The following is a 139,640-nucleotide window of genomic DNA, read 5'->3' on the forward strand; positions in this document are numbered from 1 at the left end:
GATTCTGTCTTTTATCTTGTTTGCTGCCAAGCGTGGTAGATGGGCAGCCATACAATATCCTCAATAGAGATGTGAATGAGCTAAACCATACCATTTTTATAATAGTGGTTTCCCCTTGCACTGACACTAGTTCAACACTGCTTTAACACCCGTCTCTAATTTGGGGAAGGTGACCAGAGTGTGGTTTGGCAGCTCTGGGTGTCTCTATTCTACTCTACTCTACTCTACTCTACTCTACTCTACTCTACTCTACTCTACCCTACCCTACCCTACCCTACCCTACCCTACCCTACCCTACCCTACCCTACCCTACCCTACTCTATTCTATTCTATTCTATTCTATTCTATTCTATTCTATTCTATTCTATTCTATTCTATTCTCTCTGGTGGCAAACAAACCCAGGCCAGCTCCTCTTTCCTGGAGTTCAGCCTCTCCATTAACTTGTCTTTGCTTCTTGTTCAAACCTGCCCCCTCCCAACCCTTCCCCCTTGCTAGTGTTTTTGACTCCAATTTCTTTCAGGTACAACAGAGCTCCACTCTTTGATTTAAGGGACAAAATGGCACTATCTTCGCAAGAGTCATCTTTATATATGTTTCAGAATCTTTAAACAGCGTAAGATGAAGTAGCTCACCTTTCTTCACTGCAGTGCCCAGAAATTGACTCAGAAGAGTGCTGAACTACTCTGACTGTTCTGCTTCTTGGCTGTGCCTCATGAAAGATGAGATCTGGCTGCCCAAGTTCCATTCTCCAGGCCCACCAGACCCCAACGAGAGTGGGCTAGCCTGCCCTTTGGAGATGCTTCTGCCTTGGTCTCTTTATTTCACTTTGTTTTAAATTTGGGAGTTGCCTAAACAGGATAGTGGAGAAGGGCAGCCAAGCCAGGCTAGGGATGTCCAAGTAGAGTCCCAAGGTCGGACCTTCCAATTCCAGGTCTTATGGATGCTTTCACACAGCCAGTGATCCATTGAAATCCAAAGAGGAAGAACAACTGCCAAAGACACCCATGATGTAACTCAGAATGGAGACTATGGAGGCAAGGGGAACAGCGTGACTGGGTGGCAAAGAGCAAGGAACTGGCATCTGCATCCTGGCATCTGCATCCTGGTTTACCTGGCAGCTCCTTAAAACAGCCACTTGCATGCCCCCACAGCAGCGCTGTCTGAATTACAAAGAGCGGGAAACATCTTAAAAAAGAATTCATTTATTTAAATCAAAGCACCTGACTTGGGGTTGAAAATTAAATTGAAAAGCAATGGAGGAGAATGATTTTTTCCCCACAGAAACTGGGATATGAAGAGTCAGAATCCACATTAATTCCTCCTTTAATACCAAAACCCACTACTAGTTTTTGGAAATTGTTTCTTTGTAACTGCCCTGTATTATTTTTAAAAGATTATCTTTATTTTAAAACATTTTAAAGTAGTAAAGCATGTAATTTTCTGAATATACCAAAGCATCTTCCCAGGAATCCCACTGACAATCTTCCCAAAGCCTTCAAGGTGAGCTTCCTTCCTGGAAAAGGAAGTGCTGGAGGAACTGCTGGGCCTTCTGCTTCTCAACAGTGTCAGGCGCTGGGTGGCCAGGTGGAGGACGCAGCAGGACAGGCCCAAATACACTCGCTGCCCAGAGAAAGAAGGAAGCGGTGAGGGCTGGCAATGGGAAAGGAGGCATATGATGAACTATTAAGGAATGTCTAGCCTAACAAAGAGAAGGATTAGAGGCAGGGGTGAAATCCTACCGGTTCGGACCGGTTTGGCTGAACTGGTAGTAAAAAAATGCTTTAAAAAAGTAAAAAAAGGCTCCGGTGATCGCATGGCACAGCTGTGATTGTCAGAGCCTTTTTTTTTACTTTTTTAAAGCAATTTTTACTACCTATTCTCCCGAGCCGGTAATAAAAAAATGCCTCAAAAGTAAAAAAAAAAAAGTTACGACGATCAGCTGAGCGAACTGCAATCATCGGAACTTTTTTTTTTTACTTTTTAAAGCATTTTTTACTACCGGTTTGGCCGAACCGGTCTGAACCGGTAGCATTTCACCCCTGCCTCTAATCCTTCTCTTTGTTAGGCTAGACATTCCTTAATAGTTCATCATATGTCATATGATGTGTCATATGTCAACTCGCAAAGCATCCCTGGCCTGCTCTCGAGTTGCCATAGGCAAGGGAGATGGGAAAACAAACTTTGCAGCTGCAGCGAGGGAACACTTCAGTCAAAACAAAAGCACATTCCATACATCACTCTGTCAAGGCCATCTCTGTGGTTATCCACAGTGCCCGGAGGGAAGTGATCTCTACAACACGCGAAATTGTTTCGTTGGAGAATGTGACTGATGACACACCTTGGGGCGGGGTGGGTGGGGGAAACAGGGTCTGGATGTACGTTCAGAGCCTGGATGTGAATTAAGTGAGGTCAGAGTTGGCTTCACTTGGAATGTGCCAATATGAAGCTCCTAATAAATAACTGGATTTCTTTTGAAGCTTGGCTCGAGGCTTATGATTTAATTAGGGCATTGGTTGGAACCATGACACTTTAGCTTCCAGACCCTTTATTACCTTTATTGCTCTTCTCTGCACTCTTTCTAGGATCTCAACATTTATTTGTTTATTTATTTTGCATCATAGTGATCAGTAATGGATGCAGTATCCCAAGTGCGGTCTTACCAGTGCAGTATTAAGTGCTACTAGCATTTCATGTGAGCTTGAAACTACCTCTCTGTTGGCAGCTGCAGCACACTGCTGGCTCATATTTAAGTGGTGGCTCATTAAGAAACCAGGTACCACCAGGTATTGAGCCAGGTACCACCTATTCCAGTGATGGCTAACCTTTTTGCGATCACGTGCCAAAAGCAGGGGGAGCACAGAGGGGTCACACGTGCGCGTGCCGACACCCATAATTCTATGCGCCCCACCCCCCACGCATGTGCATGTGACCCTCCCCATACACACACACACACACCACACTTTTGGCACGTGATGGCACAGTGGGTCCAGTAGACCCGTTTTTCACTCTCCCCAGGCTCCCGAGCCTTTCTAGGAGCCTGGGGAGGGCGAAAATGGCCTTCCCCACACACCCCCTGGAGCCCCTCCGGAGGCTGGAAATGGCCTGTTTGCCAACTGGTGGGCCCAGAAGGCCCAAAAATCAGCTTGCTGGAGCTGAGCTCGCGTGCCCACAGATATGGCTCCGCGTGCCACGCATGCGTGTGGCACGCATGCCATAGGTTCGCCATCACGGACCTATTCTATACCTGTGCATTTGTTTTTTCTTTCCTAAGTGTAAAACCTTACTTTTCTCACTTTTGAACTTCATTTTGTTAGATAGGTTCAAGTCTGTCGAGAGCCATCTGATTCTTGAGCCTATCCTGCCAGCTTGCTGTTGTCTGCAAAGTTGATGAGCTCCTTTTATATCATCTCATCTAAATCACTTATGAAGATGTTGAAGACCACTGAGCTTTGGGGTGGGGTGGGGAATAATGCTGCCCCAGAGAGAGGAAGCAGCAAAGGACAGCAAGGGGCTGGAATTCTGCAGTGCTGCAAGTGGGAAGGAGCCTCCTCCCCACTTGCTCCCAGAGCAAATAAACCCTCCCCTCTCATCCTCAGGCCAGATGATGCTGCACTGCACTCCCAGAGGGGGTTCAATCTTGCTTACCAAGGAAATGCCCATCCAAGTGGTTTTTCTCAGAATGTTGCAGCAGTTCCCGTAGAAATGCCATCAGATAATTGAAAACATTTTTGTGGCACCGGGGGAGCATGGAAACTACCTGGAAAAGAGGAGGAGAGTCACTGCTGACCTAGAGATGCCCAGGGTGTTTACACATTCCTGCTCCTCCCTGGGCTCCCTTACCTGACTACTCAGGCAGTAGCTGCCAGCACTCTCCACACTGCGGTCATACAGCTGGAAGCAGATAACTGGCTCTGGAAGACTCTCCAAGAAGAGAAGCAGAACTTCAGCTATAGAGCAGCTGCTGCCAACTGACAATGAGGATGAAAGGAAAAGGGCTGCTTACTCTGCCTGTGCTTACTCTGACCCTGGGAAAGCTCCAGTCTCCCATGGGAGTGGGTTATGTCCATTAAGCACCTACATCAGGAGTGAAATGCTCCCGGTTCAGACTGGATTGCCCGATCCAGTAGCGATGGAGGCGGGTGGTTCGGAGAATCGGTTGCAAAAAACCCTGCCCCCCCCGGCCCCCATTGCCCAGCCGAAGAGGTTGTAGAAAAAATGGTTTTAAAAGTAAAAAAAAAAAAAGTTCAAGGAGACAAAAAGTCCCTCTTGGGGTGGGATGGGGCAGCTGATAGATTGAAGCTGCAGTGTGACTCTCCCCATTGGCACACCCTCAAGAATCTGTTAGATGGTGGCCCAGAAGCAGCTTTAAGGGGCAAGGGCAGGGGTGAAATCCAGCAGGTTCTGACAGGTTCTGGAGAACCGGTAGCGGAAATTTTGAGTAGTTCGGAGAACCGGCAAATGCCACCTCTGGCTGGCCCCAGAGTGGTGGGGGGGAATGGAGATTTTGCAATATCCTTCCCCTAGGAGTGGGGTGGGAATGGAGATTTTGCAATATCCTTCCCCCAGGAGTGGGGTGGGAATGGGGATTTTGCAGTATCCTTCCCCTACCATGCCCACCAAGCCACGCCCACAGAACCGGTAGTAAAAAAATTTGGATTTCACCACTGGGCAAGGAAGGAAAGGAAAGGGCCTTCCCCAAAGAATACCGAGTGTGTCCAACGTTCCTGTGTCCAGGCAGTCGCGGATCTCCGGAAATTCAGCTCGAGGACCAGGCTGCTGGAATAGGTCCTTCTGCAGGCGAGGAGCAGCAGTGGTAGCAGAACCAAAGGAAGATGGAAGTTACATGCAAACAGTTGTCTTTTGTCAGGTCTTCTGACAGCACATTCCTCTTATTTGCATCCATACAAACACATCTGCTCCCATCGTCCCATAGCAGGCCTTTTTTTGCATGTGAAACTGTCATACAGGTAGTCCTCATTTACAACTGCCTCATTTAGCAACCTTTTACAGATATAACAGTGATAAAAAAAAAAGTTTTGTGACCAGTCCTTGCATTTACAACCTTCACAGGTCTGTAAAGCAAAGGAAAGATGAAGTAAGTTCATAAGCACAGTTCACTTAGTGAATGCTTTGCTTAATGACTGAGCTGCCAGTCACAACTGTAGTCAGTAAACGAGTACTATCTGTAAGGAACAGAGCTGAGTCAAATAATCTATAGAAACATTCCCAACTGTTTTTCTATCCTTGACTTCAGAATTAAATACCTGCCTACTGCAACAGGATACTTCTATCACGATTAGGATGCATAGACTCAGGTGGATACTCACCTTTTGGCAAGCATTATGGTACAGATGGTCCACCATCATCCACAATTCCTTGGGTACGTCCAAGGGCTTCTCATCCCAGAAGAAATCTTCTCCTGACTGCAATGGCATCAGTGTCTGGATAAAAACAACAACAGGCGCTATAAGGGTCTGTGTTCTTGTGCAAATGGTGGTATCACAGGTAGAAGGGGGGGTATCCATGACAGTAAGATCTCACCAGCTTCCTGATGGTTTCTGGCAATATATCTTGAATGGGTTGTCTCATGTGAATGAGAGCATGTATGGGGGTCCCAAAGCAGCTGGGGCAATAATTTCCTGTCACAGGTAAAAAATAATCCTTGCCCCGGTCAAGGTGTAAAACTAAGACATCTTCCAATTGGTCTTCTCCAGAGTTTAAATGGGTTGCTGTTGATTTATTCACAAACACTTCCAACTCAATGGTTACCTCATCATCTCAAGAGAGAAGAAAGATGTAAACTAAGAATACCAAGACTGAAAACTTCACACAGATCTCATGCACAGGTGGAAAGAGTTGTTGGAGATTTACAAAGAAAGATCAGATGATCAAAGACCAACATTTTAGCAAAGTTTGGCTGTAACCTCATAGAAATAGCAAACTGAAATATTCCAGACACAAAATATAATAAACAGATTATATTTGTTTAATCCCAATCAGATAATCAATACATTGATTATCTGGTTGGGATTAAAAATATCAGAGGTCTAACAAAAGCAATGGAGTGCACAAAAACACTACCTAAGGTCAGAAATATAGACCAGAAATCAAACTGCTACAAGTTCAAACAATCCAAGTTATTCAAGTCTGATGCTCATACCACCACCTTTTCAGGGGAAAAGACAGGTTACAGAGAATGAATTGCATGTTCTCAAACCTAAAACCAAAAAGCAGCCTATGGACTGCTTCTTTCTAGCACAAACGTAAACTGGAGTACAACATGCAGGTACACTCACATATCACAACCATCAAGTCACCTGATAACAAGAAGCCCTTGCTGGGTTTTGCTGTTAGCCATGGCTTGCAATAGCTGCTTTCATGTGGCTTGCAGATGAACTCAAACTGGCAAGGGGTTGGCCCATTGCAGATGATGAAGACGTCCATTTGTAGCTGCATAAACTTCACATCCCTGAAAAAGAACTGGAGATGCAGAACAATAGAATAAAGACCCAGAGTTCAGTTCAGCTGCTATTCATCCATTCTTGAACTGCCAAAATGATAGTGGTGTAAATCTTATTTTCTCCAGGCAACCCTTACAGCTTCTCGTTTAGCTTCTGATTGTTTCATCATCAGGTGACATCCTCAGAGGAATTTTGGTTGAAGTATCAACTGAAGTCCCACCAAGGATGCCACCTAGCCTGGTGATGAAACATTTGTGTCAGCTGGCTCTACAGCGTGCGGTTTGCAGCTTGCTTGCTCTCGGCTGCCATAGAAATGGGAGTGGGGGTGGGGGTTGGCATTTGAGGTGGAAAAGGAAGGTGATGTGAAGTGTTCCTGTGAGAATTTGGAAGGGAGGTTTGTACTCATGAACTGTGTTGCTGCTGCGTGGAGTCGTTTGGACTTTTCCAAGGCCAACCATCCTGGGACTCCGGAGGCACACAACACTTCCCATAACATCATATTGGATGCTGATTGGTCTTTCTGGGGCTGGACCAAATCCCTCCTGGAGGAGTGATTTGAGGTGACTTTCAATGTGTAACTTTCACCCAGATTTTTCCCAGATCTTGCCTTGCTTTTGCAAAGTTCATTCTTATTAAAAGTTCCTCTTCTGTAAATCAATGGAGTCGGGGGTTTTCTTTCTTAGGATTTGAAGGGAGGCAGACCTGACATGAAGCTAAGACAACTTGAAGCTAAACAGGAAGCCCGGAGAACAAGCCGCTACCAACATGTACCACCTGAGCTACAAATATTTTCCATCATTTCTAACCCCTGCAGCTTCTATTCTGATTTGTCATCTGATGGTGGCATTATTTAGGTCAGGTTAAGTATCAATATTGGATTAAATCCCCTGATTTGAATATTTCCAGCCAGTAGGAAATTGATTCTAAATTAATTAATTAATTATTCGTAAAGAATGTTTTGGGCAGATGACTAGAGCTTACTGTTCTCTGAACCAGCAAAGCAGACCAAGTTCCCAGTTCCACAGCTAGGCAAGATTGTCTTGATCCAATGGTCTCTTGAGAGACCACTCCTGCCTGAATTCAGCTCCTGTGCTAAACTCCCTCTCTGTTTGGGTAGCACTGTTTTACCTCCCTCTTGGAGAGAGTGACTGATGGGATACTGGCATTCTCCCTCTTGTCCATGGAGCTCACAGTTTCCCCAAAGACTTTGCGGTAGAGCTGTTCATCCACCACTTTCACCTAGAAAGGACATATAATATGTAGTCACAATCAGTACCAGCAAAATTATTGGCATTGCTGTCCAGCACAAGGAACCAAGAGGACATGGGCAGCTGGTCAGAATGGTGTATTTATGGTTACTTGCCTATTAATTGGACTCTTGGCAGCCTAATGCCCTCACTAGAGAAACTGCTAGTGGTGGCACAGTGGTTAGAAGCAGTATTGCAGGCTAACACTGCCCACTGCCAGGAATTCGATCCTGACTGGCTCAAAGTTGACTCAGCCTTCCATCCTTCTGAGGTCAGTAAAATGAGGTCCCAGATTGTTAGGGGCAATAGGCTGACTTAGAGAAGGCTGTAAAAGCACTATGAAGAGGTATATAAGTCTAAGTACTACTGCTAAGTGCTACTAGGTAAGCACTACAAGATTTAGGGAGGGTCTGCTTTTCGCTGCTTCCTCCATCTAAACCAGTGTTTCTCAACCTTGGAAGCTTGAAGTCCACCCATCTTCAAGCTACCAAGGTTGAGAAACACTGCCCTAAACTATTCCAGATTAGCATGTCTCTTAACTCCTCAACTCACTTCAGCTTCAGATTCTACCACAATCACCTTCCATAGAAGCTAAACCACAAGAACCAGGCCACAGAGGTAGTCACTGCATCCATCTCAAGGGAATAGAGCCAACCTGCCCCTGTTCAAAGATGTTCTCTTATAGCTTTTCTTCTGTGCAAGGCAGAGAAGAGGATTTTCAGTGGTGTGGGGAATGGAAGAGTGCCTGGCATTTTCTCTACTTCCATTTCAGAGTCCCACCTTAGCTTGGTCAAGATATTTTGTTCTTCAAACACAACTGTTTTATTTTGCTCAGGATTCTGAGTTGCAGTCTCATGTTATGGCTAATTTGTTACATACCTTGATATTTTATTATACTGTATATTTGCTGTATTTTATAGCCCGGAATCTACTGGATGAACAAAAGTGAGTCAATGACAAGCTTATGCCCTTGCTTAGCAAAACTCCATTGCTGTCAAGGGTCCTTCTTGAAGAGGACAGCGCTCTCATTTTGTTAAACGAAACAAGGGTTCCTTGGGGTTACCAAGGTTACCAAAATGCCATGCAGAAAAGCAAAGCAACAACTTTGAATGCACGTAAGTAGGCAGAAGACTCTGAAGCCTTGGTGAGCAGACTGAATGGCTATGCCAGCCTGCAAAACTGAGGAATGTGAGGAACAGAAGATGCCAACAAGGGTCCAGGAAGATGGACCCTGAGCTGAGCCTACGTCAACATACCGCAATGTCAAACACAGCACTGACTGGCTTGTGGTCGCTGTTCCTCAAGGTCAGGTGGTTTCGATAGTCCAGCTGAGAGATGGTCTCCCCTTTGAAGAGAATTCGGTCACACCAGGCAAAGGCACAATACTGCTCGCTGCAAGAAAAGCAGAAGCAGCATCTGCCTAGTAGCTCAGTGTAACTCCACCAACATTTCCCCCTGGCACTTCGTCCCTGGCAGGCCTGCACCAGCAATCACTTCTTCTAGCAGTCCCTTCTGCTTCTCTTCCTCTCCCCCAACCCTTATCTGAGGCAGCCTTAAAGTTATCCTTGCTTGTCCTGGTGTTACTTTCCCCTTCTTGAGCAGGGGGTTGGACTAGAAGACCTCCAAGGTCCCTTCCGACTCTGTTATTCTGTTATTCCTTTCTTCCCCACAACAACTTTTGTTGTGGGTAGTCTGAGGACATTTTGGAAGTGGCCATTTTGGAAGAAGTCCTGAGACTTGCAGTTTCTGGATCACAGAAAGAGTCAACTTGTAAACAAATTACAACCCATCCCATGATGCTTCAATGATCTGCTAATTAATTAATTTAAAGGGTTTGTATGGCCACCCATCTTAGAACCACAACTCTGTGCAACTCACAACCATTCAGTGGTGGGTTTCAGCAGGTTCTGACCAGTTCTGGAGAACCGGTAGTAGAAATTTTGAATATTTCGGAGAACCGGTAGTACAAATTCTGACGGCCCCACCGCCATCTATTCTCTGCCTCCCAAGTCCCAGCTGATCAGGAGGAAATGGGGATTTTGCAGTATCCTTCCCCTGGAGTGGGGTGGGAATCAAAATTTTACAGTATCCTTCCCCTGCCACGCCCACAGAACCAGTAGTAAAAAAGTTTGAAACCCACCACTGCCCTATATGATATGGGATTGGGTTATTTGAGGGACTGCCTCCCCCCCAATTACATCTGCCCATCTCATTAGGTCCAGTAGAAAATGCATGCTGTGGGTCTCATTGGCAGGGAGCAACATTTGGTGGGTCGTTGACAGTCGGGCTTTTCTGTCATGGCCCCCGCATTGTGGAATGTCCTCCCTTGTTCCCCAAAGGATGTTGGCTGTTGTGGCTCCATTGCCTGAGCCTGGGCTATCGACAGATGCAGACTCTGAGAGTGAGGGAGAGGAGTTGGCAAGGCCTTCCTCTCCAGGACCCTCCTCTCTGGCAATGCCTCCGGAGGACACCGAAGGCCAAAAGATAGGCTCAGAGCCAAGCACGTCCCCGCAGCCACATGTGGACAGCGACGAAGAAGATAAGTGCTGGCTGGACCCTCGGCAGAGGCGCAGGGAGAAGCGTGCGCAGCAGAGGGGAAGGCGTGCCAGAGATTAGCTGAGTCACTGGACCACACCCCACAGGGTATAAATGTGGGTGTGGTGGCTGGTTCAGTTTGTGATGAGCAAAAACTGGAAATAATCCATGATCTCTGCATTACTGAACTTTGCTTGCTTTATCGGACTGCATTTGGATTAATCCTTGTATTGTTGAAACTCTGCCTGCTTTATCGGAATGCTTGCAGTCTAATCTTTGTTTTGTGTGAGTAAAGTCTGAATTGGCAGCTAGCCACTGGGTTGCTGCCAGGTTTATCTTCAAAGAGTTTTGTCGTGTGGCTTATTAACTCTGGGCCGTCCGTGGGGGTGCGTGTGTGGTATGGGGACAGAACAGTTGGCATCATCCTTTTGACTTTCTGAAGGTTCCTCAAAATCTGAGGACCCAAGGTAACTGTTGAAATATTAAGATGGCTCCATTATAATTAACATTTTGCCCAATATTTTTCTCTAGGTTAGCTTTGTGTCTTTTTTTCTATTTTAACACTGTGGTTTTTATTGTTTCAAACTTTTTAAAAAATAATAATTTTGTATATATTGTTTTTAGGCTATTGTACTCTGCTCAGAGTCACTTGTTAGATGGGGGAACATATAAATTTGACAAATTAAATAAGTAAGTAAGAAAGTAAGTAAGTAAATGGCTGTTATGGGAATGGTCTCTCCCATTGCAAAGATACTGAAGTAATTCAAAATCTTTATAATTTCCTTGGAAGAATACAAAGAATACAATAGCTATCTGTCACCCACCCACCCACCCTCCCTCCCTGTCAGCTCGTCCTTCCTCTGTCTGCCCCACACCTGGTATCCCATTCGTCCGAGCTAATTTTGTATTTGTAGGTGGGCTGGAAGATGACCTCTCCCTCTGTGAAGTCTTCAAACACCCTCTTTGCCTCCATTTGGCTCCTCAGCTGGCAGGAGAAAAAAGCGAAGAAATGAAGTTATGGTCATGAGAACAGCATCTACTGTAGGCAGGAGTGGGTTCTACTTACCTTTACTACCGGTTCGCAATGGGATCGCACACTCGCGCACACGCCTTGCTTCTGCGCATTCGCAGATTGCTTCTCATGACGTCAGGGTCAGTGGGCGGAGCCTCCCACCAGTTTAACTACCTGTTCTATAGAACCGGTCCGAACCAGGGGCAACCCACCACTGACTGTAGGTTGGTATCTTGGTCTCTGAGGACCCCATGTGGTGCACATGTTTAACGTTAGCAGGCAAAAGATTCTCCAGCAACATGAGGCTTCTACTCGCGTTGCTTCAAGGACAAATTTCAAGCACCTTCTCTCAGTTCTAGCAAGTGGCAATCCTAGGAACTTATTTGCTCCCAGTTTTGGTTTTTTTGGTTTCCAAATACAAACTGATAAAGTCTTGGCTGATAACACACCAGATTTAATTGGGTTTGAAAAAAAGAAAATTTGGATAATTGATGTGGCAATGCTAAGGGATGGTAGAATAGAAGATAAAGAACTGGAGAAAAGTGCAAGGTATTGAAATCTGAAAACTGAACTTGAAAAATCACAGGTAGTCTTTGACTTACAATCGAAATGTGGGTTATCACATGACCAACCCGGAATTTTATGAAATATGTTAAGTGAATGCAGCAGTTGTTAAGTGAATGCCATGGTTCGTAATTGAATGCCATGATTGTTAAGTAAACCAGTTTGCTATGGGCTGGTTTTGCCCAAACAACAAAAAAAAAATGCTGGGTTTTGGCAGAAACATCGTAAAATACAGTTGCATGACTGCTGGATGCTGCAAATAGCTATAAATGCAGGTCAGTAGCCAAGCACTTGAAATGAGATCACGTGACTGTGGGACTCAAGCATCGGAACTTCAGAACCAGGTTGTAAGTAACCCTGGGGAGGTCCACTGTAACTTCAAACAGTGACCTGCTGTAAGTCGAGGACTACATACAGCATAATACAGCATAAACTGACGATGGTGATCTGAGTGGGTCCCAGTGATTTCACTGTGTACCATACCGAAAAATCTTGAACTGCACTTCAAAATCTGCACACTGACAAAATTCCCATATGTCAGTTGCAAAAGGCCACCCTGCTTGGATCCTCACATACACTATGCCAAGACGTTATGACATCCCAGGTTCTTTGGAAGAAATGGATGTCAATTTCCTTTACCAGCTAAAGAACTGGCTGCTGTGACTTCACATTGTTATCTGTATAATAATTAATATGCCACATTGTTGGGACTTGGTGGTTTACAAATTGTTAAAAACATTGTTAAACATGTTAAAAACAATTCTGGTAAAAAAAAAAAAACAATGCCCATTTGAACAATCTTCAGAAGCTCTGGAGACCAGATTCTCCACTGGCTAGTTTCTTAGCCGGTTTCTAATCCTGAAGAAAATTGGGAAGGGGAAGCCTTCAAACTCAAACCCCTGATGTTCTGGACAGCTGGGACTTGCAGGAAAGCTTTGGAGCTGAGTTGAGAAGCTAACCAGGTGAGTCTCCAGCTGGGAGGTGGGGCAACCAAGAAGCAAAATCGCAGAGGAACAAGTAACAATATAAGAAAAGCAAAGAAACAAAGACAGCAGAGACAACAAACCTAGAACAGAATGAAGAAAAAGAAGAAAAGGGCATCACTCAACTCTTACCAAACTTTTGGGTCCTTTGAAATACTGGATGGATGGTGGTTGTTCAAATCTCAGGGGGAACCTCATCTCAGAGCAAGTAATGCACGAGACAAGGTGTGCTTCCAGGGTCATAACAGATGTCATTGTTTAACTAAAGGAACCTGGAGTACGCCAACCTGGCCAGATTGAACCAGCCAGGCAGATGCTATGGAAGACAGGCGCTCCCTCAAGTGGTCAGATCCTGTGCCATGTAGAAATTTATAGATAGCTACCAGCACCTTGAATCACACCAGAAAGCAATCATACTGGCAATCAGTGCAACTCACAAAGCAGAGGTGTTACGTGGGCACACCAAGGCATGCCCCTTACTGTTCTGACCTAGGCTTCCTGAGTCAGTAAAACACACGAGTAGTCCCAAAAACCTCTTTTATTGCAACAGCTGTGAATTCTGTTCATTCACAGACAAGTCCCAAATAGTTGTAAAGAGTCCTTTGGGATAAGGCTGATAATCACCCACCTTTATCTCCCTTGACTCGCTGCCAAAGACCTAATTGGCAAAGCCACACGAAATTCAGAATCAAACAGAGCTTCAGACTTTAAACTGAACAGAATTAACAATGTTGCTTCCTACAAAGGCCCACGTGCCTTTGCTCCTCTTTTAAGTCTTATGGGAGGGGCCAATCATCTCCAAGCCCTATTCCCGAGTCATCCCTTTTGTTTTAACTATTCTTGCCTTCTGGCAGCTCTGCGCATGCACGCACTGAGAACAGGCTCCCTCTGTTCCTCTGCCTCGCTGATGTCCGACTCCGGAGGCAGCACGTACCTCCCAGATGGCCCTTTCTCTGCCTCTGATGCAGAGCTCTCATCCGAGCCTTCCCCAGACTCCAGGACTGGCCCATGTTCCTCCCCAGCCTCCTCGCTTCTGACTCTGCTGCCAGCTCCGCAGGCCATTGGCGGACCATAACACTTACTGCCTGCACTGCTGTATTCTGAATCAACTGAAACTTCCAGGTGATCTTCAAGGGCAGCCCTATGCAGAACACGTTGTGTAGCCAAACCATGAGGCAACTACGGCATGAGTGAATATTTGACACCTACCCACCTTCCAATCTAAGAAAAGGCACAACTGATGCACCAGGAGATGGGCAAAGGCCTTCCTGACAGCTGCTTAGGGGTTGTGAAGACAAGATAACCCCCAAACTGAAGACCACTCTTGGGTGGGGGAGTGCCCCCCCATTTACAGTTTTGCATGTAGGATGAACTCAAGGTACCAAAGGTCTGCTCCTCCCAAACTTTTCAAGGGAGAATGAGAAAGTGAGTTAACCTCACCTGATCATGTCGATAAAGAGCACGGAATTCTTGGGCCTCCACCAGCTTCTTTACTTGATCCATGTTCTGCTGTTCCAGCTGGGAGTTCAAGTCCCCCAGCCATACGACGATGCTATCAGGAAAGAATTCTGATAAGATGATGACTGCCACCGGCGGCAGCTCCACCTTCTCAGCTTCCTGTGACTTCAATACACAGTGCCATTCCCTCAGCAAACGACAAGTCCTACTTCAAGGAGCCCTTGGACCCACCAAATGCAAAAGAGATGCCCAGCAAACTTCAGCCCAGATTAGCATATCGAGTCCTATTACTTGCCCAATGGAAGTGCAAGCCAGGCCAAGCCGTGCATTCTGTTGCCCCGTTTGTCCTCAGAGGCTTCCCCACTTACTCATGCTGGCTGAGAGGGATGGTTGGGAGGCTGGGATCCTGCTGGAAAAACTGCAGGCGGGCACAGATGTCACGGATGTCCTGGCTGTACTGCTCAGATTCCGGTGGGTGGGCTGTCAGGTGGGCATTCACCACACAAATAGTGGTGCTGTGGAACCTGAAGCGGATGGCCACGGCCCCCTTGATGTCCTGCAAGACACAAAGGGAGTAAACCCTAAATAACAGCGTGGAAGAAGGTGGCAAAAGGGATCCTTGCTTGGAAGCAAACAGGGTCCAAGGAGGGTCCAGCAGCTTGGCTCCCTGTTCCCCTTGTTGCTGGAAGACCCCAGTCCCATTCAACCACCCCAGCTTTCTCTCTCTCTCTCCCTCCCTCTTTCCCTCTCCCTCTTTCCTTAAAAATTAGAGATGTATCTGCCTTGAAAGTAGCCGATGTTAAACTGTATAGTACAATCAAACATCAGGAGTTACCACAGGAAACATTTTATGACATTTTGTATGATGTTCAAAAGGCCAGGAAATGCTTACTTTCTCTGTTTTTTGTTTCTCAATGATCTTTTTTTCCTTCTTTTACTTTCTTTCTTTTGCTTCCTTTACATATTTTCACTTTGTGTTTTTTTTTAATCTATGTAGAAACTCTTAATAAAAATTATTTTAAAAAATGAACTTTATCTTGGCAACAGTCAGTGAACTCTGCACTATTGTCTCAGTGACATGTTCACTTAGCAACTATTTGGCTTAACAACTCAGTTGTTGGAATCAATTGCAGTTACCAAATGAGGACTAGCTGTAATTCTTCTTCTTCTTCTTCTTCTTCTTCTTCTTCTTCTTCTTCTTCTTCTTCTTCTTCTTCTTCTTCTTCTTCTTCTTCTTCTTCTTCTTCTTCTTCTTCTTCTTCTTCTTCTTCTTCTTCTTCTTCTTCTTCCTCTTCCTCTTCCTCTTCCTCTTCCTCTTCTTCTGCATCACTTCTGGCAGGGGTGAGCCAGGCAGGGAAAGTCTGGCCCTTTGCTTGCCTCTCATCTGCAGGGCTGGTGAATCCCCTCCTCCCCCAATCCCCTCTGCACAGGGCCATTCTAGAATTTTGCCCATGTCTTGGAAAGGACTGGCCCCCGGCCCAAATTGTCCTTGAGAACAGACTCACCGTGCCACCCAGGGAGCCGACTGTCACCCCACACACATCCGAAACATTGGCAGCAAGCTCCCTCCTCATGCAGAGCAGCAGCAAGATTCCGACATGCCAAACAACTTTGATCTGTAAACCATCAACAACAAAACAGGACGGCTGAGGGGGGCGTCACCAGAATGTCGCCCTCCAAAACAGAAACAAAGTGCTTTGAATTAAGCAGTTTTCTCAGCAACAGTCCAGCCAGGGCTGCACCTGTCTAAGTCTAACTAAGCTTAGAGCTGCCTGCCTCCCATCCTCCAAGTTAAGGTCCTAATTGCAGACCAGAAGAGACTGGGCACATTATAAATCCTGTGGTTCAAAATAATCTACTCTTCATAATTTAAAAACATTAATTTTTTAGAGGGTCAACTTATACAGATATATACAAAAGTATGAAGGCTATTGCTTAACACATTGTAAGCTGCCCTGAGTCTCTGGAGAAGGACAGCATATAAATCGAACCAATAAATAAATAAATAAATAAATAAATAAATAAATAAATAAATAAATAAATAAATAAATAAATAAATAAATAAATAAATAAATAAATAAATAAATAAATAAATAAATAAATAAATTTTCCAAAGCACCAGAGGGCAGGACAAGAAACAATGGATGGAAACTAATCAAGGAGAGAAGCAACCTGGAATTGAGGAGAAACTTTCTAACAGTGAGGACAATTAACCAGTGGAACAGCTGGCCTTCAGACATTGTGGGTGCTTCATTACTGGGTGTGTGTGTGTGTGTGTGTGTTAAGAAGAGACTGGACAGTCACTTGTCTGAAATGGCATAGGATGTCCTGCTTGAGCAGGGAGCTGGAGTAGAAGACCTCCAAGATCCCTTCCAGCTCTATTCTGATTCCGATTCCGATTCCGATTCTGATTCTTCTGGAGCAATTCTGCCTATCTTCAGCATGACAATCTTTCAGATACATGAAGACCACTCTCGGGCTTTCTCCCAGCCTTCTTATCTCTAGGCTAAATATAGCAAGCAGCTCCATGCTTTTTCTTCCAAGTACATCATCTCGCTTGCTCTCCTCTGGATAGGCTCCATTTTGTCAATTCTCTTCTTAAATTTTGAGGGCATCTGGATGTGGTCCAGCCACGGCAGCCTAGGACCACATTTGCTCTGTTTGCAGCTTCAGCCCACCATTGACTCATGTTCAACTAATGTTCCACTAAGCCCCGCAGATCTTTTCACCAATAATGCTGCTGGTATGATTTCTGACACCCCTCCCCCACCACCAACACATGCAAATGCTTTTTATTTTTCTAACCCAAATGATGGACACTGTATTTGTGTCCCTGTTGGAATTTATATTTTGGGCTTTGCTCTATTTCCAGTTTGTCTACATTCTCTTGCACCTTTAGAATATGGGGTTTGCTATCCTCTCATCTTTGTGTCATCTGAAAACCATGTTTTCTAATCATTCATTTAACTCAATTTGACCAATGCAAGGCTGAGAACAGAGCTTTGCAGTACATCACTCAGTGCTTCCCTCCAGCAAGACATGGAGCCATTGACATATTCTCATTCCTACAGTCATACATTCAACTAATAGCACATCCAATTAAGATTATTTATTTATTTATTATTTATTTATTAATGAGATTTATATGCCGCTCTATCTCCAGCCGGACTCAGGGCGGTTCACAACAGTTAAGAAACATCTAATAAAAAGTTAAAAAATTAAATCCAAATCTCATAATTTAACAGTTAAAAGTACAATTAAGACAACAAGTTAAAATTAAATTAGAATTAAAACCCCATCAGTCCAGGCTGGCCAAACAAAACAGCCACATTTTCAGGTCGCGGCGGAAAGAGCAGAGGTCGGGGGCCACCCGGAGCTCCAGGGGCAGTTGATTCCAAAGGGTGGGTGCACCCACAGAGAAAGCCCTCCCCCTGGGGGTCGCCAGCTGACACTGTCTGGCCGACGGCACCCTGAGGAGGCCCTCTCTGTGGGAAAGCACCGGGCGATGGGAAGCTGTTGCTGGCTGCAGATGGTCCCCCAAATATCCCGGGCCTAAGCCATGTAGGGCCTTATAGGTAATCACCAGCACCTTGAATCTCCTTGAAGATGAGCAACTTACAGTCTGCCATTTTCTCTGCTAATAATCACGACAGGTTTTGTTGAATATTTTGCTGAGTCAAATTATTGACTTTGACTGCCACATTTGCATGCTCAACTAAACTGCTCAGAAAAGTAGCTCAAGGCATGACTTCTTGATAACTACAAGTTCCTTAAAACACCAAACCATATTGTAAAATCTAACCCAAAGTAGTAGGCATACTGACGATGGATCTTCTGGAGAGCTCAGTGGTTAAGGCCTTTCTAAAAGTCAGGAAGCTATCCCTGGTGGTGCTGCCACTGAGATAAGCAAGCAGGCTCTCTTGCTTGCCCCAATGCCCCAGACTCTCGGGGCAGAGGAACCCAGAGCATCCCAGGTAGGGACACCCATGGTGGACGTGAACGCTTGACCTGGGCTAGCCACTTCCAACTCTAAGCAGGAGCCTCTGGCCACGCAGCGTTAAGCTATTCCTACCCTCCCACAAGCAGACAAGGGGGACCAACTGCAGCTTCCAAGCATGGCGCCAAAGCAGTGCCATGCATGGTGCCTGGCAGTAACCTAATGGGCAAGTGAGAAGGGTCCTCATAGCCAGAATCTTGTGCTCTAGAAAAAAGGCCTGCTTCCTGACTTTGAAGGGCTGATTCCTATATACTTTCCTGGAATCCGCAGGATGGAACAGATCCCAGATAATCCTGTACAATCTCAGCTTTCTTATCAGCAAAGATTCTGCCCTACAAAGTCGAGACTTCAGTAATTTCATCTGGGAAATGTTGCCCAAAACAGGAGCTCAGGCAAATTCTCAACTTTCCTAGAAGAGGTCGAACCACCTGAACAAGGTTGCTGCAGCCTCACCTGGGGCTGCAATGAGTGAAAGGAAAGAAGCATTGGGCTACCCTGATACCAGGTTTGGTGAAGTTTGCTTCTAGTCCTTCTTCAGCAGCATTTTGTGCAACCTTTCCGCAACTTCATTTCCCAGAGTACTCAGGAAGACAAGGCATCAACAGATCAAGGGCAAATTCCTCCTGGTTATTCAGGGTTTTGGTTCAACTGACCAAATTGCCAGCAGCCAACAGAGCACAGCCCTGGCATTCCAGTACTCCAACAAGAAGAACCGATGCCCTGAATGTATGTCCCCTGGCTCTCTCACATGGGATGGGGGAAGCAAGCAATACACAACATTCCTGTGACTTCTTTGAGAGCTCAGCAAGGGAAGGGAGGGAGGAAGTGAAGCCTCCTGGTTGAGTATGACAGGGTGGACCATGCAGAGAGCAGAACCTCAGGAGGAGAAGTCCCTGGGCAGCTAAAGCCCCCAGCCCTACCTTTGCATACTTGGCTCTTGGGTGAAGGCTCTTGGTCACAGCTTCAAACCATTCCTCTTCTCTGGGTGTGTCATTAAACATAGCAGCCTCTTGACTCAGATCCAGAGCCTGAAAGCTGGGTTCCAGAGAGGGACGGTTAGGTCCTTGATTCTCTATGGGAAGGAAACAGTCTTCTCCCAGCTCCGAAAAGAAAGTCAGGTAATCAAGTTGCCTTATGACCAGCACTGCTAAGCAGCACATGTGCCCATGAAGCAAAAGTAAGATTGGAGCAAAGCATTTCCAACAAGGTCCAAGGAGCATGGAGAGAGAGGCTGGCTTACCCCACACAGTAGACATCTGGAGGGTCCGCATCATGACTCAGCCAGGGCAGAAGGCTCTCCTGGGGTGCCCGACCATTCACATTGTACGAACCAACAAAGAACCTGTGGGAAACACTTGTTGCTCCATCTGGCTGGATAGGAGAGACCATCGCTCACTCTCAGTGGTGAAATCCAATTTTTTTTACTACTGGTTCTGTGGGTGTGGCTTGGTGGGCGTGGCTTGGTGGGCATAGCAGGGGAAGGATACTGCAAAATCTCCACTCCCACCCACTCGAGGAAATCTCCATTCCCACCCCACTCCAGGGGAAGGATACTGCAAAATCTCCATTCCCACCCCACTCTGGGACCAGCCAGAGATGGTATTTGCCAGTTCTCTGAACTACTCAAAATTTCCATACCGGTTCTCTGAACTACTCAAAATTTCTGCTACCAGTTCTCCAGAACCTGTCCGAACCTGCTGGATTTCACCAGCCAGAGATGGTATTTGCCAGTTCTCTGAACTACTCAAAATTTCCATACCGGTTCTCTGAACTACTCAAAATTTCTGCTACCAGTTCTCCAGAACCTGTCCGAACCTGCTGGATTTCACGCCTGCTCCCTCTGCCTTTTGCAATATGCGGAACCACAGCCCTTTGTTGGGAGTTTTTCAGCCTCTTTCAAGCAAGCTAAGGGGCCATCCTGCTCACCCAGTGTTCCTCCCAAAACCTGCTACGACCCACAATTCAGAGTCTGAACTTGAATCTAGCGATGTTGCTCCAACACAGCTTGAGCTTCACGATTGTCGGCCTCTGGACCCAGCAAGTCAGGATTCAACTGCATTTGCTCAGACACAGGCATCTCCTCTTCAGTTGGCACAGCCAGATGATGAGGCACAACCCCAAGCCCAGGTCTAGATGCATGCAGAGGCGAGCAGAGCAATGCTACTCCATAAGGCTCTTTGCTAAGTAAAGGAGGAGGCATGGGTAACTGCCGCCAGCTGCCTGCAGGCAGAATTAGGTAGGTCTTTTGCTTGCGGTTTTTGTTGGAAACAACCATTTGTAATACTAGTTTGTAACTCATTCCTGATTCTTCATACTCTTTGACTGGCTGATTACCTGATTTGGCTTTCTATGACTTTTGGAACATATTTGGACTTCTTGGACTTACTACCATTACTATTACTAATCGGCATTTTCCGGCAAGCACTCTCTGCTAGACATTTGCATTTCATTCCCGTCTGCTGCCGTTTTATCTATAGTAAGTATCTCAGCTTTTGCATGGGCCAGCAACTAGAAGACCATCCCATCCCCTTACTTGAAGTGGCAGAGGGATGTATATAGGTCCTCCTTCTGCAGGAGCTGGGACTTGAGGGTGGGTCGCCTCTGGCCCAGGGTCTCGCTGGACGCCAGTACATTCGGGGTTTCCTCTCTGTGGGTCTTGCTTGGCCTAGAAATGAGGAGGGAGGGAGAGAGGGAGGGTCTTCCAGGAGGACAGAACAAGGACAAAAAGGCGGGTAGGAGGAGCCCAAAGCACAGATGGACTTAAAATTGGTCCTGGGTCAGCAAATTAACAAGAGTACGATTGTTCCCTTCGTCTTTGGTCAGGAACTGGGTTTTCTACCCAGCAAAGAGCTCCCCAATAACGACTTCAAAAGGCCTCTGCCAAGAACCTGCCTTTTCTCTCTCCCTCCCTCCCTCCCTCCCTCCCTCTCTCACACACACCCTGCCTGCATCTGTTCCCATGGGCCTGGGGGACGGGAAGGGCTTTGTGCGGGCAACTACTTTTCCTGGTGAAGGAAGAGGCAGGAAAAGGGCTACATCTGGGCCTCCTTTGCTGCTATTCTCCAGCTGGCTAAATAGGTCTGGGCCTGCTTGGATGGGAGACCACCAGGAAAGCCATTGGCTAGGTTGAACGCGGAATATTCTGGAGGAAGGCAATGGCCAACTTTCTCTAGAGCTGCTTGGGTTGTGCCCTGAAAACCAACGAAAAGGCAAGTTTTCTAGTGCTAGACAGAAATGCTAGGATGCCTCTGCTTGGATTTGTTCAGAAGGTACGCAGAGACTCTGCCTTTCCACCACTCAGATGGAAGGGTGGTTCTGCCAGTGAGGTGTGCTTTCCAAGAAAACCATGGACGCTGTGATCAGAAAGAGGCATCTGCATACTCTCAACTGGCAGTTTAAAGTTGCCCAACAACAGCCACTCTCTGGACAGATGCAAAAAGTGACACAGTGAAAACAGGGTAAAGTGCATGTACACGCACACACACACACCATCTGAGACTGCTTTGGAAGGCTGGTTGGGTGATTGTGAGCACCTACCTGGGTGCCCCACCAGGCACGCTCTGCCCTTTGCTCCTGCCAGGCCACGTCTCCCCCTCTGGTGGGAGGTCTTCTTTCCCAGCAATGCCTGGAAAAACCGAACACCCCTGAGAAGAAGCGTGGTCAGATCTTCCTGCAGGCCACGCAGGCTTCAGAACTGTTCCACCTGGGGTGGGGGGAAGATGTGTGCCTTAATGAGGAAGAGCAAATGCATGAAGGAAGAGGAACAGCAGGACTCCAGCAAATGGGTAGCAGAGGTCCCAAGAGCAAAGCTGTTCATGGCTAATTCCCAGGCTGGGTTTTGGCTACAATCGGCTCTCCTCCTACATTCATTGGATCTTTCTAGACTAGCCTTATGGGTTTGGAAGTGGAAACTACTGACTGACCTAGGGGTCACACCCAGAGGTCAACGGTGCAAGATCTAAACTGCTGGCAATTAAGGTGTGGATACCTGAACCACGTTTAGCTCTGTGGGACAGACACAGGTGCCCGCATGTAACAGTGGAGGGTGAAGGTTTTCTTGAGGGGAAGAAGTGGAGCCATAGAGAGCCGCTCCCTGAAAAAAGGGCCGAGTAGTTTACCGCTTCTGGAGCGGGTCACATTCCTTTGGCAAAACCAGAAGGTAGGCTGGTGGCTGAACTGCCAAGATTCTTGTCAGTCCAGCTGCCAGGCAGCATCCCTCAGGCATGCTTGGGGCATACCGTATTTTTCGGAGTATAAGACACACCTACCTTTTTTGGTGAGGAAAAGAAGACAAAAGAAATCTCCCTCTGCCTCTCAGCAATTTTGCCTCTTTGCAGCAAACAGCCTGCTTTACTTTCATTTTCATTTTCAGCATAGCTTGATTAGCACAAGAAAAAAAAACTGCTCCAACAATTTACCTGTTTGCAGCAAGCAGCAGAGCCCTGCGCAAAACAGCTGAGAGCAAATCAGCTGAGAGTTGGGAGGCTGATCCAATCAACTTGTGCTAATTAGGCTGTGCTGAAGCTGAAAGCTGTTTTTTTCTTGCTGTTTGCTTGCAAGGAGGTAAACTGCTAGGAGGCAGAAGCCAAAGGGTGGATGCCAGTGGGTGGGCAGGGCTACATTCAGTGTATAAGACGCACCTAAATTCTCACCCCCTTTTGGGGGGGGAAAGGTGCGTCTTATACTCCGAAAAATATGGTATATCCTTGGGAGACTCCCTCAATCTTTCCTCTCTGGGTAAAGTTCTGTTCTTTCGAGAGCAAAGACTGAATGTTGGCACCCAAGAGAGGAGATCTCTATGTCTGAATCAGAAGTAATAATTGGCTGAATTTACCCAAAGGAGCCAGAGGAGGACAAAGAAGCAGAAAACTTTCCTTTAGGATTTTACTTATTTCTGGGAAGCAAGTAACTGTTCAAGTTAGATGTTGCATTGAGTTGAATGTCTTATGTCTGTTCGCATTCAAGAACTTGGTCTTAGTCCTATTTCTCTGCAGTTAGGACATTCCCTGTAATTTCAGAGGGAAGTTCAAGATTTATGCTTTTCCTTGATCTCTTGCAATCTAAGCTATAAAACACAATCCATCTCTCCCTTTTTCTTTTTTATAGTGAACCAATTATAGTGAACGAATACCCTTCATTGGTCTGCCCAAAACATTGCCTATATTTTTGTAAATTGAGTTTCATGTCTCTTACTTTTAATGTGGCTGCATTTTTTAACATTTGCAAGGGAGAACTGAAACCTCTGGTTACCTGCAGCAAAGCCAGGAGGCTGCATTGCAGAAGCTATTTCATTTTCTCCACATTTATCTTTTATTTTCCAGAAAAACAGGATGGGATGTGGGACCCCATCATATTGCTGAAAAGGTGAATAGGTGACATCTGATGAGGTGCCCTAGAACTCCTGGGGGAAACAGCAGGAACTGGCAGGCAGCTACTTCAGGGCTGGAGATAAATTGGGAAGTGGGAATAGTAGTTTTATGAAGAGGTGATATGTAACCCCAGCACTTCATCCTGTAGATCCAGACCTGTACCTACAGCCTGGCCCTCAGGTGTGCCTTCTTCCTCCATTTCCAGATTGGGAGCCTGTGGGGAGGGTGGGTCTCTCTTTTTAAATTGGAAGGATTCTGCTTGGGAGATAGGATTCCTGGAGGGTCAAAGGACTCCTGATTTTATTTAAAGAAGATACAGAAAGGAGTTGAGAACAGCATAAAGTCATAAGGCCGGAAGGGATCTTGGAGGTCTTCTAGTTCCACTCCCTGCCATGACAGACCTTATATCATCCCGGTCAAACAGTTGTCCAGTCTATTTTTGAAAATCCTCAGAAAAGGAGCACCTACAATTCCAGGCGGCAAACTTTTCCACTGATTAATTGTTCTCATGGTCAGGACATTTCTCCTTAGTTGTAGGTTGGATCACTCTTTAATGATCTTCCATCTGTTATTTCTGGTCCTGCCTTTAGGAGTTTTGGAAAATAAGTCGACTCCCATCTCTCTGTGGTAGCTCCACACATACCAGAAAACAGCTATCGTGTCACCCCAATTCTTCTCTTTTGTTACGCTAGACATACTTCCTAGTTCCCTTAGCCATTCATCGTAGGATTTAGCCTCCAGACTCCTTATCATCTTAGTTGCTTTTCTCTGCACATTTTCCAGGGCCTCAGCATTATTTTTGTATCATGGTGACCAGAAATGGATGCAGTAATCCAAGTGTGGCCTCACTAGTGCAATATAAAGTGGCAGTCTCACTTCTTGTGATCTTAATGCTATCCATCTGTTCGTTCAGCCTAGGACTGCATTGGCTTTTTTCGGCAGCCCCAACTCCCTCTCCATGCACATCCCCATGTTCTCATGCACCAGCATCCAAAAGCTATAAGGCTGAATGAAGGCAACACAAGCACCCTGCAACTCTCATGGCTTGGCGTCTTGGCATCTGTGGCACTCTTGTGTCCAACCAGCCACCCTTGTGCACTGGGACCTGGGGGGAGGGGAGGCCTTTTTGCACTGCAGAATGATATGCCAGCCAAGTCCCTCTAGCAGCAGCAGCAGCAGCAGCAGCAGCAGCAGCAGCAGCAGCAGCAGCAGCAGCAACAATTCCTACCTGCAACACAGCGTTTCCTAACCTCCCTCAAGAACATCTGGGTCTGGGAGCCAAAAGGCAGTCGCACCAGCAAGTTGGCCTCAGGTGAGACAATCCGGATGGTGACATCTGATCCTGCATGTGAATAAGGCAAGAGTGGCCTTGCTGTGCGCAAGAGGCTTCCATTGCAACCACATCAGTGTGCAAGGGAGCTCTGCCTCTTCCTTGCAGACCAGCTCCATCTGATCGCGGCTCCCTTTACTCCATCAGGGCCAAGCAGGAGAGGCTCCACGACTCCAATGCAGCATGCAGAGCTGAGTGCTCTTCCAGGGTTCAGCTGGGGCTTCTCTGAGCAAGTAGGAGGGCAAAGAAGGAAGAGCAGCTGGCAGAAAGAGGTGAACAACTGTCTAGCGAGTGACTGAGCAGCCAATTCTGCTGAGAAGCTGCAGGAGGAAGAGGGTTAGGAAGGAGGAAGGAGGGAAGTTATACAGCAAAGGTGAAGGGCACTTCGAGGGAACAATTTTCCCCTCTCAATTAACTGGGGAAGAAAGAGAGGCCAGGGTCTGATCAGGCACAGGACCAACTTTGCACGTGACACGTTTGAGGTCATGCTGGTAATAGTCTGGGGCATATTTCTGCAATTAGAATCTCTGAATTCAAAACTGTTCTTAAGGACATTGCAGAGGGAAAGGATGCAGTTGGGCCTTCAGGGGAGAAAGAGAGACGTGCACCAGCTTCCTGCAAGAAGTCCAGCGGGAGAGTTTAGACCTTGGCATGAGAAACAGGAACACCAGTTCTGTTGCCTCCCCAGATAGGGGCCTCTCCCACTTGCACCTCCTTAGGGCAGAAACGTGACCCAGCTTCATTCATGACAGAACTTTCCCTATCCAACTTCCAATGGAGAAAGACTGAGGTAGCAAAGCAGGAGTCTTTCAAAGTGCCACCATTGTCCATGGATAGAAGAGGAACATAAGCAGAGAAAAGCAGAGGTCTCTGTTTGTGCTGGTGGTACTTGGCAATAAGATTCTGTACTCTCTCTCCTATCCAGGGTCTATGATGGCAGCCATTTCAGTGTGTCAATAGCTCTCTTGTTCCTATGTTCATGGAAGTTTCTGGAGAACTATCCTGTGATAGGTACCATATTTAAGGAAAGATGAAGTGGAGCATTCCACAGCAAACAAGATGAGAGGAGCTTCACTTGAAGGTGCTGGGTATGCTTATCCTGAGGAGGAGGAGGAGGAGGAGGAGGAGGAGGAGGAGGAGGAGGAGGAGGAGGAGGAGGAGGAGGAGACAACTACAGGAGACATGGTCATGGTCTTAAAGCATCTGAAGGGCTAAAAAGATGCAGCAGGACTATTCAGAGTTGCTCCAGCAGACAGGACAAGGACAAAGATTTTAATTACAATAAGTACATTTCAGCTGGATATCAGAAACAATTTTGTAATAGTAGAGATTAAACACATCGGAACTGATTGCCTCAGGAGGCCATAGACTTTCCTTTGCTGGAGATGTTGGAGCAGACTCTGGTGACTCTCTGCCCCAAGGCATGCTGCAGATCCCACACTAACAAGAGGTTGCACAAGAGGACAGAGTCACGGAATACAATGGTCCTTTTATATTCTACTTGTTTAGACCCCCAACCTAGAAAATTATGCCCAGGTCTGAGCACTGTATTTAAGAAGATTTTGGACAAACTGGAAACAGTTCACAGAGAAACTATAAAGATGGTCAGAAAAGCAGAAATTAAGTTCTCTGAAGAGATATTGAAGAAACTGGAAATGTTTTGCCTTCAGAGACAAGACTTGGGAGTAAATGATGACCGCTCTTCAATTATCTGAAAGGAAATCATGATTTTTATTCTATTCCACGTTGGAACAGGAGATACATCCATTTAAGTTTCAGGAAGGCTGTTTTCAACGGAAGATTAGAAAAAGTGTAATAATAGAAAGAACAAATCTGGCAGGAAACCAATCACCCAGTGAAATGGTGCGCTCTTTCTTATTCCCCAGTGTTCGTGTTCAAGCCAGACAACCATCATTTGTGAAGCAAAGGATTCGGCTTCATGATTAAATGATGCCTCCAAATTCTGAGATTTTATGATCTACAGAACTAGAGCTCGAAAGAGAAACTCATCGTTGTCAGCCTTTGTGTGCTGTGAATAAAAAATGACATTCTTTGACTGTATACTTTAAGATTTCCAGGAAATACAGGTAACCCTCAACATACAACTGGTCATTTTGGAACTGTCTGAAGTTACACCACCACTGAAAAAAGTGACTTATGACCATTTTTCACATTTATGACCGTTGCAGCGTCTCTGTGGTCATGTGATCAAAATTCACACTCTTGGAAACTGGCATGTATTTTTGACGGTTGCAGTGTTCCAGGGTCATGGGATCACTTTTTGCAACCTTCTAACAAGTAAAGTCAATGGGGAAGCCAGATTCACTTAACAATCATGTTACTAAATGTCTCTGGAGATTCTGTGTCATCCAGGTCATGGCTGTCTCAGAGGTGCTTTTTCATGAAGCCTGGACTTCCTTGGTTTTCTTTGAAGATGTTTTGCGTCTTCGAAGTCCAGTTGCCTCTTGAAAAACCACCTTTGGGACAATATTACTAACACCCAGTGGTGAAATCTAAAATTTGTTCTGTGGGCGTGGCTTGGGGGGGCAATGTGAATGGGTGGGCGTGGCCATTTTTTTTTTACTTTTAAAACCATTTTTTCTACAACCTCTTCCGCGAAGAGGTTGTAAAAAAAATGCTTTCAAAAGGCTCTGACGATCCCAGCTGAGTTGCCTGATTGGCAGAGGCTTTTTTTCTTTTAAATGCCTCTGACAATCAGGCAACTCAGCTTGGATTGTCAGAGGCTTTTAAAAGCATTTTTTCTACAACCTCTGAAGTGGTTGTAGAAAAAATGCTTTTAAAAGCCTTTGACGATCCCAGCTGAGCTGCCCAATCATCAGAGGCTTTTTTTTTACTTTTTAAAAGCATTTTTTCTACAACCTCTTCGGCCGAAAAAATGCTTTTAAAAGTTAAAAAAAAAGCCTCTGATGATTGCGTGGCTCAGCTGGGCATGGGGGAGAGGGCAGGGATTTTTGCTACTGGTTCTCTGAACCACCCGCCTCCATCGCTACCGGATCAGGCGATCCAGTCCGAACCGGGAGCATTTCACCCCCTGCTAACACCTCATTCCTAAGAGTTCTGTAAGGGGCGTGCATAAGCGCACCAGCGTGCCTACCGTCCCTGTCCTAATGTTTTCTTTTATTCATATCCTTTTCAAGTATTTATAATTACGTTTACACTTGTATCTGTCATAAAATGCATGCTTGATGAAATAAATAAAATAAAAAATAAAATTTTGAAGGCAAAAAAACAAAACAAAACCCTGCAGTGAGGCAAAATTCACTTAACTGCTGTCTTACTTAGCAACGGACATTTTGGCTGAATTGTGATTGTAAGTCGAGGATTACTTGTATGGAAGAGTGATGCTGTATGTGACAATATAAGTCAAATTATCGAGATGAAAGTGACTCTCTAAACAAACGGGGTGAATATAAATTGATTCTAGCCCTCATGAGACAAGGGGGAAAAAAGGGGGGGGCTTGTGAAGTTTAGAGTGGTCTCTCCCCTCTAGAAGAGGGTTTCCTTCTGTAGCTTCAGCGTTTCTTGCCTCTTTTCTCCTGATTCATGAAACCGGATTTTTCCGCTTGGGAATAGAGGCTGGTTTTCCTGGATGCAGAATTTAGGTGTCAGGGGCCGGTTTTTATTCTGGTGCACAACTGTCACAGTGATGCCCTTCTGGCAAGAGAGGGAGGTGCAAAGGGATTTCCAGAAAAAGAAAAAGAGTTTTCGTTTGCGGAGGTTACAGCAGGACAGGAGGCAGTCTGCTTACCTAGAGTGGGCAGCTCCGTCTCCATAGCCACTGCCAGAAGAGAGAGAACAGTTAGTCTGAACTGGCTGCATTAGTGGAAGTGCCACAAGTGTGCCACAGCCCCCTCCCCCACCAGATCACTGGTGAATGAGAGTCACACCCGTGTGGAAATGCAGATGTTGCCTTTGGTCTGTCCAGAGCCAGCTATCTGGATATGTATGGTGTGCCTAACTAAGCCAGTGAAAACTGTAGCAGCAGCTTTTTCTTGATCTGCTAACCTATTGGCCTTCCGAAAAGCGGTGAAGACCTGGCTTTTCTGGCAGGCCTGGGGCCGTTGATCTCGCTCTTGTGATCTGGCGAGATCCAGCCATGAATGGTGTGAATGAGTTTTTAAAGTTTTTAATGTTTAATTAATTAAATTAAAATTGGTCTCCTTGACCCTTGCTTTGGTTTTAACAGGCTTGGCTGGCAGGCTGCTCTGGTTAGTTTATGGTTTAATGCAGTGGTGGGTTTCAAAAATTTTTTACTACTGGTTCTGTGGGTGTGGCATGGCTTGTTGGGCGTGGCAGAGGAAGGGTACTATAAAATCTCCATTCCCATCCCACTCCAGCAGAAGGTTACTGCAAAATCCCCATTTCTTCCCGATCAGCTGGGACTTGGGAGGCAGAGAAGAGATGGGGGTGGGGCCGGTCAGAATTTTTACTACCGGTTCTCCGAATTTCCGCTACCGGTTCTCCAGAACTGGTCAGAACCTGCTGAAGCCCACCTCTGGTTTCATGTATTCCGCAAGCCCAGAATCTGGATTAATCTGGGAAGCGGCTAAGGTTGTTCTGTGGACCCAATTCCGGGGAGGATGGGTTCCTGTTCGTCTCCTCTCCAGGGCTGGAGACCAAGCGGGCAAAATCCAGGCGAGAGGGACGCAGCAGGCATCCAAGCGCCCTACCTTCTTCCAGCGCAAAGCCCTCCTCCAGGCGCAGCACCCGCTCCAGGCACAGGTCCTCGGCGGCAATGGCCATGCGGTGGTGGGTGTAGAGGCAGACCCTGCGGGCACAGCAAGGAGAGCCCCTCTCCCGTCAGCCCCCGTCGCCCTCGGCCCCAAGGCAGGCCCGGCTCCAGCCTGGCAGCGGCCGCCTCTACCCCCCTCCCTCCCGGCCAGAGTCAAAGGCCCCGCCAAGCCAAGGCTCAAATGGTCGCTTCCCTCCCTCCAAGGCTGGCACCGTCGCTGGGCAAGAAGCTGCTGGAGATCCGAAGGGCGGCCGGGCAAGCGAGCAAAGGCTCCTCTGGCGAGCCGGGACATCACCCCAAACCACCCCGCTCCATTCACCGCCCCTTCCCGAGCGTCCCCGGCTGGCTGGTGCCGGCTCGGCTCGGCTTCCCTTCCCCCGGCCTCCGCGGCGGCTGGCACTCACAGGCATCTCCCGCCGCTCTCCACCAGGCCCAGCAACCGGCTCTCCAGGCTCGCCTGCCCCACCACCAGGGTGCCTTGCACGGCCTGCGGCGCCCAGTCAAGGGAGACTTCGGAGGAGCCGCTCGCCCACCCGCCACATCAGCCGCGCCCTGCCTGCCCCCACCGGCCAGCGCAGCAGCGGCTCCAGCCCGCCGGCGCCTCTCTCGGCCAAGGATACGGCGAGGCACGTCTGCCCGGCGGCCAGCGCCTCCTGCACCACCCCCGACTGGTCCATGCGGGGCGCCGGGCGCACCGAGACCGCGGAGCCTCCGGCCCAGCTGCGGCGGCGTCTCCGGACAGCAAGGGCGGAGGGAGGCACCGGGCGGTGGCCTCGGGGTGGGGGGAGAGGCTGACGAAAGCCTCGGGGGCTGGCGGGGAGCAGAGCGGGCGGGGACGGAGGAATGACTCGCCGGGGCTCCTCGCTCGAAGGAGAGCGCTCCCATCCGGGCCCCGATGGCGCGGGACTCCGGGCAAGAGCAACTCGCTCTCGGGACCTCTCGCCGCCTCCGTGCGCCCCAGCCTCTCCGGGAAGGCGGCTCCCTTTCTTGCCCCTCTCCGGCCGTCCTGTCCCAGCTGCGGAGTCGGCGAGCGGAGCCCCCCCCCCCAGGCTAATAGTGCGGCGGCTCCCTCCCCTCCTCCCCCCCCCGGATTCCCAGGCAATCACACTCCCGAATCGCTGCAGGGTGTCGGAGACTTTATTTGCACAGGGGAATAAAGGAAGCAGCGCACGTCCAACATCGAGCAACGGGAAGAGCCTGTCCAGGGAGGAGGGGGAGCATCCGCCTCCCGTTCCCCTTACGCTACCCCGCTCTGGCGGTGCGGCCGCGGAGGAACCTGGCCGGAGTATCGCGCAGCGGAGGCCGGGGTGCGGGGGTGGCTCTTCTGCCTGGAAAGCGCCGCTTCCTTCGGTGGGAGGAGGAAGGTCAGCGAGACGTCCTGCCAAAGCGCTACGGAACACGTTGAGCCCCTGGAAAAGGGAGCTAAAAGGGGAAGAGTGGGAAGTATAATCTTGGAGGCAGTCGCAGCAGCTCCTGGCGAATGCAAAAAGAACGCTCGGCGGAACGTCAGAATGAAATTGGCTCCCGAGGAGGAAAAATGCAAATAACAAAATTAACAGCTGCGGGAAATGAAATGGAGGGAAGGCTATATAAAGCATAAAAGTAGAGGGCCGCAAGGGATTGCTCGGATTAAAAGGGGCAGAGAAAACGCAGTGCAATTTTTGCAGAAAGTAAAACGTTATTTACATGAGTGAAGGCAGCCAAAGAAGGAGCCTTCGACAGAGTGAGTGGAATTAAATATGGAAGGAATGAAACGATTGGGGATGAAAGTGGAGTGAGGACATTGCTCTTAGGAGTCCTCCAACAATAGCGATACTGTATGTCAAAATATGGGATTCAGATAAACATTTGAGATAAACGTGTTAGGGGTCAAAACAGAAGGTAAAAAGCAAGCCACACATGCTGTGAGAATGTTGACAGATGGCACAGCTACAGAGATATTTTGTGTAACTGGTAGATTTTAACCCTGGGAAAGTAGTTGTGGGAATTGTGTAATGTGTGTGAAGACTGCTTCTCGGCCAGGCAGTCTGCAGCATGCCATTGTCACTTCCCCATACAAAGAGGAGTATAACCAGAGGGAATGGAAAACTTACACGGGCATTAGCTTGTTAAGCAAGCCTGGGAAGCATGTAACACAATTTGGATTGTAAGTGCATAAGCAGCACTTACAGGCAGGGAGTGTGCAAATCACAGTTTTGCTGTTCAGCAGGTCATTGAAAAAATGTATGAGTGACAGAAAGCAAGTTATTTGTATGTTGCTTTATTTAGAGAAGGCATATGATAAAGTAGAGAAGCTTGAATTGTGGAATGTCTTGTGAGAATATGGAGTGGATGCAGCAAGAATGGTCACATGTGGAAAGTGTTATGACTGAAGGCTGAATTGTGAGGGAAGGGAAGGCTGGGAAAGGTTGGTGGTGTCCTGCAAAAGAACAAGGAAATAAGTGGTAAAGAATTAACAGGAATAAAGGAAGCAGCGAGAAGCAAAGCTTTGAAGAAGGAGGATGAGTGAAACAGACAGAAGCATAAACTAGAGTTAGCTAGATTTCCTTTTCTTTCCCTTGGCTTAGTGTCCCTTCTGCTGTTGGGCCTGAATCCAAGTGTTCCCATCAAGGGAGTCAGAAGGACAACCTGGAGGGGCTCAGCACAATCATCCCAAGGAAAAACACTTCCTAGTGGTAGCAGCGATAGCTTGTCCTGGAAGAGGGTTTCCTGCAGGCACAAGAGAACCCTTCATTCCAGCTCCAAGGATATGGGCCATTCAGAGTCAGCCCATGCCAGAGTCCCTACAACCTGGCTGAAGAATATTACGCGCCTCTGCCGAGCCTCCGTTGTACACACACAGCTAATATTTGGAGTGAAAACAGAATAACCTGAGCACTAGCAGCATAGAAAGAAGAGAAACGTTTTCCTGAATGCCTCTTGCTTTCCTGGGAAAAAGTAGCCGAGGAGAACAGAAGGGAGAGGATGGGGAAGAAGTTCCCTCCTGCCCAGCAGATCTTAGGGTTGAAGGCACTGAGCAGTGGATCAGTTGGTCCCAGCCAAGAAGGATATGGAGCAGCTGAGACTGAGCAGGGCAGCCCAGCCCAGGAGCTGGAACAGAGAAGCCGAAGCCAGGCCGCTCGCCCTGTTGAAGTGCACTTTCCCATCCAGCTTCAGGCAGCTGGTTTTAGGCATAGCCTGGCAGCACTCTTGGTAGCACGCAGCAGGAGATTTGTGGGAGCACGGGTGGCCCTTGGTTTTGCAAGTTCGGCTACAGCCTGCCACAAAATGGGAGCCTGTTTTTTTCATCTGGAAGGAAAGAGAGAAGTTGCAGTTGGTGAGTGAGGCAGGAGCAGACACCATGGGGAATGCTTCCTCTCCAGGAAGCCGGGCCAGGGGTGAAATGCTCCTGGTTCGGACCGGATCATCTGATCCGGTAGCGATGGAGGCGGGTAGTTCGGAGAACCGGTAGCAAAAATCCCTGCCCCCCCCATTGCCCAGCTGAGCTGCGTAATCATCAGAGGCTTTTTTTTTTATTTTTAAAAGCATTTTTTCTACAACCTCTTTGGCCGAAAAAATGCTTTTAAAAGTTAAAAAAAAAGCCTCTGATGATCGTGCGGCTCAGCTGGGATCATCAGAGGCTTTTAAAAGCATTTTTTCTACAATTTTCTTTGGCCGGAGAGGTTATAGAAAAAATGTTTTTAAAAGGAAAAAAAGCCTCTGCTGATCAGGCAAGTCAGCTGGGATCATCAGAGGCTTTAAAAGCATTTTTTTACAACCTCTTCAGCCGAATCTTCAACAGAAGATACAGTGGTCTGAAGCCGCACCCTCCCTCAGCTGGTGAGTAAGAAATCAGCTAATTTAACAATTAAATCATAAAATGCCAAAAGTCTGTGGTTGTTAGAAGTCTAATTAACCAGGAAATTCCAAGACAACAGTAACTTTTTATAGTCAACGAAAAGCCCACTAGCAGCACCACCTTTGGACGGTATCAACCAGAGACATTGTTCTGCCATCAACTTTTGGGCGGGGAGTGGGGGGGGGTTGCAAGAGAAAGTAACCTTCACTGTGTTGGCATCTATCCTTAGAAAGTGGCAGCAGACGGAGCAAAGCTTGTCTTTGCTATGAGCCGCGGTGGCGCAGTGGTTAGAGTGTAGTACTGCAGGCTAAGTCTGCTGATCACCGGCTGCCAGCAGTTTGGCAGATCGAATCTCACCAGGCTCAAGGTTGACTCAGCCTTCCATCCTTCCAAGGGGGGTAAAATGAGGACCCAGGTGGTTGTGGGCAATGTGCTGACTCTGTAAACTGCTTAGAGGGGGCTGTGAAGCACTGTGAAGCGGTATATAAGTCTAAGGGCTATTGCTATTGTCTTTCAAAGGTCCTGGCAGACATCGTACCTCACAGAAGTCGTTGCCCACAATGCAGCTGGTTGAGGACTTCTGACCTTTGTAGCAGCCTTCTCCATGGCAGGTGAAGCTCGAGCAAACCTTTCCCTAGAAAGGCAGGAAGAGAAGCTAAGCTCCGCCATGCAGCAGGGAAGTCTTCCTCTAGAACCACAAACATTTGAGGGGCCAGAAGAGATTCCCACGTGGCAGCCGATCCGACTCAAATGAGTTTGCAAAGAGGACATCCCACGGAACACTTACATTGCGGGGGGGTGCTGCGGTGGTCTTGGTGGTAGTGGTGGGAACTGGGGTGGTGGTGGGTGCCCTGTCACCTGGAAGAGAGAAGAAAACTTTGACTCCTTGCTCTCCCAGGAAGCTCTCCAGGGTGGCCCTCAATACAAGCACTGAAACTACTGGGCAGGCAGCTCCTGCTCCAAGGAGGTCAGAGAGAGAGAGCCAGGGAAAGCCATACCAAGAATGCCTCTTGCCGACAGTTCCATCAAGCCAGACCACTGGCCATGGCAGAAAGCCCCTGGTGGGCTGTCCCGTCATTGAGCAAATCCACCCGAAGAGGAGTTTACCGTATGCCGTGGCATTGAGCTGCAGGCAGTTGGACGAGTTGCAACATTCCATAATGCAGAGCTCCAGGCCCAGTCCTCCGCTGTGGAGGCACATCTCCGTGGCATTGGCACTTCCACAATCACTACTGCATCGGGCTGTGTAGCTGGTGCTGTTGAGACGATAGAGCTGCGAGAGCCAAAGAGCATGAGCAGGGCTGGCATTTCAGGAACCCCTGCTAGGGCTCAAGAAGGAGCACCCCTTGTCATCATCCCCCGCAATTAGGCATCCCCAGAATCCTTACCTCACAGTGTGAAGCATTGTGGCAGATCTGGGAATTGTTGCCATGGGCCTCCTCCTGGTAGCACTTCTCTCCCGAACACTGGAAACTCTGGCAAGTGAGCTGCCAGAAAAGAGAGGGAGCTGGAGGTACACAGCGACTGAACCAAAGTCCTTCTTGTGCCAACACTCTGGGGGCCAGCTATGCCTCTATGGCATCCCACAAGCCTCCCCATGTCTCTTCACTGCTGCCTCCACCCACACCAACCTCCCCCTCCCTCAAAGGGCCCCCATTTTGCTGTCCAGCTAAGGAAAAAAAGGCTCCCACTTCTGCTCAGTAGCCCAGTTTCCTTACAGGTATCACACCTGTCCCATTCAGGGAATGGTTGGAGAAAATGGCTGCTCCAGAGATCGCATCTGACTCTGGAAAAAGAGAGAGAGAGAGAGAGGGATAAGCAGCTGGACCAATGGGGGGGGTCTTGTGAGGTAGAACAGGAGCAAGATTGGGTATTTCAGAGAGGCAAGGGAAATAGTGGTAGAGAGGCCTAGTGGTCCCCCTTCTGGTCCATTGAGGCCTTCCTGGCTCTTTCCTTTGGTTCCCACAGCCAGCCATCTCACCTGCTTCTGCATAAGGACCTCGGGTGCCAAAGTAGGAAAGACTGCAGAGGAGAAGGAGGCCTGCAGACAAACAGAGAATGTGGGCTTTCAGGGGTGGGAGGGTAGGAGAACCAGAGAACAACATTTCCAGTTCTTTGGAAAGTAATCTACAGAACCCCAGTTCATGAGCCTTCTCTTTCAAAGTCCAGGCACATATTTTGGGATCCCCTGGGACAAGACTTCAGTGTTTGATAGGCAGAAATTCAGTAGAGTAGAAGTAGAATAGAATGGAAGTAAAGTGGAAGGACAGTTTTCATGCTTCAACCTTGATTGGTGCCTGGCTGTCTATTCCTCCAGTCATCTTCTCTAAGGACCCTCTTACCTTGGGCTGAAAGGATCCGGAAGTTGGGGTGGATCATCCTGGAGCACAGGACTCACTTCTCTAGATGGAGGGGAGGAAGGCCCCTGCGTTCTCTGCAGAGATTGTGCTTCTTTTGCTGCAGAGGAAAAGCAGACAAGATCCACACACCATGCAAAGCCATGGGAAAGCTCCCACCCACCCAGGCTGCTGAATCCTGATCCCTGCAGCGTGGCCTGCTACAGCCGCAGGCACTGGGTACTCCACAGCTGTGCATCATGTTATGGTGGGGAACCGGTTGCCAAGGCAACCCCCACAACTAGGGTCAAGGAGGAGCCCTCATTGTGGTTGGGTCATGACTGTATTTCCTCAGCTTAGCTGGGGACAATCCAGAGCAAGTAGTTCAGCTGCCTGGCTTCTCCCATCCCGTCAGTGGCTGGTGGCCAGACCTGACCAAGCTCTCTCTCCATTCTTGACCCATCCAGCTGCAAAGAAAGCTGCTTTTTCAAAGTCTTAGGGAGGATCAATCTCCCTGACCTGGGAAACCTGATGAGTGGTGCTCCCACTCTGGTGCTGCTAAGGTCTGTTGCAGAAAAGAGTGTTCCTTTAGGCAGTTTTTGGAAGGGCTTACGTCCAGTCTATCTGAGTAGTCTATGTAAGTCTAGTCTAGTGAAAAGAAGGACTAGGTGAGACATGATAGCAATGTTCCAATATTTGAAGGGCTGCCACAAAGATGAGAGGAGTCAACCTATTTACCAAAGCATCAGAAGTCAAGACAAGAAGCAATGGATGGAGACTAATCAAGGAGAGGAGCAATCTCAAACTAAAGGAAAAAAAAATCCTGACAGTGAGAACAATAAACCAGTGGAATGTCTTGCCTTCAGAAGTTGTAGGTGTTCCATCACTGGAGGCTTTTAAGAAGAGACTGGACAGCCACTTGTCTGAAATGGCATATGGTGTCCTGCTCAAGTAGGGGGTTGGACTAGATGACCTCCAAGATCCCTTCCAACTCTGTTATACTGTTTTATGTTCTCTCTCTCTTCCTCCCTCCCTCCCATTTATCTGCTGTCTGAACTATTTTTACTAGCATGAATATCTATTATTTGGAGGGAATGACTTGTGTCTGCATTTGCTAAGTGAGGCTACAATAAGTCTTATGTCCCACACAGTGTCTGTGTCAAACAGGGAAAGACCACCTTATTTGACAGTCTTTCCTTTTCAAGCAGGTCCTGCAAAAAGCTCCCCCTCCCCCAGGGGGTCTCCAGTGTTACTGCTAAGAACTTTTGGGGACCCCAATATATGCTGAGAGATCCAAAGTCAAAGTTCTCTGCCCAGGACAAGGACTTCCACCAGGAGGCTCATTAACTGGGCAGCTGCTGACCAAGACATTTCTGAAGGCTGAGTCGCCCCTTGATCAGTGCAGGGCCCGACTCAAAGCCCCCCCCAACAAAGGCTGTTCAGCTCCTACCTGAACACATAAAGGGTAGATCGGCCAACCCCCCACCCCCATTCAGTCAAAATCTGCCTGCTTGAAGTTAAACATTCCATATTTATTTATTTATTTATTTTATTGAATTTCTATACCGCCCTTCTCCCGAAGGACTCAGGGCGGTGAACAGGTTAAGATTTCATATACGTACGTGTAACTAATAAATTGAGTCAACTTGGTGTATCTGCTAAGACCTTGGCATAGAATTTAGATGTTTATGCTAGCCCTGCTAACAGAAAGGTCTTCAGGGCACGTCGGAAAGTGCGAAGATCTGGGATTATTCGTATTCCATGGGGTATTTTGTTCCAAAGAGTAGGTGCCCCCACAGAGAAGGCTCTCTCCCTTGGAACTACTAGACGACATTGTTTTAATGATGGTACTATGAGTAGGCCTACTCTGTGAGAGCGTATTGGTTGGTGGGAGGTTATCGGTTGCAGCAGGTGATCTCGTAAGTACTCCGGTCCTAAACCATGGAGCACTTTAAAGGTAAGAACCAACACCTTGAAGCGCACTTGGAAGGCCACCGGAAGCCAGTGCAGCTCGCATAGAAGAGGTGTTACATGTGAGTGCCATGTTGCTCCCATAATTACTCGTGCAGCCGCATTCTGGACCAGTTGGAGCTTCCGGGTGCACTTCAAGGGGAGCCCCATGTAGAGAGCATTGCAGTAGTCAAGTTGGGAAATGACGAGGGCTTGAGTGACTGTGTGTAATGAGTCCCGGTCTAGAAAGGGACGCAATTGGCGAATCAGGCGAACCTGATAGAAAGCTCCTCTGGCCACGGCTGTTATATGATCTTCTAAAGACAGTCGTGCATCCAGGAGGATGCCTAAATTGCGAGCTTTCTCTGCGGGGGTCAATGACTCGTCCCCAATAGTTAGTGATGGGACTAACTGGCTGTACCGGGACGTCGGCAGCCACAGCCACTCAGTCTTGGAAGGGTGGAGTCGAAGCCTGTTTCTCCCCATCCAGACCCGTACGGCCTCAAGGCACCGGGACATCACTTCAAGGGCATCATTGGGATGGTTTGTGGTGGAGATGTACAGCTGAGTGTCATCAGCGTAGAGATGACATTGCACCCCAAAACCACGGATGATCTCCCCCAATGGCTTCACATAAATGTTGAACAGGAGAGGCAAGAGGACCGACCCCGCAAGTAAGGGGCCTCGAGGTCGATCTCTGTCCACCTGTCAACACTGACTGCGACCTGTCAGACAGGTAGGACGAGAACCACCGTAATACGGTGCCTCCCACTCCCAGCCCCTCCAACCGGTGCAGCATGATACCATGATCAACGGTATCAAAAGCCGCTGAGAGATCTAATAGGACCAGGATAGAGGAACATCCCCTCTCCCGAGCCCTCCATTTTATAAATTTGATAAAATAAATTCCAATTTCTGGTATGATAGAAAGCCAAGCTGGACCTTCTGCTTGACATCCATTCAGCTGCTTGAAAAAAAAATGGTATCACCTGCCACTCAATCTTAAGGCCACTCAGCGTGTCCAGCTCCTTCAAACTCACTTTGTAAGTGGTCATATTGAGTCTTCTTTGTGGCCCCTCCTCTGAACCTGTTCTGGTGCCTCTGAATCAGGGGTGAAATGTTCCCGGTTCGGATCGGATCACCCGATCCGGTAGCGATGGCGGCGGGTGGTTCGGAGAACTGGTAGCAAAAATCCCTGCCCCCCCCACCATGCCCAGCTGAGCCGTACAATCATCAGAGGCTTTTTTTTTACTTTTAAAAGCATTTTTTCTACAACCTCTTCGGCCGAAAAAGTGCTTTTAAAAGTAAAAAAAAAAAGCTTCTGATGATCGCATGGCTCAGCTGGGATCATCAAAGGCTTTTAAAAGAAAAAAACCCTTTTTTTTCTTTTAAATGCCTCTGACGATCAGGCAACTCAGCTGGGATCGTCAGAGCCTCTTGAAAGCATTTTTTTATAACCTCTTCGCCAAAGAGGTTGCAGAAAAAACGGTTTTAAAAGTTTTTTAAAAAATGGCCACGCCCACCGTCACATTACCCCCCACCACCACCACCAAGCCACACCTACAGAACCGGTAGTAACAAATTTTAGATATCACCACTGCTCTGAATGTTTTTTTTTTAAATGCATGTTTTAAAAATATTTGGGATGAAATTTCACCAGAGCAAAAGAAATTGGAATCATCCTTTGATCTCTAAATGTGGCTTAGAATTGCATTTTTTTTTTTGCAGTCCTATCACACTGCTGGATCAGTTTGCAATCAACCCCAATTCTAAGATTTTCCCCCCATTATCGAGGCCAGCATTCCCCCCCTCTCCAGGTTTCTGCTGCCACCATTCTGGCCTCTTCACGTATCATGTACATCAGCCTGCAGCCGCACAAGGAAACTGCCCTTTCAGAAGCTGGGATTGGAGGTGACATGGCCCCTCAGAAGATGGCTAACCTGCGATCTACTCAGCGTACTGCATGATCTAGGATGGCATTGGGCTCCTTTCCAGGATGCCCGGCAGGCCCCAAAGTGACTTGTGGCTGCCAGGGAGACAGGAAAATGACAAGCCCGAAGGCCCAGGGCTGCAGGTTAATGACACGCATTGTTGGCCCAGCAACACATGTTTGGTTCAGCCCCAGAGGGAAGCCAGGGACGCCCAGGCAGGCATCAAAAACAGAAATCTGCCCTTTGCCTTGTGTCAGCCAACGCCTAGTTGGTTGGGTTGACTGAACAGGTCCTTTTCCAGTTCCCAATTCATGGCCACCTCTCTGAGCCAGCCCTCTGGGTATTTACAGGAACCAGGCTGAGATCTGCCCTGGAATCTGGGTCTTCCAGACCCTTCCCAATGCCGCAGCTCAGATTTTGTGAAAACCTGGTCCTGAATTACTTCCTGCTGGAGCCACAAACCTACACTGGAGTAAATAGGCCACAGGTGAAGGCACAGCATCTTATTCTTTCACCTGCCTCCGTCCTTAGAGCTCTAGGCTACAAATGGCCCAGCAGCTGCTCAGAAGCCACACATGAGCCATCTTTGGCTCATCTGCAGACATGCACAGTCCAAGAACAAGAAAGAGGACCAGTCTCTCGGCTAACTCATTCCTTCCCTGGCTGTGGCTTATGGTTCCTTGGGAATTCCTTCCGGCATAGCGTGTGTAGGTTCTGGCTTGCTATTGGCTCAGCTTCTGCCTCCCTGGCTTAGACATTCAATACACCCCCTCTTGATAACTGGCAGGTCCACAAGCACCCCTCTGACTTTTCTGCAATCTGTTCCACACCGGACCCCATGCCTGCTCTGCTCACTTACCTTGCTCGCTTGCAGGGAGCCTTGGTGTCTGTCTGAAGGCTTTCTGCCTGCAGCACTGGCAGAAATGTCCCCTTGAGAACCCTCATCTCCGCCCAGGTAGAGGTGGAGCCAACCAGTCGAGAGCACTCCAAGGTGGGGGAAAAGAGGAACCTGGCTCCCTGGTGCTCTGGGCAACATGTTCCCTGCCTCTGGATCAACTGTGGCTCATCCCTGGCAAACCTTTCTATGATGGTCCTCCCAGTTTGCCACCTGATTTATGTCAATTGGACAGGAAACAGAGAGAGAGACATCTTTTTGGCACTGCTGTTCCTCCAGAGCGTCCGAGAACTCCATTTGCTACAGGAAATTCTGCCAAACAAGGTCCCTTCCTTGATTCCAAGCGTGAAACCCTTCTCTTTCTGAAAGCCAAGAAGAGGCCACGGGCATCCCAGTTTGCATCATGGCTCGATCTGCTCTTTGGGCTGGCTGGCAATCTTACGGAACACGAATCCCAGTGAAGACCATTTTTCAGAGACTAAGAACCAGGGCCCACCGGAACGGTGTTAGACTTAGGGGCAGAAAGCCGTCTCTGATCAACTGTTCTGCTCCAGATCAGCCTGAGCCTCCTGAGAGATCTTCCCATGTACAATGGAACCAATCCTTGCTTACAGCTGCTGCTCCCTAAGGGTATCCGGATAACAGGCCCTGCTAGTCTGCTCGAGTTTAGCCAGTGGCTTCTGGAAGAGAAGCAAGAGTTTGCCCCATTTCCCAGAAAAAAAGTCTCCACCTCTGTGGCTTGCTTTTGGTTAAGCCTCCACCTCAGCTTCCCGGGACAATTACAACAACAAACCCGCCCCAATTAGACTTAATGATCCACTCTTTCTATTCCCAGGGGGCTGAGAGTAGCAGCTCAGGTGTCAACAAAGGAAAAACACTGCTTAGTGGCAGATTGGTGCAGGCTTAACTGATGGTAGCAGGTACTGGGTAGCCTCCCCAAATTAATACACTGGAAGGGCAGCAGCTTCCTTTTATCCCCACCCCCCTCCAACTTATATGGCATCTGCCAAGAGAATCCTGCTTTTCTACCAAACAGAATTTGGGAAAAGATCTACAGGGCAGCCTTTCATCAAAACCTTACTAGCTCTTCTCCAACAAGGCTGTCCCATATGCCAATGCTTGCTTTTCTCTGCTCCCTTGAGCAAATGGCAACGAGGGACTGACTATTCAGAAATAATGGCTGCAAAGAGTGAAGGAAAGAGAAGGGCCGGAGGCAGCACCTCAAGCTGTGAACACAAGCATGGGACTCCCATGTTCCTTCCACGTTTTCTGCAGAGGGAAGCTAACTTGGGTTTGAACGGTGTGTGCCTTCAGATACCGAGGATCAAGGATGGGTCAGTGACAGACATTGGGAGAAAGTCTCCATCAAGCAAGGCTACACCACCAGACCAGATGCTCATTCCTCTGCCTTTAAAAGTAGTTTATTTCTATGTATCAGTTCAACATAAAGCAAAGGTCTTACAGAATCCATTCTGTTGACTAGGAGCATCTCTGGAGTGCCTGCCCACAAGGACTCCAGTCACCAAAAGGGAGACAAGGGGAGATGGGCGGGGGGGTGTCTCTGTTTACAGCAGGCCTTGGCGTTTCAGGTCTTCATAGGTCTTCTTGTTGACCACATTCCCACTGGAGTCTTCATATTCCTCCTGGAATGATAAGTGAAGCTGCTGACAGCCAAATGCAAAGCCAAACATCCAACACAACACAACAGCAAGACACCCCTTCTCTGTGACAGAACACGAGGATTTTGACCCATCTGAACTGAAAAGTTTCTGCACCAGGAGTCCCTTCTATTTTCTCTCTGGGCCGCAGGTAAAACCTCGGAATACTCATGGATGACACCTCTGGGCCTGTCCATTTGTGAGGAATACAGTTTCCCCTTTTCCCCCTTTGGTTCAAGACTTGCTTGGCGGGAGGGTCTCTTCCTCACCTGCTGGCTGGCATTTTTGGTTTCTGTCCCACCCAGTGGTGGGTTGCCCCCAGTTCTATAGAACCGGTAGTAAAACTGGCGGGAGGCCCCGCCCACTGACCCTGACGTCACCAAAATGCTTCTGCACATGCACAGAAGAGTACGCGTGCACAGCCCCGTTGCGAACCGGCAGTAAAGGTTAAGTAGAACCCACCCCTGGTCCCACCCCATTGCTGCAGCCAACTCTGTTTTCCTGCTGCTGTTCCTCTATGCCTAATTTTGACCCATGTAGTGTAGCTGCTGGCACCATTTTTATGACTTAGTTGCACTTGACTGATCTCTCATGCCCCCCCCCCAAAAAAACATCTCTTCTCCCCTCTCCCCCTTTGAATGTTTTGGAGGCAGTTACTTTGCCATTCCATCAGGGCATTTCTCATTTTGCTATCCCTACTAAATGTTACACAGTATTACTAGGAAGTTAAGATACCATTCAGAAACTGAGATGTGTGTCTTGGCTGGAGTCGAGCCGTCTTTGAGAATGCACGATATCTTTGATATCTTTAATTACCCTACACAATGTGCAAGGCCTTAAGTTGTAATGACCTTTTATTGGTGCCAGCACACCCCAACAACCAGCAAACATAGAAAGGTTCTACAGCCTAAAGCTGGGGTGCTGCTTAAAGACCACAGCTGAGAGGCAGTTACAGGTATTCCTCACCTTACAACCACAACTGAGCCCAAAATTTATGTTCTTGAGCAAGAAATTTGTTACGTGAGTTTTACCCCATTTTAGGACTTTTCTCTGAATCACTGCAGTTCTTAAATTAGTAACACGGTTGTTAAGTGAATCTGGTTTCCCCACTGACTTTGCTTGTCAGAAGGTTGCAAAAGGTAATCACATGACCTGCAACCGTCATAAATGCGAGTCAGTTGTCAAGCATCCAAATGTAAATCATGTGACCAAGGAGATGCTGCAATAGTCATAAGTGTGAAAAACGGTATTAAGTCACTTTTTTCAGTGCTGTTGTAACTTTGAACAGTCACTAAGTTACTAAGTGTACCTGTACTAGGGAAAAAGTATTGTATTGTTCGGAGTATAAGACGCACTTATTCCCTCCTAAAAGAGGCTGAAAATTTGGGTGTGTCTTATACTCTGAATGGAGCTTTTCTGAAGCTTTTTTTCAGCCCTAACGAGGTGCTAGAGAGGGAAATCTTCTGTGCTTTGCCTGTTCCTTCTAGATCCTCAGCTGTGCTTTAGAAGCTTTTTTTCAGCCCTAACGAGGCGCTAGTGAAGCGATCTGTGCTTTGCCTGCTTTTCTCATTGCTGCTCCCTCAGCTTTTTTATCCCCAAGCAGGGGATAAAAAAACCCAGCAAACTAATGTGCTGAAGCTGACCAGACTAAGGATGCCAGCCAGATAAATACCTGGTAGGCAGATTTCCTCCCCCCCCCCCCATTTTCCTCCCCAAAAACTAAGCTGCATTTTATACTCCGGTGCGTTTTATAATCCTAAAAATACAGTAGCTAACATTATTTCCTACATGTTAGTGATACTTCCACAGGATAAATTGTCCGGTGTGCTTTTTGTGGCATACTGGTGACTCTAGTAAGTTCTATGGTTTGTGAGTTGAAAAAGGAAATGTATACACAGATGCAAGGAAATATTTAAACTGCAACAAAAAGGAGACAATAAGATGCAGTGTGGAATGCCATAACAGCATCGGCTGCTTTTAAGTTGAGGCACCACTGAAGTCTGTCTGTGCTAAATGTCTATGGAGAATCTCAGTCATCCAGGTCCTGGTTGTCCCCAAAGGTGCTTTTTCAAGAGGCAACTTGAAAACTTGGACTTTCTGGTTTTTCTTTGAAGACGTTTCACTTCTCATTCCAGAAGCTTCTTCAATTCTGGAGAAGTGAAACGTCTTCTAAGAAAAACCAGAAAGTCCAGTTGCCTCTTGAAAAAGCACTTTTGGGACATGTCTGTGCTTAACAACACAGGGATCGTCTCCCCTGTATATTGATGGCTTCGACATTCCTCTTCCTCCTCGCCTCCCCCACCACCACGAATGGCCCTGTTGATGTTGAGGGGGTCGCAAGGTTTCTGTGTTGAATCTGGTGCCATTTCCAACCCCCTGAGGTCATGCAGGAAAATGCTGAAGGCCGTTCCATTACTAAACAGAATTTCTTCTTTTTTGTTCTTTTGGTCAATGTAAGAAAAATAATGGCAGACCCTTTTTGGGGGAAATTGATTGTTACTAGAACCACAGACAAATCTTTGATCAATGTTATTAAAAAGGGAATCTATAGGAGAATCAGCCTTTCAACAATAGGAAGAAACTGATCAGATGTAATAGAGCTTTGAAAAAAAATATGCACAACTGTGGAAATAATTGGATAATTTGCCCCTTCCCATCCTAATGAATGAACTGCCCCAAGTTTGGAGTTACAATTGTATATGAAGACTGGCAAAACTATAAGTCATATATACAAAGTAAAGATGAGTATGTGCCTTCTGCTTTTAAAAAAAATACCATTTGTATTAGACAGGAAGGGGGGACAGCAGCAGTGAAAGAAAATAAGAAAGACTGAGTATTTTAACCTAGAGCCCCTCACTAGAGGAGACTTAAGAGTAATTTAAAGTTTTAAAAGATATCCTTTCAAAAGATGTAGTGCATTTGTAACACAATTATTAGCAAGGATGATTTAAAATGAAATTGGAAGAGTTACATAAAGTAATTTCTTACTGCAGCTCAACAGGTGTTTATCCCAGTGGCCAGAGTCAACCCCTGAGGTTATACTGAATCTCCAATCTGGTCCAAGGGCTCAGGTCTGCAGAAGAAGAGCTAAGAAGAACCCCCTCTACCCCAACTTACTTCTGTATCTGGCTGCCACCTTTCCGAAGCCTTCTGTTGCTTCAGCTTGGCCCACACTGAAAAACAGAGGAAGGCCAAGTCCTGCTTTGGTGCTGAGGGGGAGCTTTCAGAAGCTCCTATGAGATAATACCCCCCCCCAAGGCTTTTCCCTGATGCAAGCCCACCCATCGCCACTCAACACCCCCTGCCAAGGCCAGGATACCCCCTTTCCCACCCTTGAGGTCAGGGGAAACAGGCTTTGCACCCACTTACATGACACGGCGTCTTCAATCTGCGTAACGTTTGCGAAGTGAGCCGTGTTGGGAATGCCCAAGCATCGCATCCCATGAGCGTGGCGCCATTCCTGTAGAGCACAAGGGATCATAAAACCGAGGACCCGGCCCCCTAAAACAAGGACTGCTCTTGAGAAGCCAAGAATGGCCTGGGGAAGTTAGGAATCCTAGAGTTTAAAGGAGACATTTTGGCCACAGAGTCCAGCCCCAGCTTCATCCAAATTAAAGGGTCACAGATGCGTGCACACATTCTTTGCCTCTTCCTGAAAGAATGCTGTGGCATTGGGGTCTCGAGGCAGGCAGGATGCAAAAGCAGCTCTCTCCCAGCCCCAGAGCAGTGCTGAGGTTACAAGACATAGCAATAGCACTTAGACTTATATACCACTTCACAGTGCTTTACAGCCCTCCCTAAGCGGTTTACAGAGTCAGCATCAAAAACGTCATCCAAAAAGCACCACAAAGAACGTTCTTTCTGCGCCAACTCAGAAAGCTCAAACTGCCCAAGGAGCTGCTGATCCAGTTCTACAGAGGAATGATTGAGTCTGTCATCTGCACCTCTATAACTGTCTGGTTTGGCTCTGCAACCCAAAAAGACACACACAGACTTCAGAGGATAATTAGAACTGCAGCAAAAACCATGGCTACCAACCTGCCTTCCATTGAGGACCTGTGTACTGCACGAGTCAAAAAGAGGGCTGTGAAAATATTTACGGACCCCTCGCATCCTGGACATCAACTGTTTCAACTCCTACCCTCAAAATGACACTATAGAGCACTGCACACCAGAACAACTAGGCACAAGGAGAGGTTTTTCCCGAATGCCATCACTCTGCTTAACAACTAATTCCCTCAACACTGTCAAACTAGTTACTAAATCTGCACTACTATTAGTCTTCTCATCGTTCCCACCAGCCATCTCCTTCCACTTATGACTGTATGACTGTAATTTTGTTGCTTGGATCCTTACAATTTATTTTGATATTGTTTCCTGATTGCTTATTTGTACCCTATGACTATCATTAAGTGTTGTACCTTATGATTCTTGACGAATGTATCTTTTCTTTTTATGTACACTGAGAGGATATGCACCAAGACAAATTCCTTGTGTGTCCAATCACACTTGGCCGATAAAAAATTCTATTCTATTCTATCTATTGCCCCCCTCTCAATAATCTGGGTCCTCATTTTACCCACCCCGGAAGGATGGAAGGCTGAGTCAACCTTGAACCTGGTGAGATTTGAACTGCCAAATTGCAGGCAGCCGGCAGGCAGCAGAATTAGTCTGCAGTACTGCATTCTAACTACTGGGCCACCGCCCCTTGAAGTCGGAGGAAACTACCAAGATGCCAGACCAGCAAGGAACCTGCTCTGGAATCAGCCTGAAAAGCCCAACCGCCGCCACCCACCCCTACCCCAGCCTCAGGAATCTGACCCTCTCCCAGATGGAAGCATGGCATGGCGCTTCTTACCGCAAAGTGTCGCTGGAAAGCTTTGGGCCCACGGTATGTATAATTCCCACAGATCTCACAGTTGTAGTTGATATTCAACCCGTGGAGCTTGTAGAGCCAGTAGGGAATTGGCTGGAAGGCAAAGAGGCACAGAGATCACTGGATGCCACGTGCAAGTCCAGTCCAAGGAGGGGACGGAGGCCCCTCTGTCCTGCCAGAGGCCTTACCTTACCATCCCAGCCCAGAGGCAAGTTCTTGGGGTTGTAGATGATCTCATTCTCTTCATCCTCGCTTTCGCTCTCACTGATCTGCTCTTCCTCTTCCTCTTCACGCTCTTCCCCGGTCCGTGCCTGTTTGCGCTGCACATTTTCATGCGTCAGCTGCCGTTGCTCCTGAGGGACAGTGAAGCCTGTGAAGACAGCAGCCCCTGCCTGGGACCTCCATGCTCAGGGGAGGGGGTGGCTCTTACCCCAAGGATCTCCACGTACTCGTAGATCTGGGCTTCCAGGAAGGCCACGTCCTTATTCCGCTCTGTGTCCCTGTTAACACAACAATGGTGCCCACAAGTGAGCAATCCCAGCTGGCACCAAAGGCGGCCCTGCTTCTTCACTGCAGGACACGAGACCACTAATGGAGGAGACCAACTCAAAAAGGGCCCGAGCAGGCACCACTCACCCCCCTCCAACCTAGAGCAGACTCACCGCTTGCTCCCTTTTGTCTTTGGGTTTTTGGCAAAGAGAGCGGGATCAAGGGCTTCCAGGGACTTGCCCTTTGTGCTGAAAAGCCTCTGAGCACGTTCCTCCAATGTCCTGGGCAAGAAGGAGAGCAGGAACCCCTCAGGTCGGGCTCCAGGGTACATTTTAGCATTGTAAATAAGAGCCAGAAGCACCCAAGAACATACAGAACGTGTTTTGGGGTGGGAAGCAGAGACAAGAGTTTGATTCTTTTGTACAAGAGCTTTTGCTTGTTCTCGCCAGAGGGTGCCATCCCCCATCCAGGCAAGGGTCTGCGTGTTCACCAGGAAAGCCCCGGGCAGGACCGATATGCCTGTGCCACTTCTCTGCATGTCCTCCCAGACTGCTAGGCCTCCACAAACGCTAAAGCTGTTTCCACTTACCCTCCACATTTCAGACCTAAGGCCAGCAGGGCAGATTTCAGCCGATCTAGACCAAGGGAGGCCAACTCCTGTGGGGAAGTACCAAAAGCTAACTCCCTCCTTGCAGGGCCATGGAGGAAAGTGGCCGCCTGGATTCCCAGAGGCGCCAAGTTGGGGGGGGGGTTCCACTCCTAACCTCCCACCCTCCCACTCCAGAATGGCTACCAACCTCCCAAGAAGAGAAGGCAGAGAGGTCCAGGTGGGCCCCAGCATGTGTGAGGGCGCTGCTAGTCTCTTTCTGTCAAGGGACAACAGGAGGATATGTAGACAAAGGTTGTGCAGATCAGTGGCCTCCAGATGTACTTAGCCCCAACTTTCCCAGCCATTTAGGTTGACTGGGGACATAGAGGCACAGGCTGGGAGGAGGCATCTCTCCCAGAAACATCAACAATGAACATAATTTAAAACAGTTGTGCTTCATATTAAGCCTCACCCACCACAGAACGACACTCACCGGCCAACCAGGGAAAGTGCCAATCTCCCACTTTTTCTCAAAATCTCCCTGAATTTTGCCAAACAGCTCATTCTGGTCAAGCAGAGGCTTTACTCGGTCTGTATAATCCTGCAGATATTCCAACAGCATCTCCAAGTACCTGTAAAAAACCAGACTGACTGTGGCAGGAGAACCTGGCATTCTCCAGCCCAAATGGGCCCCTTTCCCATCCGTCTGTCAACTGGCAGCAACTGAGAACTACCATACCATACATGAATGTGCAACCACGAAGTCAAACCATTTTAAACCTATGCCTGCTACTGTAACCCAAGTGGGGAAATGAGAAATTCTGCTGTAAACCTCCTTTTGTTCACGCAAAATTGTTAATTTGACCAGTTTTAATAGCCCAGAGGACGACACATTTCCCCTTTCATAGGAAAGTCTCACCTTCTGTACTCGGCATTCTTTCTATCCTTTGGAATGTCAAAGAGCTGGTCGAAAGTAGACAGGTAAGTGATGTAGTCCAGTTTCTGCAACAGCACGAAGAAAGAGAAGGGGGTTTGCCACAATTCTCTGAAACCCTAGGCCAAAGCAACTGCTCTCTGGAGGTTCCTACGGCTGCCCTTGCTGTGAGGCTGCGGGAGAGAAGAGCCTTACACACCCTCACCCTTCCCTTTCAGCCCAGCAAGAAACAACCGTCCTTTTATTCTTCTCCCTCCCTCATTTCCAGTCCAACGTTTTGTGCCCCTTCAGTGGCGCTTCCCTTTTACGTAGCTCTATTAAGCATAAATCTGAGGACAGAATCCGCAAGGATGAGTGCAACACAAGGGAGCATCAGTTGTGCCCCCCCAAGCCCAGAAAACAGTATGGGAGCCTCACCTCAGACGACTTGAGATTGATGTACTTCAGATAGCAGTCGTGCAGGTCCAGATAGCGGCCATATCCTTCTTCATCAGTGAACTCCACAAGGTCTACGAGAAGCCAAGAATGAAATCTTCAGCACATAATTTATTCATTTGAAAAAAAGAAAGCCAAGCGTGAATCCTGCCACACGAACTTACTCTGAGCCTCTTCGCTTGGGTTTTCCCGGGCCTTTAAGAGCTCCTCAAATTCCACTGACATCGGCACACAGATCTACAAAGGTAACACATGGTTTTTGGTTTTGCTTCATGATCCCCCTCCCCAAAAGTGCTGCATGCAGGAAGTCACTCAAGCATGTTTGAACACCTTCCATACGAGCACAAAGGATCCTGCGAGGTAAGATCCCTGTCATAGCCAGAGGCCCTTCTTGACTGAGGAAGCAGAAAGGAAAGGAAAGTCTTTCAAGTGAGCTTTTCTGTCAGCAACAGAGGTTTGGGTTTTTGCAACAATGGTACAAAGTTCACAAATGAAATGCTGCTCTGCAGAGACTGAATTTGTCTTCTTAAGGAAATGGGTGATTAAAGTCATTACTACTTGGTTGCAAATGCAAAAGTCTGGTTTAAAAAGTGGTCAGACACAAATCATGGTTATTAGGAAGTTCAATTTTAATAAAGAGAAATAAAAGCAAAATCTTCTGGAAAGAAAACCTTAAAGAAAAAGATTTTGGAGTTGACCAATTCTTGTAGAGGAAATTAAGAACAGCATTTTTTCCAACAATAACAACAAAGAAAACGAGGAGACACATGAAGAAGTCATTGTGGCTGAAGATGCAGCTCACAAACAACCTTTCTGGAAATGGTAGAAAGGACCAAGAAATAAGGCCAGGAAGACAAAGGCAGAAATGAGCCAAGGCGATGGGGAGGGGCAAAACCCAGCAAGATAGTGGGGATGACTTTGAATCACTCTTAACTCCTTATAACTGCCTGGACAAGCTCCTGCTGTTTTTTGGCTAAATTTCAAAATGGTTTGCCTTCGCCTTCTTTTTCCTAGACTGAGGGACAGGTAAGTGGCCAAGGTCACCCAGCCTGGTTTTGTGCCCAAACCAAGACAAGCCTGATGCCTTAACTTTGATACCAAACTGGCTCTCCCAGTAAGAAGAGCTCTTTCAAATATGTCAACAGTAAGAAGACAACAAATGAGCTTATGAACTTGCTGATTCCAAATGGAGAAAGCAGAGAACCCCTTTTGCCCGTCTGTATATCCAAAGACTGAAGAGCTGTCAGGATCTTAAATTATTTTTTCAGGAGAGCTGGGGAGGTGTCAGAGGACAAGAGAAAAGCAAATATGGCACCCCTCTTCCAGAAAGGAGAGAAAAAAAGAAGATTCTAGACATTATCAACTAAGGAATTAATTGAAGATAGTATCAGCATGGCTTTGTGAAGAAGATTTTATGAGATAAATCTTATTTCCTTTGAAAATGGAACTGCACTAAAGTTAAATAATTAACCTCAAAATCAGTGTCTGACAACATTCCATACAACCATCTCTTAGAGAGAATTCAGACTGCACAACAGTAAGGAGAGTCTGAATTCAGAGTCATCAGTGGCTCTACATTAAGTCGGTGGATGGGATCTCTCTTGAGGCCACAACCATTCCACATTTCCTTTAAGATGCAGCCAATAAGTTTGATGGACTGCTTATCTAATCTGCAGATAACACAACACTGGAGGTCTGGCCAATGTCCGGGATAATAGAATGAGAGTGTAGCATAGGTAACCCCCGACTTACAACTTGGATGAGGTTACCTTTGTGGTAACTTCAAGCTCTTCAATTCTAAGAGCAAGAGTTGTCCTCTCTCACCTCTTGGCGATAAGAAAAGAGTTCTACTGAAGGGAAAGCTACAGCCAGTTATGCTCAACCTGTGATGGCTTGTTTCAGGGCCCTGGATGAAGCAGACTCTGATACCTGGCATCCAGCACCACTCTCTTTCTCAAGAATTGGGCTGGCCTGAAGTCCAGAACCTCTGCAGACCGAGGCAAACTTACAGACCATTTGTTTGGCAATACCAGTGGTTCTGAGAGTCTCCTCTAAGTCAAGAGACGAATAGAACAGAACAGAACAGAATTCTTTATTGGCCAAGTGTGATTGGACACACAAGGAATTTGCCTTGGTGCATACGCTCTTCAGTGCTACATAATAAACAATTGCTAAATGTTTACAGCGTGTAATAACACGCAAGAACTTTGGGGAGTTATCTTGGTTTTAAAACATTTTAACACAACCAAAACTGAAATGTATAGTGTTACAAAAATTAAAAAGCTCAGTTTTCTACAAAAACTAACTGTATTGAGACAAACCACCCTGCCCCCCCCCACCCTCCAAAGAAAACCACCTTTAGCCTTTTACAAATGCAAGAGGATGAAAACCGCCTTTCGGGCACAGCGATGGCCAGAGAAGGTTAAGGGGAAGCCCGGGCAAGGGGAGGAGGCTCTGCTGACCTCGTTGGGATGCTTGCGATGGAACTCCTTGATCTGCTTCAGCCGGTTGTAGAACTCGGCGAACTCGTTGGGCCCCGAAATCGCGCCGAGCTCCTCCTTCCGCAACCTGGAGGGGTGGGTGATGGGGGGGGGGGAGTCCAGCACGGGGGGGTCAGCGGGTCTTGCAGCCGCTCTGGAGACCCCTTGCCCCAGTGGTGGGTTTCAAATTTTTTTACTACTGGTTCTGTGGGTGTGGCTTGGTGGGCGTGGCTTGGTGGGCGTGACAGGGGAAGGATACTGTAAAGTCTCCATTCCCACCCCACTCCAGGGGAAGGATACTGCAAAATCCTCCCAATCAGCTGGGACTCGGGAGGCAGAGAATAGATGGGGGCGGGGTCAGTCAGAATTTTTACTACCGATTCTCTGAACTACTCAAAATTTCCGCTACCGGTTCGCCAGAACTGGTCAGAACCTGCTGAAACCCACCTCTGCCTCGTCCCCGCCCCCCCCCGTCGCTTACCCGTCCTTGTCGTCGTAGAGGTCCCGCAGGTTGCCGCTGACTTCCATGTAGCGCTGCAAAAGAAGCCCGACGCGTCAGCCGCCACCCGCGAGGCCAAGCGACCCCCGACCTCCCCCCACGCCCGCCACTTACGTCCTGCATGGCCCGCGTGCGGTGGTCCGAGTTGATCTGGTCCCGCAGCTGCTCGGCAGAGAGAAGGAAAGGTTAGGCCCGGCTCAGGACGGCCCGGCTCCCTCCCCCTCCACCCACCCCCCCGACCCCGGCCCCGCGCCCCACCGTAGACTTGCGGATCAGCATCTCCTTGACCATCACGTCCATCAGCCGCTCGCGCTCCTCGTGGTAGCGGCGCTGCTGCTCCAGAATGGTCTCCATGGCGGCGTCGGAGCCGGAAGCCGTTTCCCGAGCGCCCCGGTGTTCCCCCACCCCCCCTCCTCGCCCGCGCAGAAAGGTTCCGCCCTGGCGGCGGAAGTCGGTCTCGCCGAGCTAGAACGTCTGCTTCCCCTCGCCCCGCCGCGCCGCGCAGAAGGCGACGCTCTAGGCTTGCGGCGGACGCGTCTGCGCTTGCGCAGGAAGAGGGAGGCGATAGCAGGGCGGGGCCAGCGGGGTGGTTTGGTTAAGGCAGTGTTTCTCAACCTTGGTAGCTTGAAGATGGGTGGACTTCAACTCCCAGAATCCCCCAGCCAGCTATGGCTATGCTAAGCTATGCTATGCTGGCTGGAGAATTCTGGGAGTTGAAGTCCACAAGTCTTAAAGCTGCCAAGGCAATTTCCTTTCCGGCCTCGGAGAGCCCCTGTGGACAAGACGGAGCCCTCGAGAGTCCCAGAGCGCCTCGCCGTCTCACTTGCTACAATGTGGCCCTTTCTTTATTTGGCTGCCCGGGCTGAGCCAGCGGAAGCTTCCTTCTTCGTTCGTGTTGGGGGCTGGGATGGGGGGGGCGGTTCATCACGAGTCTGATCGGACTAGACTGGGTTGTCTCTCTCTGCCCTATAATATATATGTGGGTATATATAATCATTTATTTATTTATTTATATTTTTGTCATGTTTATGGAGTGTATATTGGGGGTGGTGACCCTCTTTGAGAGCTGTAGGCAACAAAATTTTAATGTATGCTGATTAGTGTGCATTTAAAGTTAAAAAGTTATTCTAAGTTCTAATTTAGAATAGAATAGAGCAGGGATCTCCCACCTGGGCAACTTTAAGACTTGTGGACTTCAACTCCCAGAATTCCTCAGCCAGCAAGCTGAGGAATTCTGGGAATTGAAGTCCACAAGTCTTAAAGTTGCCCAGGTGGGAGACCCCTGGAATAGAGTAGAATAGGAATAGAGCTGGAAGAGACTCTGGAGGTCTTCTAGCCCAACCCTCTGCTCAAGCAGGAGAACCGTCCTTTACCATTTCAGATAAGTGGCCATCCAGTCTCTTCTTAAAAAGCTCCAGTGACAGACCGCCCACAATTTCTGGAGGCAAGCAGTTCCACTGGTTAATTGTCCTCGCTGTTAGGAAGTTTCTCCTTAATTCCAGGTTGCTTCTCTCTTTGGTTAGTTGAAGCCGGGTTTGACCCTAGCTACCTCTGAAGGGTAGGGAGTGCCGGGCTAAAGGCTCCAATATACCTAGGAGCTGAGAAACCTCTTGTCTCCAAAGGCTTCTGCCCGCCCAGTCTTTTTCAGCAGGAGAGGGGGGGGCTCCAGGCCCCCTCCATTAAAGATGGCATCTTGTGGCACCTGGGAAGCCTGCCTTTTCCTGGGGTTGTGACTTGGGTCCCAGACCTGGGGTTGACATTTATGGTTTGTTTAATGGTCCCTGTTTTGTTGTTTCTGTCCTGTTACATTATTAAAGTCTTTGCTGTCTGTTTGATGCAATGTTTTTAGCTGTTTTATTTTTTATTTTATTTTTATTTTTATTTATTTTTATATGCCGCCTTTTTCCGGAGACTCAGGGCGGCTTACAATGCGTTAAGCAATAGCCTTCATACTTTTGTATATTTTTATACAAAATCAGCTTATTGCCCCCACAAACTGGGTCCTCATTTTACCCACCTTAGAAAGGATGGAAGGCTGAGTCGACCTTGAGCCTGGTGAGAATTGAACTCGCAGTAATTGCAGGCAGCTGGATGTTAAATGCTGCCTTAATAGGAGGCATTAGCCTCCTACGCCACTCAGGCTCCTATTGATATTTTCTTTAGTTTTGTTTGCCATCCATAGTCCACTGTCCAACATAATAAATGTTGAATAAATGAATAATTCTATCTGTAACACTTTCTCCACCTTTCTGTCTTTTAAATTCCTCTTCTAGAACCTCAAAAATGCTTTTGGACAGGGTGGTCAATCAGAGAAATGGATTCCAACAATCCAAGAAAAGTTAGCCCAAATAATGACCCCCCGCATTTTGAGGCAGCATGCACGTCAGATGTGAGCTGCAAAGAAGGAATCTCCACACAGTCAATGGGTTAAGCTCTATTTCTGTCCTTGTTATGTGCATTTGCTTTCTGGCTATGAAGTTTGTCTGGCTCATCTTTTGAGCACAGAATTTGGGCAGACTATGCACCTACTACCGGTAGTCAGGAATAAGGACTGCTCCAAGTAACATTGACCCATGCCAGATGCTGGTCCACTCCTTCAAGACAGCATTCTCTGTACTTGGGGTGAAGCCTGAAGCCTTGGCTAAACCCCAAGTTAGTGTGGCCAAAAGTGCCATGAATTGTACTTCGGCAACAGTTGGAATTGGATTCTCCAGCCCTTCTATGTGCAATTCTGAGTGGGTTCATAGTGCACATGTGTATACATGTGTTGTGAACTGAATGTCCACCAAGGGTAACCAATTAAAAATTAAATGAGTGCCACGTGTGCTTCTTACAAATTCTACATCCATGCAAGCAGAGTTTCCCCTAGGGCTAGGCAGTGAAATTGAAGTGTGTCTGGCCCAGCACCTCACATACGTGAATAAAGGACAGGCACCATATAACTTGTAACAAAATGCTGCCACACCTAAGCAATAAGACCCAGGATGCAGTGTGCTGTATTACAAGTGTTTTTTTAAGCTGAATCCAGCAATACATTTGCAAATTGTTCTGAGTTGAATCAACCCTATTGCTTCCTTTGGACAGGAGAAGGTGACCCATGGGTGCACTCACACCGAGAAGGAATATATCAAAAGATTTATTTCTGTTGATACTTTTTTGCACCATCCAAGTCCACAATTCCCACATTGATATCCTTTGCAGTTTGTTGTGGGTTGCAGGTATTTTGCTGAGGGTGTGAACTTACTAAGCATATCTTGCACCAAAGAGTTACATCATGCTACCTTGCCACATCCTGCACTCTTGAGATAGAGAGCTGGCCTTCGTCTGGTAGCTTGTTATTTATTTATTTATCAAGCCTTTCTTATTTATACAAATAACTCGTGGCAGACATATCCAACACACAGTCCTCCTGTTTTCCCCACCCTGTGAAGTGAGTTACAGCTAAGAATGAATGACTGGCCCAAAGTCACCCAGATAGTTTTCACGGCTGACGTCACACTTGAACTTCTTGTCTTCCATTTTCTAGCCTGGAGCCTTAACCACTAGACCAAAGTGGCTCCAGATAAGAATAATATCATATTCGCTACCAACTTTCTAATATCTAAAAATATCTAGTTCCTTCCACCCCTCTTCCTATTTACTCATATCCCTCCTGGGGAAAGGAGGAGCTAGGGGAATCCCTGTGGGGAGAATTCGTGACACCTGTCACTAAAAGTTGCATGACTGCTTAGAGTTAGGCTCTGGTGGGCAGAGCCTTTGGAGATGATGGAGACATGTTTGAACCTTGTTATCTGGGAGGAGTTTGAGCTGGTTACTCTTGAGGAAGGGGACAGGATCCTGGGGCTGGGAGTTCGCCCACCTGGACCCATGTCTGATTAAGACCTCCTGGGAGGTGGCATGTGGTTAGGTCCAAAGAATGTCCTAATTCTTTGTGGGAAGGGGGTATTTCCACCTGAATTGGAGATGGTGGTGTGCCCCTTCTCAAGAGACTATCCTTGGACTTCACAGTTTTGGACAATTTTCATTGGTCTCCAGCCTTCTTGTTTGTATGGAAGAGATTATATTGAGAAGGTGGTTGGCACACAGCACATCCGAGGGCCTTGGATGGATTATCTTCTAGAGACCCTTTTCAGTCTGCATTCAGGCTGGTCACAGCACTGAAACAGCAGTAGTCGCGCTTGTCAGTGACCTTTGGAGGACTTGAGATTGAGGTGGTGCACCTTTCTGACCCTCCTGGTGGCTTTTGATAGTATCGATCGTGACATCCTTATGGACCAGCTTTGGGGGCTGGGATAAGAGGCCCAGAGTTACGGTGGTTCTCCTTCCATCATGGCTGGTTCTAGTCCAGGAATGTCAAACTCAAGGCTGGGATGCTTAGATCTGGCCTGCAGGGCTTCCCTGGGAACAGCAAAGGACTGGCCTGCAGTGCCTCTGCCAGTGAAAACGGAGCTCGGGAGGACCGCGGGCAGTCCTCCTGAGCTCCTTTTTCACTGACAGAGGGTTGCAGGAGGCTGTCGCAGCCAAAAATGGAGCTTGGGAGCCTGTTTTTGCTGGCAGAACGCTCAGGCTACCACAGGCGCCCCCAACACGAGTGATGTCGAGCTGGCCATGCCCCCTGCCCCCCCCCCCAAGGTCAAACATAATCCTGGTGCCGCCCACAATGAGATGGAGTTTGATACCCCTGTTCTAGTCAGTGTTGGTAGAACACTGGTTGTTGAGCCCTAAGCCCCTACAATGTGGGCTGCCCCAGGGCTCGAACCTTTTCCATCTCCTTTTCAATGTCTACGTGAAACTGCTATGGGAGGCCATCTGACCATATAGGTTCTGGTATGTTGATGATACCCAATTATAGTTCTCCTTTCCTAGCCAGAGAAGTGATGATGTGGCAGTGTTGCTCAAGTGCCTGGGATCTGTAATAGTCTGGATGGGAAGGAACTGGCTTCATCTCAACCCTACAAGATGGAGTAGCCGTGAGTGTTTGGACCTCCAGGCCTAAATGATTCTTCATCTTGGACTCTGGATGGGGTGGTATTTCTGCAGACTGAGCTGCAATTTGGGGAGTCCTTCTGGATTCATAGCTCCAGCTCAAGGAAAGAACAGCCAAGTCTTTATTTTTATACCAAATAGAAGATATCTTTAATTATATGGTGGGGTGATCTACAACAAGGTACTTAGGAAAGCAGATGAGTTGTCAGTTACAGGTTGCTGGGTGTGGGACCTTGTTTGTTGGGCTCCAAGGTTCAGTTGCAACTGTTGCTATTGTAGTAACCTTCTTGCTGTGTCACAACCTTCCTGCCTGAGCTCCTTGAGTCTATGGCTTGGCTGCCAACGGTGTTCCCCGGGTTCATGATCTTGGGGGCCTTTAATTTGCTTTCCCTGGCGGTTGGGTTGGAGGTAGCTCAGGAGTTCATGGCCACAATGACATCCATGGACCTGCCACAAGTCCTCCAGAGTTTGACACAGATCAGCACTCCTACACCTGACTTGGTTTTTCTGTTGGAGCACTGACAAGGTACTTTGGATTTAGGGGAGTGGGCAGTTTTTCTCTTGTCGGGGTCAGACCACTGCAGTTCTCTTACACCCCCTCCATGCAGGGAGTCTGGACCTATGAGATTGGTCTGCCCCAGGCAATGAGTGACCCAGTTGGTTCCTGAGGGACTTTGGATTGTTTCAGGGCATCTGCTGGATGGTTCAAGTGGCCACAGGGGCTGCAGATTGGATTGTGCCTGAATGGCCTTTCCTCCACTAAGGATTGCAGAACTTCCCCCCTTCATGGAGGAGTGGAGAGAAATGACATGGAAGAAAAGATGCTTCAAGTTTGATCAAGAGTGAACTTGATCAAACATGAGCTACAGCTGCTATTGGGAGTCTAACTCGTGGCATTACGTTGGGCGTTATCTGCCCTGGTTGCAGACTAGTTTAGGATGACCTAAGCCCTTCTGAAAGGAAGTGGTTTGGGGATCCACTTGCAGGGTCATTGGGAAGAATATGCTGGGTATCTGATGGAGAAAGTTGATCAGATCTAAGGTGGACCCTGGCCTTGGAGTGGGTTCCGTGGGGCCTAGGGATGGCTTATTTATCTGGGGGAAGCTTGATCTTTTCAGGCGACAGGAAGGGGACAGGATGCCCATGACTGTTAGCTCAGCCACCTCTATGTTAGATCCCATCATGGCTGACTAGGTGGGGATCAATTCCTCATTGAGAGAGGGGGTAGTCATAGTGGTGCATTCCCATCTCATAAGGTGATTGTTAAAGGATGTACAGAAAGGGTTGAGCTGCAGCTTCAGGAAACCTTAAAAGAAGGGGATCATCTGGACCCCTTTCAATTTGACTTCAAGTCTGGGTATGTACCCTGGATATACAGTAGATGGCATTGACTGCATTCTTGGATGTTCACTGGCAGAAGAAGGATGGGGGTAGTGCACCCATCCTTGCTCCTCTTGATGAATTAGACATCATGGTATCCTTCTGGTTTGGCTCTGGGAGCTGGGGGTGGGCAGCACTGTTTTATGCCGGTTGTCTTCATTCCCTTGGGTTGGTTCTAGTAATGTTGGGAAAGAAGCCCTTCTTTTGTGGGGTGTCACAGGGGTCAGTCCCTTCTCCTATTCTGGAGATGGAACTGCTGGGTGAGGTCGTCCAATGGTTGGGGATGACTTTGGGATATCTCCATCCCAGATTGTCTGAATGTGGGGGTAGTTCTGTCTCAGAGCCTGGAGGCTGTGAGGGCCTGGATGGCACAACAGGCTTCAGCATAATTCAAATAAAATTGAATGGATCTGGGGTTTTGGACCACCTGGTTCCAGACACCTTCCGTATTTGGTTGAGAATGGAGTGGTACCACCTTAAAATTGTCAGCCCTTTGTGGCAGATCATACCAGGAAGCCAAGATTATGCTAATATTTACTTTTATTACAAGGTTATGGTAACTTTATTTTGCAACTCTGAACATATCTATTCCTCCCTTCAAGAGAACTAGGGTGGTTTTTGTCTGAGATTTTCTCAAATCCTGCCGGAGACCAAAGATTTCTTTTGTTTGACCATTGTCTCGGCTGTGGCTCTTCCTCTTGTTCCTCCCGTTTATTCTTATTGCAGAATAGAATAGAATAGAATAGAATAGAATAGAATAGAATAGAATAGAATAGAATAGAATAGAAGCTGGAAGGGACCTTCGAGGTCTTCTAGTCCAGCCCCCTGCTCAAGCAGAAGAACCTATACCATTTTAGATAAGTGACTGTCTAGACTCTTCTTAAAAACCTCCAGTGACGGAGCACCCACGATTTCTGAAGGTGAGTTGTTCCACTAGTTAATTGTCCTCACTGTTAGGAAGTTTCTCCTTAATTCCAGGTTGCTTCTCTCTTTGATTAATTTCCAACCAGTTTCTTGTCCTACTTCAGGTGCTTTGGAGAATAGATTGCATCCTCTCTTCTTTGTGGCAGCCCCTCAACTACTGGAATACTGCTATCATGTCCCCCCCAATTCTTTTCTTTAGACTAGCCAAACCCAAATCCTGTAGCCATTCTTCATTATGTTTTAGTCTCCAGTGCTTTGATCTCTTAATTGCTCTTCTCTGAACTTTTTCAAAGTTAATGACACAGAGTGCAAACCAGGATCCTACTGGATTCATGGCTCCTGCTCAAGAAGCAGGTGGCAGCCCTGGCTAGGAGGGCATTTGCACAACTTCAGATCATGCATCAGTTGTACCCAAGCCTGGACTGGTGTGTGTGTGTGTGTGTGTGTTTCCTGTTTATGGTCTTGCCTTTGTGACCTCCAGAAATTGTACTACTGCAATGTGCTTTAAATGGAGTTGCCCTTGAAGTGCATTTGGAAGCTTTTGTTGGTACAGATTACAGAGGCATTACATGCCCTTGAAAACTAGGTGTTATGCCCAAGCCTGGGGCCCTGGGATACAGCCAATCGCCTGTGTAGCTAATTGAGTGGTTGATGCCTAGCTATGTATTTATCTATTTATATTGTAGAGCTAAGGAATGTGGTGCTCAGCGGCTAAGACACTGAGCTTGTCGATCGAAAGGTCAGCAGTTCAAATCCCGAGTGCTGCGTAATGGGGTGAGCTCCCGTTACTTGTCCCAGCTTCTGCCAACCTAGCAGTTCGAAAGCACGTAAAAAATGCAAGTAGAAAAATAGGGACCACCTTTGGTGGGAAGGGAACAGCTTTCCATGCACCTTTGGCGTTGAGTCATGCCGGCCATATGACCATGGAGACATCTTTGGACAGCACTGGCTCTTTGGCTTTGAAACGGAGATGAGCGCCGCCCCCTAGAGCCGGGAACGACTAGCACATATATGTGAGGGGAACCTTTACCTTTTTATTGTAGAGCTATTGAAAAGATGGGAGGCAATAGAAATCAAATAAATAGGTTTTTGGGATACAGAATACAGAACAACAGGTGAAAGGAGCTGACCCAGAAAGGCTGGATAGCTTCAGCAAGCAATCTGTTCATGTCATCGTTAGGCTAGTTTTAAAGCTGCTTTGGGATGCAAAATGTGGCTGCCCACATGCTTGCTAGTGATTAGCAGCAGCAACTAGAGTGTAAGGTCAGTTAACCCCCCTGGGCTTTTCACCCTGGACAGCCTCCGAAAGGTGCTTTTGCTCACAGTGCCCTTCTGGGAAGATCTTAGCTGAAGCCCTTCTTTGAATTATTTTTACATGAGGGGCACGAAGGGTTCAGCTTGTTGCTACAGCCATCGTGCTTCGAGAACTTTGAAGTCTGAAAAATGCATTAATTGTTGCTCGCTTCCTGCAAGAAAAATGTGGATCTTAATGGAAATATGACTGGCTCCATATGCCTGTTATTTAGTCACTGAATTTTAATTGTGAACTATTGATCTTTATGAATGTTATAAGCTACTTCACGTCTTTTAGATGTCTTGAAACATCCTTTAATAAACATATAAGGCATCCTGGCAGATAGCAAAGCTAGAAATGAAGCTAGACCAGTGTGGTTCATGAATACTTATCGATGGGTAGAATAGTTACAGAATACAGAATAACAGAGTTGAAAGGTCTTGGAGGTCTTCTAGTCCAACCCCTTGCTCAAGCACCCCTATAACCACCCCAGACAAATACCTGTCCAATCTCTTTTTTAACCCCCCCCCCCAGTGATGGAGCATCCACAATTTCTGAAAGCAATTTATTCCATTGATCGTTAGTTCTAAATTGGATCTCTCTTCAATAAGTTTCCATTCATTACTTCTTGTCCTGTCCTCAGGTGTTTTAGAGATAGGTTAACACACTCTTCTCTGTGCAGCTACTCAAATATGGGAAGACTACTATGTCACCTCTACTCCTTGTTGTACTAGACGGTTCTTGCAACCATTCATCCTGTTTTTAGCCTTCAGATCCCTTATCATCTTTGTTGTTCTCCTCTGCTTTCTTTCTAGAGCCTCAACATTTTTTCCCTATTGTGGTGACCAAAACTGGATGCAGTATTCCAACTGGAGTCTTAGCAAGGCAGTATAAAGTGGTACTGATACTTCACATGACCTTGATATAATCCCACTGTTGAGGCAGCCTAGGACTGCACTGGCTTGTTTGATAGCTACAGCACACTCCCGCCTCATATTTGTGATTGTCCACTAGGATTTCTGCATCCCTTTTGCAGTCACTGCTATTGAGCCAGGTATCACCTATTCGGTATCTGTGCATTTGTTGTTTTTTTTCTTCCCTAGGTGTAAAACTTTACTTTTCCCACTATTGAATTTTATTTTGTTAGATAGGGCCGGGTGTTCTAATCTGTTGAGTTCCTTCCAGATCTTTAGCCTATCTTCTGGTGGATTGGCTAGTCTAAACAATTGTCTAAATAGTTTCTGAAGATATTGAAGAGTACTGGGTCTAAGACAAAGCCTTGGGGTATCCTGCTGCATACTTCCTTCCATATATAGTTCCATTCAAGACTACACTTTGGTGATGCCGTGTATCCCACATTTTTCTATTTTACCAAGCAGTAGTTTATGGCCTACTTTGTCAAATGTCAAGTATACTATGTCCACAGCATTTCACTGGTACACTAATTTAGTCACTTTGCCACAGAATGCAAAATGGTTTTGACCGGCATGATCTGTTTTTGACAAATGTTGGCTTCCAATAATAGCTTTGCTTGTTTCTTGGTGTTTGCAGAGCTGTTGCTTGATTATCTTTTGGGATGGATAGAACTGGACTCGGGAGGAGGACTGATTCCAGACCACTGTGGTTTGCCGCAGTGGGTGATCTTTCCAGGAGACCCATGAAGGTAAAGGGAAGAACGGGTGCAGCACTAGGCCCACCCTGCCCATGCTGAACTAGGAGAGCTGGCTGAAGCCTCTTCCGACGCCTGTGGGGCTTCTATGTGTCTGGCTTCCTTCCCCCTTGAGCTCCAGCTCCTTGCCCAGAGCATCCGGTTTCTCATCCAGCTCGGAGGCCTTTTCACTGCTTCTCTGCCAGGCCTTACCACATGATCTCATTTCAGCCCACAAATAAATCAGGCAGACCGAGCAGGTTATGACCCATCCACCCCCTTGGGATAGAATCCAGATGTTGCTGGCCAAACGATCCGCTTCCTTTTTTGGGAAGACATACCCCACCACTAATGGATTCCAGCAGTGTAGAGGTATGAGGCGCTCAGTTGCCGAGTGCCTGGAGGTGTGGGCAGAGCACCCCCCCTCCCCCGTTCAAATGCTACGCAAGCCACTGTCTTCGGATAGCCCGTAATGTTGCTGAGTGTCTTCTGCAAGCAGGAAAAAGTCTAACCCGAACTCACTCCCTTTCCCAAGCTGCTGACCTCCCTGAATGGGAAAGAAAGGATGGCGTGGGGGAAGCCATAATACGCCATAGCTACTCTGGCTGACATCCACTTGTTATGAGCTCTGCTTGCCAGAGAGTCTTGACTTCTGTTGCAGATGTTTTCCTCTCCTTTCCACTCTGGAGAAACATGGGTTGCAGCTGGATGCAGTGCCAGACTGGCTGGGTGCGAAGCAGTGCTTACCCTTGGCGGGAGCAACCCTTATCATGGGGCACCCTTCCCCTTCCTTGCACTAAATCCTGGGTGGAGCAGAGGTCCAGGCACACCCAGCAGCATCAGATGGTGGGTTGCAGGAGGAAGTGCTGAATTCTTTAGGATTTGGGAAGCAGCTCAGTGAGAAGACTAAATGTCGGATCCAGCCCGGCAAACCCATCTCATCCCCCCTGTTCTCCAAGTGAGTTATCCTTAGTAATCCATTAATATGATTTATTAGAGAAAGTCAGAAAAGGAGGGGAGAGAACCACTGACCAGAGGTGAGCAACCCCACCAACAGGCAGACACCCAGCTGTGGTCTCTGACTCCCCGGCAGCAAAGCATTTGAGGGAATGGCTACATAGTGCATTTAAAGGAACATGCATAGCATTTCACCAAAGAAAAGCAGGAAAGAAAATCAGGCCACAGAGAACGTCTGCAGAAAGCGACAGAGCCCCTTTCTTCCAGGTGGGAGGGCAGGCTTTGAAGGGTGGGAGACTCCCAGGACAGAAAGCAGCGGGTAGAAAGTCCAGGCCCAGAGGGGGGAGGGTAGTGGAGGTCAGGGGATTCAAAACTCAAGCCCAGCGGTTGTGGGAGAAAAAAACTGGAGCCTTTTCTGATGCCTTGCAAGCTTTCTTTTTCGGCCATTCAGGGATTTCCAGGGACCAAAGCAAAGGAAGGATGCCGAAAGGCTGGCTGCCACTCCAGAACTTTGGGGGGGTGGGGATGGGGAATGAGAGAAGTGGTACTCCATGCCTGGGGGACGGAGGCCTCCTTTCCCCTGCAAAAGTGGGCAGGCTAGAAAGAAACATGATGGTGGAAGGGGAACAGCTGAGCTTGCTCCTACTAACTGTCGGACAACCGGGATGGATCTCAGGGAAGAGGCTTGGGTGGGAAATGGAAGGCTCCCGCCCTCTGAGAGACACGCACCTGCTCTCTTCCGGACCCAGAAGAAAATGGCCCTCGAGGCAGATCACGGTCGGTGGGGGTGGACTTCACCACCACGCTGCTGGTGAACAAGGGAAGCGGCCTGAGCTCATCAGAGACAGGCCGGGTGAGAAAGCCACCATTTTTGTCTGGCAGGAAAGAGGCGGCTGGCGCCAATCAGCAATGCCAGGGAGGGGAGGACCATCCCTGCCCTGCTGCTGCCCCAGGAGAGAACTTTGGCACACACACAATCTAGAGGACAACTGCCCGGGATGCCCTTTCAGAGACTGCCGGCGCAATCGCGACACAGGATCTCATCGTTGTCAGGGATGAAGCCCTTCCCCACCAGTGTGGCAGCGCAGCGGGAGCAGCTGAAGCAACTTTGGTGCCAGTGGCGATCCTCGAAGGAGACGTACTTGCCTCCCCCGAAACCTGGGGAAGAAAAAGGAGGCATGGGACAGGGGCCCACCTCTACCCGATTCTGCCGGGGAGCCGGCTCTCCAGAGTCCCCCTCCCTCTTGACACACCTGTGATGGGCTTGGCGCAGGTGCTGCATTTCTTGGCATAAAGGCTGCCGAAGCACTTGATGCAGTAGGGCTGATCCTCTTGGGAGGTGAACTGCTGCCCAGCCAGGGGGGCCTCGCAGCCGGTGCAGATGAAGCACTCCTTGTGCCACGGCTCGTCCCGGTAAGTCACTCCTCCCTTGGTCAGCGTCTGTGAGCACAGGAGTAGAAGCTCATCCCAGAGGCTGGCTTGGGCCCCCTTGCCCTAGGACGCTTCTACCAGCTGCATCCCCCTCCTCTCCCCTCCCCTGGTCAAGATCCAACCTTCTTGCAGCGGGTGCAGCGGGGCGCAAATTTGCTCTCATAGCAGGAGACGCAGTAATACTCGTTCTGCTCTGGGATGAAGGAACGAGCACCAATGGGCTGCTGGCAATTGCTGCAAAGGAAGCAGTGCTCGTGCCAGGTCTGCCCGTTGTACTCCAATTTCCGAGAACCTGTGGGCAGATGGAGGGAGGGTGAGCACCTGAAAGCCCAGGGGCTGCTGGGTCTGGGGCTAGGGGCATCATCATCACCGCACCTGGCATGACCACCTGTTGGCAGGCCACACACTGGGAGGAGAACTCCTGGCAATAGCAGCCGTTGCAGAGCAGCTCCTGCCCCTGGCAGGTGAAAGGCTCATCGGCCAAGGAGCGGTCACAACGGAAGCAGCGGAAGCAGCTCTCATGGTAATGGCGGTCCTCGTAGTAGAGCTCCTGTGGGGGTGAGAAGCAGAGGTCAGAGGCCAGTTGCCTACCGCTTCCGGGCACCTGGGATTGATGTTTCTATTTCTCCTGCGAAGTGGCCCCTCTGTGCCATGCAGGTAGCCCTAGAAACAGAAGAGAGAGCCAAGCCCTGTCGGCTGCCACCTGCAGCTCACTCAGATGCACTCACGGTATGCTCAGCCCAAAGCAGACGAGGTGCTGCCCTCGCACGGGAGGCTCATCCACACGTGCAGACAAGACTCTGCCCAGCCTGAGGCAGGTTCTCATAAGCAAGGTGGGACAAGAGGAGATGATGCTAACCCCAGAAGCAGACTCCAACAAATCCACCTTTCCTTTGCCCCCAGATCTAAAGCATCATCACAGGTCCCAACAGACACACACACACACACGGTTAGGGGCATCTCTTCCACTAATGGGATTCTACCCAGGATGAATGGGACAAACTCTGACAGCAGCAACAAAGCAATCTCAGAGCCTTTTATCCTCCCAGGACACTGCATCAGGTATCTCAAAGTAGCTGTCTTGGAACGAAGGCAGGTGAGCAAGAGGTTTCTGGATTTGTACACACCAGACTGCCAGACATTCAGGCTGTCTTAATAAAGACAACAGGCTTTTTTTAAACACAGTCACACATACACACACACACCTACCTGATAAAGGTCTTGAACTCCATTTTATACTTAATGTGTCTCCGCATCACCACCTCACCTCCCTCCCTCTCCTCTCCTCGTCTGAATCCTGCCAATCCAGCCCCAGCCCCACCTAACCAAGGCAAGGGCAGCTCCAGAGAGCAGACATTTCACTTCATAACATGTGTCGGTCGGGAAGCTCCTGGACCCCTTCTACGAATTCCCAGGACTGAAACCTGGAGAGGTTGCTCCCAGAGATTTAAACTGGGTGGGCATAGTAAGGGCCTTTGAGGGGAGGGGATCAATGAAAGAGCTTGCAGAGGGAGGGCTGGGAGAGAGGAATAAATAAAAGGGGTCAACAGCTGAGATGGTGGGTCAAAAGGGCAAATCCTGAGCCTCGAGAAGGCCAAGATGGCCATGGGTCTTCTCCAGTAGCCCAAAAGGCTGGAAGTATCAGGGCCCCTCCGCTGCTCAAGGAGGTGGCTGGGCTTCCTTAGCTATTAAAGCAACGACATGCCCCAGGGGATGCTATGGAACTCTAACTGTGATTTGTTTTGGGTACTGTCTTGATCATCTGATACCGTGTTTCCCCAAAAATAAGACATGTCCGGATAATAAGCCCAATCGGGCTTTTCAGCACATGCGGTAATATAAGCCCCCCCGCAAAATACCCCCCCCCACCAACTACTTACACGCATGCACAGCCGGTCCCACCATTTCCTCTGGTTGCTTGCCGCGCAACCAAAATGAGTTGAGGAGGCAAGGCTGGAGGGGGAGGGGGAAGGGGGGGACATGCCCTCCCCTCCCTGTTCTTCATGGCGGCCGAGCGGCACAACACGTCCCACCCCACCCCAATGGCAACAGCTGCTTCCCTTCCCCGCCATCTCTTTATCAAGAGGGGTGGCAGGTGGAGCGAGACGTGGCTCCCCTTGCCCTCTCTTCTCCCCTCCTCACTGGGCATGACAGGGTTCCTGCCCCTCGCTTAGCCACCTGCCCCCTTTAGGGATGCAATTTGGGGGTGGCAGGTGGGGCGAGTGAGAAGCGGGACGCAGGTCTTACCTTTCAAGCTCTGTCACTTTCCTCGCTGTTGTGTCCAGGGAAACACGCTGTAAAAGAAAGCCTTCTCGCGAGTTCAATCTAACTTCTCGAACTCGAGAGGAGGTTTTCTTTTACAGCGTGTTTCCCTGGACACAACAGCGAGGAGAACGACGGAGCTTGAAAGGTAAGACCTGCATCCCGCTTCTCGCCTGTCCCACCTGCCACCCCCAAATTGCATCCCTAAAGGGGGTGGGTAGCTAAGCAAAGGGGCAGGAGCCCTGTCATGCCCGGCGAGGGGGAGAGAAGAGAGGGCAAGGGGAGCCAGGTCTTGCTCCATGCATCTCACTTCTCCCCCGCCCCACCTGCCAACCCTCTCGATAAAGAGACGGCGGGGAAGGGAAGCAGCTGTTGCCATTAGGGTGGGGTGGGACGTGTTGGGTCGCTCGGCTGGCGCGAAGAACAGGGAGCGGAGGTGACGGCAGCGATGGGACCTCCAGTCCCACACTCGCTGCCTCCTGCACCCTCAAAATAATAAGACCTGCCGATAATAAGGCCAAGCCTTGGATAATAAGAGCCTTGGTGGCGCAGCAGACTAAAGTGCTGTTAAGTAGCACCAGCTGCCTGCAATTACTGCAAGTTCAAATCTCACCAGGCTCAAGGTTGACTCAGCCTTCCATCCTTTCAAGGAAGGTAAAATGAGGACCCGGTTTGTGGGGGCAATAAGCTGATTTTGTATAAAAAAGAACTTAGAGGGGGACAAAAGCCCTACTAAGCAGGTATATACAAAAGTATGAAGGCTATTGCTTAACGCATTGTAAGCCGCCCTGAGTCTCCGGAGAAGGGTGGCATATAAATCGAATCAATCAATCAATCAATCAATCAATCAATCAATCATTCAATCAATAAGCAAGCAAGCCCTTATTTGGGGAGGGGGTGTCAAAAGAAAATAAGACCCTGTCTTATTTTCAGGGAAACACGGTACCATTTTATATTTTCTCCGGCTTTCCTTTTAAAGGTCCCATATAAAGCGGGGGGTGGGGAGTGGGGGGAAGCAGGGGCAGCCTGAGGAGAACTGGGGCACCTCACCCGGCAATCATGTCCAATCAGCTCCTTGCACTCGTCACACGTGTTGGCAAAGTGGGTGTCATAGCAGGGGATGCAGAAGGGACCCTCGTCTCCCTGGATGTACTTGCGCCCATAAAGAGACTCCTTGCAGCTGGCACAGTCAAAGCCCTCCGTCATGTTGCTGGCTGGAAGTCGAGGCGCTTCCTGGGAAACAAGAGAAACAAACCGCAGTTGACTTCCCTAGCCAAGTTTCAGGGGAAGATCTTCCCCCTGGGGAAAGTGGTCCTCTTTCTGTCTTTTGTTTCCTATGCAGAGGCACACAGGCTGGGGAAAGGAGGGTGCCGTTCGCTCTGAGCTGTGCAAGCCACACCTTGCGCTGGTGTTGAATGGTGAGGGAACGGCAAGATAAAAGAAATGGTTTCAGAAGCTTCCAGGATCCAATTCTTGATGTGGTTTTCTTTTCTAAATTGCTGGATGGGCTCTATGTCCAGCAGCTCTCGGCCTCCACTGGCGATGCCAGAAGTCCATTCTCAAATTTAGCTAGGTAGCCCCCCAGCTTTCCTTGGCTCTCAGCCAGGCACCCGTCTGGGATTTGTGGTAAATCCACCACTCCACATTTGTTGCCAGCAGAAAGCCAATTCTCCCCAGAAGCTTTGGCTAGACTGCAGTGTTTCTCAACCTTGGTAGCTTGAAGATGGGTGGACTTCAACTCCCAGAATCCCCCAGCCAGCTTGAAGTCCACCCATCTTCAAGCTACCAAGGTTGAGAAACACTGGGCTAGAGGCTGCATCTTTGCAGCAAAAGCAGGGGAGTTCCTCCAAACCTCTCATCTCTTGTCAGTGACCGACAGCATCCTCACCAGATGAGCAAGGAGCTGCTGTCCTCTTACAAGAGAGCCAATGGGTTGGTCTTCAGCCAGGAGCTCCCGCGTTAGCATGCCTGGACTAGCTGTCCTGAAACTGGGAGAGGGTGAGCAATCACTGTAGCCTCCAGGAAATTCCAGCATTTCATTTCTTTTTGAAATAAACCAGAGAAGGAAGGAGGAGTAGGAGCGGGGGGGTATGACGAGGGATGAGGAAGAGGGAAAACTGCAAAAGCAGCATATGTGCTGCCGTGTTGCAACAAAAGCTGAACTTCCACTGGTCTTTGCCAAGCCAAGGGCCCTGTCTCCTGGGACAAGTGCTATCTTGAGCAAAAGAACCAAATCCTGGCTCTCCAATAGCAATCTTCCCAGCCAACAGCTAGGTTTATACTCCATCATATGAACAAAATTTCTACTTTTAAAATCAACAGCGCCCATTTAACTGCTATATAAGAGAGAGAGTTTTTATTATTTGATCTAAGAAAGTCCAGAGCACTGGGTCATTCAGCTCTCCTGCAATATTCCAAGTGGATAGCTTGCAAGCTTTCTTCAGCAAGCACCGTCTTTTGTCCCTTCTCCAAACACTAAAAAAATATTTCCCTACATTTGAAACTGGACCTCCAACAGTGTCCAGAGGCAACAGCTCTCCTCGGATGTGCTCCTGGTGTGCTTAGAAACAGAGGCTATTTTCTAGGCCTCGCTATGCCTCTCTTCCTTGTAAATCAGTGTTTCTCAACCTTGGTAGCTGGCTGGGGGATTCTGGGAGTTGAAGTCCACCCATCTTCAAGCTACCAAGGTTGAGAAACACTGCTGTAAATCAACATCTCACCTCCAGAAATGGTGAGGATGAAGTTCCTACAGCAGCGGAGGTGGGGGGTGGGGTGGGGGGAGCCAAATCCTTAACAAATTCATTCTCTAAAACAAGAGTTTGCACTTGGGTGATGGGAGAGCCCGAAGGGAACAGGAGAAGAAAGGAAAACAGGAGCCTGCAGAAGTGACCTGCGATGCTGGTCTTCCTGCCTGAAAACAACACGGTGTGCATCAGTTGCACTGGGACGTCGGTGACGGTCTGTGAAGAACCGGAGCAGCAGAGGGTCACCCCTGAGTTGGTGAGAAAGGATGTGGACGTGCAAAGGCAGGAGGTGCTATAACGAAGACTTCCTCCACAAGAAGGCATGATGAACCGGGGGCAGCCCAGTGAAGGAGGGCAATGACCAGAAGCAAGGGGTTTAGAAGCCCTCCAGAAACTTAGAAGCCTTGTTCAGGCTCTTAGAAGCCAAACACGGCAACAGAAAGAGAGGATGGGCCTCCAAAGGGTGCTAAGGAGGAGGTTGTACCCGATAAGAAGACAAAGGAGGATCATGGTAAGTGGTGATTCATGACTACCGAAGGAATTGAAACAAAGGGTCTGTTGACTGGACTTATTAGCTCAGGAGTTACACACTGTCTGCCTGGAGTAAAGATCAAGGACGTGACACAACAACTCCCAAGACCTTTCCAGTCCACCGACAAGGCAATTATCCCTTCTTGCTTAGACGTGTGGAAGAAATGATACCGAGAGATAGTTGCAACCGAGACTCCACAGGCATGCAGACCTTGGAAGAAAGCTCAAGGCCTCAAGCGCGCTCTCATCCTTTCCGTTCTCAGTCCTCTTTGACAGACCGAAAAGGCAAATCGGATCCCTGCAAGTCATGACATGGTTACACAAATGGGACGACCATGGGAAAAATGTAGTTTCTGGAGCCAGGGCCAGAAATATCTACATCAAGGACTGTTGGCACAAGATAGACCGCATCAAACAAAGATTGGTAGAAAAAAAAAATGTTCGGCTAACATGGTAAAATTAGTTTGGGAGACTTAAAGTAGCAACTGGAGATGAAAACCCTGTCACATAAAGAAAAGAGCCTTGATAGTACAGTGGTTTAGTGCACCCTGTTATTAACACAGCTGCCTGCAATTTCTGCTGGTTCGAATCTCTCCAAGGCTCAAGGTTGACTCAGCCTTCCATCCTTTCTAAGGTAGGCGAAATGAGGACCCAGTTTGTGGGGGCAATAAACTGACTTTGTATAAAATATACAAAAGGATGAAGGCTATTGCTTAACGCATTGTAAGCCGCCCTGAGTCTCCGGAGAAGGGCGGCATATAAATCAAATTTAAAAAAAAGAAAGAAATGTGCATTGTGCTGAAAGAGGGCCTTTTAAAGGAGGGGGTCCCCAGGCCATGGCCTGGTACTGGGCCATGGCCCCCTCAGAACCAGGCCGTCCAAGTGGCAGGTGAGTGCACAGCTCCATTGGCACAAGTGGTGGGCACTCGCAGGTGTGTGTGTGAAGGTCCATTTGTGTGAGTGGCAGATGCACCCAAATAGAGCTTCACGCATGCGCACGAGAGCCCATCGCTGGCACAAATGGAGTTTCACACTCACACGTGAGTGCCCGCCACTCACGCAGAGCTTCACATGCATGTGTGAGTGCCCGCCACTCTTGCAAACAGAGCTGTGCTTGCAAGGCATCGTTTCCTCTTCCCCCCCTCCCTCCCCCCACCGCAATGCTGGAAAGGGTAGGGACCATGGTCTTTAAACCACTCAAAGAAAAAGCAGAATGTTGGCTGGTGAAGTTCACAGCCTTCGCTGCTTCTACAGTAACGTTCAGTGTGAAAAATAATAATAAGGATAGCAAAAAGCATTATAGGCACAATGGAGATCAGGTGGATTCACCAAAATGCAACAGTTATTCGAAAGAAACAGAAGCAAGACAAAAAGGGACAGGATTTAAACTTGATAGAAATCTAATCCGGGAAAGCTCTTTGTTTTGAATGAGCTTAAATCTCCAGGACCAGTTAAACTGCAGGGAAGAAAGGAAGGAACAAAGGGCAGGTCTAGACAGTCCTTGACGCGTCTTATTTGCCTTTGAGAAATCCAGAACAGGGAAGTGCTGATGGTGACTGAAAGAGGGGCAGGTATTGTCCCTATCTCAGAAGGAAAAGGCAAGAAAGGAAATTCCCATAAATGACAGAGCAGCCTCAGAAGGGCACTTTGGAAATGTAGTAGTCGTCATTACAGATAAATCGGCACGGGCTTTCTGCCAGATTCATGTTTTTGATTGGATAATTTCCCCCAATACATTGCACACTGCTATAAATGTGTGTCTTGTTTTCAGTGAAGTACTGGATGAAGTCCACTGTGGCATGCCGATTAGGATTCTAGGATTCTTAGGATTTTCCTGGCCCAAAAAACATCCTTAAATGATCAATTATTCCTCACCAAATGGAGGCAGGCCGGGTGGGATGCACCAAAGACCAGTCTCGGGGCCTTTATTCACCGTTTTTATGGGATGATTAAAATTTTGGATCAAGGAGGATTAAGATGGAGAAAATGCTTGTGAAATTTGTACGAATGTAAAGTAGTTAATACCCTAAAAGACAGAAATATACAGTAATAAGATTCACAAAGAACATGAGAGCCAGGGAAAAGGGCCGAGAGTAAGAACATTACATTTAACAGAGATGAGGAATAAAAAATAATGCTCAGATATGCAACTGAATAGGTTAGGAAGTGTCCTGTATCAGCAAAGAAGACAGGCAGTTTTAGGTGGCATCGTGTTCCATTCAGAGGACGCGGTCATCCCACTCTCCAGTTGCCTCTCAAGGACTGTCCCATTATGGATGCTCCCCCCGCCCCCCCCACTTTAAGAAAGCTTCAAAGAAATTGGAATAGATTCAGTGGTCAATGTAGGCCCCATGAAGAACAACTGAAGGAGCTGAGAAAAGGTAAGGAGGGGGGGGGGAGAGAGAGGACAGCATCCTTCAAACATCAGATTATTTTTTCTCATTCCCAAAGGCAAGTTACAGAGCAAGGACTCTGTTCCAGAAAGGCATATGATACAGACATAGAATACAGAATAGCAGAATTGGCAGGGACCTTGGAGGTCTCTAGTCCAACCCCCTGCTCAAGTAGGAGACCCTATACCAGTGATGGCTAACCTTTTTGCCGTCGCATGCCAAAAGTGGGGAGAGTGCGGGGAGGTCACCCAAGTGTGTGCCCACACCCATAATCCAATGTGCCCAGCCCCTGCGTGCCCCCCTGCTTTTAACACATGATGGCATGGTGGGACCAGTAGGCCTATTTTTCACCCTCCCCAGGCTCCAGGGGCTTTCTAAGAGCCTCAGGAGGGTGAAAATGGTCTTCCCCACCCCCTGGAGGCTGGAAACAGCCCATTTCCCAACTTCTGGTGGGACCGAAAGGCCCCAAATCCAGCTGGCTGGCGCACACATGCGCACTGGAGCTGAGCTACGGCAACGCTTGCGTGCCCACTGATATGACTCCGTGTGCCACCTGTGGCACCCGTGCCATAGGTTCGCCATGACGGCCCTATACCATTCCAGACAAAAAGCTGTCCAATCTCTTCTTAAAACCTCCCAAGTGATGGAACACCTACAGCTTCTGAAGGCAATTCATTCCAGTGATGGGCATGTCCTCTCTCTGTCCGGATAGTTTGAACTCTGCACTGGCCTGGGAGGGTCTCTTTGGCCTGCAGGATACCGGAGGCAACCTACCGGTAGTGATTACATATCAAGCTTATTGGTCCACCATCCAAGGAGGCTGGGAAACAGATGCTTCCCATATGACCTGGCCTAGATCCTACCTTCCGTTAAATGTCTGCTTCTCCTTCCCCTCCCTGGGGCCATAAGCAATTTGAAAGGCATTTTTCCACAACAGACAACATGTTTCAAGGCTTCCAGAAAGAGCAGAATTGTTAAAATCATTAACATCCACCACAAGCAAATCCTGAAATTGTGGCCCACTGCCCACATGGGGGTCTTCTGAATAATTCGACTCCCATTTCAGTGAGCTGAGAGCCAAGTAGACAGACAGACAGATGGGGAGAAGCAGCATAGCAGTTCCCTGGCAGCCTAAAACGAAAGAAAGCACCTTCTTCAGTGCCAGAGCAGGCCTGCCCCCCCCCGCTCTATGCCCTCCCAGGGCCCAGCATGCTTGCTTGAGGACAGGCCCCATGAGCTCAGCATAGGTGACAGTCTAGGTCTGGTGGGGCCGCCTCTCCCCCAGGTTTTAGCAGTATTGTGTGACTATAGCGGGTTAGGTTTTGCTGCTCCGAGAAGGCAGTGTTTTGCCTCCCAGGCTTGTGAATGAGTGGATGACTTTCAGCTGACAAAAGAAACGGGACTTTTGGTGATGGGTCCCCTTTTCACTGGAGACCCAATACAACTGGCTATTCAGCTGAAAAGCACTCTTTAGATGTAATGGGCAAGAGGAATATCCTTGGGGGACAGGAGGAAGAACCCAAATCAAGACAACAGTCACAAAAAGGAAATCTAAGTCTGGGGCAAAAATGTCATTTGAGAAAGCATCTCACGCAAGAGGAGGGGCGCAGTGTTCAGACTTGCAAGTTTCTGTTAAGTGTTGTAACCCCATAATAAAAGTAATACTGGTAGTCCTTGGTTAACAACCGCTCATTCACACCAAGCATTCGAAGTTACGATGAAGGTCATGAATTTAAATGGTGGATATGAGTCCAAGGAGTTTCAGCCATTCCAGCACCCCCACGGCCACATTATTATTGTGATTTGGGCGCTTGGTAAATGGCTCGTGGTGCCCTACAATCACGTGATGGCCTTCTCAACCTTCCTTGTCAGCTTCCTGCAAACAAAGTTATCAACGGGAAGCTGGCAGAGAATGTCACAAGTTGCCTGAGTAAGCCTGCCCCATCTTTGCATCCTCCTTGTCCCTCTGAGCTCGAACTGTGCCACCCCCCCCCACTCATGCACCCTCTCCCACCCGTCAGCAGCTGCTGGCTTGCCTGCAACCCTGCTCGCAAGCCACCTGGGACTTGCAACTTCCTTCCGGCTCCCCCCTGAGTTTGGTTGTTGGAAACCTTATAGGAAATTGTGAGGAGGTGCCTGTTTAACGACCCACAATCTTTGCTCAATGACAGCAACAGGGACTGCAGGAACAGCCGCTGCTAAGCAATGTGGGCCACGTGATGTTGCATTTTACAAGCGGCCCCAACACGACCTCTACCGTGTTATCTTGCATGACTTTGATTTCCTAGCCTGGTTTTCCTTGGAGAGTTGACGGTCTCCAAGGATAACCCTCTAAAGAAGAGACTGCAGTGATCCTGAGCTGGGCCTCCCTTTTACAGGAAGGGCAGCCGCGAAGGGATTTCTGGCTGCTCCTTCTGTGGGAGCACAGCACCCCCCTTGCAGGCCAGAGGGGGCCCTGAAAGCCATGCCCCACAGCCAGAGTTACTGGTCTGGTTATCCAACCCGCGTCCTCATCGCATATCTCCCTAAAACAGTGTTTCTCGACCTTGGTAGCTTGAAGATGGGTGGACTTCAACTCCCAGAATCCCCCAGCCAGCAGCTACCAAGGTCGAGAAACACTGCCTAAAACACTGCCTAAAACAAGCAGGGCTGGAAGAGAGGAAGCTGCTCAGGCCAAACCAAAGGAGAAAACTGGAGGCGGGAGAGGCTGCTCCTTGGACCTGGTTGTGTGTTCAGCCAGGGGAGGCAGCAGTTCTCCATCTTCCACATACCGATGTTGCTCAACTGCTCAAGGGAACTTTTTTCCCCAAATTTGGTCAAAACAGGCTCGCTCCGTGGTGGTGACTCTTTGTTTGGAGAGCTGCCACGGGGAGGGGAGGGGAGGATATAAATCAGGTGTTTAAGGGTGTGAAGGCTTTGCAACCCTCCCTGATGAGAAATCAAGTCAAGCGGTGTCCTGATTACTGACAGTAAAAAGAACTTCTGATCTCTTTTCCAGCAAGGAAATGCCCCCTCCTCCCCACCCCCCATTTCAGTCCGAAAAGGCACACGGCTGACAGGCTCAGCCTGTTCTTCTCTGGCCATCTGCTGCTGTGTGTTTGCAAGGGGGAAGGACGGGGTGGGTGGGTGGGGGGAGGGCGGCTGTGTTCTCCACAGGAGAGGAAGGCTGGATAGAATTGCCTTAGTGGTAGAGAGCCTGGGCACGGGCCATCCAGTATCAATTACAGCCCCAGCAACCATAACTCTCTACAGAAAGCCATTTTTTTCCTTGTTTTGAAACCCTGCCACAGGACAGCAGCGGCTCAATACTCCCAGCAATCAAAACCGCCCGTGTTCTCAAGGAAGGGAGGTGGTTTGTGTAGAACTTTTCCCAGGAAGAGGCCCTTCGACCTTTCGAGCCCATCATAAATGTCCTCTTTGCTGCAACGGTTCAGAGGGAAGCCGCCGCATTTCGCAGGGAGATTTGGTGGGAAGCAGTGGTGGGATTCAAGTAATTTAACAACCGGTCCTCTGCCCTAATGATTTCTTCCAACAACCGGTTTGCCAAACTGCTCAGAAAGTTAACAACCGGTTCTCCCGAAGTGCTGCGAACTGGCTGAAGCCTCATCCTTGAGTTCAGCCTGCCAGGCCCGAGAGAGCATGCTGACCGAAACTGCCCCAATACAGTTCCAGAAGGAGCCATGGAAGTGCTTACGATGAAAGGGGTTGGGGGAGGAGAAAAAAGAAACATAGTTCCGCATCCATCTATAAAGTTCAGGAAAGTGGGAAAATACAACACCCACCCTCCCCAAACCCACGTGCAACTATGAACCTTGGATCCGAGAGGTCGCCTGAGTATTCCTCCTCCTGGAAGTAAGGAGTTGGGCCCCTTTTACATTCAGAATTCCCAGGTCCCCCACTGCAGCTAAGTTGATGCCAAAGATGGAAGTTTGTGTCTGGACGGGGGGAAAGAACAATTTCTGATTGAATCCTGCTTTTCCAGGAAGCCCCTGGCAGGGGAACACGCTCCCTCAGGAAGAGGCCCTCCTGATTTTGTGGTGCCTGCGTAAACAGCAGTTGAAAACTATGCTCAACTTGCAGCCATACTGGGTAGTGAAAGGAACACGCCAGGAGGAACGGTGTGGCTGCCTTTGGAAATGATCCCGAACGGAGGCTGGCGCAAAGGAATATTGGTGAGTGCACTGGAGTCCTGCCATGGTTGAGAAATGCCACCTTGAAGTCACCACAGGACGTTCCAGCCCAGGACAAAGTGCTGCTTCCTATTCCTGAAGCCCCTTAGGAGATGGCACCGGGATTTGCTCCTCTGGCCCAGGCTTCTAGGAGAGGCTCACTGAGGATTCCCTCCCCCCAATTGAATAGGAAATGGACGAGGCAGGGATCCTTTTCTGGGGTAGCCCCTCTCTTTGGAACGTCCTCCGGATGGACGAGTAGCTTCCACCCTGTTTACGTTTCTTGAACAGATGAAGCCAATAAGATTCCAATAGAGCTTAGCCCAAGCTGACTGTAGGTTTTTGTGGTTATGTGATTGTGGGTGGACAGATAATTCTATTACATTATTGTATTATTCAACTTCTATTGATTGACTGTGTGCTGCCCAGAGTCCACCAGGATATAAGCACTGTTAAATAAACCGACATCTAAATTTTCACAGGGCTCCTCCAACATGCCCTGAGGGGGATCTTAGGCATCACCTTCTTGCATACATCCTCATCATTGGGGGGTGGGGGAGGGGTTTTTTCCAAGGTATAAAGGAATCTTGGGGTGTGCTGCTGAAGAGGCCTGCTCTGCCAGGTAACTGGGATTCTTGGGTGCTCCATGACTGCTGAGAACCTAGGAGGAGGAGATGCCCTCAACAAACAGCCACTGAGCTGAGGCTGAACATGGTCTAGAGCAGTGTTTCTCAACCTTGGGCGCTGGACGATGTGTGGACTTCAACTCCCAGAATTCTGCAGCCAGCGGAGCTGGGAATTCTGGGAGTTGAAGTCCACACATCATCCAGCGCCCAAGGTTGAGAAACACTGCTCTAGAGCCTCAGTCAGCCAACAGGTGGGCCAGATACACTGCAAGGGAGGGCCATTTTGAAACCCACAAGGAAGCTTCCTGCTCTGCTGAAAGTTCACCTTTGGGCAGAGAAGCATTGCAAAATATCAACCCTGCCGGCGCCATGCCTGGTTCACTGAGGAGACAGGCTGACACATCTGAGGGAGAGCAAGATTGTTTTCCACATTCTAAGCTGGGGGCAGCCTCCGTGACAGGAGTGATGGGGCACCTCTGGAAGACCTGAGGCCAGATCCTCTTGGATCCCTATCCCCTCTATGTCACGAAGAACATTGGCTTGATGGCGTGTATGAGACAGGGTATCAAAATCTGTCGGCACCGTCTGAAAATGCAGAATAAGGCACCCTTGCCACAAAAGGCAAAAGCTAAATTAACTTATATTTTAAACGCCAGGTATAGGAAGAGGGGCGAGTGGGATTTTCCATCTTTGCTCTGCCCCTCCTTCCTTCACCTGGACAGGCAGGTGACAGCCACAGGCAAAGGCAGAAGAGAAGAGCCACTCTGAATCCAGGGCAGGAAGTCATCCCCCCACGACAATCTATCCCAAATATTTTGCCCTCAACAACCTTAAAACAAGCACGTGGAGAATGTGGGGAGAGGGGCAACCTCATCTATCTGCCCGCTTTCATTTGGTCAGCACGGGAGTTTTCAGAGAAGAGGATGAGGAGGATTGCATTTGGGTGGGCCCGCATACTGCCTCCGTTTTTTTAAAGGCCTTTACAGACCAAATGTCAGCGTTTGTTTATCTTAGAGCCCTGGTGGCGCAGCAGACTAAAGCACTGCTATTAACACCAGCTGCCTGCAATTACTGCAAGTTCAAATCTCACCAGGCTCAAGGTTGACTCAGCCTTCCATCCTTTCTAAGGTAGGTAAAATGAGGACCTGGATTGTGGGGGCAATAAATTGACTTTGTATAAATATACAAAAGTATGAAAGCTATTGCTTAATGCATTGTAAGCCGCCCTGAGTCTCCGGAGAAGGGCGGCATATAAACCAAATTAAAAAAAAAAATATCAGCCATGTTTAGTATAAACCTGCTGCTCAGGAAAAAACATTGGGTACATAGCCTGACTTTATCCCACCCCGGCTGACCTTCCCCCTTCTTTCTCCTCTTCAGCTATCAGAAAAGGCTTCTCTCTGATTGGAAAGCTCTGCCGTGCTTGGGATTCAACCGGAGTCATCTCCAAATTAGTCCTGACTTTTGACAGCTGGCAAGTCAGCTTCAGAGCTTTCCAAACAAGAGGCTGAAAGAGCAAGGGCAATTTGAGCCCCCGAGCCGTTGGTACCTTTGGGACTCTGTGTCAAACACTCCACGGAGTAGCAATAACCCTCTGCAGTTGCTGCAAAACTGTGCTTCAAAAAGGAGCCAGGCATCTGAGCAGTTTTCATCCTCTTTGCAAAGTTGGGTCAGGTCAGGGTGTTTAAGCAAATGTCATAAAGCACAAGAATGCACCGTCTAAAGCAGAAGGGCAAACCTGCTTCTTGGGTCAGTACAATGGTGCAGGACATTTTTTTTTTTTGACTGACACACAACATGAGGTCAGTTGCAATGCTCAGAACTACTGAACAACTAAATGCCTATCGTTCTAAACAAGAGTGTGGGTATATTGGTGTCTGATGTGAATTCTTGTAGTCTTTCATCCGATTGCTCTTTAAAATACACACAGGTACAACAATATTAAATCTCTCTCTGAAAGTGAGGAGAAAGAGGCATTTTGTGCAGCTCCCAACTGACACACAGAACATACATTTTCCACCAAACTTTAGTACAGCGTTAGTTTCGAGAAAAGAGGCGAAGAGCAGGCATTAAAGCATGAACAGAGGTGGCTTTAAGGAAGAAACCCATTTAGGGCTCTTGAAAGGCGGTTCTGTAGGAGATGATCAGGCTGAGCCTGAGGAGGGGGGGGTGTCAAATGCACCATCAGTCTGGAGTCCTTATGCCCCTGAAAGAGACTTTGAAGTCCTTGAAGACCTCGAAATCCAGAGACTCTCATCTTTGCATCGACTATTATTAGTATATTCGATCCTGGTGAATAGATTGCATAGAATAAATCTGCTTTTGAATTCTATCCTGGCTCCTGGTTTCTTCTTCAGTAGCTGAGTGAGAGAAGAGAAGGGTGAACCAAATGGGGGCTAGAAATGCAGGGGGAGGCTCAGCTTTGTACGGAGAAGGAAGAGCAGATCCTTCTTGGTCCCAGACATTTCTTTATGCTCCCCCTCCCCCCCCATAGTTACACCACCCGTGATCCCCCTAATTCCTTTCCAAGTGTAGCCTAAAGGGGCGGAATCAATGCATGGTTGGCACACAAAGGCAACAGAGTAACCGAGCTGTCTGTGACAATGCCCAAGCCTATTTTGGTTGCTGCACAGCCTGGGAAAGAATAGAGAGGCATGTGTTGATGACAGAGGGAGCAGGTGGGAAAGGGCAGCTCCAACATGGGAGGACGCCAAGGTCTTGGCCAGCTGCTTTGGACCCTCCAGGCACCCATATGATGATGGGCCACCACAGAAGGACTGAAGATCTTCTAATCTGAACCAGTATTTTTAGTCTGAGAGATGCCAGGCATTAGTGAAAGCAGGAAAGAGAGCAGAGGATTCAAGCCGGCAGCTGCTCTTGGCAAAAGACAGCACCCTGGGAGGGGAGGGGGAGCATTTGTAACAAGTCCCCCAGACACAGAGAAATGGGGTGTCTTGAGGAGTGGCTCCACTGCAGCTGGAGGGCTGCTCCCTAAAGATTCATGTTCAGTTGGTTTAACTCGGTGCGCCCGGCTGCCTTGACTCCCTGACAAGGGGATCCCTGCAGAGAGACTCCCTTGCGGCACCCACGCATTCTGACGAAACCTGCAGCAACAACCCGGCCGAAGACAGCAAAGACTTTGGGTAAGTGCTGTGCATCTGAGGCTCTGGACTGCCCAAAAGAAAGCAGCTGCGCTCTACACCCTGCAACCCACACTTTCTTCCCACTTAGCCATGCACAGGAAGTTGGTCGGGATTGGAAGCTTGAGGCCTCTCTCTTGGCATACAAATGCAGCATGACTTAAATCAGGTTTTTTTTTCTCCTTTTCATGTTGCCCAGCCAGGGACCTTTGGGAAATCCAGTGCTGCAAAAGGAAAAGGAGAAAGAGCACATTCCCAACACTCTCGTGGGACAGCTGACGTGGATCCCTGGCACAGCCAAGACCGCCAAGATGCTCTCCCTTTGCCTGAGCTATTCGCACACCCCTGGTGGGGATCAAGCCCAGGAGGCTTCCCAAGGCCCGGCAGAGCCTGGCGCCCAGGAGGGCAGCAGATACAGCACAAAGCAAGCCCAGAGCCCCACTCCCCACCTGGGAACCAGAGCCTGGCAGAAGATGCAGGGAGCTGCCTTCCAGAGCTTAAGACTCACACTGGCCTCCGTGAGATTGTGAAATGAATCGACAGCTGGGAGGAAGGGAGAAAAGGGAAGCCACATTGCGAAAGCAAAGCCACACAGCCTTGGGCCAAGGCTCTCTGAGCAAGAGCTCGGCTTCTGCGTGGGAATCTCTCCAAATCTTGGAGGGAATGGCTTCATCTGACAACAAAAGAGGTGGTTTCTCTGGGAAGGCGCGCTGGCGGTGGGGGAGATGGGGTGGAAAGATCTGGAAAGAGAACATTCCAGACCATTGAGTCAACCTGCCCAAGGCTGGGGGTGAGCTGGTGGATACAGTGGCTTCTTCAGCAGCTCAACAGGGATCCCAACCCCCAGAAGGCTGAAAAGAAGGGGCTCTGGAGAGGCCGCCTGTCTCTGCCACCCAGGTTGCAACCTCAGGGGCTCCGTCTGGGTGGGAGAAGCTCCAAGCTCAGAGGACATTTCTGTACCTCTGTCAAGCCTGCCCATTCGGTCGCTGGTCATCTGATGTAAACTCTCTGCTTCATTGGGTGATTCATGGAAGACTGCATGGATCTTGGTTTAGACCTGGTTGGCAAACAAGCGTAGGATAAATGCAAGATAACTTTTTAAACAAGAAGTCGATGGTTACTGCTGTTGCAAATCCAGGTTTTGAAAGACCGTGTGCCTCGGGATTGAGGGGAGTGTCTGGAGAAAGGATTGATGGGTTGCTCCCGGACCCCATTCTCCTAGAATCACACCACAATTTCCTATTGCTTTATGATGTAACCCAAGATATGTGAGAGTTCAGATGGCCTTTGCACCAAAGGAAACAGAGAGGGAGGGGAAAGACCAGCCCATCCATTTGCATGGCCCTGCAATTCAGCCTGGACCTCAAGAGCCATTTTCAGGTCCCTTGGCATGAGGCCCATGTAGAAACAGAAGGGAGACCATGATTCACACCTCCAGAGTCACTGACCCAAACACTGTGGGAGATTTTGCAACCTCATCCCCCGAGGGGAATCTAGGAAAATATCTGTCCCTACTTCTTCTGCCCCCAGCTGGAAGGACATGGCCCTTTGAATACCAGAAGCAGAGCAAGGACATTTTTCTGAAGCCAACTCTCAGCAAAGAAAATCTTTGCTGCTGCTGCTGCAGCAGCAGCAGAAAAAAAGTGGACCAGTCTTCATCCTAAGCACCGAGCAGGCCAGAGAGTATCATAAAGGAATACCGTATTTTTCAGAGTATAAAACAGACCTTTCCCCCCACCACAAAAAGAGGGTGAAAATCTGGATGTGTCTTATACTCCAAACGTAGCCCCGCCCAGGTTTCAGAGGCTGAAAAAAGCCCCAGAAATGAAGCTTCAGAAAAAAAGCCTCCAAACAGAGCTTCAGGGGAAAAAAAGTTTTTTCTGAAACAGTTTCAGAAGTTTCAGAGGCAGAAAAAAAAGCAAGGCACAGAGCTCACAACCAAGGAACCTGTTGCTAAAATTCACCCCTGGGAACAGCTGATTGGAGACTGATCCACCCGTCAATCAGCTTTTTTCTTATTTTCCTCCCCAAAAACTAAGGTGCGTCTTATACTCTGAAAAATATGGTACTTGTACCCGCACCACAGTCCCATGCTTCAGGTTTGGAAAGACCAGGCTTTGAGCTGCCAGAGAATGGGGAGGTGGGTGGAAGGCATCTCAAGATGCTAAAGAGGCCATGAAGGAGGCTGTGGGCTTGAGCTGGCTTTTCTGCTTTGAAAGCCAGCAACCAGAGGCTGTTAGTCTTAGCAGTGCCTCGCAGCCAAGTCCGTCTCCAGGCTAGCTGCTCCTTGGCACCGTTCCTAGGGATGAATCCCCTACGGAATGCAGCGTGGCCCCATAGAAAGAGCCTGCTGCTCCAGGAATAGCAGAGATCTGATTTAATAGATGCTGCACTCCAATTCCCAGCCAGCTTTACTTAGCCACCCTTTTCTTTGGTCAGACAGTTCAGCAGCCCTGGCAGCTCCTATTTTGCAGCCGCAGCAAAAGTACAAGGCAATGGGCCACTAGAGCCCTCACCCCAAATATGATTGGCTCCCACTCTGGCTGCACTGGAAAGAACTCTGAAATCCCCAATCTTTCCCCAGGCATCAGGGTACATCATTTAGGGTACATTGCATGGGGTTGTAGAACTGGGTACTCTGAAATAAATAGACCAAGCGGGCAGGAGGCAAATTACTCATTTTGCTAATGTGCATATGGGTAGATCAGTTTTCAATTAGGCAATTAGGTCCTGGCCTGTGAAAGGACTCAAGCCTTTCCCAGGGAAACAGGTCAGACTGTACAGAAAACAGCAGATATACCTGAGAGTCAAAGTTCTGCCAGCAGCTAAGCTGATTGGCCCCTACCACACATGGAATCTCCTCCAGGCACCCCCAGCTGCCAGAGACACTGGAATCCAGTGTGTTGTGAGAACAAAGTATTTGTTCAGTAGTCACAAATTATTCAATATATAGAAAGGCCGTATCTGGTATTGCAGCGGCCAGAACTCTTCCTCGTGCTGCCTGACCAGTTCAACATAGAGTAGAGCTACTCCTTCAACCCTCTGTTAATGCATCCCAAGCTTACAGTGGATGCACTGCTGGTTTAATCTGTGGGTCTCCTAGGACACCCAGGTCTTTGCACACACACACAATTGGTGAGCCAAGTGTGCCTTACTTGCATCCAGTTTTCCCTATTTAAGTGCAGGATGCCACACCACTTCTCACCACTGGACTGTATATTATTGAAGAGGGCCCAGTATCAAATCTACTGAGAGCCCTTTGAAGGCCGATTCTGGTCACCAAACTGTATTCTATGTCAATCCTGCAAATACCACTCCATGTAGAAAGCAGGTGGTGGGAGGCAATCAAATAGTCTCCTGTCATCATGGGTTGATATTACTGGCACCGAGTTTATGCTGACCCAGCCAGTTTAAAGGCACAGCAGCCATTAACAAGAACATCTCCATCCTCCGAGCAACAGCTGGTTCCTGGAAGTGAAGTCTTCCACTAAAATCCCCCTGCTTCCCAATGAAAAGCCACTGCCAAAACCACATCCTAGAGGGGGACCTTGGTCAGGATCTTAACACACTCAACACATCACAGCACAAAAACACCATGCAAATGCTTTGGGGGTCAAGTATTGTAATCCCACTTTGCTTTTTTCTCCTAGCCTGAACGTTTCATTCACACAAATGAAAATGACCCCCCTCCCCATTATCTCTTCACAGAACTGCTGCTCTTTGCGGAGGCAACAGCAGCTCCCATGGCTGGGACTCCAGGAGCCACTTTAGGAACGGGCAGCCCGATGCCTCGCCTGGTCAGATGCCAAGTGGGCATCTCCAGGAGAAGATGGGCCCCGTTCTTTGAGGGCTCAACCTTTTAGTCCCCCCTTCTCCTTGATCAGGAAGTCTCCCCCTCGATGCTATCAGTGCAGAGCAGCGGAGCGCCTTTTGCAGAGAGGACGGGGGCTGCCTGGGCACTCGCTCCTGCCAGTTTCGGCTGCAGTTTTCCAGCGGAACGAAGAAGAAAGAAGCCAAACCGGACGGGGGGGGGGGAGGAGAGGCTTAGAGGTCCAGGAGATGCGAAGAGACGGCGGGATTGCGGGCAGCGGGGTGGAACAACGAAGCAGCCGCCCCAGCCCAGAGCCACGCGACGGTCCCCAACTTGTGCCACCTCTGCCACAGCTCCGGAGCGAAAGTCGGGAAGCAGCCCTGCCGGCCCTTGGCACCCGCCGCTTCCAGGAAGGCTCGGATCAGCCTTGCGGGGCCGGTGGGACAGGGTCCCTCGCTGAGGGGGGGGCTTCCCCCGCTCTGCCCCGGCAGCGGCCGTTTCCTTTGAGTCTCCGGAGTTTAAAGTGGGAGCCCCGAGGGCAGAGCGGCCCTTGCCGACCCCCACCCGCCCCCGGAGACCTCGGGCAGAGCAGCGGCCGTGCTCCGCTCCCCTCCAAAGCCGTCGAGGCTGCTGGGGTCCCAGGCGAAGGAGCCCCCGCCCCGCCCGAAGAGACCCTCGGGGCCGCCTCCCCCTCCCCACTTTCCGCCCCCGCCAGCCGCCCCGCCCCGCCCCGCGCCTCTCCGGGAGGGGAAGCCCCAAACAAAGGGACGAAGGGGCGGCTTCCCCCCGCACCGCACCCCGGTCGCCCACCCGCCCGCCCCGCTTCGGCAGCCGCCGGGAACAGCCTCGCCCGCCCGCCCGCCCGCCCGCCCTTACCGGCAGCGGTCCGGGGCGCCACGGGGCCGGTGGGAGGCAGCCCGCCGAATCTGAGCAGCCACGCGCGCCGCCCGCCTTGCCTCCCCGAAGGCGGGGCTTGGAAGCGCGGGGGCGGGGCCGCCGCTGCCCCCGCCCCGCGTGGAGGGCGGGGCTTCGGAGCCAGAGGCGTTCCCCCGCCGAACAGGTTGGGGGCGCGCGAGGGAGCCCTGGCCGGTAGGCGGAGCGACCGACCGACCGACCCGGGCCTCGCCTATCGGGTCTGCGCCAAGCGGAAGGGGCGGGTCCTTCGGCGGAAGTGGGGGACATGGCGGCGTTCACGAAGGCGGCCAAGTCGCGGCAGCGGCAGCACCTCGAGCGGGGCCAGGTGGGCTCCGGGCCGGCGCGGGGGGCGGGGGGGCGGGGGGAGGGAGTCGGAAGGCCGCGGGCGGGGCCCTCTTCCCTTCCCCCCCAACCCTGACTGCGTGTTTCCCTTCAGCTCTCCTCGCGGAAGTCCCTGGGGCTGCTGGAGAAGAAGGCGGATTACCGGCTGCGCGCCGCGTGAGTGGAAGGGCCTCTGGGGGGAGGGGCGGGGGGGGCGGGAGCGCCTTTATTTATTTTATTTTACTTATTTATTTTGTCGAGTAGGTATTAGATCAGGGGTGGGCAACTGTGGCCCTTTAACAATCTGTGGACTTCAGCTCCCAGAATTCCTGAGACAGCTTGGCTGTCTCAGGAACTCTGGGAGCTGAAGTCCACAGATTGTAAAAGGGCCACAGTTGCCCACCCCTGTATTAGATAATATATATAAGTATAAGCATGAATTGAATACATAAAATGTATAAAATTAAAGGGAACATTAGGGACACAGATGGTAGGCTGGTGCTCTTATGCACGTCCCTTAATTTTTATTTATTTATTTATTTATTTTGTTTATTTATTTTCTCTTTTCCCCACAGCGACTTCCACAAGAAGCGAGATGCGTTGCAGGCGCTGCGCCGCCGGGCGCAGGAGAAGAACCCCGATGAGTTCTACTTCCGGATGACCCGCACGCCGCTGCAGGTGGGTCCGGCAGGGCTGTGGCTGGGTGGCCCCGTCACTCGGCCTCTTCCTCCCAGGCCTGCCTGCTTTCCCTTCCCCATTTCCCTGCGGGCCTCCCGGCTGGGTTTGCACAACAGTGGCTCCAAAGTGGGGGCCTCGGTGCCCGTTCCCTGCCTTGACGGGCGGCCCTCCTTCTTCTTGGAGCCTGACGCTACTTGCGTTGCCCGCAGGACGGGGTGCATGTGATCAGCCAGCAGGAAGCAGAATCCACGCCTGAGCAGCAGAAGCTGCTGAAGACCCAGGATCTGAAGTACGTGGAGATGAAGCGAGCAGCTGAGGTCAAGGTCAGAAGATTCCCCTCCTGGTCGATGGCTGTGGAGATGATTCTCAGTCATCCCAGGTCATGGTTGCCCCAAAGGTGCTTTTTTCAAGAGGCAACTGGACTTTCTGGTCCAGAAAGCCCAGTTGCCTCTTTGAAAAAGCACCTTTGGGTCCCCTTCCTCGTCCTGACCCCTTGGACATGCTGAGGTTGCTGTCCCTCCCACCTGACACCCAAATATCTCTAGTTTGCCGCTGTCATTAGGGAGAGGGAACCCTTGACTCCCCCTTCCCCGGGTGCTGGTAAGGTCTTCAGGCCGTGCCGCGCTCTCCTTGTTGGAGGAAACCCACAAGGAGCTTATAGCACCGGGCTCCTTTCCAGAGATTAGGCTTGCTTGGACCCCAGTGGATCTAGCAGGCCTCCAAAACCCTGTCCTAGCAATGTGGGAGATGGAGGTTGGGTGCCTTTTTGGGGGGTGGGGGAGGGAACTGTTATTTATTTATTTATTTGTTTGTTTGTTTGTTTGTTTATTTATTTATTTTTTATTTAAATTTTTATATCGCCCTTCTCCCGAGGGACTCAGGGTGGTGCACAGCCACAATAAAACAACATATCTCCATAAAATTTAAAAACAGTTTAAAACATATTCAATGATTTGGCCCTTATATTAAAACCTAAGAAACTAAAACACCCATTAAAATCGTTATTTAAGCCAGCCCAGCCTGTTGAAACAGTAAAATCTTAAGGGCACGGCGAAAGGTACATAGGTCGGGGATCATACGTATCTCTGGGGGCAGCTCATTCCAGAGAGCAGGTGCCCCCACAGAGAAGGCTCTTCCCCTGGGGGTCGCCAGTCGACAACTGTTGCCTGACCTCAGAATTGTGCTGGGGGAGGGGGGGGGGAGGTGGCAGCTGACCAAGTCTTCAGTTCTCGATTCTGTGGCTGCATCTTTTTGATTCTGTGCCTGCATCTTTTTAATCGAGCAGAAAATCGAGCAGCTGAAGTCGGAGCTCCACCTACTGGAAGCAGAGGGAAAACAGCCAAATAAGCACCTGTTCTTTTTTGACACCAAGAAGGAAGGTAAACGGGTGGTGGGACTGCCACTGACTGGGTATGAAAAATCAAGGTGGCAGAGAAGCCTGCCCTAGTTAGACTTTGACTTTCTGGTAGATCACTGAATGAAAGGGAGGAGGATTGCTTTGTTGGTGCTGCTTAAAAATAAAACAACCCTTTTCTGTGAAATGATTCCCATTTAGCAGAAGTGAGACCGTCAGCAACAGGTGACTGAATTGTAACAAATCATAATTTATCTTAACTTTTTTTTATTCCAATCTCCAACTCGCACAGAGTGATTTGCAAATATCAATATGATGGTTCCTGTTCTTGAGCTTGCAATCTAAAAAGATATAACAAAGAAAAATGGAAAAGTGGTGGGGAGGAAAAAAACAACTCCAAATCCAATACTAATTATTATAAAGACTAGCTGAAGTGAAAACTAGAGATGTACACAAAAGGGGAAAAGTGTGTGGTTTTGCTATGAGACAAATATCTTAAATCTTGGAAATTTCACCAATATGTTCTAGATGAATGGTAATTCAGCCAAATTGAAAAACTTGTTAGTTCTGAGTTTTGACTGAGACAAAAGGGCAAATAAAATGGATATAAAGAGTCAGTATATCCCTGTTAAAACGTCAGTTTTTTGAGATGTAAAAACATTAGACTAAGATAGTTCACTTCAGATTTTTTTTCTGCCTTTAACATAACGTATAAGCCTGTGATGGTAAACCTATGGCACGTGTGCCACAAGTGGCACGCAGAGCCATATCGATGGGCACGTGAGTGTTGCCCTAGCTCAGCGCCGGCCAGCTGATTTTCAGGCCTTCCAGGCCCAATGGAAGTCAGGAAACAGGCTATTTCTGGCCCCCGGAGGGCCTCCAGGCGGGTGGGGAAGGCCGTTTTCGCCCTCCCCGGGCTCCTAGAAAGGCTCTGGAGCCTGGGGAGGGTGAAAAACGGGCCTACTGGGCCCACCATGCCATCGCATGCCAAAAGCGGGGGGAGCGCAGGGGTGTCGTGCGTGCATGTGGGGGGGGGCGGGGCACACGGAATTATGGGTGTGGGCACGTGTGGGCGCACCCCTCTTGCACTCCCCCTGGCAAAAAGGTTAGCCATCACTGGTATAAGCTGTGCAGTTCAATTGAAAAACAAATATTTTAGGAAGAAAAAATGTATAAAACCCTTAAACTAATATTTTGTTGAAGTACCTTTTGATTTTATGACAGCATTCAGTCTTTTGGGGTAGGAGCTTATTAGCATGGTACATCTTGCCCTGGGAATCTTTGCCCACTTCCTTGCAAAAGTGCAGATGTGCGAATGACAGATTGTGAGGGAATCTCCTGTGCACAGTCCTTCTCAGTCACCCCACACATTTTTAATTGGATTCGGGTCTGGACTCCAGCTGAGCCATTTCAAAACTTTGATCTTCTGGTAAAGCCGTTCTTTTGTTGATTTGGAGATATGCTTTTGGTCATCGCGTTGAACGGTGAAATTCCTCTTCATCTTCAGCATTTAAGCAGAGGTTTGAAATTGTTCTTTCCTTGCGCTTGACTAAAGTCCCACTTCCAGCTGAAGAAAAGCAGCCCCAAAGCATAATGGTGCCACCAGCCATGCTTCGCTGTGGATATACGTCTGATGATTCACAGTATTGTTTTTGCATCAAATATATGTTTTGGAGTTATGGCCAAAAAGTTCAACTTGTCTCATCAGAACATAACACATTTTCCCACATGCTTTTCTCAGGCTTGATGTAGTTTTTTGCAAAATCTTGCTGGGCTTGGATGTTTTTCTTTGTTAGAAAAAGCTGTCTTGCCACCCAACTCCACATCACAGATGTATGAAAAATACAGGGGATTGTTGTCACATATAGTAAATAATCAGTACTTGCCAGAAATTCCTGCATCTCCTTTAATGTTGCTGTATGTTGGATCAATTTTCTTCATTTTTAAAAATCAATTTTTGAGGAAAATCCAGTTCTTAGTAATGTCACTGTTATGCTACATTTTCTCCACTTGTTGATGACTGTCTTCACTGAGTCCCAGAGTATATCCAATGCCTTGGACACTGTTTTGTACCATTCTCCTGACTGATACCTTACAATAACGAGATCCCTTTGATGCTGTTTAAACTCTTTGCAGATCATGGCTTTTACTAGGAGGCAATTGAGTAAATGTCAGAAAAATCCTGCAAGAACAGCTAACTTTATATGGGTTTGATCAGAGTCACTATTGATAGATGTGTACTATTTACCATAAATTTGAACATGTTTGGTTAATTCTGAACACAGCCAAATCCCTACTTACAAGAGGCTGTGCACACTTAAGCAACCACATTGTTGTATCTTTTTATTGTTATTTTTCCTCCTAAAAGATTTGTTTTTTTCAATTGAACTGCACAGCTTATATGTTATATTAAAGGTGGAAAAAAATTCTGAAGTGATTTATCTCGGTCTAATTTTTTTCATCTTAAAAATTCTGGCATTTAACAGGAGTGTGTGGACTTTTTATTTACCCTTTTGTATTTACCTACTGTATTTACCCTTTTGTCTCAGCCAAAACTCAGAACTATCAAGTTTTTTAATTTGGCTGAATTGCAATTCACTTAGAATAGATTGGTGAAACTTCCAAGACTTTGATATCAGCAAAAATGTGTCCAGAATAATGGCTTCTTGAGGTGGTGAGCCTCTTTAAGAAGAGAGGGGACCCCCACCGCCGAAGGAAGAATGCAACCAGCTTCTTCCCTCCCTCTGTTGCAGCTCTTCTAAGTTAAGTAGTATCCCTGGCTGGTTATTTGGCCTTTTCCCCTTCATGCAGCACATTTCCTTTGTAAACCTAAGGCTGGCCTCAATTGGTTTGTAAGCTGGGAGTCAGTGAGGAGGGTCCAACTAATTATGAGAAACCAACCTGTCCTTTTCTCAGTGCAAGAGTTTGATGTTGCTCTCCATCTGAACACTGCTCCGGAGCTGGTCAGCAGAGTCTACAACAGGCCAACCCTTGAAACCCTGAAGAAAAACGCAGTTTCCGGGATCACCACTGATGGACAGTTACAGGTCTGATTTGCTAAAGCTTCTCTGCTTCCTAGAGTCTTCTCTTGGGCTCAGTTTGCATCCAGGGGTGGGAGGAGGAGCAAATTTGTACAGATACTCGAAGTTGTTGGAGTGGACAGGGTGCCTCGGTTGTGTGTGCCAGAACTGAATGGCTACTCGCCTTCCTTCTATTGGAAAAGGTTTATGCTCTTCCTAGTGTGCTTTCAACCCCTTCCTCCTGGATGGGGCAACATATAGGAAGAGGTCAGGATGGACAAAGTCCACTCTGGATCTCCACAGTGTTGACAGTCCTACTTAGACTCTGACTATTTTGTTGTTCATAAAACATGCTTCAGAAGGAAGTGAGTGACTCCAGTGTCTTAGGTGGCAGCTGGGAGGCGATGGAAAATGGCCGTTCACCCTTTTCAATGAGCTTGTGGCAGGCGAACGGGACCGTTGCCAGATTTAATTTTTAAATGGTGGCCTCTTATCGCTCCATTGGCAGAAGCCAGTTAGCATGGCAGCTGGCGTGAACAGCTGAGCTACAGAAGACTGAAAATATTCTCCCTCCTGTTGTGGATTTCAGGCTAATCTGCCAGGGAAGCCTCTCTCACGGCTGAATGCAGCTGCTTCCGCTGCGTCTGGGGTTGTTGCTGTTCACTTGGTCTCCTGTAGAGCTGGAGGGGAGGGAACTTAGCTCCAGAGGTTGCAATGGAGTTGCACCAGGCTGCCTTTGGGCTGGGTAGGACCCGAAGGGAGATACGGTGTGGCGACATGCGAAGGTTGCGTACAACCACTGAGGGGGAGGGAAATTCAACAGATGATGATAAGGTCCCCCTCCCTCTGGCTGTCTTATTGCTGACGTCCCCAGACTAGTTTAGACTGGTGGGTTTTCTTCTCTCCCGGGAGACTTGAGTCATCGTCATCTACGGGGGAACAAGTTTGGATCTGTCCTGAGTGATGGTGCTAATTAGCTCACACCTGCCATGATGGGTTGTGCTCAGGAATGCTTGGGCTGAGGCACGGGTGCAGCAGGAGTGGACAGCCCGGTTGCTGGGGTGAGCCCGGCCCCTCCCCCCTCCGGTTCTCCTGCAAAGCCAGAGCAGCGTCCCTTGGCTGCAGCCTCAGAGCTCTTCCGTTAGGCGGTCCTGCCCCAGCCTTCTTTTCCTGCAGACTGGCACAATTGGAGGGCTGGTTGCAGAAGGCCTTTGCAGGGACGGCTTGGGTGCGAGGGCAGTCCTGCCCAGCCTCAGGGAATGCTCTGAAGATTGTGTCACTTTGAGAGCACCTGGGTGGAAAAACGGCCTCTCTCTTCTCCATCTCCAGAGGTTGGCTCGGCAGAGGAAGGGTCAGTACAGCCTGTTGAGGCAGCGCATCGAGCGTGAACGGAAGATGTTTGTCATCGCACAGAAGCTCCAGACCCGAAAGGATCTCTTGGTGAGCAGAGCTCCTTATTGGGCGCTGCAGGAGGCGGCCTCTGCTCTCCCTTGCAGGCAACGGGACCTTCCTTCTCTTCCTTTGTGGCAGCTTGTCCTTCAGGGATGCCTCTGGCCACCAGCTCAGCTTGAGGGCCCTGTGCTTTTTTCCTGTGGGGAAGCTATTGGGGCCTTTCTGGAAACACTCTTGGCAGACCACGTTGCTTAGGGAAACTTTTCTTCTTGATTTCAGGACAAAACCGAGAGAGTGAAGCTGAAGAAGGAAACCGTAAATCAGCCAGCAATTTATAAGTTCCAGTTTAGACGGAAGCGTTGACTCTTCTGTGAAGAGGGATCTCCTCTCTTGATTGTCTTGCAAACCCTACAAATGCTTCTTTCTCTGCCTTAGCTTTACCTGGTACCTGTTCAATAAACCCGATAAGAACGGTTGTGAGTGTGTTGCTGCTCTTTCCATCCTGCCCATCCAGGCGCTTGTCCCATTCTTTCCCCTTCTGAGACAGAATGACCAGGAAGAAAGAAGCCTCTGAACCCCCCCCCCTCCTTCCCAGGTCGGATGGAAGGGGAAGGTAAGCACTGGGGCAAGCTGCCTCTTGCCTTCCTGAAAGGCTCTGAAGGTGGGGAGCAGATGGGCCAGGCTGGGCTTTGACAGCTTCCCACCTGGCTCGGGTTCTCATAGCTCCTGAGGGAGGAAAGGGACTTGCAGAAATGGAGGGATAAAATGTGCATTCCAGGGTTGTGATGCAAGTATAAAAAAGGTGGAGCTTGTGGGGCACTTCTGCCTGTTGTAGAATTTGGTGCTGTGCCTGGGCTTACGTGCCCTGGAGGCTTCAGCGTGAGAGAGGGGAGTTGCTGCGTACAGGTGTGCTCTCCAATGTCAAGGTCGGTATTGTGAATGGATGCCCAGCAGGTGGCAGTGTTGTTTCACGGAAGGCTGGCTGGGAGCTTGACAGCTGTGGTTGGATTTCAGGGCTAACTAGAATGGGCTTTGGGTGGGGGGTGGGGGCTTATTAGACTTCTCCAAGCAGATTCACTGGAGGTAATCTGGTTGGTTTATCCTGCTGCCCCCCCTGCCCCCCCCAAAGTATCTGTTCCTAAAAGATAACGGCTGTGATGATGGGAGAGAGACAATCTGGTGGTTTGTTGCAGTGTGCAAGGCTAACAGGTAGCTGGGTAATTTGTGGTTCCTGGTACGATGCCAGTCCTCCTAGGGTAGGTGAGGGGCCAAGAGAGGGTTTTGTGTGAGCAGAGAGGCAGCATTCTGACCAGCTTACAGTTTCTCCATTTCTGTTTTCCTGTGGCTGTTGGGCGTTGGGAAATGTTCCCGCTGGAAGGGGAAGAGTTGGAGGGTTGTCTTGCAAGCCCATAAGGAGCTGATGATTCGGGACAGTGAGCTCAAAAGCAGTTGCAAAGAGCTGCAGTGAAACCTCACAATGGGCTGGCTGGCACCTCAGATGATGCCTTGAAACCAGGAGAAGGCAGAGGGATAGAATATGGAATATCTTACTGTATGTTTGTATATATGTACATATAATACACATAATATATGTATATAGAATAATGGAAATTAGTCAATAGGTGAAGTTTATGCACTGTATATGTAAATTTGTTTCTTGATTGAGAGAAACTTGTATGTTTTAAATGTTTTTTTTAATAATAAAGTTTTGTTTAAAAAAAAAAAAGAAACCAGGAGAAGGTGACACCCCCTCTACCTGAAAAAGCTGGGATGAAATTCTAATAAAACATGAAATGACACTCAGGGAGGATCAAAAACTGAAAACTAACTGATTAGTTCAGTTGCAGGAGTTGTGAAAAAAGCAAATTCTGTAATGGACATCATTCCAAAGGTTGGAAATAAAATTGGATCTTTATTTATTTGTGTCACACTTTTACACAAATCTAGAATACAGCCAGGACAGGACTAGGCGGAGGCTTCTGACTGCAGTTCAGCTTGGGGCTGGCAAAGCTGAAACTGCAGGCGGCCAAATGGTCAAGGACCACCTAGGAAAAACGGCGGTTTCTCTCCACGCTCGGCGAGAAACGGAGGGAGATGGGGAAATGGCTGGGGGTGCAGCCTATTGCCGGGGCAGGAGAGGCAGCGTGGCCTCCCCGCTCGTTTCCCAGCCGGAATTCGGGGAGCGGGTTGTCTCCCCGCCAGGAAGCGAGCGGCGCCCGCCCCGGACAGCCCATCGCCTTGGAGCCCCACACCGGCCATGGGAGGCTTCCCAGAACCGCGCGCCGGGCGGGACGCCAGTAGCTGCGGCTCCTCGTGGGAGCCCGGCCTCGGGGCACGGAGAAGCGGAACCCGTCCCGGGCAGCCTCGGAGCCGCGAGCTGCTCTTCTTCCCAGCAGCTGCTTAAACCGCGGGCCCCCAGGGCAGAAGCCCCCTCCCCAGGCATCTCCGGGGGCTGGCAGGAGCCCGCCGGTGAGCAGAGGGAAGGGCGGCGGCAGCCGGAGCAGGGGCCGGTTTGGCTGCTCGTCAGCATCTGGGAACGGTGTCCCTGCGAGGTTGATACAATTTAATTAACCTAATTACAGGCGCTGATTGCAGAGATGATTGGGGTGCAGCCAGCAGCAACGGCATCTTTCTAATGAGCTGGAAGGCGCGGGACCTCAGCCAAGCGAGATGCGTCTCTAATGAGCCGGGCCGCTCGGAGCTGCTTCGGGAACGCCGCCGCTCTTGGCTTTTGGCAACCGCGCCGGGTTTCTCTCCCTGAGAAAGGTGTGGGAGCCCTCCGTTTCCCGCCTCCCCCCCCCGCCCTCTTGCTGCAGGAGCCTCTTCCCAGATGGGGAGGAAGCGGGACCACCTGTGGGGTCCCTCTCCCTTTTTTTTTCCTGGCTGGTGGACTCCCCTCTGAAGCGGCCCTCCTCTCTTCCTCAGTCGCACTCTTGCTCCCCGGCAGACCTGGATCAAGTCCTCGTCGGGCACCTAACAGAACAAGAGTTTCCCCAACTATCAGCACTGAGCAAGTGCTTCCCTGTAGCTTTTGGTGACTGTGATGGAGCTGACTCTAGAAGGTGGCAGATGATTAAATAAATGGTTTTTTTTAAAAAAAAGTGGGATTCGGAAAATTGAGAAATACAAACGATTCCCCCTCCCCCTCCTCTGCAGCCACCACGTGTGATTTTTACATTTTTTTTTCACATGGCCAATTTGGTCAGTTTTGGGCGGGGGGATCAGCTCCAGGGCACAAGGAGCACATAATGTGGCAGAGGATCCGAGGGAACCAGCCAGTGCTTGAACTGTCCATGGGCTTTCATGTGGGAGCTGGCAGGCTGGAATTGGGATAATGCCCGGAGTGCTTTTGTTGCTGGAATTGGGTGCAAAAAAGAAATGCCCCCTTCTCTCTTTCCTGGCCCCATCCCAGGAAATGGAGTGGCAGGCAAGGCATGTGAATCCTCGGTTTTATTGTAGGAACCCAAACCAGCCCATGCTTTCTCCAGATGGCCTTCTGGCTTCCCTTTGAACCCAGTGAGTGAAGGGAAGCCCCCTTTGGAGTCCTTGGTCCCCCTGTCTGGAGGTCTGTGGTGCATCTAGATGTGTTGCCCATGACTTCCCCTCCTTTAAAGGGGTCCTATTGCTACAAGGGGACGAAATGCAGCTTTTCCAGGAGATCTATCTAGTTTGGAGGTCTCCCTCAGGGGATAAATGTCCTGAAGAGAGAATCTTGGTTTTGATGAGGGGCTGGAAGATGATGAAGGGTGTCTTGTTGAGACTTGGGGACAGTGTCCTTCAAGGTCACAAGAAAGTGCAAATGGAAGGGGGGGGGTCACTTTGGCTGCTTGTTCCTGGCTGGTGGTTCTGGATCTTTTGCAGTTGAAGCCAGCTTGGATCATCCAGCTGGAGAATGCATCTCCCCTTCCTATGGCTACCACGTTACAGGCTCATCTTCGAAAGCAAATTGTTTTCTTCAATGGAGAACTGGGACATCCTCCCACATGGTCTCACTCAAAGGATGTATAGTCCTTGATCAATGCCCAGGTGTGGCTGCTGCAGGCCTAGGGAGGCCTGGCCCCAGAAGGTCCCTCTGCTCTATCACTGAGGGTTTTCAAGAAGAGACTGGACAGCTATTTTTCTGGAATGATAGATGGTCTCCAGCTTGAGTAAAGGGTTGGACTAGAGGACCTCCAAGGTCCCTTTCTGTTATTCTGTTAATCTGCCTTCTGTACAGCAACAGAAGGGCTTCCGAGCTGTGGTGGACTATCAGGCAGCAGGGAGCAGAAGCCCCAGGGGTGACTTCCTAGAGCTATAGCCAGGCGGGGACTTTTGCATTCTGTTCCAATGGAAGCCTATGGAAGGCTCATTTTATCCACAAGAATAAAACTGTAAAGAATAACACAGTGTCCAGTCTGAGTCCATCTTAGTCCAGCATTGTGTGTCTTGCTATGGCCACCCAAACACGAGGTTTCCTTATCTCACCTGGTTGCCAAAGGTTGGGCAAAAGTAAACTGGCACCATTTCAGTATCTGATTAAGATATGTTAGGTGCAAAAGGGGCAAGAGTAGTATATGGGTTTGTGCTGCTTTTGGCAGAAAACTCTCCTGGCATGGCAGGGATCCTTCCAGGTACTTAAGGAAGAAGACAGTTTCCTGGGAAACTCAAAAACTATATTTCTCTCCTCCCGAGTTGCAGAGTTCCAGAAGGAGGTGGGGAAAAAGTAGAAAAATGACCCTTTCTTCCCTAGTTCTCCCTTCCCCTGAGGCTTCCCATGGAAGCTGGAGCTCCCTCTGTTCAGATACTCTCTGGAGGGCTTGGCAGTCTTCCTAGTTATCCCTCCACCTTCAATCTTGGTCTAGAGAAAGTGGTCATAAAGAATATTTTGGAGCCTGTGAGGCTCTTACTGCTGGTGTTTAAGTCAAGGATGCTTATGCCGGAGATTGTGGCCACTTAAACTCAGGTGAGAAATAAGCAGCTTCTTCCAAGGGAATGCATGCAAAGTAAAGAAACAAAGCAGCTGCTGTGTTGTTTTGTTGCTGTGAACATGGTGAGTGAAACTCTAGTTTTAATTTTCAGGTGAAAAGGAGCCTGCATCTCATCTACTCCAATTCTCCCACCTTTTGGGGAAGCACTCCTGGCCCCTAATTTTGCAAACACCTCATTTTGGGATGAAATCTGAGCCCAGAAGAGCCATTGTATTCTGGGACAATTGCTATCAAGCAGGCAGGGTCCCCATATGGATGCCAGGAGGGTGGGGATAACTTGCCTCAATCCGGTCATGTCAAGGCTGCAGCTGGTTGCTGAGGGGATTCTACGGCATGAGAAACATGCTGGCACAAAATTCCAGCATTGTGGCAGAGGGGCCATTTTGTTTCCAAGCCAGTCAGCCAATGCCATTCTTCCAGTGGGCTCTGTGAGTTGGGCAGGGATGGGCGAAGCCTCTTTTCTTGCAACACTACTGGAACTACAAGAACCTCCAGAGCTGGAGCAGCCGGAGTGTAACTGCATTCTATACCCATCGACTGAGCTCTGAGCTGCAGGAATGAGAGCAGTAAGAGACCCACTTCCACTGAGAGAGATGGCCCATGCAAGTGATGCTGAAGGCTGGGCTTTGGCTGCAGCTTTGTGCAGCAGTGGTAGTGTTGCTAAGGCCAGGCAGAGTGTATGCATGGCTGGTCTACTGTCTTGGTCAGGAACCAGGAACAAAACAAGCACTTGCTCAGGTAGTTTCCTTTATTGCTTCCTCCCCATAGCCCTCCTTCCTGCAACTTAGTGCAGATTCCACCATGCCGACTTGCCTGTATCCCCCTCCCCCCTCTGCCAGAGATGTTCTCTTTCTTTCATGGGTGGTGGTGGGGAAGGAGATTATATCAGCTCTTACTAGGGAAGAAACTGATTCTTTTGAGCCTACTATTGGGGGAAAAGAAGCCATATATTTATCATGAGAAAAACCCAGTTAGTTCTGCTCTTTGGTGTACTATATAAAGACTCCACCAGTAATTAGACCAAGTCAGCAAGTTCAAGGAAACAGCCCCCTTGCATTCACAGGGCTGCTGCCTTGTTTCTTCAAATTATCCCATGTGTGTGTGTGTGTGTGTGTCTCCTCTCTGCTCAGTACCTGCCAACCAGAGCTGTGGATCAGTTTAAGGCTGCTCTGATGATGTCTCAGTTCTTTTTGCCTGACTCAGAGCTGCCATATAAATGAATGAATGAATGAATGAATGAACATTCTTTATTGGCCAAGTATGACTAGGCACACAAGGTACAAGGAAAGAAATAGAGGTAGAAGAAATTGAATTGCAATCAGCTTTGCACATCAACCTTGGAAATCTAGAATACTAACTTCCATCTGTCAGATATCTCAGGTGCCGTTAAAGCCGTGGGTGCACCTGCAGAGGAGCTCTCCCAAAATCTTCTGAGATAACAAGCACTCAAATGAAAAGAAATGGATCCTCCTCTGAGCTCAGCAGAATCCCGAAATCATTACCTGATGTGGACAAAGAGAAGATGCTGGTGGGCCTCTTGCTGCTGTCTGGGCCCCAGCAGACTAGCAGGCTCCACACCTGGTGGGGCACCTTTTCTGCCCCTCTTTGGCAGGCAGAAGTCAGTCAGGGTCCCTTCTGGCAATCCAGCCATGACTTAGGGCTACGTCAAGCTGACTGGGGAGCTACTCTAGCTATCTCTTGGCTGGTTTTCCTAGGCATTTGCAAAAGCCTCGGATCTCCCTTTTTTCCCTGGGCATCTCTCACCAATCTCTCTACAGTTCCAAGCAGCCTCACACACTTTTCCTTGGCAATCTGTCTTTGTTCCCTGCCTTGTGGATATGCTTTCTTCCTGTTGTTTAGAGAGCATTATTATATTGATGTACAGCTGTTTTATTCTATTTGCCTTCTATTATTTTCAGGTTGGAATTTCTTGAGTGTTAGTATCTCCTTTTTCAGACCCTTCGCCAACTCAAGGCACTTTTTCTTCTTGTTTCCCATTTACCTCTGATTTACGCTTGTTAAACTCCAAGTGTGCACTTGACAAATGTGGCTTTTGCTTCTCTGGCATTACGTGGCTTCTTCACTGGATTTTCTTTTTTTCCTTTCACCACAGAGCTCTCTCTCTGCAGATGAGGATCAAGGTAAGGATGGATAATCAACTCAAGAAGGAAGTTGTCAGCCAGGCAGGCTGGAAATCCCCTGGAGGGACCATGCCGGGAAACAGAGAGAGTCACCCACAGATGTACTTAGATGCTGCTGCTGCTGCTTCCTCTGAAGCTGAATTCTGGAATGGAGTTTGCGGAGGCAGAGCAACCGGGCACAAGAGGTTTGAATCCAAATAATTATCCCAAAGCCAGAAAAGGATGGTGGGGTGAGGTGCAGCTACACAGCCATATCCACTGAGAGCCACCTAAGTGCTTCTGACATCTTGGAATAGTCACCAGGTTAGTCACCAGTGGAAGGTATCTGCTCCTACAATCAGAAGTTGTCTGCTTCCTCTTTAAACAGGATGAAATCAGTGGATGTCACTAACTTCACAATGGCAAATCCTGCTCTCTCTCCCCGCCCCCAATTGATGCAGAATTCAGTGGCTCAGCTAGATATGAGTATTAAATGGATGATTTATGGGAGGCTCCCTAGATACCTGTTGGCTTCAAGGGGTGTAATTCAAGGGGGTACTTGGAAGCCCTTCATGGCTGTGGGCTTGGCTGTCTCTCAGTGGTCCAATAACATCTAAGAGGATGAACTCCCTGGGGGCCCCCTACCCTGTTTAAAGTAAGCTTTTCAGAATAGGCCTTCTTTCTTTGTGATTTCTTTTCATCTTTTTCTTACTTTATACTAGTTTGTATTAGTATAAAAATCTTTATCTTTAAAAAACCTTCAATAAAAGTTAAACAGAAAAGAAAGGGCCTTCTCTGTGGCTCTGAACTTCTCTGAAACAGAGCCTCTCTCTGAGATCAGACTGTCCTCAAATTTTCAGACTTTGGGTTCAGACTTTGGGACCTGAAAGTTGGCGCGGTCCCTTCGGACAGGGGGATGTTGGTTGGTTATGTTCTTTTTCCCTAAACCTTTTCTCTCTTGTTAGTATGATTATTAGTCTTACTTTATTGTTGTTCTTATTGTTATCTTTTTATTTTTTTTATTCAATTACTGCATGAGGTTTGGGAAACATCAAGCATAACTTTTTTCTTGGAGGGACATAGAAACCTAGCAAATAATAAATGAACTTGTAGGATGAGACATTCTGGCAGTCAATCCCATGCCAGTCCCATGCTTGTGAGATCCCTCTCTCCTTTAGGGCAGTGTTTCTCAACCTTGGTAGCTTGAAGATGGGTGGACTTCAATTCCCAGAATCAGGGGATTCTGGGAGTCGAAGTCCACCCATCTTCAAGCTACCAAGGTTGAGAAACACTGCTTTAGGGGATAAGAGGTTAGTTGGGTTAGTTTCCCATTTTAACGTGGCTTCGATTAGTTTGCTGCTGGCAAGAAGCTAGCCATTTCTGATCTTGGAAGTTGGTAGGCTGCGTGTTGCATTTTCACTGTCATTTTATATTTTTGTGATATTTGATTAATCATTGCTTTTTGTATTGTTGGACACTCGTAGGAATTTTTTAAAATCAGTAACATTTAAATATGTATAAGATGAATATATTTGAGGGGTCCTTGGTCCTCTCTGAGTTTGGTTGTTTTCATTATCCAAACCAGGTAACATCATCAGTGCTAGTGATGTTACTAGCACTAAGATTGTCCCAAAGGTGCTTTTCTGAAGACAATTGGACTTTCCTTGCTTCGGAAGACACTTCTTGGATAAGAAGTGAAACGCTTTCAAGGAATTTTTTTTTAAAAAGTCCAGTTGCCTTTGGAAAAGCAGCTTTGGGACAACCACCATGGATGACTGAGAACTTCCATGGACATTTAGCACTGATGATGTTAGCTAGTTTGGGTAATAATATGTCTGCAAGAAAATAACCAGGCCCAGAGAGCACCAAGGACCCCTCAAATCAGGGGTGAAATGCTCCCAGTTCAGACCGGATCGCCCGATCTGGTAGCGATGGTGGCGGGTGGTTCAGAGAACCGGTAGCAAAAATCCCTGCGCCCCCCCCTCACCATGCCTAGCTGAGCCACACAATCATCAGAGGCTTTTTTTTTTTACTTTTAAAAGCATTTTTTCTACAACTTCTTCCGCTGAAAAAAATGCTTTTAAAAGTAAAAAAAAAAAAAGCCTCTGATGATCGGGCGGCTCAGCTGGGATCTCAGAGGCTTTTCAAAGCATTTTTTTCTGCAACCTCTTCCGAGGAAGAGGTGGTTTAAAAAATGCTTTGCAAAGGCTCTGACGATCAGGCAACACAGCTGTGATTGTCAGAGGCTTTTGCATTCTGCAAATGCATTGCAGAAAAAATGCTTTGAAAAGTTAAAATAAAATAAAAAAGTTGGCCATGCCCACCCAGTCACATTACCACCCCCCCAAGCTTACGCCCACAGAACCGGTAGTAACAAATTTTACATTTCACCCCTGCCTCAAATATATTTGGCTTAGACGTATTTAATTGTTTTTGATTAAAAAAAGCTCAGAGAGCACCAAGGACCCCTCATATCAATCCTGAGCTACAAATATTGTCCTTTATGTACGATATATAGTACTATATTTACTAACAAACACCATCTCTCAGAACCTACATGTATTGACTTCCACCACTGAAAATACTTGTCTGTTATGATCCAATTTGCTCTGTGGTAAACATGATGGCTAAGGTAAACCAAGATTGTCTCCTTCCCCATTCCCCTTTTGCTGCAAAGCAGGCACCGGGAATCTGTAGACAAGGTTAAAATAAAAACAGGATGCATTTTAATAATGGCAGCATATGCTTTTTATGCAGACTTTTGCAATAGAATTGTATGCACTTCTAATCAGAAATAAGACCCATTGAGCTCAGGGGGAGCTTCTCACAGCTAAGTAGGTACAGGGTTGCTGTCCAAGAATTCTCTCTCCCTCGATGCCTCAAAAAATCCCATTAGAAATGTGTCACTGCAAAAAGATTGTTACCTTCTTTTTGCAATATATGCTCCTTAACTAATACCACTTTCAGGAGATGGTCAAAAATTACTGGTGAAGTTTTGCTCAACATAAAGGTAACATTATCTTAGGAAATCCTCATGTACTGTATGATATTGTAATAAAACTTTAACCCTGAAATGAAAGCTTCAGGTATAATTTCAAGTGAATATTTCAGAAAATAAAATTCATGTTTCACCACAAGTTTCTCTAAGGTTAAGCCAAAGAAATCATACCGTATTCCCTCTTTAACTGTTCCCCTTGTAGTTATTGCAAAGAAACTTTTTATTTTAACGTAGGCCATCCAATCACATTTTATTTCAGTTAAACTATTGTATATGAATGGTTTTGAATCCTCATTTTAATCTACTTCATTCTCATGAGTAAATTCATATTTTCTAGCACATTTCATGAAAATATTGAACATAAATCTCTCTGTTTACAGTGACGTTTGAAAACAAATTGTGTTGTTTTAAACTTGGCCATAGGTGAAATTTTTATCCTTTTCAGTGTGCTATCTAACCATTTTATGAAAGTTAGAAGGTAGAAAATTGTCTTTAATAATAGTGGTGAAATGAAATCAATTTTCTTTCAATTTTCAAACTAATCAAGGAGAGATCCGAATAGAAATAAGGAGAAATTTCCTGGCAATGAGAACAATCAATCAGTGGAACAGCTTGCCTTCAGAAGTTGTGGGTGATCCATCACCAGAGGTTTTGAGAAGAGATTGGACAGCCGTTTTTCCAGAATGGTATAGGGTTTCCTCCTTGTGTAGGAGTTTGGACTAGAAGACCTCCAAGGTTCCTTTAGCTCTGTTATTATATTATATTCTTTAGCCAAAGCAGTTGAAAAATAAAAATAAAAACGTTTTATGAAAAGGAGGCCTTGTGTAAATGGTACAAACTGAGGGCTGGACAAGGGGATAAGTGGCCTTGTTAATGGACCTTGGCACAGACCTGCCTGTAACAGCCACAGTGCTGAGGTGGAGGGACTGTGCCAGGAGACTCCATCCCCCTCAAGCTTGCTTTTTCCTCCTCTTCCTCCTCCTCCTCCTCTCCAAGTTGGACAGGGTAGCCCCTCAGATGCTGCCTTTGCTCTCTCTTGGTTCCTTGCATTTCTCACGGCCGCTAGATCCCATTGAAATTGAAGGAAGCTTTTGCAGATCGCATGGTCATGAGTTACCCTAGAAAATACCTGAACAAGATGTGGCTGCTTCTCTTTCTCTTGGCCTGCTCATGGCTGGAGCTCAGTAGTGCGGTTCAGTCTGATAAGCAGCTGCCAATACAATGCACCATGGCTCACCACCCTGGGGTCGCTTTCTGCGTCCTGCCTATCAGAGTTGGTCTCCTTTTCCTGACACGCAGGGGAAGCCTTGGGCAGTGAGGCTGGCTATGCCCTCACTGGTTTCCTGGTCTTCCCGGACCAATATAGCCCAAACCATTTCTTTCCCCGAGTCCCTGTTCAGTCACTTTTTGACACGGCTCCTTCAAAATTGTATGGATGTTTATATCACTTAGAGCCTTTTAGATGACACCGAGAACAGTTCCTAAAGCCACCTGGGGTGTAGATTGTACAAGAAAGGTCCTCTCCATAAAACAAAGACTGCTGGCTTGTTCAGACCAAACAAATTTGGAATTTTCCCTTGAAGAAGAGCACTTTGAAATCGTCCATGCAATAATGAAATTTTGCACCAAGCTACCAAGCTTCACTAAGTAATGAGTTACTTAATTAATGAAATTGCATTGCATTTGGAAATTCCATTTAATTATTTTAAATTTTAGGATCTGAACTGTAATAATAATGTTCTTTATTTGAAGTACCAAATACCAGTAATCAATCTTCTGTGTAAGTCAGAAACCTGAACTCTCATCTGTCAATGAATTGAAGAAGCAAGTTCATTGATGTATACTTTTTCTCCAGAAGAGGCAAAGCCCTTCCTACCGTCCCCCTCCCCTGGGCTTCTGCCCTCTCTCTCTCAGACTGGTGTCCACGTGCCATTGGCATAACTCTCCCTCTTGCCCAGGGATGCCTTGCCCTGGGCATCCCCTTGAGGTGCCTAGCAGAGTCACAGGGACACAATTGGAAGGAGCATTCTCAAGGGCTGAGTCGTATCCTGTTGTGTATCAGTAAGTCAGTTTCAGAGACTCCATGCGGCATGGAGCCATGCAGTGTGTGTGTGAGGTGTGCGTGTGTGTTTGTGTGTGTGTGTGTGTGAGTGAGAGAGAGAGAGAGAGGAGAGAGAGACACACACACACAGAGACACAGACAGAGACAGGGAAACAGAAGGGAGGGAGGGAGGGAGGGAGGGAGAGAGAGAGAGAGAGAGAGAAATCTCAGGGATAATTTTTATGCCTAGCAGATGCTGAAGAAACAAGGCAGCAGCCCTGTGAATGCCAGCGGGCTGCTTCCTTGAACTTGTTGATTTGGTCTAATTACTGGTGGAGTCTTTATATAGTACACCAAAGAGCAGAACGAATTGGGTTTTTCTCGTGATAAATATACAACTTCTTTTCCCCAATAGTAGACTCAAAAGAAGCAGTTTCTTCCCTAGTAAGAGCTGATATAATCTCCTTCCCCACCACCACCCCTGCCCATGAAAGAAAGAGAACATCTCTGGCTTATCCCATTAGTTCCTTAAAAGAAGAGACCCAGTCATGCAGAAAACAACCATCACACTATGGGCATTTATCCATTTTGCACCCAGGGGCAAAGGATGGGCTCCTCTCTATTTTGTGTACAAAACCCAAGTAGATTAACATCTAGATTCCGATTTCCACCCGGGAAAGATGTTGGAAGAGGTATGGATGGGTGTGTGTGTAGCAGTGCAGCCTGGCTGCTTTTGAAGAGAGTGGATGCTCTCATAGGGGGGGGGGAAAGCCCCTCTGGAGAGAATGGAGGACACCTGTACCCCCCAAGGGAAGGATCTTCTGCAAGCAAACACCAAACTCGGAGAGCACCAAGGACTCCCCAGGATCTTTCTACCAAGGTTAAAGATTACTAGTGCTCCTCAGCAGTCAGCAAGGACCGGTTCCATCCTGCCTTTTTCTCCAACTTTTCACATGCAGGAAGCCCAGCTCTTTCTAACCAGATGCGTTTTTTAAAATGCAACTGAAATCCTCCACATTCTTGTTGTTTCCCTTGGCTGCTCCCTTCATGCTCTGCTGGAAAAAATACTGTCCTGGATGAGAAGATTCCCTCCCCCTCTGGCCAGTGCAAATTGACAGTCTCTTTAGCAGAGAAGAGCGGAGCGGAGCCCCCTTTCTTAGGCTGATTGCTTAATCTCTCCTTCTTCCAGCCTAGTGAATTAATTGGCTTTTAGGAACTTTCTTCCTTTGGGATCCAGAAGGACGGTGGTGCGTCTCCTGAGAGCTTGGCTTGGCTGGCCCTTCTGTGCTAGCAGAGCAAAAGGCTCCCAACTGTCTACTGGCAACTAATGGCCTAATAAAGACCCTGGTAGCTCTGAGGGGGGACCCCCAAGGTCTGGATGAAGAAGGAAAGCAGCATCCAGAACACCGTCTTAAAACTGCGCCACTTACGCACAGAACAGTTGTGATCTAAACAGCAAAAAAAAAAAAAACTTGCTCTAAAAGTGGACATTTGCAGTTGACTCCACTGTCTGCATGGCAACCACAACAATGATGGACGATGGTGAAGTTCCTCTAAGACACTCACCGCATTGCCAAAGGATGCTCCTTCCTCCCCGTCTCACAAATTCTTCAGCAGGCTGCTTGGCTTGCAGTGGAGGTGGTCAGTCTGGCCGGACTCCCCTTCCGGCTTTTTCTCTTCTCCTCGAGAGCCCAGTTCAAGAAGTCGAAGAAATAAATGAGAAAGCATCTCAGGCACCCAGCAGTGTTTAAACTAACCAAGTGCCATAAAGGGATGGAAGCATTTTTGGTCGTCCTCTTGTAATAAAAGTTGATTGCAAGCACTTAAGTGGATTAAATAAATAAATAACGAAAGCACGGAGTAAAATTGAGACGGCCATAATTCGAAAATACACTACTTAGCTATCATTCGCTGTGCTTTTGAAATAGTAATAAGAAAGAAAAAACTCTTTTGGAGCCCTAAAGCTTAACCCCTTTATCACGGCCTAACCTGAACGCTCTCCTTGAAAGGGCTTCGGGTGGAAGCGCGGCTCCCCTGTCAGGAAAAAGGCGAACGTTTTCCCGATTATTTTCACGTCTCAGGCTATTCCTTGGAGGCTTTCCACCGAAAACGGCCTCCTCTCCTAAGGCGGCCAGCGGAAGCCGATCTCGGAAGCCGAGTCCTGGACGGGGACGGATGGACGGCGGCTGTCCAGCAGGATATCCCGGGGCCAACTTGCCATTCCCCGCACCTCCCTTTCCCGTTTGAACGGCAGGGGAAGAAGGGACTAGCCCGAGAGGGGAGCTTCGAGCGCAAGCCGGAGAACGGCGACTCTCCCGGCTGAGCGGCGGGGGATTCGGGGCCGAATTGAGAGCACGGCCCTAAGGGCGGGCTTTACACGGCCGCCCGGGGACCGCCCGGTCTTGCACGGGCCGCGGCAGCCCAGCGGCGGGAACAAAAGGAAGCCCGGCGGGCGAAGTAGGGCTCCGCCGCGCCCCTTCCCCGGTCCCACCGTGAACCTGCCCTGCGCCCCCCCCCGGCTTTCTCGGTCGGTGGTTCACAACAAAGACAAGAGGCGGGTTCCGGATAAATGTTTTATGCGAGTAATAAAATAATTGATTGTAACATAAATAAGGGAGAAGACAACGGCTTCAACCGCTTGCTGGGCGCGGAGCCCCTCCGAGGGCGCTGGCCACCAGTCCGCTTCGGAAAGCCTCCGGGGACCCGCTCGGCTGAGGGAGGCGGTCTGCACCCCCGGGCCTGGAAGCGCCGCCTCGGTCCTCCGGGCGAGGGAGACAGGCACAGCCCGGAGGCGTCCTCAAGGAAGCGGGGCCCTCCGCGCTTGGCTCGGCCGGGGCTTTTCCGAGGGGGTCAATAAATATGGAGTTTCAATTAGAGCCGAGTGGCGGCGGGAAGGCCCCGGGCTCCGGGCCGAAGGCGGCTCTCCTAGCTCCGAGGCTCCCCGCCGTCCCCGATGCCCAAGGCGTCGGCCGCGCACGAGTCCTGCCGCCAGTCCCAGCCAGACCAGCCGGCTGCCCAGCCGCCGGCGCCGCTCTTCAGTCATTGCACCGGGCTCCGGAGCGTGTGGTGCAGCGGCGGGGAGGCCTCGCCCTGCGAGTAAGCGTCCTCCATGGCGGGCGGGTGCGGGCCCCCGGCCGGCGTCATGCGCTTCTCCTTCTGCCGCCGGTTGCAGAACCAGACGCGCACCACCTCCTTCTCCAGCTGCAGCGAGTCCGCCAGCGCCGTGATCTCGTGGGCCGAGGGCTTGGGGCAGCGGAGGAAGTGGCTCTCCAGCGCGCCTTTCACGCCCACCTCGATGGAGGTGCGCTTCTTGCGCTTGCGGCCCTGCGCCGCGATCTTGTCTAGGCTGGCCGGGCTGCCGCTGCCCGAGTCGGTCTCCTCCAGCCACTTGTTGAGCAGCGGCTTCAGCTTGCACATGTTCTTGAAGCTCAGCTGCAGCGCCTCGAAGCGGCAGATGGTGGTCTGCGAGAAGACGTTGCCGTACAGGGTGCCCAGCGCCAGCCCCACGTCCGCCTGCGTGAAGCCCAGCTTAATCCGGCGCTGCTTGAACTGCTTGGCGAACTGCTCCAGGTCGTCGGAGCTGGGCGCGTCCTCGTCGGAGGGCGGCTCGGGCCCCGCGTGGCCCAGCGGCGTCGGGGAGCCCTCCAGGTGGGCCTCGGACCCCTCGTCGTGGCCGTGCGGCAGGTGGAGGGCGGGCGGCTGCGGGCCCAGCATCCCGTTGAGCCCCGGGTACGCCGCCTGCGAGTAGAGCAGAGGCTGCGGGCCGCCAGCCGTCGGGGACATGGCGGCGGGGCAGCCGCCCAGGTGATGCGTCGGGCCGGCCTGGCCCCAGTGAGCCCCGCCGCCTCCCGTCGCCTGCTGGTGCACCAGGTGGGAGCGCGAGTGGAAGCCGCCGCCGCCGCCGCCGCCGCCGTCCAAGTCTCCGCGCGGCCCGCCGCCGGCCTTGGCGTGGTCCAGGTGGGTCCCGCCGCCGCCCCAGTCCCCCGTGGCGCCCGGCAGCCACTGGTGGTGCGGGAGGGTCCCCATGGGGTGGCCCGGGGTGGCGGCCAGCCCCTGCAGGTACTCGTGGTGCATCATCTTCTGGACCTCGCGGTAGGTGGGACCCTGGTGCAGCCGCTCGGTCTCCGGCGCCGACATGGGCAGGAGCGAGGCGCCGCGCGGCAAATACTGCGCCGTGGTGGCCATCGCCGCTCGGGTCGCGCACGGGAGGTGGCTGGGCCGCGCTCCGCTCTGCGGCTCTCACTGGGACCCCCTCGGCGGCGGGGCGCGCTTTAGAGCCCCGCTCGGCCCAGCGCGCGGCCACTCCCCCCCGCGCGCCCCATTGGCTCCGTCGCGCGCGAGTGGCAGGCAGTCCCGCAGCCCCATAGGGCGCCCAGCGAGGGACCCGCCCCCGCCCCGTCCAGGACCGGCGGCCCGGGATTCGCGCGGGGCGGGCGGGGCTTCTTCCGTGGGGCTCCGGCGCTCGGCGCGTGGGCGGAAGGGGAGAAGCGCGCCCGCAGCCGCTGCAGGAGACGGCAGGGCGCAAGCGGACTTTGGCCGTGGCTGGGCCCTGCGTGGCCCTCGTCGTCTTCGCTACTCCAATGCGGGGAACCGGGAGCGACCCAGGTGAGCCCATCGGCGGCAAAGCGAGGACTCCGGGCCTCAGGAGGAGCCGCGCCCCGAACTCTTTATGGGGAGCCGTAGAAGTTGCGCGCCCGGCGAGGTCCTCCTTTTCCCGAAGGCTGCGTTGCGCGCTCGGCCCACTCCCGAGCCAAATCGCGGGAGCGCGAAGCCGCTTTGGGAGCAGCACCGCCGCCGGCTCCACTTCCCCGCACACGCATTTTCCCCAGTCGCCCTTTGACGCCTCCCCGGCCGCTGCAGCCTCGTCGCTGAGGCCAAGGGAGCCCGAGCATCGCGGGACCAGGGCTGCCTTCTGCTCAGCGGCTTCGTCCCCGGCCCGGGCTCCTCTTCGGCTTCTGGCCGGCGGTTGGCGCCTGCCCCTATTCGGACGACCGCGGTCCCTTCTCGGGTTTTCCGATTCCGCCGGATCGGCGAGCTGAGTTTACTCGGTCTCTTCCTCTGGAAGTCTCTCCCGGCAGGGCGGGGAGGCGGGAGGTCCAAACGCCCCGCCGAATTTCTTGACAATGATAACAATCTGTGGAACGGGAATTGCCTCCAGGAGTTGTGGGGCTCCGTCACTGGAGGGTTTCAAGAAGAAGCAGCCATTTCTCCGGAATGGTCTGGGGTCTCCTGCTCGAGCAGAGGGTTGGACTAGATGACCTCCACGGTCCCTTCCAACCGTGTTATTCTATCTTCTCCCAGCGTCCCCCCGAGAATTGGCGGCGGCGCACGCAGAGCCTTCCCCGACGGACGAAGTGGGCTTCGCCTCTTTAGTGGCGGGGGGGGGGTCTCCGGGAGGAAACCTTTGGGACAACTCTCAGCGCTCGGGGACAATCCGAACTGCCTCTCGGAGCAGCTGCCGGTGCTCGATGCCGCCGCCACCGCGGGCGTTGTTGGTGCGCAAAGGGCTCCTCGGGCAGCGAGAAAAGCCCCCACCCTCTTTTCCTGGCCTTTAGCCACCGGATGACCCTCCCCACCCCGCCACCAGCCGCGAGGGGCGATGAGTGTGGGATTCCCCCGTTCCCGCCCACCCCCTCCCTCCCCCGGGCTCGGCGGCGCTTGCGGCTGTCGGCCGGCGGCGTTTCTGGACCGCTGACGAGCAGGGATTCCTCTGGCCGCTCCGAGGCCTGGCCAACGGGGAAAACTTTCCGCGGCCGACGTGAGACGGGCTGCTGGAGCCCCCGGCCTCGGCAGAAGCGCAGCGGCGGCGGTCGCTGACCGTCCCGCACCCGGCCGAGTCTCCCGGAACCCGCGAACCAACCGGCTTTGGCCTCACTGCCCCGCGTGGAAAGCTCCGCTCCGCTTGCTCCGGGGATGCTGCCGCCAAGGGAGTTGCTGCCCGTCCGCCTTCCTCCCGCCGGGCGCCAGCTCCGCGCAGAGGCTCCCGGCCACGCTCGCTGAGGCGAGCTTGAACAGCTCCAGGCCCCCGAAGCCTGGGCGGGCTTTGCCCTTGTTGCAGAACAGCTCCGTCCCCGCTCCGGTCCTTCAGAAGGGCTAAAGATTGTTCATTCCCCGGGAAAGGGGTTAGAAGTGCCCGGTTTGGACTGCAGGATGACGGTCTCCGATTTAAGCGATGGGGTTTTCAGCGCCCCCTCCCCGCGCTTGTGGTTTATTTATTTATTTATTTATTGGATTTATATGCCGCCCTTCTCCCGAAGGACTCAGGGCGGCTCACAACAATAAGAAACAGAAAATACAAAAGTTAAAAGGCAAATTAAAACAGAGTATCCAATAAATAAAGTTAAACGTGGGAATACCCAGCGTGCTGCTTGGTCGGTAGGTTTGAGACCTTCTTCGTGTCAAAGCTAAGATTTAAAGATTATATTTTATCCATTTATCTATTTGTTGCAATTCTTTATAATCCTTCCTTACAATCATTGGTACACAAAAAGCAAGTTATGATGTTGGTAGACAAGGCGTGTGTGTGTGTGGGGGTGGGTGGGGGTGGGGGGAGGCAACATCAGGGTTAAAGGGCACAGAGAGTCAGTACCCCCGACCCCCTTCCTCTCCCTCCCTTGCAGTCTTCTTTAGCATCCCCACACTGACATTTCATCCTCCTGCTTCCGCTTATCTCCAGTGCATGAAGGTAACATCCCTACAAGTTGGATTTTAAGTTTGGTTCTCTGGGAGTCCATGAAACTTTCCCTACTGGGGCCCCATTGGTGGATGCCATGCCTGCTTCCCAGTGACCGAGGTAGGGAGGGGCAGCTCAGCCAGAATGGAGCCTCATCCGCCACAGGCCTGTCAGCCCCCCCTCGCAGTTCCTAGGAAGAGGTGCAATTCCACCCCCAGAGGAGTTGGCATGGAGGGCAGTCCACTTCATGTCCACTGTTTTGTGCTGGCTCACATGGAAAGACCCACTCCAAGGATTATCCCAGCAAGTCAGCCTTTGCATGCAGCAATACCTAGTAAATAATGAATTTGTCAATGAATTTTAATAAGGATAAAAGTAATGTCCAGAAAGTCTCTCTCTCTCTCTCTCTCCCCCTCCCCCCCCCCGTGTGTGTTGGGGTGAATCCTACCAGGCAGCACAACACAGTCCCGGATGGGATTGCGTGTCCCTCTGCGCAGATGGGCAGTCCTGGCTCGCCTGGCAAACTCGGGCAGAGCGGCTGTGCCCCTGGTGCCCTCAGTTAAACTTGTCATCTTGTGCCTTCTCTGTTGCAAGTGCTCTGTGCCTGTTCTCTTGGGGCCTGGAAGAGGGAGCTCTGTTCCCTGTCATGGAGCCCCTCTTTTGACTGTTAGGTCTGTTTTGTCTCGGCTGATATGTTTTTTAATAGCTTTAATTCTATATTTGATATGTGGCAAGCCATCCACAATCATTGGGAGTAGGTGACTGTAATAAAGCTAAATCAGAAGGAATTTATAGGTGCCAAATCCAGTCTAAACATCTGTCTGACAACTATAACAACTGATATAAACTGAATGAACTGATAAACTCTTGGTAGATACACAACAGATTTAACTGTGGTTGAAAAAAAGAAAAGGTGGATAATTAAGGTGGCAATGCCAGGGGATGGTAGGATAGAAGACAAAAGAATTGGAGAAAGTCACAAAGTATCAAGATTGAAATTGAAGTTGTAAATTTATGGTGTAAACTGACTGTGGTGGTCCCAGTGGTTACTATTAACATTCTGGGTGCCATACTGAAAAGGTCTTGGATGGTGTTTTAAAAATCTGTATCCTGACAGCGTTTCCATTTGTCAATTGCAAGAGACCACATTGCTTAATTGTGCTGATACATTAGGTCCGGGATGGCGAACCTATGGCACACGTGCCACAGGTGGCACGCGGAGCCATATTGGTGGGCACACGAGCGTTGCCCTAGCTCAGGTCCAGCATGCATGTGTGCGCTGGCCAGCTGATTTTCGGGCCTTCTTGGGCCCATCGGCAAACGGGCTGTTTCTGGTCTCCAGAGGGCCTCTGCGGGGGGTGGGGTAGGCTGTTTTCATCCTCCCCAGGCTCCTAGAAAGCCTCTGGAGCCTGGGGAGGGCGAAAAACAGGCCTACTGGGTCAACCGTGCCATCACATGCCAAAAGTGGGAGGAGCACGGGGGGTGGGTTGCACGTGCATGCGGGGGGGGGGCGGTGCATAGAATTATGGGTGTGGGCACGCACGCGCGCAACCACCCTGCACTCCCCTTGCTTTTGGCACGCGATGGCAAAAAGGTTACCCATCACTGCATTAGGTCATCCTAGATTCTTGGAAAGAGCTAGTAGACATGCATGAAGGCCAACAGCAGCTCAAAAATCCACAGCTGTGAATTCACATTGTTGTGAACAACCACTGGAACCCCATTGGCATTGAGAAATTCCCATCCATCAATTGGAAAAAGGCACATTTATTCAGAACAGCTTACATTTTGTGATGGCACCCTTCGTGGAACATCAGGTCCTTGGGAAGTGGATAAAAATGCCAAATCCAGCCTAAACATCTGGGTGATTGTGTAACAAACTCTAATATGTGTTCTTCTTTGCTTTTTAACTGCCTTGTGCCTACTGGGGGAAAAAACCAACCAGCTTGATTCTTATGCCTTGTCCTGGCTTTTGATCTCCTCTGTGTTTTGCAGATAGCCTGTGTTGTAGTCTGCAGAAGAGAGGAAGGAGGCACAGCCAACCTCATTCTGGCGGGGCTAAAACTGGGGATCACACCGTCCTGGTGACGTCGTAAGTACTTGGTGAGATCTTTTTTATTTTATTTTATTTTTTTTATTTGATTTATATGCCGCCCTTCTCCGGAGACTTAGGGCGGCTTACAATGTGCTCAGCAATAGCCTTCATCCTTTTGTATATTTTATACAAAGTCAGCTTATTGCCCCCACAATTGGGTCCTCAATTTACCTACCTTAGAAAGGATGGAAGGCTGAGTCAACCTTGAGCCTTGGCGAGATTCGAACCTGCAGTAATTGCAGGCAGCTGGTCTTAATAACCAGCTTAATAACAGGGTGCCTTAGACCACTGTACTACCAAGGCTCTTGGTCTTTGAAAGGGAGGGAACATCTAACTCCAAAACATCCCCACTGAAGAAAAAAAAGTGTGCACAGTGTGTGGAATATTTCAAAGTGCTTCTTTGGGGCTTTGTGAGTTTGTTTTCAGGGTAAAGAAGCAAGTTTTAAGCCCTCCCATCAACTTCAGTCTGGGCATAGGAAGAGCAGAATTTACTTTGACATTTGGAAATTACATTTAAACTCTGGAAGATAGATTCAGAAGGATCTTGACAGACTTGAGCATTGGGCCCTATTCAGGGTGAAATCCAGCAGGTTCTAACAGGTTCTGGAGAACTGGTAGTGGAAATTTTGAGTAATTCGGAAAACTGGTAAATACCACCTCTGGCTGACCCCAGAGTGGGGTGGGAATGGAGATTTTGCAATATCTTTCCCCCAGGAGTGGGGTGGGAATGGAGATTTTGCAGTATCCTTCCCCTGCCTCACCCACCAAGCCATGCCCACAGAATGGGTAGTAAAAAAATTTGGATTTCACCACTGGACCTATTCAACAAATTGCAATTGAGTGGTGAGGAAGGTAAGGTTTTACACTTAGGCAAACAAAATCAAATGTACAGGTATAGAATAGAGAGTACCTGGCTCAACAGTGGTGACCATGAGAGGGATCTAGGTGTCCTACCTAGAGGATCATCATCTACATATGAGCCAGCCGTGTGCTGCAGCTGCCAAAAAAGCCAGTGGAGTCCTAGGCTGCATTAACAGAGGGACAGCATCAAGATCATGGGAAGTGATAGTGCCACGTTATACTGCACTCGTGAGGCCATACTGCGTCCACTTCTGGTTGCCAAGATATTTAAAAAAATGCTGTGACCCTAAGAAAAGTGCAGAGAAGAGCAACAAAGTTGAAAAGGGTCTGGAGGCTCAACCGAATGACTAATGGCTAAGGGAACTAGGTATGTCTAGCCTATCCTAGAGGAGGGTTAGGAGGGAGGAGATGATAACTGTCCTCTGGTACTTGAGGAGCTGTCACAGAGAAGAGGGGTTCTCTAAAGCACCTGAGGGTAGAACAAGAAGCAATGAATGGAAGCTTGTTAAAGGGAGATCCAACCTAAAACTAAGGAGAAATTTCCTGACCCGTGAGAACGATTTATCAGTGGAGCAGCCTGCCTTCTGGATTAGTAGCTGCTCCATTGTGGCAGGTATTCAAGAAAAGATTAGGACATTCATTTGTCTGGGATAGTATAAGGACTCCTGCTTGGGCAGGGGGTTTGACTCAGGGGTGAAATCTATTTACCTTCCCTACCGGTTCAGAAGTGCGTTACATGCGATTTTGGACCCTCTGCACATGCGCAAAGCAGTGGTGGGTTCCAACCGGTGTTACTACTGGTTCTCTTCGCGCACACGCTTTGTGCGTGATCGCAAACTTGCGCTCTGCACAAGAGCGTTGGGTTTCTGGCCAGCTGAGGTGCGGCAATCCATTCTGCCGCGCCTATCAGCTGGGCTAAAAACCAAGAAATAAAGGTAGGAATACAGCAGGGGTGGGCAGGAGAGCCCAGCTCTTAGTCACAGAGAACTGGTTTGTTGACGTCACATCATCACCAACTACTGGATCAGCCGAACCAGGCCGAACCAGAAGCAACCCACCACTGGCGCAAAGCCTTCTGCACGTGCACAGAGGGTAAAAAACAGGTTACTTCCTGGTTAAAATCAGGAAATAATGATGTCCGGGTGGGTGGGCGGAGCCACCGCTACCAGTTTGCCTGAACCAGTGCGAACTGGTAGCATTTCACCCAGTGGTGAAATCCAAATGTTTTTTACTACCGGTTCTGTGGGCGTGGCTTGGTGGGCGTGGTATGGCTTGATGGGCGTGGTGTGGCTTGGTGGGCGTGGTGTGGCTTGATGGGCGTGGCTTGATGGGCATGGCAGGGGAAGGATACTGCAAAATCCCCATTCCCACCCCACTCCAGGGGAAGGATATTGCAAAATCTCCATTCCATTCCCACTCTGGGGCCAGCCAGAGGTGTTATTTGCCGGTTCTCCAAACTACTCAAAATTTCCGCTACCGGTTCTCCAGAACCTGCTGGATTTCACCCCTGATTTCACCTCTGGTTTGTCTAGAAGTCCTCTTAGGTCCCTTCCAGCCCTAGGTTGAAAAGTGTTCAGGGCAGGACCTGCAAAAGATGCCCTCTTTGAGGCCTATAAGGGAAAAGGGTAGATTATCCAAGAGCCAAGCTGCCTTTCTTGCTGTTTCTCAAATGTTTTTTTATTTTAGGCTCTTTTAACTGGAAGATGCTCAGATAGGGTGGGAAAAGTGGGGCAGAAATAGCAGCCAGAAGAAGCTGCAGCAGGAACCTCCCTGGGCTGGTGATGTGCTGAATGAAGCCCCCCTCCCCTTACAATCCAAGGGTAGCTCTTCTGCAGAGGCTCCAAAGCAATTCAGCAGAGGCAGGAGAGGATTGGATGGCTGTGTTTGGGGCTGAACCGCCTGGATAGATGATGCTTTTGCCCCCTCCTGGAGAAGGGGCTTTAGTCGTGGCTTCCTTGGGCTTCTTCGTGAACAAGGGATCCTGGCAGGCCTTTGCTCTGCCTTCTCACAGAGATCCGAGTGCAGCAGCTGCAGTAACCTATGTCTGCCTAACCTATGTCTTCATATGTGGGATTCCTAAACAAGCCAGGCTATCTGTTAATACGATGGCCTGGTTCACCGAATGTGCTACAGCCATTGCCGACTTCCCATAAGATACTGAACCTGAAACTAACCATCCTATTTTGGCCTACATACCATTTCAGACAAGTGACTGTCCAGTCTCTTCTTAAAAACTTCCAGCGATGAAGCACCCACAACTTCTGGAGGCAACTTCTGTTCCATTGGTTCATTGTCCTCACTGTTAGGAAGTTTCTCCTTCATTCCAGGTTGCTTCTCTCCTTGATTAGTTTCCGTCCATTGTTTCTTGTCTTGCGTGGTTTCTTGTCTTCTCGTGGTTTGTAGAATAAGTTAACCCCCTCCTCTTTGTGGATCTGAGCCTGGAAAAGTATCTCTTCCTGGTAGATTGAATCTAAAATTACGCACATGTGCATGTATGTACACACCCACACACCCACACTATTTCACACTACTATGATGGCAATCACTTACTCCACTAAGATCTTTTTTCCCCAAGCGAATGATCCTTGCACATTTGATTTCTGTTTCCTAATTAAAGAATTTTGCATTTATCTCCTTTAAATTTTTTAATTAATTAAATTCATTCTGATTGTTGTTGTTGTCGTTAGTTGACTTAATGTATCAGAAGGCAGATTCCAATTGGATGTTTGAAAAATATTCGTAAGAGTAAGAGCAGTCTGAGAGGGGGAATGCTTTTCAGAGAAGGGCTGGTCCCCTTCATCAGATGCTAGACTTCTGTTTGGGTTCCTGCCTGGAACAGATTATTGGACTTGGGGCACCGAGGATTCCACCATGACTGGTAGCAGTACACCAGCCATAAGTTATGCCGCTTAAAGGAAGACCCTAATCCAATTAGGTCCTAATTTCAGTGGCTAGGGTTTAGCCTGCACCTCATTTTACCATAAAATTGTAGCATAATTAAATTATCAAAGCTTCCTTGGTTAATAGCTTGGTTTGAAGTTATTCCTTCATAAATTAATATTTTTCTATTGTATATTCTACTCTGAACCCTGAAACTAAACGGAGTTTGGCCTGGCCACTGTTTCTTCATCAGAATCCCTGGGTTGTAGATTAGTTGGCCAATCTGAGCAATGCATCCTGGAAGTAGAGTGGGAAGTCTTTCCATACTGTAGCCTTGAACGTGTCCATCAAGCCACCAATGCTTGAGCTTAACTCGAAGAAAACCTCCTTCTGTAAGTGGGGCAGCTATCGCTGTTTTATTTCTCCTCATCACATCATTACTGTGCTTTGGGCACTGTGTGGGCTCTAGACCAGCATAGCCTGTTCTTTTATCTTGGTCCTGTGTTAAAAACATTCATGGAGAAGTTAGGGAAGCCGAAGATAAGAACAGGTTTGCCTGTAGATAGATCTGTAGTAGGAGTTCCATCGGCGCCCACTTGTGTTCTGCTGGTACTTGTTTAAGTGACTAGTAAGAGACACTTCTCAGTTGCTCAGCTTTTGGTCCTCCAAAGAAGAATGAACATGACAATGGTGCTTGAATGTCTCATCATTTGGCGTGTTGCTCCGCTATTGATGGGCTGATCATCAATAGCAGAGCAACACGCCAAATGATGAGATGCTGATCATCCGCGGCAGAACTACATTTAAAAAGACATCAATTAATGTGTGTTTTGCAATCTCTGACACTTTCCATCAGAGGCCGGGGATCTTTCATGATGCGGCTGGAGAAGCAGCACAGGAGCCTTTGTCAGCGGCCAAGTCCTTATCCAGCAAGTCCACTTTGCTATGTCTCCCAAAGTTGTGTGTTGCAAGCGCCTCCTTGGCCGACGTCCAGCACTCCCTAAACCCGTCTTGCTGGAGCCACAATCTGCTCCACAACTTGTCTTGCTCAGGTTGCATTTCACCAACTCCCACTTTTGTCAACGAGGCCCTGAGGATGATTTCTTCCAGCCTAGACTCGCCCACAACGAGTTGCTTGGCTGCTCTTGCTGCAATTTTGTGAGAAGCAGTTTTCCTTGGTGGTGGCGGTGGCTGGCTGAGAGCCAGTTCCAATCCGGTGGGCAGAGAACAAGATTTGCATCATTTTCATCTGGGAAAGTGAGAGGCCTGCCACCCTGCCCCACGCAGTCCTGGGCCTCTGGGGATCAAGAGGAAGCCACATCTCTGGACCAGGCCAGAACAGGCAGCTGCCACCTTTCTTGCCTCCAGCCAGTGTTCCTTTGCATTCTGAAGGTAGAGCATTGCGGGGGTAGGGTTGAGGGAACAGCACACTTCCGATGAAAATAGCAGAAAATTAAAACAAAACAAATGGCTGCAGAGTGCAGGATTGAACATACGTAAACTGAAGTAATTTCTGTCCTATAGAAATGGAGCCTTTGTTACTTTGAAGTCTGTCTTTGAGGTCCTCACAAGATGGACTTGAGAAATCTGGCTAGCATCATGAATGTAAAACAGCCTATTTGGGGGGCTGAAGGCTGTAGTTGGCCATCGAGCAGAGTGACAGACCACATGCCAGAAAATGGGGCAAGGCCAGGACAGAGAGATAGTGTGTGTGTGTGTGGGGGGGGGGGGGGGGAGAGCAGGCAGAAGCACGACTGCAGTCGTATCCAGCCAATCAATTGATTAGACATGGATCATGCCCTTTTTTGGGGGGACTTGAGGGCTATATCTAATATTCCAGGTATTTAAGCAGATAGTACAGCTCGAAAGCTATTTGGAGTCATCCACATCAAATGTGATCTGGCAAAGACAGTTTAGAATACAGACCTTCTTTCTAAGTCTATTTGGGAGCCTTCTCCCTGCAGTTCATCTTGCAAGTCTTGACAAGTCCCCCTCGACTTACCATCTTAGGTGGGCCAGGAACATTTCGTTTTCTTTGCTTTCCTACCAGAATGGTAAGCTACAATAATTTTTATGCTCCTCTCTGTGTTTTCTTCTCAGAGGACAAAAGATGCCATCCACATTCACCTCTCGCTTACAGTCAGAACATTTCTCCTTATGTGCTCAATACCTATTGAGTCTTGTTTGTAATTAGCAACTAAGCCCATTGGTTTAAAGCTGGTTCTTAAGGGGATTTGAGAGAGGGCCATCCAGAATGAAATAGAAAAACAAAAACAAAAAACCCCCCATAGAGTTATAGGAGAAATTTCCTGACAGTGAGAACAATAAATCAGTAGAACATCTTGTCTCAAAAAATTGTGGGTGTCCATCACTGGAGGTTTTTAAGAAGAGATTGGACAGTCCTTTTTCTGGAATGGTATAGAGCATGGGTGTCAAACTCGCCAGGTCAGATTGCCGTCAGGTGACGTTTCATGACGTTTTCCCCCTTCGCGGAGCTGGGGTGGGTGTCGCCTGCGCGTGACACATCCGGCCCACGGGCCACCAGTTTGACAACCTTGGTATGGAGTCTCCTGCTTGAGCAGGGGGTTAGACTACAAGACCTTCAAGGTCTTGTCATTCTATATTCTAAGATAAGTGGTGGGAAGGAAAGAGTTAAACGGTATAAAAGCTTTCATGTTTCAGATTTCTGAAATGGTGTCAAATGACTGCAGAGCAGAAGGAGAAAAGGGGGAATCGCCTGAAAGGAAGAAGGATCCTGAAGGGCAGAGTTTGGAGCACAAGGCAGACGGCCTTTTCCCAGCATCCCTTTCTCTAGATATGTACTCTAAATGATGCCGTTGCCCAGAGTCCTGCACAAGGGTGAAGCCAGCTCTTCATAAACAGAGGTGTGGACTGTTTCCTCTTTCTTGGCAGCCCACTTCCAAGGCATACGTGGTATAAAGGAGGTGGCAGCTTCCAGCTGATCTCTGTGACCAGCACCTGAGCAAGAGCTGCACCTGGTCTGTGTGGATGGGAGACAATTTAGAGAGGAATCCCAGGGCTGTAGCCAGTGTGGGGAAAGTGAGAAATCTTTCAGAAGAAGACAATGGTTCAGCCCACTACTAAAAGAACAGCCAGGCCTGCCGTGGCTTCCTTTGAAGCCATGAAATCTTGGGAAACTAGAAAATCTCTAGTTCCATGGGTTACGAAATGCAGGTGGGGGTTTGTGGATTTCAGTAATGTTTCAGGACTGGGAATGTCCTTACTAACTATGTTTGCTTCTCATGAAGAAAGAAAACCGTAAATCATCAACTCTATACACATCCTAAACAGGAGCATAAATATATGCATTTATAAGGGATTCAAAGAAAAGAACACAATTTATATTAGTAAGTTTCATTGACCATATATCTTATAAACATATTTTATAAATCACAGAAACAAATGAATACCAAATTCAAGTTTATCTCTGTTTACAAGGCCATGAAAACAACACTGGGTATATATAAGAGTTACCTTTGGTAAGATGAGTGGCGTACAAGTTTAATAAATAAATACATTAAATTATCTCCCCCAAAATCAAGAAATCATATTGTTTTCTATAACTTATTCTTCTTTCTTTTGTTATTTCTAACAACATATTAATGTAGTCAATGTAGTAAATCTACAGTACATCTTACGTAAGTATTTTCTCCGTAATTTTTATTTGTTGTGTTTTCTAGCTGCGGTTTTCATATAAAAAGCCAACTCTTCCCATTGCTTCAGTGTTGCAATTAAAGATGAAAACCAGAAGGTCATGTAAAATTTCGTAACCCATTTTTTCATTCGTATTGCTCATTAATTTTCAGGATTTTTTTAAAAATTTTTTTAAAAGAGCCTTGGTAGTACAGGGGTTTAAGGCACCCTGTTATTAAGCTGGTTATTAAGACCAGCTGCCTGCAATTACTGCAGGGTTCGAATCTCGCCAAGGCTCAAGGTTGACTCAGCCTTCCATCCTTTCTAAGGTAGGTGAAATGAGGACCCAGTTTGTGGGGGCAATAAGCTGACTTTGTATAAATATACAAAAGGATGAAGGCTATTGCTTAACGCATTGTAAGCCGCCCTGAGTCTTCGGAGAAGGGTGGCATATAAATCAAATTAAAAAAATAAATAAAATAATCAGGTAATTCCCACAAAATTCTTTCTGACAGTTCCAATAGTTACTGGAATAAACTTTATTCATTTTATTTATAATTTTGTTTATATATCACCTAGTCAGAGTTTATAAAATGTCTCCTTTGATGTATGCCTTTCAAGAGAATTGGTGTCCCAGCAAGAGCCTTTGGTGTGATTTTGGTGCGGGTGGGTTAGCCAGGGAGACAGGACCCAGGGAAGGAGGGAGGGAGTGGGAGACGGATCAGCACCCTTGCCTTCTCCCCAAAGCTACAGGCCTGTTGTCTGCTCTTCAGCTTCCTCTCCCCCTCCTTGGCAAGGGAGGAGAACCTGCAGGCTCACAGCTGGGTAGTGACACTGCTGTCATGTCCAGCATCTGACTGTGGAAGGAAGGGCAGTTGTGACTGCAGGAGCATCGCCCCTTTTGAGACTGGCTGGTCAGGCTCAACATCTTTGGGCAGCCTCAGACCTTCCTGCAGGTCAAGGGTGTGAATGGGCAAAGGAAGGGCCACCCACAGCCAACTCCTGAGCTGGCTCCTTGCATTCCGATTCATAGGGGCCCCAGCAGAAAGTCCCTCTCCCCTCCCCAATCAGTTGCTGGAACCAAGACAGCTAGCACACATGGCAGCGTTTGTGGACAAAAGGCTGTTCCTGGTGCTAGAAACCTCCTCAACCCAACCTTCCTGAGCTCTGGTTTTGAACCAGGCATGGTAGACTTCACGCAATCGCATCATGTCGTTGTTCATAAAACTTGTAGAACAATAGATTGAAAGAAATCCTAGAGAAGTCTAGTGACTAGTCAAACACACTTCTTGGCCCAATATCTGGCTATCCCCCCTCTGAAAGTCTTTCTATGAGGCAGCCTTTTCCGCCATTTGAATGCTGTTACCATCAGGACATCCCTCTAGATGTCTACTCTGAATCTTCTTATAATTCTAACTTGTTCCTGTCCTCCAAGGCAACAGAGAATAAGTTTATTCCCTGCTATGTTTGATAAACCTTTAGATAGCTGAAGTCTGCTATCATGGCTCCCCCAGCCAGTCCAGTTCCCTTAATTATTTCTCATAGGATCTGGTTTCCAGTTCCCCCATTGCCTTGCTAGCCATCCTATGAATGGACTCCAGTTTGTCAGTATCTCTTCTGCCCCAGCTACAGACCCCAAAGAACGCAGCACACACAAACTCTATACAAAGCTTATTTTACTCAAATAACTTAGTCTTTATCAACCAAAGGCTGTTAATAAACTGTCTTAACAGCCTACCAGAATTCTAAGATAAGGTAATCACAGTCTTACTAGAGTTGGCAGAAAGCCCAGAAACAATTTTGCAGAGAATCCAGACCCGAAGGAGATTGAACTAAAGTTGTTCCCTACAGCTTGCTGAAGCGGCGTTCCTCCTTAAATAGGCTAAGGGAGTGGCCAATTAGCCCCAAGCCTTACTCTCGAGGAGACCTCCTCCTGAGGAGCCACTCCTGCCTTTTGGCAGCTCTGCGCGCTCGTGCATTGAGAAGAGGCTCCTCCTCTTCATCCTCTTCACTTATGGGAGCTTCTGGAGGTTCTGAAGGCCCTGGCTGAATCCCTGCCTCTGGCACCACATCTTCTCCAGCCTCTTCACTGTCCGACTCAAGCACCAGCTGCACAGGCTGCTGACACAGTACCACACCAGCCTCCTCGTTGTCGGAATCAGCTACAATCTGCACAGGCTGCTGACGGGCCACAACAGTATCCTTTATAGACTTCTGTGTATAGAACTGGCCACATTATTGTGGGGGAGGGGAATCTAACCAAGATAGAGTGGGACAATGCTGAATTACGCTTCAATTAATATACCATAAGGGATCATTTGGTTTTCCAGCTGCATCACGTCGTTCAATCATGCTCAAGTTCAATGTTCAGATCCTTTTCACATTTTCCATTGCCAAGCCAGTTCTCCCCCATCCTGTAATTTGCTTCCCCTTTTTTCTCCCCCTATGCAGGAGTAATTTGTATTTTTCCCAATGAACGCTTGTTAACCACTATTTAGAATTTTGTATCATCTGCAAATTTGATAATCATCCCCACAACCCCTTCATTCAGGTCATTAGTAAAAATGCTGAAATCTCTGGCCACTAAAGTGAGATGTCTAGTCCCTTCTATAGCTCAAGCCAAAATGGCCAAAGAAGGAGAATGCTTATCCACAGCAGCGTATATACTGTAGGTTGCAGAGGGGTAGAAAATGATCTGACAATGCTAGAATTCTTGATTTTAAGGCAAAGTGAAACTAAGCACGTTTAATATTTTGGCATCAAAAGTGGATTTTAATAAACTAGAGACATGAAACTAAGATCACAAGAGAAGTAATGGGAAAAGGAGCTCAAGATAGATGGAAGTTTCTCAAACAGGAGATAATAAATCTTGGAGACTGGGGAGGTGCCAAAGGACCTAAGAAAAGCCAACATCGTTGTAATATTTTAAAAGGGGGGTGGAAGTGGACCCAGGAAACCGTAGACCACTCAGCTTGACATCTAGCTTTCTTTGACAATGTGTCTAGAATACCAAGGCAATGCTGTGGGTGTTGTATACAGGTAGTCCTCATTTAGTGACCATCACATCCCTTAATGATGGAATTCCCAGTCCCAATTATGGTGCTTAATTGAGGATTACCTGTACTTTTAAAAAAGGTTCCTGATTCATTGGAAGGGTGTGGGATGGGTGGTCCCACCACCATATATTTTCACAGTTGTCTGAACTGATAATTCCTTCCTGGAAATACATCCTACTTTTACCTTGGAACCAGACTTGGAGCAGAGGCTAAATAGTGACACAGCAAACAAATATATCACATGGCTTTTTCAGAAGCAGCAATGGAATTTCATTCTAGTCGTAGGTCCAGGAACTCCCTTCTGCAGACATTTGCCAAACATAATCAGCTGTTCTCCACTCCGATACAAAGGAAGAGCGTAAAATGTGTAGCAAAGCTCATCCTCCTCAGCCCTGTTTTATGTTGAATTTTCCCAAGCCGAGAGTGAACTGATTAGGAAATTCAAATGATATAAAGAGAACCTAACTGTTAGTTGCCACAATATAAAAAAAGATGTTGAGACTCTGGAAAGAGTGCAGAGAAGAGCAACAAAGATGATCAGGGGACTGGAGGCTAAAACCTATGAAGAATGGCTGCAGGAATTGGGTTTGTCTAGTCTAGTGAAATGAAGGACTAGGGATGACAAGATAGCAGTGTTCCAATATGTAAGGGGCTGCCACAAAGAAAAGGGGGTCAACTTATTTACCAAAGCACCAGAAGGCAAGACAAGAAACAGTCTATGGAAACTAATCAAGGAGAGATCCAGCATAGAACTAAGGAGAAATTTGCTGACAGTTAGAAGAATTAACCAGTGCAATGGTTGGCCTCCAGAAGTTGTGGGTGCTGAAGGTTTTTAAGAAGAGCCATTTGTCTGAAATGGTATAGGACAGTGACGGCGAACCTTTTCAGCACCAAGTGCCAAAAAAGTCGTGCAGAAATGTTATGCACACGCTCGTAGGTGCTGCACTCTGGAAAAGATGAATTTCCGGGTTCTAGCACGCATGCAAGCCTGATGATCAGCTGGCCGGCATGCATGCACACACTGTTTTTTGGCACTGCTGCGCGCACGAAGAGATCGCACTCCAGAAAAGCTGAACTTCCAAGTTCTGGCGCACATGCACACCTGACAATTAACCGGCTGGCACACATGCACACACTGATTTTTGGCACTGCCATGTGCGCGAAGGACAGCTGATCGTCACGCATGCATGCATGCAGAAACCTGAAGGACAAAGAGGCAAAGGCACGTGTGCCAGGTAACATGGCTTTGCGTGCAACTTCGGGCACAGGTGCAATAGGTTCATCATCACGGGTATAGGACTTCCTGCCTGAGCAGGGGTTTCGATTAAAAGACCTCCAAGGTCCCTTACAGCTCTTATTCTATTAATTGAGCACTCCATCCAGGACTTTGTGTTGCTGAAAAAAACAATACAAATATTTATCACAGAAGAAGAAAAGAGAATTCACTAAGACTTCCTGGCAGGAATTGGTAGCAGCACCTCAAGCCAGAAATCCCATTTTATTCTGGTATCAAGTGACAGGCCCCTGGCACTTCCTCACCTTTTGTTGGCATCACTTTAGAAACTTGATACGGACAAGAATAACCTCTGAAGTCAGACTGAAATCTAAATGTTAACTTGCTCCCCAGTTGAATCCCAGTTTCAAGTGCAAAAATAAAGCAGCTCCGGCCTCATTACTTGTATCGACTGCACCATGTAAATCCCTGGGATCTAGCCACTGTAGTGAGGAGGTGTTTTGCCCAGAATGATGCTGGATCGTGACCACTTCCAAAATGGCCACGCGGTGCTCGGCTGCTTCTCCTAGGGGAAGGCGATGTTCAGAAGAGGTAAGTGGAGTGAGGTAGAAGACGTCCAAGAGGCGGGACCCAGTGGGATGGGGAAAGATAGGTGAATGAGGGCAGATGCAACGCTCCTGCGGTTGGTTGTAAGGGAGATTGGTTTGATATGTGCCCATATTTTTTTCATGTGACCATGCGGGGCAGAGGGTGCTACAGCAGCCATAAGTTCAGGTACAGATTGTAAGTCCCTTTGTTTAGTGTTATCATAATTTCAAATGGTTGCTGAATGAATTGCCGTAAATTTGAGGACTACTTATACTATGAATGAAAGAGTGACTGACCTTAAGAAATAGGTGGTTAATGGAACTAGAAGGACTTGACTTAAAATTTGGTTGGCACTGCTATTTGTGGTACAATAAAATTATGGTTAATGTAGATTTCAAAAAGCATTTTATTAGATGTACCATACCGAGAATTTGGAATAAGTATAATTAAAATCCCTTAATGATTGTCAATCCTAGAAACCCTTTTTAGAAGAGAAATGGTATTTAAATAAAAAATGTCTAACTTATGCTGATTTGCAGAATTTTTCCCAAGAAGAATTTTAAGTTAAAAACAAGAGAAAACCTGCAGTTGGAAGGCTCCATTGATTTCCCTATGCTCATTTAATAAAAATATTTAAATTTGGTAAGAAGTATGAATTTAAAAATAGTAAGTGAATTTGATATGGAGTTGAGTACAAATGATCATATTTTTGCTAAGATGTATAAACATTGAAAAGGGAAATTAGATGAACACATTGGACAGTATAAAGTGGGCAAAACATTTTGGTTATAATATGCAGTTTGATCAGTTGGAGAGTATGTAAAACACAGGGTTGACATTTACATTGAGTCATAAACTTAAAGAGAATTTTTATAAACTGATGAATCACTGATACATGACATGAGATAAACTGTGCTTAATGTACCAATAAAGGAGAATATTTGTAGCTCCGGGTTGAAATGAGGGGTCCTTGGTGCTCTCTGAGCTTGCTTGTTTTCTTGCAGAGGTTTCATCACCTACTCTAGCACTGATGATGTTACCTATTTAGGGTAATGAAACCTCTGCAAGAAAACAAGCAAGCTCAGAGAGCACCAAGGACCCCGCATGCGAATAATCTGTACGGAAATTTCAAATATTTGTTGGAAATGTAATCACACTGAGGGTACGTTTTTTCATCCTTGGTGGGCAAATAAAGCTAGAAAATATTGGGACCACATACATATTCTGATTCAGAAGACTTTAAAAGTGAAAGTATAATTGAAATTAGAGATTTTTCTATTGGAATTAATGGACAAACAAATGGAATTTTTTATGGAAAGTTGCTTTTACGTATGCTAACAACAGCAAGACTTTTATAGCAATAGCACTTAGGCTGATATACTGCTTTACAATGCTTTACAGCCCTCTCTAAGTAATTTATAGAGTCAGCATATTGCCCCAAACAATCTGGGTCCTCGGTTTATCGACCTCAGAAGGATGGAAGGTTGAGTCAACCTTCAGCCAGTGAGGATCAAACTCCTGGCAGTCAGCAGAATTAATCTGCAAGTAGCTGCCTAACCACAGCTCAAAGGTGGAAGGATACCTACAGTGGAAGAGCTGAAGCTGATGGAACTGGTGCAGATGGCAAAATTGATAGCTTTGATTAAAGAAAAGAGTTTGACTAATTTATTTCCACTTGGAAACCATTTTTGGATTTGTTGTAGAAACTGAAAGAAATGAAATGTTGATTAATGGGATTTAATAATTAGAATTAGGTTTATTTAAATTATATAGACAAATGTTAACCTTAGAATAAGAATTTGATGGTTTTAAAAATTCATTTTATACCAGAGAAAGTCAGAAGTCATTCTCTTTCTGTTTATCTTTTTCTTTTCTTTACCTTTTTGCACTCTTTTCTCTTTCTTGATGTTTTTTCTTCAATTTTTTCATCTCTGTTTATCTTCTAATCTTGTATTTTTGAAAAAAAATAAAGTTATAATAATAAAATGAACACTGTCTTGTTTAATTCATTTTAAAAAACACATACTTTTTTTTAAAGGAATGACATATTTCTACAAAGCCTCACTAGACTGAAAGTAACATTTGCTGCAATAATTTTATTAGAATTTATAATTGGCTCTTCATTTCAAATTCTCAGAGAGGTAAAATATTCACATGATACAGAAGGATAGTATCCTGCACCCCATCAAAATAAGCCATGTGAATAACTTATTTACATGGAAATGAAATTCAAAGGTCCAAATTATTCAGGCAGAATGGATTAAGAATAAAAGATTTCCCTGCCTCTAGTGAGATGGGTGGCTATATAAATAAAATAATAAAATAAAATAGGGAGAGAAAAAAATCAGGATTTCAGGATTCTGTTATTAGAGCCTGTCTCTATTAAGGAGATTTCTAGTATTTCTTGTGGAATCTGTTTCCTGACTTGGGCTACCTTGAAGAGCTGATGGTTTAGTATGGCTTGTTCTGGATAAACATTGCTTTTCTAATTGCTCACAAACTGCTTAACAGTCTGTTTCAGAGCTTTGCCCAGAATCTTTTGTCAAGGAGTGAAGTCTGTGAATCCCCAGGTTACCCTGTCCCATTCCCCCTGCCCCAAAGCTAGAAATGACATTTGCTCTTCCCCAGTCTTTTGGGTCATCCTCCATGATTTGCTGAAGATCACAGAAAAGGGCTCCAAAGGGACATCCAGCAGGTCTTTCCTACTCTCAGCTATCATTGAACTGGTTCTGCTGACTGACAATTCATTATGCCAATCAGGTGTTCCCAAGTGTCTCTCTCTTTACCTTGGGTTGCCACAATTCCCCTTTATCAGTTCTATTTGAACACAGTTGCCTTTTAGGGGAAAAGATGAAAGTGAAGTCGGCATTTAGGAATTGCTCAGCTTTCACAAGGATAACCCCCTCCCCCAGACACACAACTTCTCCAACACAGTGGATCTCTCACTTCCCTTTTCTCCCTGCTTGAGGTTCTGCTTGAGTCCCACAGCCAGCCCTAGTTTAATTTTTACCTTAAAAACAACAACAATAATAAGGCAAATACATCACCCTCCCCCCTCAAGCTCTGATAAAAGTGTTCCAAAAGGGGGAAAAAAATAAATAAAGGTACTTGACAAACTGTCCTCCCCACCCTCCTTCCATTCTGCTCATGAAAGTTTTATTGCAAGGAAATATTCTCCGGAAAGGATAACAAGCTCTAAATGTTCATTTAACTGACTTGACCTGGAAGTTACTCTGTTGTTGTATCTTCCACATATAGGGATATATCCACAGGATTTGGAGCAGGAGCCCCTGCCAGGTAGGGCCTGGGGCAGTCCTTGGCCTTTGCCTGCCCCCTGGATCTGGCCATGGTGCTGAAACGAACCCTTGTTTAATATGCAGTTGCTGGTCTCAGCTTGGCCAGGGGAAGACAGTGGCTTTTTGCAGAAAAAAGGAATTCATGGTAAAGTGAGCTCTACCTCAGTTTGCACTGAACAACATTCTTGCCCCAGGAAAAATTTCTGAGGGTGGGTGGATGAGAGAAAGAAGAATGTCAAGAAATCAGTGACATGACAAAATGGCAATGGAACATCTGTTGACATGGATTCTAAGCCTGTGGCTAGAGATGAGTGAGGCATTGAACACCAAGCTTGTTAAAGCTAACTTGCTTTTGATTTCTCCCCTCCATTCCAAATAAGATTTAGCTTGAGGGAACTTTGCAATTGGTTAATTCAGGGGTGAAATCCAGCAGGTTTTGACAGGTTCTGGAGAACCGGTAGCAGAAATTTTGAGTAGTTTGGAGAACCTGCAAATACCACCTCTGGCTGGTCCCAGAGTGGAGAGGAAATGGAGATTTTGCAATATCCTTCCCCCAGAAGTGGGGAGGGAATGGGGATTTTGCAATATTCTTCCCACAGGAATGGGGTGGGAATGGAGATTTTGCATATCCTTCCCCTGCCATGCCCACCAATCCACGCCCACCAAGCCATACCATGCCCACCAAGCCACGCCCACAGAACTGACAGTAAAAAAATTGGATTTCACCACTGGGTTAATTGACACTGAATTAACCATGAAATGCACTATACTGTAGCTACTTTTCTTCTGAAGTAGAACCCTGCAATAATTTAACAAGACTTTTAATTATTGATGATTATATAGGGAAGTGTCCCTAATTTTCACATTCCATGCCCTCCCCCCCATGTCCTTCACTTTGTATTTTCCCAGAAAAACAATCTTCAGGGCTATTATTCTTTATGTATAATATTAGGAAGCAAGCCAACAATCAGTGGGTAAATGAATCAGGTGATGCTTTGTTACAGTTATATATGGAAAAAATTGGGACTTTCCTTCATATCTAGTAATTGGAAGGCTGGGATGGTAAAACTGAGAAAATAGGCTGTAGGCAGCTGAGATCTCAGGCTCTTTAGAGATAACCTGTTCAGGAGCTGGATTGGATCCTTCTTCATGGTATTTTGGTGTAGAGTAAGCACATATTCTCTGTTGGACTGAATCAAAAAAAGGTGTTAGAAGAATTTGATTTATCACTGATTATGATGGCCACATAGTTTTATTATCTTGTCCTCTATGTTATAACAAATCTATATGATGACACTAGAAAATTCATTTGGGATTTCACAGGATGGGAATGCCAATAAGCTGATGATATTCAGCTCTTGGTGCTTTAGCAACAAGTATGCAACACATATCTCTGACTAGTATGAGTTCAATTATAGGTGAGGCTGAAGAATTTGAAATGCAAATAAATTTAAAATAAGTACTGTTTGTCTCTAAAAAGTTAAGCTTGTAAACTGCCATGAATGCTCTTTCTAGGGGGAAAAATGAGATTCCTTCTGAGATATCAGCTTTGTAGCTAGAGGGGACATTTAACCTTCTGTTATCCTTGGAGTTTGAGGTGACCACGATGGAAAGAAATTATTGCAAATTATTTTTTGTTAATCTTCTGTAATAATTTTTTGAGTCAGCGCGGTGCAGCTCACAAAAATGCAACTTCTTTCAAGGGTTATGTAAAATTATACTAATAGACTGTATATTCACGTACTCCAGTAGTTACAAGAAAGTTGCCAACAGATTTAGTGTGTGTCCTGTGAGTGTGCACCTGTTGAGTCCCTAGAATCACTTTTGCTCTTCAATTTTGGAGAGTCCTAATCATCACAATCCTTTTTGATCATTAAGACTGCAGGAGAGGTGCTTTCAATGGGAATGTCCAAGAATTCTTCTTGAAAGTCTTCTGGCAGTGAATTGGGGGGTTTCAGGGCAAGAGGGAGCCATTGTGGGAGAAACACCAGCCACAAGTAAACTAGTGGTTCCCCCTCCTTGAAAAACAAAATGATTGTAGTGAGATTTTTTTCTTCTGTGACTCTGTGGAATGCATTTTGTTTAGAGTTGCCAGCCATGCCCCATTTTTTAAAGAAAAGTGCTATATGTTTAAGCACATCTTTCCACTGGGTGGTTTAAATTGTTTTCAGTGTTTCATTGTTTTGAAACAGATAGTTCTTGGTCCACATACTGCTGGAGCCTAGCTTGTAGGATTTTAAGCATAATTTTGCTAGCATGTGAAATGAGTGCAATGGTGTGGTAGTTTGAGCATTCTTTGGCATTGCTCTTCTTTGGAATTGGAATGTAAACTGACCTTTTCCAATCTTGTGGCCACTGTTGAGTTTTACAAATTTGCATATTGAGCAAATTTTTCAAATTTGCATATTGAGTGTAGCACTTTTACTGCATCATCTTTTAAGATTTTGACTAGCTCAACTGGAATACTGTCATCTTCACTAGCTTTGTTGTTGCCCAGACTTCCTAAGGCCCATTTGACTTTCATTCCAGGATGTCTGGCTTGAGGTCAGTGGCCACCTCATTGTGGTTATAAGGGACGTTAAGCTTCTTCTTGTATAGTTCTTCTGTGTAATTTTGCCACCTCTTCTTAATCTCTTCTGCCCCTGTTAGGTCCCTGCCATTTTGGTTCTTTATTATGCCCATCTTTGCATGAAACATTCCCTTCATATCTCCAATTTTCTTGAAGAGATCTCTGGTCCTCCCTATTCTATTGTTTTCTTCTATTGCACTGTTCATTTCAGAAGGCATTCCTATCTCTTTTAGCTATTTTCTGGAATTCTGCATTTAATTCTGTGTATCTTTCTCTTTCTCCCTTGCCTTTCGCTTCCCTTCTTTCCTCAGCTATTTGTAAGACTTCCTCAGACAGCCATTTTGCTTTCTTGCATTTCTTTTTCTTTGGAATGGTTTTAGTTGCTACCTCTTGTACAATGTTCATCCATAGTTCTTCAGGCACTCTGTCTATCAGATCTAATTCCTTAAATCTATTTGTTACCTCTACTGTATATTCATCAGGGATAGGATTTAGTTCATACATGAATGGTCTAGTGCTTTTCTCTACTTTCTTCAATTTAAGCCTAAATTTTGCCATGAGAAGATCATGAACTGAGCCACAGTCAGCTCCTGGTCTTGTCTTTACTGAAGCTCTGTATAGAGCTTCTCCATCTTTGGCTGCAGAGCACATAGTCAATCTGATTTCTGTGTTGACTGTCTGGTGATGTCCATGTGTAGAGATGTCTCTTGGGTTGTTGGAAAAGAGTGTTTGCTATGACCATCGTATTCTCATGACAAAATTCTACCAGCCTATGCCCTGCCTCATTTTGTACTCCAAGACCAAACTTGCCTGTTATTCTGGCTATCTTTTGGCTTCCTACTTTAGCATTCCAATCCCCCATGATGATAAGGACATCATTTTTTGGTTTTAATTCTATAAGGTGTTGTAGGTCTTCATAGAACTGGTCAACTTCAGCCTCTTCAGCACCAGTGGTTGGGGCATAGACTTGGACTACTGTGATGTTGAATGGTTTGTCTTGGATTCGAACTGAGATCATTCTGTCATTTTGGGGATTGTATCCCAGTACTGCTTTTCCTATTTTTTTATTGACTATGATGGCTACTCCATTTCTTCTGAGGGATTCTTGCCCGCAGTAGTATACCTGATGTTCATCAGAATTAAATTCACCCATTCCTATCCATTTTAGTTTGCTGATTCCTAAGATGTCAATGTTCAGTCTTGTCATCTCTTGTCTGACCACGTCCAGCTTACCTTGATTCATGGATCTTACATTCCAGGTTCCTATGGAGTATAGATCTTTACAGAATCGGACCTTCTTTTCACCACCAGATACATCCACAGCTGAGCATCCTTTCGGCTTTGGCCCAGTCGCTTCACTCTTTCTGGTGCTACTAGTACTAGCCCTCTGCTCTTCCCAGTAGCATATTGGACACCTTCCGACCTGAGGGGCTCATCTCTCAGTGTCATATCTTTTTGCCTTTTGGTACTGTCCATGGGGTTTTCATGGCAAAGATACTGGCGAGGGTTGCCATTTCCTTCTCTAGTGGATCACATTTTGTCAGAGCTCTCTGCTATGACCTGTCCGTCTTGGGTGGCCCTGCACGGCATAGCTCATAGCTTCATTGCGCTGCACGAGTTTCTTCACCATGACAAGGCAGTGATCCATGAAAGGGTTGTTGTGATTAGGATGGCTTATTATCAGTGTTTATATTTCCATGGCTTTCTATGATTTATTATTTGATATTGCATGCTGTTTGCAGCTTTCTGGTAAAAAAATCACCACCAAGTGATATAAAATAACATATTTAAGAAGGATACAGCTTTCCATGTGGTAGGAAAGTCACAATGGCTGTGCAGAGAGTGAAAAAGGGAGGAGAGGAAGCCACAGGGAATCATGGGAGTGAGCAGAAAGGTGGAGCTGCCAGAGTTGGTTATAAGATGGGTGGGTAGATAAATGTTTTAATAAAACAAATGCATAAATAAAAGCCAACCATGAATCTTGAGTCAGAATGCATCAAACAAAAATAGCTCTAGATGAACAGATATGCACAAGAAGTCATATAGGCTTGTAATGGAATACTCTAGGAAAAATAACAGGATAGAATAACAGAATAACAGAGTTGGAAGGGAGCTTGGAGATCTTCTAGTCTAACCTCCTGCCTAAGGAGGAGACCCTATACCATTTTTTTTTTTAAAATTTGATTTATATGCCGCCCTTCTCCGGAGACTCAGGGCGGCTTACAGTGCGCTAAGCAATAGCCTTCATACTTTTGTATATTTTATACAAAGTCAGCTTATTGCCCCCACAAACTGGGTCCTCATTTAACCTACCTTAGAAAGGATGGAAGGCTGAGTCAACCTTGAGCCTTGGAGAGATTCAAACCAGCAGTAAATTGCAGGCAGCTGTGTTAATAACAGGGTGCTTTAAACCACTGTAGTACCAAGGCCCTTAAATTTTAGGCAAATGGCTGTCCGATCTCTTAAAAACCTCCAGTGATGGAGCACCCACAAATTCTGAAGATAAAGAGATGGGGGTTCCTTAAACCTTCAATGGCTCCCAGACTACCCAGCTGCAAAGAAAGTGCCATGCAATTTCCATCCCAGGAATGAGACTGAGTGTGGCACAAACACTAAGAAAACAAAATTCACAGGTACTGCAATTGGGTTCAGAGAATAGGATGACCTTCCATGATCTTAAATTAATCAGATGGGTTGGATTTCCATAACACATTAAGTTAATCCACAAAACTAACAGGTGTGAGTGCAGCTTTAACTGCATTGGTTAAACATGATGTGTGAAGTCCATCTGGTGTGCCCAGATGCTGGGGGAGTTTGCCAGAGAGATCCGGGATCCCACTGGATTTTTCTTCCTCTTCTCCCCAGGGCAAAAGAGAGCAAAATCACTGTTGCTTCTGTCACTCAGCTTCTCTTCTGACTAAGGCAACTACTCTTCCCCAACACAGGACCGTTTTGTTTCTCACTTTCTTTGAGGTAAATATGGGCAAAACATAGCAGGAAAGCACCTTTTCTAAGGGACTGGAGTTCATGGCCAGCTGGACCATGACTGAGCTGGATTCCTGAAACTTGATTTTCACCCCGCTGAAATATGCAGGCAGCCTCTGGTTACAGTTCAGCAGCGTCCTGCCTATGGGAATCTCCGATCCTCATGCAGCCCTTGGTGGGACTTCTTTGGCAGCTGAGTTCAGGACACACGCAGGCAAAGGGAGCCGCGCCTTTGAGAAGCCGCTCGCCAGAGGAAGGGCGGGCAGATCACACACACACATACAAAGAGCGGCGGCTGCTGCCGGCAGAAACAATCTTCTCACCCAGCTACCTCCAGGAAGGTCCCAGGTGCCTTACACCTGCTGCTCTTTTCAGTACCTCTTGGGTTGACCAGTATTGCAGTTCCTTGCTGGAGCTGACACCTGGTTCTGGGGCTCCATTCATTTATGAACAAACTGTTGGCAAGGCAAGAACAGTATGAAGCATAGAGAGTATTTGTTGTACTTTTTAAACCATCAGTGCTTGGGGGTCTTGAGACCGGAATGCTGCAGTGGTTTATTCCCCTACTTTCAGCCTTTTGGTTACGATCACTGCATGTGCCAAGAGAGTGAGTCTCCATTGTGAAGATGGAGAAGCCAGAGAAAGGGAAGAAAACTAGTTTTGTACTGACTAGGAGGCAGTTGATAGAGCAAGCTTCCTAGTAACCTGAGACCTTGGTCCGCCAAAAGAAACTGCAGGAGTGCTCTGAACGGCTCCATTCCCATGCTCTCTGTTGCTCTCAGGTGGCAGAAGTCCCTAGAGCTGTTTGAGGGAAAGAGAGGGAACTTTTCTGGCCTTATCTTCCTTCATCATCTGAAAACTGTAGTTCTCAAGAGTCAGACCAACACCCTAGCAAAGACTTACACCTGTCTGGAACCACCAGATCTCCAGATTGAGTCTGGAATTCTGCTTACAGGCTTCAGCAAATCCTCCATTTATAGGTGGCCTCTTCAGTGATAGGCCCATAATTTTGAAATGTAGCTCATACATAAGTGATGGTCCACCAAAACAGCTAGATCCCTCTCAGAGGCACTACTGTTGAGCCGGGTACTGCCTATCTTGTACTCTGTGCATTTGATTTTTTTCTGCCTAAGTTCAGGACCTTACCTTTCTCTCCACTGAACTGCATCTTGTTGGACAGGGTACAACGTTGAGGTCTGTCAAGATCCTTCTGATCATATCTTCCAAAGTGCTAGCAATTCTCTTCAGTTTTGTTTCATCCACAAATTTGATGAGCAGCACTTCAATCCCCTCAACTGAGTCATTTATGAAGATGTTGAGGAGCAAAGACCTTGAAGTACCCCACTGCATGCTTCCCTCCAGTTAAATGTAGTTCCATCAAGGACTACTAGTGTTGGTACTGTCTATCCCACAATGTTCTATCTTACCAAGAAGTAGGTTGTGGTTTACTTTATTAAATGACTTACTGAAGTCTAAGTATATTAAATCCACAGATTTAATCACTTTATTAAAGAAGGCAATACGATTTTAACAAACCTATTCTGGCTTCTAGTAATCACCTTGTTTGTTTCTAGGTGCTCAAAAACCTGCTGTTTGAATACTGGTACTTTTTCCATGATTTTTTTCCAAGTATTGATGTCAAGCTGATTGGTCTGTAGTTTCCTAGATTCCCCCTCCTTTTTTTTCTTTTTTGAAGGTTTGAAAGCTCTGTTCCAATCCTTTGGCAGTTCCACACCTGTCCCATTGTTGTACATTCATTAGGAAAGTTATCTCTTGTCCTGCCTGCTGGACAAACTCTGACTAATTCTGCTCCTTCTTCTACAAGACCGTCCTTCATATCCTTGGCAACTTTCTTGACTCTCTTTCTTTTCCCTACCCAAATGTAGAATTTTGCATTTGTCTTTGTTGAATTTGATCTGGTTGGGGCTTTTTTGCCTGTTGTTTCAGCTTGTCAAGATCTTCCTTGATTTTGTCATTCTATGCTGTTTGCTATCACTGCTAGTTTTGTGTCATGTGTTCTAACCTCTTGTCCATATATACATTCTCCTTGGGACTACATGCATGACTCTATCTTTGTTAACTCCAACTGAACTTTGAAACAATTCTGTTCTTAATCTATGTTACACTGAAGCTATATTTTCAACTGTGAGCCACCCAGTTTCATTAGCAGTGGGGTGGCATGTCCATTTGATAAACAGATAACTTTACAGGTTTTTTTTGTAATAGAGTTTGTTTTATTGTACACAATTGCCTGTTGTGTTGATACCTTCTTCTCTAACTGGCCTTGAGCAGTGGCTAATCTGAAAGGTCCCCATTTGCTGGGCTTTTCCTGCTGGTGCTATTTGAGGTGGATTTTTCCTGTGGAAGGTTTGCTGGTTGAGGCAGAATTGCTGCTGATCTTTTGCAGAGGTGGCTATCTCCAGCTGCCTTTTCAGCAGGCTCAGACTGGATGTGGAATGTGCTTCAAGGAAAGTGGCAGCTCCCAGGGAATTTCTCTCTTGCTGACATTGAATGAGACAAGCTCTGTTCTGCTGAATGCGCCCATCCACCACTGGCCAAGACCAAGAGGTTGCAAAGTTCCCAGAGAAGCTTCCTCCTCCCAGTGATGATTGGGCTGAGGTGTTATGGTCCGCCAGCAGCCTGTGGAGCTGGCAGCGGAGTCGGACAGTGAGGAGGCTGGAGAGGACAATGGGCCAGTCCTGGTCAGGGGAAGGCCCGGATGAGGGGTCTGCATCGGAGGCAGAGATGGGGCCAGGGCCATCTGGGAGTGATGCGCGGACTCCAGAGCCTCCAGAGGCAGACAGCAGAGAGGCAGAGGAACAGGAGGAGCCTGTTCCTAGTGCACGCATGCGAACAGCTGCCAGGAGACAAGAACAGCTGAAGCAAAAAGGACGACTCGGGAGTAAGGCTGGAAGATGATTGGCCACTCCCATAAGGCTTAAAAGAGCAGCAACGAGCCATTGGGTTCTTTGTAGAAAAGCAACGTTGATTCCAGTATTTCTTGTCAGCGTCTCTTGAACTTTGTGGGGGTTTTGCCAAGAAAAGCCTTTCACAGGTTGCCAAAGACATCAAAGGTTGGTGATAAGGCTGAATAATTTTTTTTGGACTAAAACTGAGAATGAATTAATTCTCAACTGTTTTAATAAAATAAGTTTGTTCAGGACTGAATTGTGTTTGGTAATCACTGCTTGGGCCTCAATCACAACATGAGGCTGTGGAGCTGATGAAAGAAAGCAAAAGTATGTTCATCATGTGCTCTGGCCTGATCATGCCACAAAAAGAGATCGTGGCTGCACAAGCTGAGTTCGGTTAGTTGCAACCTTGGATAGTGTTTTGTGTATATGGAATTGTAGGAGAAGGGGTGGTGGAACCTGAGGCTGGTGTCAAAAGAGGAATCAGCCTGGAGTCTCTATGTAGCTACAGTACAAATGGACTAATTTCTCTTGAATTCTGTTGGCCCTTATGTAGCCCCAAAATAGTGCTAACCAGTGGTGAAGTTCAAAAATTTTCCCTATTGGTTCTGTGGACGTGGCTTGGTGGTCATGTGACTGGGTGGGCGGGGCTTGGTGGTCATGTGACTGGGAAAACCAACTATCACACTTTACACAAAAATAACACAAAAGCTACACAACTGACACACACAATGCAAAAGCAGCTGGACTTCACACAAAATGGCCCCTGCAACAAGCAGAAATCTCACAGAGTCACAGAGAGCTCAAAAACAAACTATCACACTTTACACAAAAATACCCGTTTGGGCAATAGGTATTAAAAACATGCTTTAAAAAGTAAAAAAAAAAAAAAAGTTCCGACGAGTGCGGCATAGCTGATTGTCACAGCTGATTGTCAGAACATTTTAAAAACTTTTTAAAAGCATTTTTTACTACCTATTGCCCAAACTGGTAGTAAAAAAAATGCAAAAAAAAGTTTTTAAAAAGTTAAGACGATCAGCTCTGCCTCTTGATCATCGGAACTTTTTAAAAAACTTTTTAGAACATTTTTTACTACCGGTTCCGGTGAACCAGTAGCATTTTCACTACCGGTTCAGGCAAACCACCCTGAACCGGTAGCATTTCACCCCGGTGCTAACTATTAGTTTTATTTTTTATTTTATTTTATTTTGAATTTGTATACCGCCCTTCTCCCTGAGGACTCAGGGCGGTGAACAGCCAAGTAAAAACATCAAGTACAAATATTAAAATACAGTTAAAATATATATATATATATATAAATTTGACCCCGTTAATTAAAAATAATAAACAAAACACTTAAAAACACTTTAAAAAAGTTGAGTAGGTTCCTGTGCATAGGCATGAGTCGTAATAAATCAGTGTGATTGGAACTTACACGTCTGGACCTGATCCTCCATGTCCTACACTGCCTCATTGTTTGAAGGGTTGGAGAAGATCTGGGAGATGTTGTCCAGCATGATGCTCAGTGCTAGAACCCAGCACCCCTGACAGATGGTCATCCAACCTCTATTTTATGATTTCCAGCAACGGAGATCCTAGCTACTTCTGAGGTTCTGTCAAGTTTTTTTCTGATTCCAACTGAAATCTCCTTCCTTATAATTTTAATCCCCTGTTCCTTGTTTTCTAAGTAATCTCTTAACATCTCACAACTTTGCTGTGAAAAAACTACATGATGGCCCTTCAGATGTTTGTAGACTGTCATCTTTTCCTGCATTCTTCTCTGCTCCAGATTAAATATACTTGCCTCTAATGGTTGCTTCTAATTTTTCCCTCCTTGCTCCTTAGCATCCCCCTCTAGACATATTCAGTTTGTTAATGTCCTGTGTAAAAATAACGAAGGTGGGATATAAATAAACAAATCATGGTGCCCAAACTGGAAGTTGTATTCTAGGTGATCTGATCAATAAACAAAAGAGAGAAATTTTCTTGGATTGCACTTTTTTTTTTGTGCAAATACATCATATGTTGGCTTATTTATTTATTTATTTATTTATTTATTTATTTATTTATTTATTTATTTATTTATTTATTTATTTATTTATTTATTTATTTATT

General features: G+C 48.0%; 6 protein-coding genes and 1 long non-coding RNA gene across 11 annotated transcripts; 2 read left to right on the plus strand and 5 right to left on the minus strand.

Moving 5' to 3' along the window:
* Positions 1-1,187: 1,187 nt before the first annotated feature.
* INPP5B (inositol polyphosphate-5-phosphatase B) lies at positions 1,188-32,425 on the minus strand. Of its 4 annotated transcripts, none has more exons than XM_087876895.1 (22): positions 30,331-32,425; positions 30,115-30,197; positions 29,649-29,746; positions 28,727-28,756; positions 24,856-24,969; positions 21,796-21,883; positions 20,792-20,923; positions 19,499-19,600; positions 19,179-19,293; positions 15,767-15,877; positions 14,630-14,817; positions 14,244-14,355; positions 11,120-11,229; positions 8,966-9,101; positions 7,591-7,701; positions 6,319-6,481; positions 5,543-5,778; positions 5,329-5,442; positions 4,708-4,792; positions 3,842-3,969; positions 3,647-3,758; positions 1,188-1,621 (listed from the first exon to the last, which is right to left on the minus strand). In XM_087876895.1, the coding sequence occupies exons 1-22, from the start codon at positions 31,306-31,308 to the stop codon at positions 1,497-1,499; spliced, it is 3,471 nt and encodes a 1,156-aa protein (XP_087733021.1). In that variant the 5' UTR covers positions 31,309-32,425; the 3' UTR covers positions 1,188-1,496. The 4 variants fall into 4 exon arrangements, with proteins under 4 accessions (XP_087733021.1, XP_060547384.2, XP_060547383.2 ...); XM_060691401.2 differs by having other exon boundaries at positions 20,792-20,956; XM_060691400.2 differs by having other exon boundaries at positions 21,796-21,961.
* A 213-nt stretch (positions 32,426-32,638) lies between these two features.
* LOC117663515 (uncharacterized) lies at positions 32,639-40,671 on the minus strand. Its single transcript, XM_034413755.3, has 9 exons — positions 40,625-40,671; positions 35,891-36,005; positions 35,530-35,589; positions 35,267-35,334; positions 34,937-35,035; positions 34,656-34,821; positions 34,336-34,406; positions 34,087-34,182; positions 32,639-32,998 (listed from the first exon to the last, which is right to left on the minus strand). The coding sequence occupies exons 2-9, from the start codon at positions 35,925-35,927 to the stop codon at positions 32,735-32,737; spliced, it is 861 nt and encodes a 286-aa protein (XP_034269646.3). The 5' UTR covers positions 35,928-36,005; positions 40,625-40,671; the 3' UTR covers positions 32,639-32,734.
* On the plus strand, positions 33,420-37,546 carry LOC148112431 (uncharacterized). The gene is made up of 2 exons (XR_015729546.1): positions 33,420-33,529; positions 34,068-37,546. It is a non-coding gene; the product is annotated as an uncharacterized LOC148112431 (long non-coding RNA).
* A 1,394-nt stretch (positions 40,672-42,065) lies between the features above and the next one.
* Positions 42,066-53,286, minus strand: SF3A3 (splicing factor 3a subunit 3). Its single transcript, XM_034413316.3, has 17 exons — positions 52,879-53,286; positions 52,735-52,782; positions 52,603-52,655; positions 52,104-52,209; positions 49,806-49,878; positions 49,624-49,715; positions 49,192-49,274; positions 48,766-48,904; positions 48,481-48,549; positions 48,273-48,340; positions 47,857-47,964; positions 47,625-47,694; positions 47,383-47,547; positions 47,177-47,287; positions 45,688-45,778; positions 45,436-45,491; positions 42,066-42,303 (listed from the first exon to the last, which is right to left on the minus strand). Exons 1-17 carry the CDS (start codon positions 52,972-52,974, stop codon positions 42,226-42,228), a joined length of 1,506 nt encoding a protein of 501 aa, XP_034269207.1. The 5' UTR covers positions 52,975-53,286; the 3' UTR covers positions 42,066-42,225.
* Positions 53,287-63,828: 10,542 nt separating this feature from the next.
* FHL3 (four and a half LIM domains 3) lies at positions 63,829-85,913 on the minus strand. Of its 2 annotated transcripts, none has more exons than XM_034413315.3 (6): positions 85,793-85,913; positions 68,553-68,735; positions 65,616-65,790; positions 65,363-65,532; positions 65,063-65,249; positions 63,829-64,967 (listed from the first exon to the last, which is right to left on the minus strand). In XM_034413315.3, the coding sequence occupies exons 2-6, from the start codon at positions 68,706-68,708 to the stop codon at positions 64,816-64,818; spliced, it is 840 nt and encodes a 279-aa protein (XP_034269206.1). In that variant the 5' UTR covers positions 68,709-68,735; positions 85,793-85,913; the 3' UTR covers positions 63,829-64,815. The 2 variants fall into 2 exon arrangements, with proteins under 2 accessions (XP_034269206.1, XP_087733030.1); XM_087876904.1 differs by lacking the exon at positions 85,793-85,913 and adding an exon at positions 68,902-69,073.
* A 14-nt stretch (positions 85,914-85,927) lies between these two features.
* Positions 85,928-93,071, plus strand: UTP11 (UTP11 small subunit processome component). Its single transcript, XM_060691398.2, has 8 exons — positions 85,928-86,156; positions 86,268-86,329; positions 86,728-86,830; positions 87,040-87,153; positions 88,116-88,209; positions 91,101-91,231; positions 92,534-92,644; positions 92,876-93,071. Exons 1-8 carry the CDS (start codon positions 86,097-86,099, stop codon positions 92,957-92,959), a joined length of 759 nt encoding a protein of 252 aa, XP_060547381.1. The 5' UTR covers positions 85,928-86,096; the 3' UTR covers positions 92,960-93,071.
* A 14,210-nt stretch (positions 93,072-107,281) lies between these two features.
* On the minus strand, positions 107,282-109,776 carry POU3F1 (POU class 3 homeobox 1). Its single transcript, XM_034413729.2, has one exon. The coding sequence runs from the start codon at positions 108,905-108,907 to the stop codon at positions 107,762-107,764; it is 1,146 nt and encodes a 381-aa protein (XP_034269620.2). The 5' UTR covers positions 108,908-109,776; the 3' UTR covers positions 107,282-107,761.
* Between the last annotated feature and the right edge of the window lie 29,864 nt (positions 109,777-139,640).

Source organism: Pantherophis guttatus, chromosome 10 (genome assembly GCF_059756535.1).
Source record: "Pantherophis guttatus breed Tessera chromosome 10, ASM5975653v1, whole genome shotgun sequence".
Taxonomy (NCBI): domain Eukaryota; kingdom Metazoa; phylum Chordata; class Lepidosauria; order Squamata; family Colubridae; genus Pantherophis; species Pantherophis guttatus.

Excerpts from the sequence above, each read along its gene's own strand:
- INPP5B (XM_060691400.2), bottom strand. The coding sequence starts at position 31,308 with ATGCTTTATATAGCCTTCCCTCCATTTCATTTCCCGCAGCTGTTAATT. Across the intron at positions 29,747-30,114 it reads GAGAGCGGCGGGAGATGCCT|GGTCTGCCTCTACACCCACC; the intron begins GTGAGTGCCAGC and ends CTGTGCCCGCAG. Across the intron at positions 19,294-19,498 it reads CCAGATGTCTACTGTGTGGG|CTTTCAGGCTCTGGATCTGA; the intron begins GTAAGCCAGCCT and ends TCTGGAACCCAG.
- FHL3 (XM_034413315.3), bottom strand. The coding sequence starts at position 68,708 with ATGACGGAGGGCTTTGACTGTGCCAGCTGCAAGGAGTCTCTTTATGGG. Across the intron at positions 65,533-65,615 it reads CCAACAGGTGGTCATGCCAG|GTTCTCGGAAATTGGAGTAC; the intron begins GTGCGGTGATGA and ends ATCTGCCCACAG. Across the intron at positions 65,250-65,362 it reads GCTGCACCCGCTGCAAGAAG|ACGCTGACCAAGGGAGGAGT; the intron begins GTTGGATCTTGA and ends CTGTGCTCACAG.
- SF3A3 (XM_034413316.3), bottom strand. The coding sequence starts at position 52,974 with ATGGAGACCATTCTGGAGCAGCAGCGCCGCTACCACGAGGAGCGCGAG. Across the intron at positions 47,695-47,856 it reads AAGACAAAAGGGAGCAAGCG|GGACACAGAGCGGAATAAGG; the intron begins GTGAGTCTGCTC and ends TTGTGTTAACAG. Across the intron at positions 42,304-45,435 it reads GGTGGCAGCCAGATACAGAA|GAGGAATATGAAGACTCCAG; the intron begins GTAAGTTGGGGT and ends TTATCATTCCAG.
- UTP11 (XM_060691398.2), top strand. The coding sequence starts at position 86,097 with ATGGCGGCGTTCACGAAGGCGGCCAAGTCGCGGCAGCGGCAGCACCTC. Across the intron at positions 86,330-86,727 it reads GATTACCGGCTGCGCGCCGC|CGACTTCCACAAGAAGCGAG; the intron begins GTGAGTGGAAGG and ends TTTTCCCCACAG. Across the intron at positions 92,645-92,875 it reads AGACCCGAAAGGATCTCTTG|GACAAAACCGAGAGAGTGAA; the intron begins GTGAGCAGAGCT and ends TCTTGATTTCAG.
- LOC117663515 (XM_034413755.3), bottom strand. The coding sequence starts at position 35,927 with ATGATCCACCCCAACTTCCGGATCCTTTCAGCCCAAG. Across the intron at positions 35,335-35,529 it reads AGGTCCTTATGCAGAAGCAG|AGTCAGATGCGATCTCTGGA; the intron begins GTGAGATGGCTG and ends CTCTTTTTCCAG. Across the intron at positions 34,183-34,335 it reads CCGCAGCACCCCCCCGCAAT|GGAAAGGTTTGCTCGAGCTT; the intron begins GTAAGTGTTCCG and ends CTGCCTTTCTAG.
- POU3F1 (XM_034413729.2), bottom strand. The coding sequence starts at position 108,907 with ATGGCCACCACGGCGCAGTATTTGCCGCGCGGCGCCTCGCTCCTGCCC.